This window comes from Thalassophryne amazonica, chromosome 11, assembly GCF_902500255.1.
Source record: "Thalassophryne amazonica chromosome 11, fThaAma1.1, whole genome shotgun sequence".
NCBI classification, from domain to species: domain Eukaryota; kingdom Metazoa; phylum Chordata; class Actinopteri; order Batrachoidiformes; family Batrachoididae; genus Thalassophryne; species Thalassophryne amazonica.
This window is the reverse complement of record NC_047113.1, coordinates 78,508,846-78,643,322: the sequence shown is the minus strand read 5'-3', so window position 1 is coordinate 78,643,322 and position 134,477 is coordinate 78,508,846. Positions and strand designations below refer to the sequence as shown.

General features: G+C 42.3%; 3 protein-coding genes across 3 annotated transcripts; 1 reads left to right on the top strand and 2 right to left on the bottom strand.

Moving 5' to 3' along the window:
• Positions 1 to 64,242: 64,242 nt before the first annotated feature.
• neurog1 (neurogenin 1) lies at positions 64,243 to 64,993 on the bottom strand. Its single transcript, XM_034181606.1, has 2 exons — positions 64,924 to 64,993; positions 64,243 to 64,833 (listed from the first exon to the last, which is right to left on the bottom strand). Exon 2 carries the CDS (start codon positions 64,820 to 64,822, stop codon positions 64,268 to 64,270), a length of 555 nt encoding a protein of 184 aa, XP_034037497.1. The 5' UTR covers positions 64,823 to 64,833; positions 64,924 to 64,993; the 3' UTR covers positions 64,243 to 64,267.
• Positions 64,994 to 88,194: 23,201 nt separating this feature from the next.
• On the top strand, positions 88,195 to 105,851 carry LOC117519702 (uncharacterized protein DDB_G0290685-like). Its single transcript, XM_034180961.1, has 9 exons — positions 88,195 to 88,417; positions 98,100 to 98,246; positions 98,329 to 98,535; positions 98,878 to 99,204; positions 99,582 to 99,920; positions 100,366 to 100,482; positions 105,274 to 105,414; positions 105,457 to 105,564; positions 105,802 to 105,851. The coding sequence occupies exons 1-9, from the start codon at positions 88,195 to 88,197 to the stop codon at positions 105,849 to 105,851; spliced, it is 1,659 nt and encodes a 552-aa protein (XP_034036852.1).
• Positions 105,852 to 109,877: 4,026 nt separating this feature from the next.
• LOC117520908 (polyadenylate-binding protein-interacting protein 2-like) lies at positions 109,878 to 133,713 on the bottom strand. The gene is made up of 4 exons (XM_034182249.1): positions 133,610 to 133,713; positions 128,188 to 128,362; positions 125,155 to 125,343; positions 109,878 to 110,717 (listed from the first exon to the last, which is right to left on the bottom strand). Exons 2-4 carry the CDS (start codon positions 128,326 to 128,328, stop codon positions 110,652 to 110,654), a joined length of 396 nt encoding a protein of 131 aa, XP_034038140.1. The 5' UTR covers positions 128,329 to 128,362; positions 133,610 to 133,713; the 3' UTR covers positions 109,878 to 110,651.
• Positions 133,714 to 134,477: the final 764 nt, after the last annotated feature.

Genomic DNA, 134,477 nt, shown 5'->3' with positions numbered 1-134,477 from the left:
CTCCCGTTAGGGGGCGCCACAGCAGATCATCTCTTTCCATCTCACCCTGTCCTCTGTGTCTTTCTCTGTCTCACCAACCACCTGCATGTCCTCCCTCAGCACATCCATAAACCTCCTCTTTGTCCTTCCTCTTCTCCTCCTGCCTGGTGGCTCCATCCTCAGCATCCTTCTCCCTATATAGACCTTAGTTGTGTGAAGCACCTTGAGGCAACTCTGTTGTGATTTGGCACTATATCAATGAAAATAAATTGAAAATTGAAATTGAAATATATACCCTGGGTCCCTTCTCTGCACATGTCCAAATCATATCAATCTCACCTCTCTGGCTTTGTCTCCAAACCGTCCCACCTGAGCTGTCCCTCTGATATGTTCATTCCTACAAATATTAGGCAAGTGAGTATTCTATCCTCATCATCATTCATTCATTCATTTTCTGTACCCCCTTACACCAATCAAGGGTCATGGGGGGTGGAGCCTATACCAGTAGTCATAGGGCGAGAGGCGGGGTTCACCCTGGACAGGACATCCATCCTTCTCATCATTTCTCTGCATATTTATGTTTTTTGAACTTCAACATTCTCAGGTGTGTTTGTGTAATTGGGGGTGTAGCCTAAAGTGATTAACACGCCATATCAAGATGTGCATAAGTTTTAGGCAGCTTCTTTACATCAAACAAAAGAGACAAAAAGAAATTTAAGACGCTGAAAAGTCAAAAAATTGTAAAATGTCTTTCAGAGGGATGTAACACACGTCTCAGTGGCTGAGACATGATGACCAAACAAACAAAGGCTTTATTGCAAATAGTCAACAGGGTCACAAAAAACATGCAGAAGAACAGATGCAAAAGAACTAAATGTGATGTAACCAGGACCCGTTACCCTCCAGAACTGCAACCCACCTGGAGTGTTCAGACGTCCAAGGTGTTCAGTACTCAGAGACATGACCAATGTTAGAATCCTGAAACATGACCACCACTTGATGGACCAGATGGATGAACCTGTGGTTTTCGATGGACCAGATGGATGGCCCTATGGCTCTTGATGGACCAGATGGATGGGTATGTAGATCTTGATGGACCAAATTTTGTTGTTTTCTTCTTTTCATATTTTTGCTGAGGCCTGTTTCTGCTGGTGCCTAAACCTGGATTCTGCAGTGTGAAATAGATGAGAGTCTACAACTCCCCCTGGACAGGACACCAGTCCACCACAGGCTCCTTCCCCAGCCAAGACCAGAACCCTTTTACAGCTCTATAGTTTCACTCACAGCTCCCGTTTGAACACGGACCCAATAAATTTGCACTACTGATTATTAATATTCACAGAAACAGTCCTCATGTTCTGCTTCTTATCTCTCACACACACTTCATTTTCTGGGTGGAATGTCTCCACTGAACCCTTTGTGTCAGGACCAAAGGTGAGTATCACTTGTATTGTGAGGGACTGTCAGGCAAAAAACTTTTTTCCATATAATGTGTTTCTCTGGACCTCATCTGGCACAGCCCAGGGGCCCAGAAAAGAACAGGGATACACCCACATTTCACCCTGTTGCAGCAGATAGATGGTTACTTTTGAGGTGGGTGTGGGCCAGTTGTCTGCCTCAACAGTTGCCATCCAGGACGCAAAGAGGTTCTGTGGTGTCATGTATGTGGTGAAGCACGGCATCAGTGCGTGCTTCCAGAGCCAACTGTCTCAGTCTCACTGTCTCCTGGTTCCTCTTTTCTTTGTAACTAACAGCTAATTGAGTGAACATGAGTATCAGACCATAGCACCCTGTCATCAGATCAGGAAAAAGTCCAAATTGGAGACATGTCATGAAGTGACAGACGTTTTTTCCATGTGCAGTCCAGAAAACAAGACTCTCTGAAGCTAAAGCTGTTTTTCCACACTGGGTCAAACATTAGAACTGGTCAGTCCATTTGGAGCTACATCTCAAAACCACAGTGCACATTTCGTCCATGGTGGGTGTGATGTTTGTACTGCTGGTCACCTGAACCTTTGGACAGGTGGCACCAGATGTTGGTTTTCTGAATCTTTCAGCTCTTTGCTCAAAATCTCTGCACCCGTTCAATGGCTCTCCTTGGACTGTGGGATGATGTTGGTTCCTATCCCTGTTCTGTTGTGCATTCTGACAGTTTCAGGAAAATTTCACGTTGTAAATTTTGATGTGCACATTTACTGCCCCCTGCTGGTTGGTTAAGGTGCCCAGTGTGTGTTATTCTGGTTCCACTTCTTTCTCTTATTTTGCTCGCTGGTTGATCATGTTTAAAGTGTTTGATTGTGCCCGCTGTGGATGCTGACACTTGTGTTGGTGCGTCCGTGTGTGACGCTCTGCTGCCGGTGTGTTTCCACATGAAAAGCTCGTCCACCGCCAACAGAGCTGAATGCTCTTTGTGGCGTTCACAAAGACCGTTCATTCTGCAGACAAAAGCCCAAAAACACTGAGAAGCTCCACTCAAGTATGAGGACTCATCTGTGATTGTGTTGGCTGCTAAAGACGTCATCAATCACGCCATCCGCTCGGGCTGACCTGATGTAAACATCAGCGCACAGCTATCAATCACAAGAAATCTTTTTTCAAGGAAAATGTTTCCTGACTTCCTCTCACCAAAACTCCTTCTGATGATAACAATTTGAAAGGATTCGCTCCACATTCCTTCTGACATTTCCCTCGACGTTCCTTCTGATGTTTCCCTCGCTTTTCCGTCTGACGTTCCTTCTGACGTTTGGCTCGACGTTCCTTCTGACGTTTCCCTCGACGTTCCTTCTGACGTTTCCCTCGACGTTCCTTCTGACGTTTCCCTCGACGTTCCTTCTGACGTTTCCCTCGACATTCCTTCTGACGTTTCCCTCGATGTCCCGACCATAAGAAATGTATCCAGATATATTTCTGTGTCACTTTGTGGTCAGATTATACATTTCAATGTGATTTTACAATTAAAAATAGCAGTATGGTACAAAATGATAAAACCAGGACAAGATCAAACAAAATAAAAAAACTAAAAATTTTTACAGTAAAGAACATAAAATCAGTCTCACTATAAAACAGCCGACCCACCTTACTGATATTTATATAATTTTATTATCCAAAGGTTCTAATGTATGTCTCCGTGAGAACAGATATGTCTTCAGTCTTCTGGCAGGGTGATCCATAAAAGTCGTGAATGACACAAAGAAGCTCTTTGGCCTGTTGACTGTTTCTTTACCTTTCGAACACAGAGGAGTCCTGCACTCAGAGAAAGCAGAGCACAGGACGGCACATAAGGCCTGACAAGGTCGCCCAGGTGGGATGGCATAAGTCCATTTAAGGTGTTATCGGTGAAAAATAAAATCTGGCCTTACATGAACTGGCAGTCAATAAAGTGATGATAAGATTTGTGTAATATGGTGAGATTTTCTCCTCCTGGTCACAAGCACCACAGGAGGATTCAGAACCAACTGGAACCAAAGACCAGCACTTCACCAACCTGCTCCATCAAACCCACAAATGTGACCAGATCTGGATCCAGACCAAACAGTATCTGCTGACATGAGGATTAATGTTTCTTCTTTAAGAAAGTTTACCGTCCTGTCGGTCCACACAGTTCCAGCTGTGGTGTTTTTTTTTCCCAGTTCATTGTTAATTTCCTATTTATTTGTTTGTTTATTTTTAATTGTTGATTCATTTTCGTGGTCTGAGTTGCTCTGTTGTGCACCACCGTGTGCAGTGAGCCGCTTATGTCCGGTGCATCTGAGTGATGTGCTCTTTAAAGGCAGTGCTGGACACTTGACCAGGTTTTTGTTGGTCTCAAGTGCAATGCACCATCATGGCACTGGGTCAGAACCAGCCACGCCCCTTGGGATGTGATCTGCTCCACTTTTCACCTGGTGGGAGAAGTTGTCGGCTTAGCAATTGTTGATTCCTGGATCCAGATCCGCTGTGTCACCGAAATGTACTGGGTTCCAGTGACAGAAACTTCTTGTTGGAGGTCACGTAGCTCCAGAGGACTGAGCCGGGTCGTCCCTCTCGTCTGTCTCTCTGTCCATTCAGGTTGGTCCTCTCCTTCACACTTGACAATCGGCTGAATCCGAACGGTTTCTGTGAAAGGCCTTTGTGTCAGGCCGCCGCTCACGTTACCCGCCATGGCCTCTGGTGTCTGAGGGTCCTGGAGGGGCCCACGTTGGTCGCTCGGGCCCCTCTGTCCCTTCACGCTCTCGCCTCTTTCACTGACAGTTTGTTCTCAATTAGACTGCTTTTGTCACGATGCTAAAGACTTTTGCCGATAAATTCTGCGCTGCCATCTGTGGAGGGTTTTTCTCTGCGGGTAAAGAGGTGGCATCCACGCCATAATGGCGATGTTTCGCCTCTCCGCGGACCCCCGCCGGCTCTCATTTTGCCTCTTTCAATGCATGTCCTTTCAGAGCAGCTGAATAGATCTTAACTAGCTTTTTAAAACTTCCTCAATATCTAAATGTCATTAAGAGCAGTTGAGACAGTTGTTGTGGTGCTGCTGAGCCGCTAAAGAACAAATTTATTACACTCGCATTTAAATCACTCCCACAGTTTTAAATATTAACCCTCTTCTGCTCTGTCACTTTTTTCTCTTTTGTATTTTGTCTTCTCATGATATTCTGACGTTATTGCGATCAGTTGGTTCTGGTTCTCTGGTGGCGGGTCTTCGGTCTTGGATTGTTGATTAACTTTCTCCTCTCGCCTGATTGGTGCGTCGTGACGGACGCTGGATGTCCTGTCAGACACGGGATTTATTGGAGCAGCAGATGGTGGTTTGTTTGCTGTTCTTCTGAATCTGTTGACCTGAATGTGCACGTTGGTGATCACTGACACTTTCTTTTGTTTTAACTCCTAAAAATGGTTTTGATTTTAACCTTGAAAAATGTCCCTGAGGTTTCCGCTCTGCAGCGTCCTGCAAAACTATGAGGCTTCAAAGTGACTTGCTGCTTCTTTTTGCAAATGAAATTCCGTCCAAAGCACCAATTCCGAGGTCAGAGCCCAGTGACCTCACGACCACAAGCGTGACGTTTCCAATGGCAATAAAACAATCTGCATTTCCACAGTCCAGTGTGGGGAGCCAAAAACAAAACATGATGCTGTGATTTATTGTCTTTTTTGGTGTCTTTGTGGAATCCTGTGTTGGGTTGTGAACCCACAAACTGATCTTGATTAACCTGAAAAGGCCCCCCCCACCCCAAAAAGGTGGGTAAGATCCCAAACAAACACCAACATATAAATAATATGAATAATTATTGCATCATTTTTGTTGTACATTTGAAGCTTTACTGAAACACAAATCATGAAGCGGCTTCAAACACCACATTTGCAGAGAAACGGGTGCCTAAGACTTTTACACAACTCGTGCTGGTGTAGGATGGAATGAGGTATGTTGCTCAGGGGTACAAGCGAGTATTTCAACTTTCAGGCAAAATCCAACCTGCAGCCAAATGAAACGTCGAAACAGAGGAGGGATTCAAACTTTACAAATACACACAAAGAATTTCAGCATCGTTCATTAAAAATCAGCTTGTCAGAATCAGTAAAATCCACTTTAGAAATGAAGTTTGTTTTTCATTGGCAGACGTTTGACCTTGTTTCAATCTAAAACCTTTAAAACAAATTTAAAAGATGATTTTACTCATGTACTGATTTAAAGAATTTAGTATTTTCTTATTCTGTGTTTACATCTCTTCCTCACATCTCTAAAAGTAGAGATGTAAGGATGGACTGGTTGTCTGCCTGGGTGGTTGCCTTCCAGGAGCCAAGGGCTCCCTGACTGGGTTATTATTATTATGTGTATTATATATATATATATTTTTTTTATTGAATTTAATGAGGAGGATTTAAATTTTTTCCCGTATTTAGCAGCACGATGGTTAACAACACGGTGCTGAAAGGTTCAGTTCACCATAAAAACATGAAACCACTTCAGGCTGGAACACGGTGTGGCAGCGCTTCCAGACATGTGAAACAGAAAGCTGCTGTAAAGTGTGAGGTAACATAAAAAGCTCAGAGCAGTCTGTGGAGTCGGGATCAAGCAGTAACTCGAACGATAATCTGACAACATGATGAAGATAAAGCAGAAAAACATTCAGAGTCACGCCTCTGATCTGGACTCCGAGTCATTTCAGGCTTAAAACGATGAAAGTGAAGGGGGGGGGCAGCGGGTCGAGTTGGGACACGTTTCCCGAGCGGCCCCCCAGAGTGGCGGCTTGGCTCTGGAGCTCCGCCTTTTCCTGGCCATTTGTTTACCTTGCTAGCTTGAGCCGAGCGCAGACAGACAAAGAGTTCGGAGATCAACAACCTGAATGGGGTGGCGCTTTTTTATCCGCTGGCCCTGAATGCAGCGCACCTCAGAGGTCCGTGATTAAGAGCACAACAGGCCACCTCAAGCTCAAAGGCACAATGGAAGCCGCTGCACTTATCCAATCAAAAAGTGTCCTACACAGTCGGGCCTCACACTTCAGTGACCAGCGAAAGGGTCCAGAAGAAACTGTCAGAGTACTGAGCTGATGCTGGGATTGAACCGTGGACGTGTTTCAAAACCATCCCTGTACATTTCCCCTCAGCATGAAGAAGTGAGCGAGCAGAGCACTCCTTAGAGTGCAGACTTCCACTCACCGCTTTCTGAGAGGCCGTTGACAGGTTCTGGCTCCGCCCCATTTTTTAAATTACTGATTTATGCCGTGTCCTCAGACTTGTTAGATTCCAAAGGGCTCACACAGGCGGCTTCATGCATGTCTGCTCTGCTGGATGCACATGAGGCGGTCCACCTGCACCTGATTTTCTGCACCTTGTAAATATCACTTGTGCCGAGTTGGACATGAAACATGTCGTTTGTGCGTCAGTGTTTCCTAATCCTGGTCCTCGGGGCCCATTTGTCCCTGATCAGCTCAGTCAGGTGTGTCCAGCTGGCTTAACAGCACATCAAACCTGATTGGCTCTTTCTGTGCTGTTAGTGTGGACAGAACCTGACCATGCGCAGTACTGTGTCCCAACAAAAACTTAATACCACAGTTAGAAAGAAGAACTAAAATCACTTCTTTGTTCACCTCCTGGTTCTGGACTCTGGTACCAAGACTCAAAGTTCAATTTAGTCTGTCTTGTGTCCAAACCGTCTCATGTCTAAGTCCAATTCACATTATAGAACGTTCCACAAGGTGGTCCAGAGGCAGCACCAGGTTAAAGGTCACCAGATTAAAGGTGTTTACCTCCAGTCACTGTAACGTCAGTTTATGTGGCATTCCTGCTGTGCGTCAGTTTGGATTTTGTGAATGAAATGTTTGACACAAACTTTGAGCTTCAGATGTTCAGAGCCCACGTGTTGGGACACGTCCCGAGCTGTTCAGGACGTTGTGACCTCATACGCTGAACTTCACAGTCTGAATCAGGACAGACAAAATGTTCAAAGAGCAGAGGATCTTAGGACTGAAGGAGGACCTGCCGTGACGAGGGCTCAGGGGTGGGTAATCCGGGGGACGGGGGAGGGGGGGGCACCAAGCTGCATGGCAAAATAAAAGCCCCTCCCCTTCTCCTTCCATGGCACAATGGATGAAAGGTCCAAGTCCTGCTGGGTGGCACCAGCACCAGGTGACCATTGCAACCTGACCAGCTCAGTAAAGTGATCCCTGGTCCGGGGGGAGCCGGGTCAGGGTCTTTATCTTGTTTTTAAGCCAACCATATAATCCCAGTCTTGGCGCGTTCAAACAATGAAGTGGGTTTGAAGGTGGCACCACGGAGGCCAGGCCCTAACTAACGGTTTGAGCTCTGACGGGTCACATTACATATCTGTGAAGAATGGACTCGTCTCACAGAAAACCTCCTTGGGGGGCTTTTTGGTTTGTTTTTAAATTGGACAGAATTCCACTTGTTGACAGCAGCTAGAGGGCGCTGCTCCTACTGTGTCAGACTGCTTCTATGTCCATGTTACAGTTAAATATTTTGATAGAATTCTGTCTGTGAACATGGAAATACTGTAAACACACTTTGACTTGAAACGACTCATTGGACACGTTTGTGACATCCATGGACTGGACGTCTACGTCTGGGCTCAGGCTTGTTCTGTGAGACACACCCATCGGCCACACGGTTTTTGGGAGAGATGTGGCACACACACATGCAGCTCCTTTTTCCCTTTTAAATGATGACCTGCTTCAAACTCTAGGTTTGTTGGAGTGAGAGCTCCCTCATCCACCACCTCACGGAACCTCTCTGGGTCCCAGTTAGTCACACCGGCCGCCCATCCCAGCCTTCTGGAAGTCCGCCTCTATCAGTCAAGCAAGCAATTCAATCAAGCAATTTTTTTATATAGCGCCAAATCACAACAAACAGTTGCCCCAAGGCGCTTTATATTGTAAGGCAAGGCCATACAATAATTATGTAAAACCCCAACGGTCAAAACGACCCCCTGTGAGCAAGCACTTGGCTACAGTGGGAAGGAAAAACTCCCTTTTAACAGGAAGAAACCTCCAGCAGAACCAGGCTCAGGGAGGGGCAGTCTTCTGCTGGGACTGGTTGGGGCTGACGGAGAGAACCAGGAAAAAGACATGCTGTGGAGGGGAGCAGAGATCGATCACTAATGATTAAATGCAGAGTGGTGCATACAGAGCAAAAAGAGAAAGAAACAGTGCATCATGGGAACCCCCCAGCAGTTTACGTCTATAGCAGCATAACTAAGGGATGGTTCAGGGTCACCTGATCCAGCCCTAACTATAAGCTTTAGCAAAAAGGAAAGTTTTAAGCCTAATCTTAAAAGTAGAGAGGGTGTCTGTCTCCCTGATCTGAATTGGGAGCTGGTTCCACAGGAGAGGAGCCTGAAAGCTGAAGGCTCTGCCTCCCATTCTACTCTTACAAACCCTAGGAACTACAAGTAAGCCTGCAGTCTGAGAGCGAAGCACTCTATTGGGGTGATATGGTACTACGAGGTCCCTAAGATAAGATGGGACCTGATTATTCAAAACCTTATAAGTAAGAAGAAGAATTTTAAATTCTATTCTAGAATTAACAGGAAGCCAATGAAGAGAGGCCAATATGGGTGAGATATGCTCTCTCCTTCTAGTCCCCGTCAGTACTCTAGCTGCAGCATTTTGAATTAACTGAAGGCTTTTTAGGGAACTTTTAGGACAACCTGATAATAATGAATTACAATAGTCCAGCCTAGAGGAAATAAATGCATGAATTAGTTTTTCAGCATCACTCTGAGACAAGACCTTTCTGATTTTAGAGATATTGCGTAAATGCAAAAAAGCAGTCCTACATATTTGTTTAATATGTGCTTTGAATGACATATCCTGATCAAAAATGACTCCAAGATTTCTCACAGTATTACTAGAGGTCAGGGTAATGCCATCCAGAGTAAGGATCTGGTTAGACACCATGTTTCTAAGATTTGTGGGGCCAAGTACAATAACTTCAGTTTTATCTGAGTTTAAAAGCAGGAAATTAGAGGTCATCCATGTCTTTATGTCTGGAAGACAATCCTGCAGTTTAGCTAATTGGTGTGTGTCCTCTGGCTTCATGGATAGATAAAGCTGGGTATCATCTGCGTAACAATGAAAATTTAAGCAATACCGTCTAATAATACTGCCTAAGGGAAGCATGTATAAAGTGAATAAAATTGGTCCTAGCACAGAACCTTGTGGAACTCCATAATTAACTTTAGTCTGTGAAGAAGATTCCCCATTTACATGAACAAATTGTAATCTATTAGACAAATATGATTCAAACCACCGCAGCGCAGTGCCTTTAATACCTATGGCATGCTCTAATCTCTGTAATAAAATTTTATGGTCAACAGTATCAAAAGCAGCACTGAGGTCCAACAGAACAAGCACAGAGATGAGTCCACTGTCCGAGGCCATAAGAAGATCATTTGTAACCTTCACTAATGCTGTTTCTGTACTATGATGAATTCTAAAACCTGACTGAAAGTCTTCAAATAGACCATTCCTCTGTAGATGATCAGTTAGCTGTTTTACAACTACCCTTTCAAGAATTTTTGAGAGAAAAGGAAGGTTGGAGATTGGCCTATAATTAGCTAAGATAGCTGGGTCAAGTGATGGCTTTTTAAGTAATGGTTTAATTACTGCCACCTTAAAAGCCTGTGGTACATAGCCAACTAACAAAGATAGATTGATCATATTTAAGATCGAAGCATTAAATAATGGTAGGGCTTCCTTGAGCAGCCTGGTAGGAATGGGGTCTAATAAACATGTTGATGGTTTGGATGAAGTAACTAATGAAAATAACTCAGACAGAACAATCGGAGAGAAAGAGTCTAACCAAATACCGGCATCACTGAAAGCAGCCAAAGATAACGATACGTCTTTGGGATGGTTATGAGTAATTTTTTCTCTAATAGTTAAAATTTTGTTAGCAAAGAAAGTCATGAAGTCATTACTAGTTAAAGTTAATGGAATACTCAGCTCAATAGAGCTCTGACTCTTTGTCAGCCTGGCTACAGTGCTGAAAAGAAACCTGGGGTTGTTCTTATTTTCTTCAATTAGTGATGAGTAGAAAGATGTCCTAGCTTTCCGGAGGGCTTTTTTATAGAGCAACAGACTCTTTTTCCAGGCTAAGTGAAGATCTTCTAAATTAGTGAGACGCCATTTCCTCTCCAACTTACAGGTTATCTGCTTTAAGCTGCGAGTTTGTGAGTTATACCACGGAGTGAGGCACTTCTGATTTAAAGCTCTCTTTTTCAGAGGAGCTACAGCATCCAAAGTTGTCTTCAATGAGGATGTAAAACTATTGACGAGATACTCTATCTCCCTTACAGAGTTTAGGTAGCTACTCTGCACAGTGTTGGTATATGGCATTAGAGAACATAAAGAAGGAATCATATCCTTAAACCTAGTTACAGCGCTTTCTGAAAGACTTCTAGTGTAATGAAACTTATTCCCCACTGCTGGGTAGTCCATCAGAGTAAATGTAAATGTTATTAAGAAATGATCAGACAGAAGGGAGTTTTCAGGGAATACTGTTAAGTCTTCTATTTCCATACCATAAGTCAGAACAAGATCTAAGATATGATTAAAGTGGTGGGTGGACTCATTTACTTTTTGAGCAAAGCCAATAGAGTCTAATAATAGATTAAATGCAGTGTTGAGGCTGTCATTCTCAGCATCTGTGTGGATGTTAAAATCGCCCACTATAATTATCTTATCTGAGCTAAGCACTAAGTCAGACAAAAGGTCTGAAAATTCACAGAGAAACTCACAGTAACGACCAGGTGGACGATAGATAATAATAAATAAAACTGGTTTTTGGGACTTCCAATTTGGATGGACAAGACTAAGAGACAAGCTTTCAAATGAATTAAAGCTCTGTCTGGGTTTTTGATTAATTAATAAGCTGGAATGGAAGATTGCTGCTAATCCTCCTCCTTGGCCCGTGCTACGAGCATTCTGACAGTTAGTGTGACTCGGGGGTGTTGACTCATTTAAACTAACATATTCATCCTGCTGTAACCAGGTTTCTGTTAGGCAGAATAAATCAATATGTTGATCAATTATTATATCATTTACCAACAGGGACTTAGAAGAGAGAGACCTAATGTTTAATAGACCACATTTAACTGTTTTAGTCTGTGGTGCAGTTGAAGGTGCTATATTTGTTGTGTGTTGGTGGGGGCGTGGCTGGATGTTTTGGTGTTCTTTTCTTTTCTTTGCTCTCCAGGTGGCATGAGGGCTGATTTGTCTGTGAAGAAGGTGCTGGCTGAAGAGTCTTCACCCTCATCAACATCATGGAAAGCACCTGTGCTTGGTGCTCATGTGCAACCTGGACGACTTGCAGCTGAAGCAGATAATTGGATGGCGTTCTGCATTTAAGTCATGTGTGATTCAAGCAGAACTGCCGGGAACTCGACCTTGTGACGTTCGTTTGTGAGACGCTGAGGACCGCGCCTGGGTTTGACACATCGAGCCCGTGAAGCAGGGAGGGGTGAGGACACATGCTGTCAGCACACACGAAAGGTAATTAAGTGTTTAGGTACTTGTTGATAGTAATTTGGTGTTTTGTTACACAGTATACTGGAATTGTAAAGAGAATTGCGCAGTTTGCTTCTCACTGCTGTGGCGTGAAGGATAAGTGATCCTCCACTTGTTGTGAGAAGCTGCTCATTTGCATAAAGTAAAAAAAAAGGGACACTGACCTGAGTGTGTTGTTGGCAGCGTGTGTTTATTAGAAGATATAGTTGTATCTGTTGACTTACCTCACCGTCTCTTTGCTTCACAGAGAATCAGTTTGTCGTGTCCACCTGGGGGGTGTTTGGCGGTGGTAGGAAGTCCAGGAGCGCCGGCTTTAATCCTTGCGGGCGCTGGAGAGCGAGCCACGAATCACTCCACCAGAGGGACGTTGTTTTTTATGTTTTTACACTTTTAAACACAGGTGTATAATAAATAGTTTTTGTTTGGAACCGCTTTCTGGTTATTTTTAGCGCTGGGTCCTGTCTGACGCAGGTTCGCTCCTCAATCCGCGTCGACACATAACAATATTATTTTTTCTTTTTGAATTTTTATGCTTAAATAGATTTTTGCTGGTTGTTGGTGGTCTGGGAGCAGGCACCACTCAGACAGCCAGCAATTCAAGGAGAACAGGCGGCTAAACATGTCACTCCCGGTCTGATTGGGGAGGGGCCCAGAGAAAACTACAGAGTCCGACATTGTTTTTGCAAAGTTACACACCGATTTAATGTTAATTTTAGTGACCTCCGATTGGCGTAACCGGGTGTCATTACTGCCGACGTGAATTACAATCTTACCAAATTTACGCTTAGCCTTAGCCAGCAGTTTCAAATTTCCTTCAATGTCGCCTGCTCTGGCCCCCGGAAGACAATTGACTATGGTTGCTGGTGTCGCTAACTTCACATTTCTCAAAATAGAGTCGCCAATAACCAGAGTTTGATCCTCGGCGGGTGTGTCGTCGAGTGGGGAAAAACGGTTAGAAATGTGAACGGGTTGGCGGTGTACACGGGGCTTCTTTTTAGAACTACGCTTCCTCCTCACAGTCACCCAGTCAGCCTGCTTGGGATCTGCCAGGGGGGAACTAACGGCGGCTAAGCTACCTTGGTCCGCACCGACTACAGGGGCCTGGCTAGCTGTAGAATTTTCCACGGTGCGGAGCCGAGTCTCCAATTCGCCCAGCCTGGCCTCCAAAGCTACGAATAAGCTACACTTATTACAAGTACCATTACTGCTAAAGGAGGCCGAGGAATAACTAAACATTTCACACCCACAGCAGAAAAGTGTGGGAGAGACAGGAGAAGCCGCCATGCTAAATCGGCTAAGAGCTAGTAGCTACGCTAACCTAGCGGATTCCTAAAAACACGCAAAGTGAATAATTTAGAGGTGATTCAGCAGAAGGAGTGCTTTAGTTAAGGCACGTAAAGATTACACTGGGAAACAAATCGTAATCTAGATAACTAGATCAATCTAACTGCGCAGATTAAACAGCTAACAGATACAGAAAAACACCGCTGTGCTCCGGAACAGGAAGTGATACAATACCGCAGTGAGAGCCAACCACCAGTAGAGGCCCTACTGGTGGCCCTACAGTCTATGGAGAATATGTGGGTGTGTCCTTGGCTTGGGTCTTGAGCTCAGGATAATGGACCACAGGACTGTAGACCTCCAGCAGTTGTCTTTGTCACTTGGCTTCCTGGTTATTGTTCAGGTTTTTCCAACAACACAGGAAAGCTACAAACTCCAGAACTCTGGAAGATTGGATCTTCATCCTCCTGCAGATGTATTTGCACTGCAACACACCTCTGTCCAGTGGCCTTGCAACTAGTTTAGATCTTTCCAGACATCTGTCATCTTCATGAGTTTGCCGACTCCTAAATATTATTGCAGAGACTAAAACCGTCAACACGTGGCGGCGCCCTGCTGATGACTGAGTCCACGGAGCTTCTAACAGCCTGTGTCTTAGAGAATATTTACAGAGAAATCCTTCAAATGGTGATGCAAGCACCTTAATACACCTTAGTCATTTCTCTTTTGAATAAGCAGAGTGTCCACTTGAATTTACTATGGGGGTCAGGTAGGGGTCAATGAAGAATTACACAGAGGTCAAAATTTAAAAATGCTCCAATCATATTGAAAGGTATTCCATATTATTTGTCTGATCATAAAGATTTCAAAAAAAGTATAGTTTGGACTATCTATAACTTACTTCTATGGAGTTATGGGGTAGAAAATAGAAATTGTGACAAAGGTCACTTTCAGTTTGTACAGGGGTCAGAAGTTAAAGTTGCTCCAATTTTGGTAAAACATGGTGCAAATTATTGGTTGAGTTAATAGGATAACTAAATTAAATAGTTTTGACTGTGTTGAGTGCTTGGTCTCCAAAGTAAAGGTCAAACAAGGTTGATGTCCATTAGATTCTATGACATGTGACATGTTTCTCCGTAACATGATAACTAAGCGTGATACATGATGTAAACTATTCCTTTTTAAAACCCCATTAACTCAGCCAATAATTTGCATTAGGTTTGTCCAAAACTGGAGCAGCTTTTGAACCCTGTACAAACTGAAACTGACCTTTGTCACCATTCCTGCTGTTTTTACCTCATAATTCCTGAACATTCAGTCACAGATAGTCCAAACTATACCTTTTTGGAATCATTATGTTCAGACAAATAAAGTGATGTAGTTTTCAATATGATTGGAGCATCTTTTAATTTTGACCCCTGTGTAACTCTTCAGTTGACCCCTACCTGGCTGCCAATTGAAGATTCAAGTGGACACCCTGCTTTTTCAAAAGAGTTAATGTCTGAGTATTTGTGCCAAATACGTATGGTTTTTGCATCACCATTTGAAAGATTTTTTTCAGTTTCCCGCTGCACTATGACTCTTGATTCAGGATCGCCAGAAGTCCTGAAACTCCTACTCCTCACTCAGCTTCTCCAGAAGTTCAACCGTGACATCCAATGCAAGATGTCTCAGTCCAGGTACACTGGGACTGACATTTGTGCTAGAGTGTCCAAAGATAAGCTGCAGTCTGCTGGACTCCAAGGCCTGTATAGGACTTACTTCTTCTCCTTCATCTCATTCCTGAGTCTTTCAGGAAAATGCTGGGTTTGCAGTCTTCCAGAGGTTACAGAACACCACAGACCAAAGATGACCACAAAGTCCTTGTGGATTCTGCCCAGTCCAGTTGGCCACTGAGATCATGTTTGTGGTTGGACAAAAAAATCCCCGCTACTTCACGATGCTCCAGCTGTCTGCTGTCGTGGCACGCCACGCCCCCTTTACAAAGATGTCCTCCAACACACCATGAAGGACTTCAACATTGTGCTGTAGGAGTGGTAGCATATGCAGCAGAGAGGCGTTTAGCATCCTGTTAGGGATGTTGCGGAGCAGGAAGTCAGATGTGTGAGGACTGATGCTGGTCTGGGTCGATAGATTATAGATATTATCTTATATTATATAGATTATAGATATTATCTTATATTGTCAATCATTTAAAGTTTCTTCTGTGCCTGTCCAGACCTGTTCCAGGGTCTGACAACAAGAACACAAAGACCGTATGCCAAATGTTCGACAAGACATCAAGGACCAATACCCAGTGAGCTGGATCATGATCTGTGGTCTTTTTTGTCATTCGGAGATTCTCCTGTAGTTTTCCCCCTGATGTTTAATTTTTGACTCCTGCAGCTCGTCTCTGTGTGACCCCCAACTCAAGACCACAGGACTCACACAGTGCAACTAATGTGATCAGATCTTAGAAAAAGACACTGTGGACAAACACACAGGGATGTAGCCAGGGGCTGAGGACCTCAGCCAAGGCAACATAGGCCATTTTTCACTTTTTTTGGGCGGGGGGGAGGGGGTCCTACTTGGACTTTCCAAGGGGCTTTGCCAGATCTCCTGTCTACCCATTCAGGAACGGGCCTTTAGCTGTCAGGCAGCACACGTCAGCCCCCTGTGGACTCACATCCATACCCCACCACCCAACCTCCACCCCATCCAAAAAAAAGTCCTTCTGGTTCTGTTGAAGTGACCGAATATTCTGAGTGTCAGAGAAAAATATACACACAAGTTAACAAGGAAAACATTGAGCTAAAGTACAAAAGGACTGAATACTAATCCACCAGGGCCCGTATCTGCTAAGCAACTCAAAGAGCTCCTAACTCAGCCTAAAATTTCCTGGCAAGGAATCTTATCCTAAGAGTGAGCCAGCAGGCATCTGAGAGCAAGTCTGAGCAAGGAGGAGACAGAAATTCCTGTCTTTGTGATGAGGCGGGGTTGACCCCGTTGCTAGGTATAAAGCAGTCCTGTAAGAGCTGTCATTGGTTGTCACAGAAAGGGAAGGAGGAATTTTAAAAAGCAAATGCACTCTGTGCTCCAGTTTAAGAATGGAGAGTAAAATCAACTGAACTGCATTAAGGCACATAATTCTGAAAATAATTTGTCATGATGATGAAACTATTGTAACACAGCTTGAAAATGTTTGAACGCACATCATTCACATGCTGAATATCTACATATTGAAAGCGTGTGTGCGTTCATGAGTTTATTTAGTAAGTTCATTGTAAGTACATAATATTATTGTAAATATGTTACAAATACATGGATGACACAAGAAAGTGAAAACACTTATTTCTATTAAACTCAAATGACAAAATAGAAGTACAATTAAAATAACAATAATAATAAAATAATGCTAATATTAATGTGTGTATATGAGAACAAGAACCTGAACAATTTCTAAATACATTAAGACAGTAAATTAACAATTTATATAGATAAAGCAGGTAGCGTGTTACTGACTCACTGTCATCCTACATACGGAGAATATCTCTCCTTCCTCTCTGTCTTTTCTGCCATCTCCTCTGTTTAAGACACTCTTAGGCTTCTTAAAAGTCCTTCTCCCTCCTCTTACCAGTTTGGCACCTTAGGAGCTCTCTTAAGACTTAAGGTGCTTTGATGACAACTTTCATCTTACCAAGGGAAAATTCTAAGAATTTGAGGATTTCTAAGATTTTTCTTAGAATAACATCACTAGGAGCTACTTTTAGCCTGAGGCTGCTTCATGGATACGGGCCCAGGTTTCCATTTGTCCCTGTGTGTTCTTTATTCCAGTTCCACGGTCGGGTCCAAACCAGAATTGAGGCTGTGGAGCTGCTTCATCCACTTTATTGGAGCGTTGCTGTGGTTTCCCTCTTGGTCCAAATTGCAGAGATACAAAATGAATCACAAATGCCTGCTTTTGTTATGTGTCGGACGCAGCTCGGAGAACCGACCAGCGTTTGAAGGACCCAGTATGAAATAAGCAGAGCACGGTACAAAGGCTAACTGAATTTAATACATAACAGTGATACAAAAAATAACAGAAAGTGCGGTCTGGCGTGGTGCGCTCTCAGCAGCGCTAACGGTCCGGAGCCAGAAGCTGTTCGGACCCAAGGACCCCGCCGACACCCCCCAGGTGGCCGCAACAAACCGAGTCTGTGAAAGAAGGAACCATTATGTGAGTCCACACTCTACACACTGAGAGAACACTTAAAGGTGTACAAACAGCAAATACTTCCTGGCTTGATTACTAATCAGCTTCCCAACCTGCAGGCATGGAACATCCAGTTCACAAAACTCCACTGCAGTGGAAGCCGATACATGACTAACATAACAGCTCAATATAAAAAGATGTGAGGGACACCACATTTACTGACTGTATAAATGTTAGTCACAAAATCTAACGTACCTCAGGAAGTGTGCTGACGAGCGTGAGACCTCACCCCCTCCTCTTTTACAGACCGTGCATCAAACCCTGGACGTTCTCTGCATCCACTGATGATGAGATGGCTCCCGAGACGACGATCTCACCCGTCTGGTCACAAGGTCGAGTCTCTGGCAAATACACACTGTATACTCCAGTCTTAAATGCCACCATGTTCCAATCCATATAGATGCACCTCAGCTGTGAGTCCTGACGAGCCGCAGGTGATCAGGGTGAGGTCCTGATAACCTCAGCAACACAGCCACTCAGTCCCAAATGCAAGCCACCTGGAAGGAAAAACAAAAGACAGAAACAAAAAGGCAGCCAGGCCCCCCAGCCATACAACAGCTTTTACAGGATTATCACAATGTAGTCCTAAAAACATGACCGATGATAAAATCCCGTACACAGACATAACCAGACAAATGCCTCCTTCCTGATGTTTGGAGCGTGAAAATATCTGACGGGCAGAATCACCTGGTGTCAGTTACAATCAACCAGGTAACTACAAGAAGAAAGATGTCAAACTTTTTGCCCCTCCCACAGCCACATGTTCTGTCTATTCTTTAAATGCAGTGTTAGTCTCATTCTGTTTTGCACCTTATTTCATCTTGAACTTTCCCACATTCTGAGCATCAGGTTTCTTCCTGTAGCTTCTTGTGTAAATCTGCTTGTTATCTTTTGCTAATGTGAGGGGCGGAGCCAACACATTTATGGAACATTACTTTAACTACGCAAAGTTTCTTTGGGATTACTCATTCACTTGCTCACTCACTCACTCACTCACTCACTCACTCACTCACTCACTCACTCACTCACTCACTCACTCACTCACTCACTCACTCACTCAGTCACTCACTCACTCATAATGAACAGTCAAATGCTGTCTTGTCTGTCAGCTCTCTTAAAGCCTTACGTTCCTTCCTGTACTCTGTGTTGTCTAAATGCAGGCCAACTTTGTGTTCCAAAGGTGAAAAAGAAGTCAGCAGGTCACAGGGATTTCTCTTATTCTGCTACTTTTCTCTGAAATAACCTTGGTGCTGAGATGAGACGGTCTGATTCTCTTTAAATACAAACGTTAAACATTTCTGTTGTCTTGTAAATGATTATCTGTTTGTCTGACTAACATTTATTGTAACGGGTTTGGATTCTTTCGTAAAACAGGCTCATCTGCTGCCGCTGACAATGTTAAAATGAGAAAGGTTCATGATTCCTCTGGTCTTCTACAGGGTGGTGGCCAAGCGGTCAGTACAGTTGTTTCCAGAACAGAAGGTTCCCAGTTCAAACCCCACCCCTGCCACATTTCTCCGCATAATGCAGAGTTGCGTCAGGAAGGGCATCAGGCATAAAACATGTGCCAAATCAACATGCAGATCCACCTTCAATCTGCTGTGGAAAAAGGGAGAAGCTGAAGGTGTACTTATTCTTCTGGCCTTCTTCACTCCATCTTCCTCTCAGGGTTGAGGGTCAGATCCCCTGGGAAGTTCACTCAGACTTTCTAATCATCTGGAGATGGACATGTCTGTCTTCTCCCTGCTGCCGTAAATCTCCCATGAGCCCTCTGGAGAGTTTAGCTTCTCTCCTAAGTCCCAAATTTGGCACATTTTTTGGAAGTCCAAAGAATCGTAGAAGTGGCTCCTGAACCGTGACTCTGGACAGGATAAACCGCTTTGCTGCTGACAAGGACAACACTCTAATAAATGAGACACATGTCCTTAATGTAATTCACGTCACAGAACTGAACCAGAACCAGTGCTTGGCTTTGGATCATTTAAATTTTTGTCCAGGTGCAGCGGATTTGAAAACAGTGAACTGATCCGAGTCTGGTTCCTGACACCAGACAGTAAGATGAGTTTCACCAGCAGCAGGTTGGTGTTTTCTCCGAGGACGAGTCGTGAAGTCACCTTGGCGTCACTCACCACTGTGAGGTCACTTCCGGTACAGCGGCGTTCAGACTGTAAAACACTCTGCACTCTGAGCCATGTGACTCCACGAAGGCTGGTGTCAGGCGATACTCCACACCGGTAGCTGAAGTGTGACTGCTCACAGTCGTTGAGTTGAACTCTGACCCCTGCAGGGCAGAGATGGATTGTTGGGGGGGGGGGTTGTTGTGCCCCCGCCTGTAGTTTACGGCCTGTAGGAATTCATTGGAATGATGTTCGATCTTTTTAAAGCACAAAGGTTGATATTTGTATGTTTCAGACTGGGAGGTCAGACTGCACTCAAGTACATGTGGAACTGAAGGAGGCACCTTCACATAGTCCAGGGAGAACTAAGTCCCTGTTGGTACCAGGTTTCTGTAGTGGATAAGAGTCCATCACAAGTTACTTACCCAGGCAAGGCCGGTACCCACGGGTGGCATGATAGCTAGTGGTTAGCACTGGTGCCTCTCAGCAAGAAGGTTGTGGGATCAATTCCTGGCCTTTCTGTGTGGAGTTTGTATGTTCTCCCTGTATCTGTGTGGGTTTCCTCCCACAATCAAAAACATGCTTATTTAGGGTCTGCTCCTTTCTCTGTTCCTGACCAAGGCAGCGTCTCTACATCTGGAGTTGGTCCCTGGGTGCTGGACTGTGGCTGCACACTGCCCCTAGTGGTTAGATTGTGTCTAACTGTAATAAGAGGATACATTTCACTGTATGTATGTACAATGACAATAAAGGCTCTGTTCTATTTACAGCTGGGTGGACTGAGATGATGCAGATGAAAAGACACAGAGAACAATCAAACTCAGGTCTACATATTAGAGCCCACCTCCTCACGCCCCCAGGAATCTACTAGACCCGGGATCAAAAACATCCAGTCATCTGCTTAGGACACAGTCCAAGTCTGAAAACCGTACAGTATTATATACAGTATACAGTTTTTGGGGGGCTCCACAACCTGACCTAACGTTCAGTCCATGCAAGCACTGAACAGTGTAGCAGCCAGAACACATCCCTGAGGCATGCCAGAATTCACAGAGAAAAAGTCAAAGACTCCACAGTGTCTTTTTCTCCACAATGCACAGTACTCACACTACCTGGGTACAGGCTGTGATGCCCAGCAATGTACTGGAGATCCCACAACTTCTCAGGATGTGACAGAGAGCAGTGTGGTCCCAATCAGTGGAGTCAAACGCCGAGTAAAGATCAATGAACCGGCGTTCTCAGTAACACTGTTTGTCGAGTGCCCACATTGCTAGGACGTGGTCAGTGGTTCTCTTCCTAGGTGTCAAACCACATTGGAGCTGGAACTGGATCCTGCTGAGGATCAGCCTTGGTATTCGGTGTCCCGGCTCAGAAATCATTGTAGTACCGCGGTACTTCCTGCAGTTCAGGGCTTCACCTATTTCTTTCTAAAGAGGAACCAGTAGTTCTTCCTTCCAGTCTGTAGGACTGATACCTGTCTCCAGATCAGGTCTGGGAACCACCTTGGGTCCTGGATGGCAACCACCAAGAAAGAAGGAAATATTTCTTGCAATATGAGGGGAACATCTCTGAACAGCGGATTCTGCAAATCTGCAGCTTTTCTGACCCTGACCTTTGAAATCTCTCTGAAGTGCAGAACCCTGGACCTGGACATGTCCTGCACCCTGGGAAGAGGGTCGGCCAACACAAGCTCTCAAAGGAGCCCATTCAAAAAAATTGTTGGTGATGTTTGGGGCTCTTCCCCTTTATCCAGGATGCATTATGCACGATGACCACATGACCCACTATAGGTCATGACCAGCTCTGCTCACTCCTCCCGTGGAGGGTTACAGTTAAAACCTAAAGCGGTAAATGATCAGACTGAGTTCAGGCTGTGCTGCCTAAAGGTACCTCAAGTCATCCTCTGACCTCTGACCTCGCTCAGGAGGAAACAGCTTGATGAGGGTTCAAACATACATGACCGACGGCTCTCTGAGGACCAGCAGGGTGGTCAGGGGGCGGGTTCAGTGTCCACAGGTGACCTCCAAACACACCGTTCCTTTTCTTTAAGCCCTCCCTCCTCCTCACCCACGCCTCCCTCCTCCTCACCCACCCGCTCTACAGCGGCTGTTTTCTGCTGGCGATTACTGATAAAGGTGAGGCGTACTTGGCCGCGCTGCCTCACACCGTCATTAATGTGAGTGATGTGTTCAGGGACCAGCAGGTGCTGCGGACGCTCTGAGTGTGAAGAAGATAAAGTGAAGCTGCTCCACCTGCTGAACCTCCAGCTGTCTGTGTGTCAACACTCACATCAGCCGCCTTCAACCCGTCACACAGACACTCTGAAATCCGTCCTGATGAACTTTGATGTTCTTGCCTCTTTTCAGTTTCTTCAGGGCTGAAGGTCTGAAAGGACTCGTCCCATCAAGGTTTGTCTCCAGTGTCGCCCACCGAACAGTCCCCCCCCCTAAAAATTGGTCCGCTCTTCCTTCACTGCGCGTGCGTCATTTCTGAGCATCAGTAGTGATTCTCCGATTATCACCTCTTTCTGCTTCAAACTGACTTTAGAATGATTTAAGAGGTTTTACTTTGTCATCTGATGGTTAATAATCACATTATTCCATTTGATCGCTTTGGGTGTAAATGGTAAATGGACTGCATTTATATAGCACTTTTCCATCTGCATCAGATGTTCAAAGTGCTTTACAATAATGCCTCACATTCACCCCGATGTCAGGCTGTTCCCATACAAGGCGCTCACTACACACCGGGAGCAACTAGGGGATTAAGCACCTTGCCTAAGGGCCCTTAGTGATTTCTCTGGTCAGGCTGGGATTTGAACTGAGGATCTTCTGGTCTCAAGCCCAACGCTTAACCACGAGACCATCAGCTCCCCGAGAGTGAGGTCCCCTAGGGTGTAGAGAGTCAGACTCAGAGAGTCAGACTCAGATGAGCTGCTGTGGTCCAAAATGACACATGCGCAGTGAAGGCAGGGCGGACCAATGTTTAGGGGGGACCGTTCGGTCTGCGACACTGGTTTTCTCATTTCCCATAATTCCTTCATGGCTCGTCTGGTCATTGAAGTTTGGACTTATGGACTGAATGTTCCTGACCTCCCAAAATGACCAAAAAAGACAGTTCTACTTAGAAATTAATTAACTTAAAAATTCAGTAAGTTTGCATAAAGGTTCTTTGGGAGGATGCAGAGAGACAGACAGAATTTCTTTGCCTCTCAGGGCCCCACATGACCCCCCCGGTGGCAAAAAGAAAAAAATTCACTGTGTTCAATTTATTCCAGAAAATCTTTTTGTAGAATATTTCTGAAATTTGGCAGGAGTCGTCACTGGGGGACTGACTGGTTATTGGGAGTCGGGCTGTTTGATTGAGTCCCTGCTTCTCATTGGATCAGAGTTTTGGTATTTGAGTTCCAGTGATGTCATCATTCTGCACCAGCCACCCATGATGTGTTCAGCAACACGCGTGAACATGACCCCACAGCCACGATCACATGACCTCCACCCTCCTCTGCCCTTTGGCGACATATTTACACTGTAAAATCCCTCACTGGGCAGCAGCGTGATGTCATAAAGAGAACTGTCCTGACTTTGTCTTTAGCTAAATGCTAACACTTGGACCTGTGTTGCTGTTTGAAGTTCAGACGAGCCTTGACAAGGACGAAAGCTGACCAGCGTAGGTGAGAGTCCAACGAGCTGCTTAAAGAGAGAATATTAATCTGTCTCCTCACCTTCGACCTCTCAACTGCCTGTCACCCTGACTCCACCCACTTTTTGTCTTTTTAATAGACCCAACCCCCACGTTATTATGGGGTGGGGGGTGGGGGTGTATGTGTGGCTGAATAACGGGATCAGGATTTAGGATTTGGGATGAGGGTCCCCATGTTGAGGATTAAGCCCCGCCCTTTTCCCCTTTGAGGCCACTGATCTGTTGTAGTGTCACGTGCGCTGTGTTGTGACAGCGTGCACGAGACCAGCAGCCTTTAAAATTTCTGTTTGTCTTTCTGTCCAATCAGGGCACAGACGCTCACACAGACCTCTTATTACCATAGAAGTAGAGAGACTCTACTTCTATGTTATTACTGAGGTAAACCGAGAAATCCTGACCTGTAGGTGGCGTTGTGCTCCTCTGTTGGTTGTACAAGGTGGAAGGTGGATTTTTCTGCAGATTTAGGGTTTTTATTTTATTAAAGTCATGGATTGAACATCGTTAGCTGTTTTATTTTACTATTCATGTTTTATATGACTAAACTTTGTTTTACTTTATTAAAGTTGTTTTTTATTTTACTAGTTTGTTTATTTACTAAACTCTATGTTATATTTGACTAAACTTTGTGTATTATTTTACTAAAGTTTTATGTTTTATTAAAGTTTTATATCTTATTTTACTAAAGTTTTATGTTTTATCTTATTAAAGTCTTGTGTTTTATTTTACTAAAGTTCGTTTTATTTTACTAACGTTTTATTTTACCAAAGATTTATGTATTATTTTGCTAAACTTTGTTTTATTTTGCTAAACTTTGTTTTATTTTGTTAAGCTTTATGCCTTATTTTACTCACATTTTAATGCTTCAGTTAAACTTTGTTATATTCTACTAAAGTTTATGTTTTATTTAATTTTATTTTATTTCATTTTTGCACTCGTGTGTCGAGCTTCTTCTTTTTAATCACTTTATGGATATTTAATTTTAATCGTCCTCTTGCTTTGACTGTTTTATTTGATTAAAAAAAATACAATCAGTCCTTCAAAATAAAAGCAGAGATCTCACACAAAGCAACAGCTGAAACAAACAAATTAAAGCCACGATTTGTGGATTTGCAGATTTGCAGATTGTGAAGTTTTGATTGATTCCGATGCGGCGCTGTTAACACGGACGAGCTGAATGAGGCGGGTCCCGGACAGAAAAGGTGGAGGCCTGATCCCCTCTTTTCTTTCTTTCCCTTTCTTTCTCTCTTTCTTTAGTTTCTCCTCCTCCTCCTCCTCGGCCCTCCCATTCAGATAAAGGGGTGAAAAAAACTCCAAGTGGGCCCATTGGAGCTGTACTTAGATTAATTAGGGTCTCCTTTAGAGCCCATTCAGGCCGTCTCTCGAGCGGGGGTCCCTAAACTTTTGGGGCATTTGCATTTGTTTGTGTGGTTGTGGAGCCGCGGCGAGGCGGAGGAGAGGCGGCCACAAAGGCCGAGCAGGGAAAATATTCTTTTAATGGCTTTTTCACTGCTTCACGCTGTTTTCTTTGCCTCCTTTCAGCTCGCCAAAACACGGCAGATTAGAGAGCGAGAAACGAGAGAAAAAGTTGTCAAAAGGAGACGAGCGCAAGCGATGAGAGGTTTGAAATGTGATCCGAGTGCAGGAGGCCGTGCACGTGCACTCAGGCGTGAACCGAGCGCGTGCACGCACTCACATTTACAGCCGTGCGAATCATTTTCACATTTTAAAAAGTAAATCCGCCACTGAACAAAGCCCCGTGACCTTTGAACTCTGGCACACAATGCTGCCTTCAAATCAATCCTTTATTTAAAATAATAATAATAATAATCATAATAATAATAATACAAATCTGTTTTTTGGAACAGTTAAGTTCACGTGTTTGGATGCTGCTTTATTATGTTTTATTTCTATTTTTTTGATTGGTGACAAAGGTCGTCCATCAGAGCCAGCGGTCCAGATGTCACCAGAATCACAAATCTCATAATTAATGTTTTCATTCATGCTACATATATTTTACAAAAATCATTCCAGTTTTTCATTTCTTGACTTTCTTTATTAAATGATTTTATAGCTGCTTCCAGATCAGCTCATGTATAGATGAGAGCTTTGTTTTATCCAATCAGATTTCTTCCTGCTGTATCCGGTCGAAATTGTCCTCTGAGGCCTTCAGTGATTCTCTGCTGTTAAAACAAATGAATTTCATGTTCTTTAACTGGTCAAATTTAGCTTTTACTATTTCGGGCATGTATTTTGGCACTGCGTGGCATGCTAGCTAATGTAGCGGGATGAAAGTCCCGGGTCCCAATTGAAAAGACGTTCCCGCTAGCTTGGCTAACGGGGAGTTCCCCTTTGGCTGACCTGGTAGAGGAATGGTCTTTTGGTGCGAGCCGCGTGGGTTCGATCCCCACCGTCGTCCCGGCCACGAAGGTCCTACTGCTTCAATCTTTGGGACAAAGTCAAAAATGGTGGGGACATGTGTAGCGGGATGAAAGTCCCTTTTGTCCCAATTGAAAAGACGTTCCCACTAGCTTGGCTAACGGGGAGTTCCCCTTTGGCTGACCTGGTAGAGGAACGGTCTTTTGGTGCGAGCCGCGTGGGTTCGATCCCCACCGTCGTCCCGGCCACGAAGGTCCTGCTGCTTCAATCTGGCGTCATGAACAGGATGTGGGTCACAGAGTATGCTAACATGCACCTGTGACTTTGGGACGAAGTCAAAAATAGTGGGGACATGTGTAGCGGGATGAAAGTCCCGGGTCCCAATTGAAAAGACGTTCCCGCTAGCTTGGCTAACGGGGAGTTCCCCTTTGGCTGACCTGGTAGAGGAACGGTCTTTTTGTGCGAGCCGCGTGGGTTCGATCCCCACCTTCGTCCCGGCCACGAAGGTCCTGCTGCTTCACTAGCAAGCAGCAATGTCAGCAGCACGGGCAGATCGGTGCCACTTAAGGTGCCCTGACACTTGCACGACTTTGATTAGTGCACTTGCACTCTGCCGTGCACGAGAGTAAACTTGTCTCAAACTCATTGTAAACCATTTTAAACTGTGCGCAGCTTTGTGCAAGTGCGCAAAGAAAATTTAGAAATGGTCAAAATCTCCATCACACATTAATTATGTGAACTTCAAGTGAACATTGCGCAAACAATTCAAAAACACTGCGTGTGAGTGTGAATGATTGCGTTGGTGCACCGCATCAGAGCACAGCTCACCTGAACGATTATAACGAGATGTTAAATCTATCATGAATGTACTTTTACAGCTGCTCATAAAATGAATGACCATGCAACGGTTTTACCAAGTTATTACAATATAACATGACAAATAATTACCTTTTTAGATGACTCCAAATGCTTTCTCCACCTCATTCAGCACACACGAGAGAGAAAAATGTCAGGACCTGGTTCAGGTTGACTGTGTTTCTTTATTGAGATTTATTCCAGATGAGACACTAAAAATGTGTTAACATAAAATTAAGTTCATTTCAGTAAATATGACAGATCTGTGTATCAGCTGATTAATCACTTGAATCAATATTTTGTTTTGCTGTATTCTGTGTTCATAAAAAAAGAACAACTCTTTTTCCCCCATTCTCAGCTCAAAAAGAAATCAAACGAACAAGGAACATATATATTATTTACTTTTCCCAGATCAACTGATACACGGTACATAAGTTGGCTTCATTTTCAGATGTATGCAGGTGCACTTGTGTGCAAATTGTTGCTTTTTACAACAAATCAAATTTTCTTTGTTTTAAAACTCCTCAAACTACAATATTTTAAAAAGACAAGTTTCTTTCTTTCTTTCTTTCTTCTTTAATTACATTATGTTATGAAAGTGGTGAAACTGTTATTTTGTGCTTCTGATTTTTGTTGTGCAACATGATTTTTATTCAGTGACTCAAAGAAAAATTGGGTTGGTGTGTCTCAGACTTCACACTGTAGTTACACAATTGTGTGAAGATGAGCACGAAGGAAAATAATTCTAGTCGAACGTCAAGTGCAAATAATTAGACTAAAAAATGTTCATTAAATGTACAGAGGTTGACAAGTTTGTTAATTCTAGTATTTCATAAAAATAATAATAATAATTCAGCTTGATCACACATCTCTAGGTTAAAAAAAACTATGCATTTTTAATGTCATGAAACAAATTTTAAAAAGCCTATAAAAGTTCAAAGGAGAACCAGGTTTTACAGAAAAAAGTATTTTTATTTTAATTTAAATGAATTTCTATTTAATTTGTAATTTACAGAAGGTATTCAGTATTTTTAACAGTTTTCAAACATTGTCAGAAAGCTGAGACTGTTTCTTGATGAATATTTGCAGGTTTTGTGTTTTGCGGCTGGTTGGAGGCTGTAGAAGTTTGTCAGGCTGCAGCGGTCACGTGCACGGTGGCTGCAGCTCCACAATGGCAGCAGAAGGCTGCAGATGAATGCTGGGTAAATCAGTAATGGAGCCAAAGGCCATCCGCCTGCGGGGAATTTGCCGGCTTATAAAGGAGCTTTAAGAGGGGCCTTCATTCACACGGGCCCAAAGAGATTTGAATTGGCCCCTTCACAATCACTTGAAAGGATGAGCTCAGGGTGTTCCGAAACAAAGTGGAAATCACTCTGCCTTTCAGCACGTCTAATAAGCTTTTAACTATTTTACATTGCGGCGCTCCCCTCATCCTTGCTGCCTTTGTGGCTGATGGCCGACTTAAATGTATGATTTATACTTTTCTTCATGGTGAATTTGAAGGGTTTTTTTTAATATGAGCTGGAGCACAGACATGCAGAGCCCCGCCCTCCACCTGCAGAGCCCCACCCTCCACCTGCAGAGCCACACCTTCCACCTGCACAGTCCTGCACTCCACCTGGAGAGCCCCACCCTACACCTGCAGAGCCCTGCCCTTGACCTGCACAGCCCCGCCCCCACAGAATCTGCCCTCATGGAACAACAGCGCTTGTAGTTCTCAGACCGGTTCACTGTGGTCCAGTGTTTCTAGTTCTGAAAACTGATATTTGGCTGAAATATTCAGAACATTTAAAAATTAGATTTTTGAAGTAGAACAGAAAACATTCCACATCAGGTGTTTAAATAAATATCAAACATGGAGCTAAATATCAGTTTAGTGTGTTCGCCTTTATTTCTGTTTATATTAAACTGAACTAAAATCATTCAAGCGCAAAGTTTCACCCACATTTAAAGTTCCCCCAGAGTTTGAATCTGTCTGGATAAATTTCATGACGGGATTTCCACATTGTGAAAACACTGGCCACTATTTCCATGGAGACACATTTATTACCCTGGAAATTGCTGTGGTCTTTGCCAAGTAGTGGAGGTCAGAGGTTCAACCAGGATACAACAGACTATGCAGAGCCCTGAAAGTCTTGGTGGGGTGGGGGGTCACAGCCAGGAGCCCGTCGCCCTCTGGATGACTCCGACCTGCAGCGAGCCGCACGGACATTCAGAATTTCACGGTAATTGTGAAAGACAAGGGGGGGCTGACCCCCCCCCCCCCCCCCCAGAATCCTGATTAAGACATCATAACTGTGACCCGCAGCAAATCCAGACACTGAAGAAGAAGAAAATGGCATCAAGGGGAAGCCAACGAGGTCAGAGCTGATTGATCAATACCCCAGATCAATAATCAGTCGCACTGTCAACAAGCTCTAATAATAATCAACGCAATCAATCGTTCTCAAAATAATAATCAACCATTTAAAATTTTAAAACCATTTCAAATCAATTAGATTAGATTACATTAGACAGCACTTTATTGATTGCTTGGAAAGACTCCTTCAGGGAAACAGGTTCCAGCAGCACAGAGGGTAAGAAGCACACAGAGTATCAAAATTGAAAGTAAAAAACAATTTGCAAATATAAATATAAATACCAGACATACTGCTCGCTACTGGTCTTCAGGCTACTACTGTTCCTCTCCTTCCTGTCCTCTGTTTCCCTGTTACTCCCCCCCAGTCTAGTTTCCAGTCTGTTGGTCCTGTACTTGGGAAGGAGCAGTCAGTGGCTGAAGACGCTGATCAATTCACTCAATAATTACTATTCATTATGTCAATCAGTCCTGAAAATGATCAGTTCCTCAACTGGTCAACCATGATTAAAGTGATGGTACATTAAAATGAAGATTTGAATGATTAAAATTATTCAAATCTTCATCATTTTTTTTTTCAAATCAATCAGTGCTCCTACATGGACCAGTTGTCTGTCTGGGTGGTTGCCATCCATTTCATTGCACTTGTTGTAATGACAATAAATCTATCTATCTATCTAGAACCCAAGATGGTTCCACAGGGTCATTGATGTGGTAAAGCATGATATCACCGATTGATACTGTATGTGAGTTTTTTAGACTGTATATGTGAGATTGTTAGCTTGTATATAAGATTGTGAGATGGTTTGTTAAACTGTATGTGATATTGTGAGGTTGTTAGACTGTATGTGAGATTGTTTGTTAGCCTGAATGTGAGACTGTGAGATGGTTTGACTGTATGTGAGATTGCGAGATTGATTGTTAGACTGTATGTGAGATTGTGAGATTGTGTGTTATATGGCATATAAAATTGTGAGATTTTTTGTTAGACTGTGGGATTGTTAGATTGTATGTGAGACTGTGAAATTGTTCGTTAGTCTATATGTGAGATTGTTTGTTAGACTGTATTTGAGACTGTGAGATTGTTAGATTGTATGTAAGACTGTGAGGTTGTTTGTTCGACTGTATATGAGATTATAAGATTGTTTGTTTGATTGCATGTGCGACAGTGAGATTGTTTGTTAGACTATATGTGAGACTGTGAGATTGCTAGACTGTATGTGGGATTATGAGATTGTTTGTTAGATTGTATGTGAGACTGAGATTGTTTGTTGGACTGTATGAGACTGTTTGTTAGACTGATTGCGAGATTGTTTGTTAGACTGTATGTGAGACTGTGAGACTGTATGTGAGATTGTGACATTATTTGATAGATTGTAAGTGAGACTGTGAGATGGTTTGACTGTATGAGATTGCGAGATTGATTGTTAGACTGTATGTGAGATTGTGAGATTGTGTGTTATATGGCATATAAAATTGTGAAATTTTTTGTTAGACTGTGAAATTGTTCGTTAGATTATTTGTTAGACTGTATTTGAGACTGTGAGACTGTTTGTTAGACTATATGTGAGACTGTGTTAAATTGTATGTAAGACTGTGAGGTTGTTTGTTCGACTGTATGTGAGATTATAGGATTGTTCAATTGTATGTGCGACTGTGAGATTGTTTTAGACTATATGTGAGACTGTGAGATTCCTAGACTGTATGTGGGATTATGAGATTGTTTGTTAGATTGTATGTGAGACTGTGAGATTGTTTGTTGGACTGTATGAGATTGCTTGTTAGACTGTATGTGAGATTGTGAGATTATTTGATAGATTGTGAGACTGTGAGATTGTTAGACTGTATGTGAGATTGTGAGATTATTTGATAGATTGTGAGACTGTGAGATTGTTAGACTGTATGTGAGATTGTGAGATTATTTGATAGATTGTGAGACTGTGAGGTTGTTAGACTGTATGTGAGACAGTGAGATTGTTTGTTAGACTGTATGTGAGACTGTTAGACTGTATGTGAGATTGTGAGATTCCTAGACTGTATGTGGGATTATGAGATTGTTTGCTAGATTGTATGTGAGACTGTGAGATTGTTAGACTGTATGTGAGATTGTGAGATTATTTGATAGATTGTGAGACTGTGAGGTTGTTAGACTGTATGTGAGACAGTGAGATTGTTTGTTAGACTGTATGTGAGACTGTTAGACTGTATGTGAGATTGTGAGATTCCTAGACTGTATGTGGGATTATGAGATTGTTTGCTAGATTGTATGTGAGACTGTGAGATTGTTTGTTGGACTGTATGTGAGACAGTGAGATTGTTTGTTAGACTGTGAGATTTTTTGTTAGATTGTATGCAAGACTTTGTTAGACTGTATGTGAGATTGTTTGTTTGATTGTTTGTTGGACTGTATGTGAGACTGATAATTTTTTAGACTGTATGTGAGACTGTGAGAATTTTTTGACTTTATGCGAGACTTTGTTAGACTGTATGTGAGATTGTTTGATAGACTGTATGTGAGACAGTGAGATTGTTTGTTAGACTGTGAGATTTTTTGTTAAATTGTATGCAAGACTTTGTTAGACTGTATGTGAGATTGTTTGTTGGTGATCATCTTAGTATTTCTTCTGTTTTTCTTGTTGCTTAATAATTACACTATATATTATGTCTTTCTGATGCTTGATTCTGTTTTTTTCTCTCTGTTTGAGGTGCAGCTCCATCCAGAGATGGGTGTGGTGTCTGTTTCTGAAACCCTCCTGTCCTGTGCACCATTTCCTGTATATTCATTTTGTGAATTTTTTGTAATTTCTGTCTGTAGCATGGCCCAAGCAGAGGGTCACCCCTTTAAGTCTGGTCTGCTTGAGGTTTCTTCCTCAGAGGGAGTTTTTCCTTACCACTGTCACCTGTGTTCTTGCTCTGGGAGTTGGTAAGGTTAAACCTTACTTGTGTGAAGCGCCTTGAAGCAACTTTGTTGTGATTTGGCACTATATAAATGAAAATAAATTGAAAATTGAAATTGAAAATTGCCTGTATGTGAGACTGTGAAATTGTTTGTTAGACTGTATGTGAGATTGTTTGTGAGATTGTGAGATTGTGTGTTGACTGTATGTGAGATTGTTTGACTGCATGTGAGACTGAGATTGTTTGTTAGACTGTATGTGAGATTGCTTAGACTGTATGTGAGATTGTTTGTGAGACTGAGATTGTTTGTTGGACTGTATGTGGGACTGAGATTGTTTGTTAGAGTGTATGTGAGATTGTTTGTTAGCGAGACTGTGAGATTGTTTGACTGTATGTAAGATTGTTTGTTAGACTGTATGTGAGATTGTGTGTGAAACTGTGCATAAGGAATCCATATGATTAGCATGTCACACGGTCACACCTGATTTCTTCACACGTAAAGCGGCTGTGTGCACTCTGACCTTTAACGTACAGCAGTTATTTTGCTAACATGCTAACGCTGAGCTGCTGGAATCGGTGCAATTAGCCGTCCACGGGATGAACCTCAGCCTCGGGGGCTGGGGGCAGGGTCAAGTGTGTGTGTGTGTGTGTGTGTGTTCGTGCGCGCATGCCTGCGGGGGGGGGTTACAGGTGCAATCAGTGGCACGAGGAGGGTGGGAGAGGAGGGGTGAGAGGTTGGGGGTGGAGTTCAAAGGTTATCTTATAGAAACTCCCATCTGTTTACCTGAACAACAGCAGCACTCGGCTCGGTTACCCTGATCTCTATCTGAGGGTGGAGCCTCACGTTCCTGTGTGTGTGTGTGTGTGTGTGTGTGTGTGTGTGTGTGTGTGTGTGTGTGTGTGTGTGTGTGTGTGTGTGTGTGTGTTTTCACACTGACTCACTGGGTTCATTCATTTATTTACACTTTGTAATATATTTAGTTTTATTGTTATATTCATGCTGGTCCTGTGTATATTTAGTATTTGATTTTATTTGCTTAAAAGATCTATTTTGTTTCAAGTTCTGTTATTTAATGTATTTTTTCAGGGGCAGATCCACAGACTTTTGTTGTGGTGGGGGGGTTTCCTGTTGGTTAATCTGCTGATTCTACTTATTCAGTGACAGCATAATATTGTTACTGTTATTAAAAAGAATAATAATTTTACACTTTTAGTCAGGAGCTGGTCCAGCATGGTGGCTTAGTGGTTAGCACTGTTGCCTCACAGCAAGAAGGTCATGGGATTGATTCCCATCCTGTATCCTTTCTGTGTGGAGTTTGCATGTTCTTCCTGTCTTTGTGTGGGTTCCCTCCAGGTGCTCCCGCTTCCTCCCACATCCAAAGACACACAGGTTAGATGGACTGGAAACTTTAAACTCTCTGAAGGTGTGATTGTGTTTGTTTGTCTGTATGTGAACCCGTGACAGACTGGCGTCCTGTCCAGGGTGAACCCGCCTCACAATCTGACTGCTGGGATAGGCTCCGCCCCCTGTGACACTTAATTGGAGTAAGTAGTTGAAGATGAGAGAGTGAGCAGTTCTTTTCATCATAATAATGACATAAAAAAGTCAAATTTATGAAAATATGTTTTTTTTTTTTTTTGTTTGTTTTTTGTAAATCATATCTTTCATGCTCGCCAGTGAATGTTTGACAGATTGTCCAGGAAACACACTTTAATCTGTGATATTGTCCTGCAGATGGTAGAACTTTATCCTTTATCCTGGACACATGATACGGTGTAAAAATTGTCATATTGTTGAACACAGTGAGAAATGTTAGCTTTTTTTAGTTGAAAATAATGATGAAGATAATGATGAAGAAATTGTGGCAAACATTAAGTTATCAAATTTAAAAATATTCTCTTGTTTTATTTTCTTTATGTTTTATGTTTTTTCCTTTTCTTTTTTCTTCATATATATATTTTTTCTTCACATCTTTTATATTTGGCCGTTGGAAGGGATGTGCACCCCCCCCCCCCCGCCATCCATAGCTGCTGCTGCTATTACGGCACAGAGCAGGAAGCCCAGTGGATTCAGGACTTTGGTTCACTTCCCAGTTATCCCAGTTGGAAATTTGTACTGTCCTTGAATGGAAAAGTAAGCTGTGATGGACTGGTGTCCAGTGTCCTAGAAGAAGAACCAGTACCAGCTGGCTTTCAGTGTTGGTGTGACGGAGGCCAGCTGGAGTCGCTGTGCATGTGAGGCCTCACTGGATTCTCTGGACACTTTGGTTAGAGCATCTGCCTCCCATGCTGGAGGTCATGAGTTTGCGTCCTGAGTGGAGCAAGTGGGAGGAGTCAATCACAACATCACAAAGCAGAAAAGAGAGTACTAGCTGCTACACCAGTACAAAACTGAAACCATCTCACAGCTATAAATTAGTATTTGATTAGTTTCCCATTTTTGGTGTGTTGGACCAGGACTTGGTTCAGGACTAATGCTGGAGGTCATCACACACTGTGGGCCCCAACAACTTGCTGTAAAAATATCCAGCCTGTACACAGATACTGTGAGTGCTGCATGAGTCCCGGACTCTGAGTTTCTCTCAGTGGATTCTGGTGTTCCTCAGAGATGTGTTCTGGCTCCTGTGCCATTCAATGCTTGCATGGACTGGGTGTTGGGTCAAGTTGTGGAAACCAGTGACTTAGGTGCTTTTGTTGTGGAGGAAATCTACTGACCTTTATTTCATGGATGATGCAGTGATCTTCATGGAGTTGATGGACACTCTGATCAGAGCACCTGAGAAGCTGGGTGAGAACTCAGACTGTCTGGGTTTGTAATTGCCCTGGATCCAGACTAAGATCCAGGCTTTCAGTGACTTTCTGGATGCATTAGAAGTGTCTCTGTAGGTGGTGAAAGTGTTGAACTTATAGAGACATCCACTGATCTCAGCAAGGACATTCATGTTTCTGGGTTCTCTGCCTGTGAGATCCAGAGACACCTGGGAGTAGCTTATGGACTCATGAGATCAAAGGTCAGAGATGTTTGATGCTGACATGTTTGCACGAGAATGAAGGTCCAAGTCTTTAGGATCCTGGGGCCTCATACACAAAAACTTGTGTGGATTTCCTACTGAAACATGGCGTACACCAAAACCCAGAAACTGGGGTAAACACAAAAAAATTTAGATGTATGTGCGTACGCATGGATCAAAGCACATTCTGTTTGTAAATTCCACTAAATCAAGAACTGAGCACACATGCAGATATGCCAAACTCCTCCCCCTCCACGCCCCTATTTAAATATGCAAATCCATGTAAATAGGCCCTGGAGCTGGGATTCCCCACGACGTCAGATCAGACAACTTGAACCCAGAAAAGAATTTATACCAAGTGTGAGCTTCATGTAGCACAGGGTAAAATCTGCTTAGTAAGGACAGTTTAGTATGTTCTCATACTCTTCTAGCCTTTGAATGCATCACCATCATATGATTCAAGTCACAGGGTAGTGTTCAACCAACCAGATTGCGTGGGGTGATTATATAAGCCTGCTCTGGCTTCCTCTCATTAGATGTGTGGAGGGGAAACCAGGAAACAGAACTGCTGCAGGTTTGTACCTACAAACAATTGTTACTTTCCCTCTCTGCTGTCTTATGCATGTCTAAGTTGCTGTGTGATTTATATTGTTCAGATAACTATCTGGGAAGGTGGAAGCTGTGTAGTCTGCTGTGTGCTGAACTGTGATGGAATTGGTGAGTGTTCAAAGAAATGTTTGTTGTTAGCATGCTAATGTGATACTAATGGATTAGCATTAGTGGCTAATGCTAATATGTTATGGGTTCATATACCCTCATAAGTGCTAATGTCTGTATTTTGCTGGGGGCAGCCCTGTGAATGGAAGCATTTCAAGCACGTCTGTGAATTTAAATACCATGTATGTATTTATTCATCTGATTTAGTGTGTACACTGGAACGGAAAGTGAATTGTAAGATTAAGTTAGCTAGTTAGTCTTACTTTGAACTCTTACTGGTCCTGTTTATTTAATGCAGGCCAGGTGACCCTGTTAGGGCTGGAAGGATGGCGAGCGACTAAACAAACGGCTTGGAAGCGGAGGAACTTACAACATCTGCAGCCTCCTGGTCTGGTAGGAGGCTGTGGCAGCCTGTGCTCTGTCCTCTCCACATCTCATTAGACTGAACACAGATTTATCTACATCCCTTCTCCATAATGGATATTTGCGCATAGACATTTCCTCACCTACAGTAAGGACAATTACACGTACAACCATGTGTGTGTTCAGCTTTGTGATTGTACCAACCAACAAGTTCTGCTGGGGGAGAGTGAACTGCTGTATACTTGGTTTGGCTGTTCTAACCAAGGAATTTGTTAAACAATCTTGTGCACTTTATTAATATCCGGATCTTAACTGCAGGATTGTAAATACTAGGTATTCATTTATTTTTGTGGGTTTTTTTCACTTTGTTCAATACATGGTCTCTGCACCAAACTTAATTCAATCTGTCTGTTATTAATTGCTGACCATCAGATCCAGAAATTGTTCTGAGACTTCTGATTTAGCCCATAATATCTAAAGTTTTAATACTTACAAATTGTTATCTATATTAGTGCTGCATACAGATGACTGGAAATGACGTGGAGACAGGCAGGGATAGATTAGTTGGTACCCTGTCAAATGGAATAAACATGAAACTGGAAAAATGTTCCAGTTCAGTGTGTGAGGGTGTAAACGCTGTGGGCTCAGAGCAGCGCACACATAGAAGTTAAAAAATGAGGTACAGTGTGACATCACAACTTTACACACACGTTTGCTGGAAAATACTGAACACAGGGAGACAATCGGGGGCCTGTTAAGAATCTGCAGCTCTAGTTTAACAGTCAAGAAAAAAAGACATTGATAATAATAACAAATAACATATTTGAATGTGCGCATGTCCAAATGTGCCAGAACTGGTTTAATTCAGAACAATTATACAAATGAACAATTATTCATTATGCACATGCCAGATCGGGGCCACAAAATGTGGGGGTGGGGGGGGGGTTTGGAGGGGTTATGCTAAGATATAATAAAATAAAAAAAAAACTTGCACCATGGAAATGTCACTCATCTCGTGATGGGAGCATGGAAAAAAGGCGTGACACTGGGCTGCTCCGACCATGCTGTTAGTCAGTATGTGTTGAACCAGGCCACAGAGCCACCATGTTAATTAGATGCATTTGTGCATCACATATGATTTGAACATTGATGGAATGAAAATGTCTCCTATTAACAAAAACAAACGAATCATGTGATGGCGCCTTTACAGCAAGATGTGTGCAGTCAATAGCGCCGGTTACATTCTGGAAATTGCCTCTCTCTGCAAATTGCCCTTTAATGGTGGAATGTGATGTACCTGGATGACATTCGGATGATTGCATTCCACACAGTTGGCACGGCTCAGCTCCAGGTTGACTGGCACACTCCTGACTGGTCAGCCAGCTCCCGCTGGAATGCCCCTGTTGTCAGGAAGCCCAGCATGGTCAGCACCTGTGTGGGCACAAACAACCCCTGGTTCCTCACTGTATTGCACGCTGGGCCGACTGCAGTTCTGTGCACAACTCCAGTAACAGTGGCCTTGGTAAATGAAACTGGCTTATGACTCAGTTATCATCATTTGCAAGTAATTACTCGCTCACGTCGGATTGCACCATTTGCAAGGTCCTCTAACAACGCTAACACAGCCATTTTCCTCATCACTTTGCGCGTGCTTTTATATCCACCAATATAACTGCAAACACGTTGGTGTATTAATTGCTCATCAGTGTGTCTCTGATGTGCACATCACTCTGACTTCTTGTTTTCACACTATTAATGGTTCCCAGCATCACCTCTAGGTGTTGGCAGAGGAACAATAGCTGTAGAAATGTGCGTACGCCAGCCAGGATTTTTGCGTGACGCACCGCACATTTCCAGTCATTTCACTTTTGATACATCTGAATGTTGACGTGGAGATGGATGTACGCCAAGTTTCTGTGCATAAGTACGCTTTGTACATGAGGCCCCTGGTGCTTCCTCTCTTATTGTCTGGTTGTCAGACTTGGACTCTAACCAGTGTCCTAAGATGAGGACTGGATGGTTTTGGCCCCAGGTCTCTGTGGAGAATATTTGGGTCCTGCTGGAATGACTTGTGTCCAATGAATGGTTACTTAGTGAGACTCAGATGAGGAGGATTATTGACACTGTGGGAACATCAGATACCGCATTTAGTCCACGTGGGGAGTTTCTCTGGACGTGATCCAGGACACAGGTGTCTCAGTGTGGAGGACCCCAGAGACTGGAGAAGGTTGAGAGCACACTCAGCCCTGGGGGTTCAGGCCTCAGACTGGCCCATTTTAGATCACAACCTCGTAGTATTATTAAAATCAGGTCATTCTAAACTCACTTGTTGAGTCTACAGTAGCACACTGTTCTGTAAAGTCTTGCAATTCTATGTATTTTTCTAAAATGTTTCCAATTCAGTGCCAGTAAAGTTTGCTTCACAATGTAGATTTATTTCAGCATGAGTTCTCCAACATTCACAACTTATATTTCACAAATATGAGAACATGAGTTAAAGAGCAAATCTACAACACTCTTCTTTACACCATCTGAACATCCTTTTCAGCAGCATCAAATATAAAGCAAATTAGTGTTCACAGATATAAAAAAAAAATCCCAGACTGGCTATTTGTTGTGTGTTTTTTTTCTTTCTCAAATTTAACCAGGTTGGTCCCATTGAGATCAAGATCTGCACAGTTATAACATTTCCAGTCCATCTAACCTGCAGGTCTTTGGATGTGGGAGGAAGCCGGAGCACCCAGACGGAACCCACACAAACCCGGGGAGAACATGCAAACTCCACACAGAAAGACCACAGGTGGGAATCGAACCCATGACCTTCATGCTGTGAGGCAACAGTGCTGTTTACATCACAGTGGTACATATTGTCCGATACTGATGTACAATTTGCAACACTGCAAAATTTGAATTTCAGGCAATCAGAAGGCTGTCAGTTTGTTGTATAAAAACAGTGTGAAATGTAGTACTGTAGTAAGACCCTTCGGCTGCTCCCTTATTTACACCCTAACCCTTCCAAATGCAACTCCACATTACGTGGAGAAATGTAGTATTATAATGGCTAAAAATAAATACCGTATGTTAGAATTACTTAATATTTTGTTATTGTTTACATGCTAACTTTTTAAAAAATTAACTTTGCCTTTTCAAAATATCAACACCTTCGATTTTTAAGTGCTTCAGGTTTTCTTCTGGAAATTGCAAGTAATTATTTATTTTATTAATGTAAGATCTCCATATATATATATTATTTTTTTATGTCCACCAATCAGGTACTTAAAGTAAAATGGTCTCACAATGTTCTTTTCCCATTCTCTTCTCTGTACACATCAATGACCTGTTAATTAAGTTAGAAGAAAGTGGTATCGGATATTATCTTGGGGAAAAAAATGTTTTAACCCTGCTAGTTCCTACCAAAAAGGCTCTTCAAAATCTCATTTAAATATCTAAAAAATTATGCCTCAAAATTTCATATTACAAGTAATGGCAAAAGAAAGTGTACAGTTGTATGCAAAAGTTTGGGCACCCCTGATAATTTTCATGATTTTTCTTTCTAAATCATTGGTTGTCTGGATCAGAAATTTCCGTTAAATATCATATAGTAGATGAACACGATATTTGAGAAGTGAAATGAAGTTTCTAGTATTTACAGAAAGTGTGCAATAATTATTTAATCATTGCGCAAGTGCATAAATATGGGCATTCTTGTCATTTTATTGATTTGAATACATGTAGCACTAATTATTGGAACACAAATTTGGTAAGCTCATTGACTCTTGATCTCCTTACACAGGTGAATCCAATCATGAGAGAGTATTTAAGGTGGCCATTTGCAAATGTTTCCCCTCTTTGCATCTTTTCTAATGAGTGGCAACATGGGAGCCTCTAAACAATTCTCAAATGACCTGAAAACAAAAATTGTTCAATATCATGGTTTAGGGGAAGGATACAAAAAGCTATCTCAGATATTTCAGCTGTCAGTTTCCTCTGTGAGCAACATAGTGAGGAAATGGAAGACCACCGGCACAGTACTAGTTAAGGGCTGAAGTGGTAGGCCAAGAAAAATCTCATAAGCTGAAGCAATGGATGGTAAGAACAATCATCGTCAACCCACAGACCTGCTCCAAAGACCTACAACATGATCTTGCTGCAGATAGTGTCTCTGTGCATCGTTCAACTATACAGCACACTTTGCACAAAGAGATGCTGTAATGCAGAGGAAGACTTTTCTGTGTACACGCCACAGAGTCGCTTGAGGTATGCTAAAGCACATTTGGAGAAGTCAGCTTCATTTTGGAATAAGGTGCTGTGGAATGATGAAACTAAAATTGAGTTATTTGGACATAACAAGGGGCAGTATGCATGGCTGAAAAAGAACACAGCATTCCAAGAAAAACACTTACTACCTACAGTAAAATTTGGAGGTGGTTCCATCATGCTGTGGGACTGTGTGGTCAGTGCAGGTACTGGGAATCTTGTTAAAGTTGAAGGTCACATGGATTCCAGTCAATATCAGCAGATTCTTGAGAACAATGTTCATGAATCAGTGACAAAGTTGAAGTTGCGCCCTGGCTGGATCTTTCAGCAAGACAACGACCCTGAACACTGCTCAAAATCTACTAAGGCATTCATGCAGAGGAACAAGTACAACAAGCTGGAATGGCCATCTCAGTCCCCAGACCTGAATATTATTGAAAATCTGTGGTGTGATTTTAAGCGGGCTGTCCATGCTTGGAAACCAACAAACCTGAGATGTTTTGTAAAGAATGGTCCAAAATACCTTCAACCAAGAATCCAGACTCTCATTGGAAGTTACTGGAAGTGTTTAGAGGCTATTTCTGCAAAAGGAGGATCTACTAAATATTGATGTATTTCTTCTGTTGGGGTGCCCAAATGTATGCACCTGCCTAATTTTGTTTAAAGAATTATTGCACACTTTCTGCAAATCCTACAAACTTAATTTCACTTCTCAAATATAAATGTGTTCGTCTGCTATATGATATATTTAACTGAAATTTCTGATCCAGACAACCAATGATTTATAAAGGAAAATCGTTAAAATGATCAGGGGTGCCCAAACCTTTACATACAACTCTATTTATGCTGTTTAAAGGCTAGTTTGAATCTTTGATTTCTGAAATAATGTTCCTCTTAAATAACAAATGGAGTTCCTCATTTTAAATACGTCCTGGACATGTTATGGTAGAAGTTTATTTAGACGTAATTTGTATTGTGATATAGTAGATCAAATCCCAAAATTTTGGAATATGCAAATGGATAACCAATGGATTTGTTGGCTCACAATATGGTTTCTTACTTGTAATTTTTATAGCTTTCTTTTGAAGTAAAAATATAGGATTTGTATTAGTTTTGTAGTCAAGAATACCATGGTTTTGTGAGTGTTAATGATTTAAATATTTATAAAACGGATAAAGCAATGGCTAGAATGGCAACTGGTCAATTTTGGAAACAATTTAATATATTGCTCAGTTTTTGTTTTGTTTTTTTGCATATTGACTACAATGAGATCCCAATATAGTGCTCAATTCTGATAGTGGCATTGTTAGATCTGTTGGTGACAATCTCTTGAGAAATCATATTTCTACCTTCTGCAGTAATTTTCAAAAAATCAGAAGAATTATATGGTTCTATCCAAGATTGTATTAAATACTCCAAGGAGATATGGTATACTAGTCAGACATCGAGTGGTTTCATGAGAAAGATAACATTTTATAAAATAAATAATTTCAGGGATGGTCAGTTGTCAAGCAATATATTTCATAATTTGTTATAATTCCTCTTATCAACATGTACATGTTATGTGGAGAAACATATTATTCTGCCCATCGACAGTCTTATTCATTAATGTCTTTAACATGGGTTTCAGCCATGTATTTATTCATAATATTTGATTTATCTATTGTCATCATTAGTTGTATATGAAACACTATAAAACTTTCTAGTCCCACGGTCCATCAACAGACACATGGGCAACCATATATATGCTGGTCATATAATTAGAATATCATGAAAAAGTTGATTTTATTTCAGTAATTCCATTCAAAAAGTGTATATCATATTCATTCATTTCACACAGATTGATATATTTCAAATGTTTATTTCTCTTAATTTTGATGATTATAACTGACAACTAATGAAAATCCCAAATTCAGTATCTCAAAAAATTACAATATTAAGGCCAATAGAAAAAATGAATTTTTAGAAATGTTGGCCAACTGAAAAGTATGAGCATGTACAGCACCAGTGGTGGGCACAGTTCCGATAATCCGATAATTATCGAAGATAATGTTTTCATTATCGGATTATCTTTTTAGATGACTTTAAAAATCCATTATTGGACTAATTATCTTGCAATAAATTTTTGTCTGGTAACTTTTAGACCGTTAACATGGTAAACAAAGCTGAACAGCTACCATGATTTATAAAATTTAAAATCAGGTGAGCACTTACCTGTTAAATGTTTCGTAGCAGATGTGTAGTTCTACCCTCTGTGAACAGAGGAGAGCTGCTTCTAGAAGAAACCGCTCTGTTCTCTGCAGTCAAAGGAGAACTGGTCGCAAAAAAAATAATTTCTTTTAACCCCATACTGATACACAGGCAATATCACCCAAGTCATCCAGAGGCATACATTTTTAACTTGTTTCAAATTTTAACCAAACTAATTTCTGACAAGTTATTTAAATTAACGTCGCGTCTGAAGTTTTAGAAAGTGAAAATATCAAATATATGTTTTAATTTTAAAGTAATGCACTAATTTTTAAGGTTTTAGTGTGGACATGCTGTGCCCAGTGCATTATGGGTATGATAGGGTAATCTCAGTACGTTCACGACAGGAGAAATGCATTTGAGACACTCTGACCTTGCTCCACGGACAACAGCATTAAACTCTAGTGCCTAAAACTCTCATGAATATATTCTCTGTGTTTATAGATGTTGTGTTTGCATTTATTAAATTCTATGCATCTTAAATGTAGCAGACACGGATTATCTGGAATTTTGTTTTGGCAAGTTTTTACGCTCTCTACTAGCCAGTAGTGTTCATGGCAGTATTCGTCCTGAAGCTGGGCTGATATTTTCAATCACTGTACTCGGTTCCAGCAGAACCGCACGGTGTAAAAGTTCAGAGCATCCAATTTATGTTCTCACACACATTGTATGTTCAAAAACCACACGTCAGACTCATGTTTCCAGAAGCAAAATGTAAACAGTTTTTTTTTTTTTTTTTTTTTTTTTTTTTTTAAATTTACTTCTTATTTTTTACAAAAACTCTCGATGGGAGACATCAAAGTTTAAAAATAACAAACAAACAAAAAAAAAAACCATTACAAGACAGGTCTCGAATGAAAAAAGGGCCAAAACTCGCACAGTGTAAACCCAGCTTAAGTACTGAATGTCTGGCACCAGTAGGTCGTAGCAGTGTTCTATTTATTTTTGACACCGGTTATTAGAGCCCGACCAATATAAGCCCTTTTCAAAGTACTCACTATCGGCTGAAATTTTGCCGATAGAACGCAGATAATTTCTCATAAACAGAACAGTTACTGAAATAATGTTTGTCAGCAATGTAAAATGTCCTTGCACCGGTTGTCCAGTAGATGGAGCTCTGACTCCATTCAACTCAGAGCTGCTTACACCCCTGCTTAAATGTGTTTATCACCGGCCCCGTAGTTCGCCATCACACTGCACTGATCGGCTGACAAAAGCATACAAGTTTATAAGGATGTCATTTGTAATAACTTTGTGATTACATTCACCCCACATTTCTCCCGTTTCAGTTCAACTCAGTTTGATTAACTCAGTTTATGTAGTAATGTGTCACATGTGCTTCATTGCGTCGGTCACGCTTTTTATTAAGCCCCCATTGTGTAGACCTTATTTCTAGCATGAAAAACTTTCGTTTACTGCTAAGAGGTTGAAACATTCAGATTCACTGGTCATCCAGAAGGGTTCTGGGAATTACTGCCATTCGCCAGTAACCCTCTGGGGTCGACGCCGTCATATACGATGGCTGGGACCAAGCTTTACTAAATTGTAAATAACTTTTTAATGATATGAGATAGAAACTTACTTTTTTTTTTTTTGCTGAAAAGTTAACTCCGTGGACTTTCGATCCACCATTGGCCATCTTGGTACTCCTCATAGAAGATGTATGATGACGTGCGCAATGTGAGTGTCCAATCGGAATTGGTTCTCTGCCACATGGATTTCCAAAATCCAATCGTAGGGCAGATTTACCTCACGTGATATGGCAAACATCGTTTTAAGGAGTGATATCTTACTAGTTGGCCCGTTTGAATAGCTGGTTCATTGTTTGGGTCTGTTGCTTTTGATCCTACCAGAAGCGATCGTGGTGTGAAAACTCAAATTCAGCTTGTAGTAGTTGCAAGTGCACCAGAGACAATACTGGAATTTATCAGTTATCGTTTTATCTTAATCAAAGATAACTTTTCAGTTATCTGATTATCTCTTATCAAAGTTAATTTTTTTGGTTATCTGTGCCCACCACTGTACAGCACTTAATACGTAGTGTGGGCTCCTTTTGCCTGAATTACTGCAGCAATGTGGCATGGCATGGAGTCGATCAGTCTGTGGCACTGCTCAGGTGGTATGAAAGCCCAGGTTGCTCTGATAGTGGCTTCAGCTCTTCTGCATTGTTGGGTCTGGCGTGTCGCATCTTCCTCTTCACAATACCCCATAGATTTTTAAAGGTCAGGTGAGTTTGCTGGCCAATTAAGAAGAGGGATACCATGGTCCTTAAACCAGGTACTGGTAGCTTTGGCACTGTGTTCAGCTGCCAAGTCCTGTTGGAAAATGAAATCTGCATTTCCATAAAGTTGATCAGCAGCAGGAAGCATGAAGTGCTCTACAACTTCCTGGTAGACGGCCATGTTGACCTTGGACTCAGAAAACACAGTGGACCAACACCAGCAGATGGCATGGCACCCCAAACCATCACTGACTGTAGAAACTTCACACTGGACCTCAAGCAACGTGGATTCTGTGCCTCTCCTCTCTTTCTCCAGACTCTGGGACCTTGATTTCCAAAGGAAATGCAAAATTTACTTTCATCAGAGAACATAACTTTGGACCACTCAGCAGCAGTCCAGTCCTTTTTGTCTTTAGCCCAGGCAAGACGTCAAGTCAGCAGTCTTCCCCATGATTGTGTAGCCTACAGAACTAGACTGAGAGACCAGTTAAAGGCCTTTGCAGGTGTTTTGAGTTAATTAGCTGATTAGAGTGTGACACCAGGTGTCTTCAATATTCATCCTTTTCACAATATTCTAATTTTCTGAGATACTGAATTTGGGGTTTTCATTAGTTGTCCGTTATACAACCCCTGGCAAAAATTATGGAATCACCGGCCTCGGAGGATGTTCATTCTGTTGTTTAATTTTGTAGAAAAAAAGCAGATCACAGACATGACACAAAACTAAAGTCATTTCAAATGGCAACTTTCTGGCTTTAAGAAACACTATAAGAAATCAAGAAAAAAAGATTGTGGCAGTCAGTAACGGTTACTTTTTTAGACCAAGCAGAGGAAAAAAATATGGACTCACTCAATTCTGAGGAATAAATTATGGAATGACCCTGTAAATTTCCATCCCCAAAACTAACACCTGCATCAAATCACATCTGCTCGTTGACATTGACCCTATGTCATGAAATTGACCCTATGTGTCTTTTTGCAAGGAATGTTTTCACAGTTTTTGCTCTATGGCAAGATGCATTATCTTCTTGAAAAATGATTTCATCATCCTCAAACATCAGAAAAGTGTCCAAAATATCAACGTAAATGTGTGCATTTATTGATGATGTAATGACAGCCATCTCCCCAGTGCCTTTACCTGACATGCAGCCCCATATTATCAATGACTGTGGAAATTTACATGTTCTCTTCAGGCAGTCATCTTTATAAATCTCATTGGAACGGCACCAAACAAAAGTTCCAGCATCATCACCTTGCCCAATGCAGATTCGAGATTCATCACTGAATATGACTTTCATCCAGTCATCCACAGTCCACGATTGCTTTTCTTTAGCCCATTGTAACCTTGTTTTTTTCTGTTTAGGTGTTAATGATGGCTTTCGTTTAGCTTTTCTGTATGTAAATCCCATTTCCTTTAGGCGGTTTCTTACAGTTCGGTCACAGAAGTTGACTCCAGTTTCCTCCCATTCGTTCCTCATTTGTTTTGTTGTGCATTTTCGATTTTTGAGACATATTGCTTTAAGTTTTCTGTCTTGACGCTTTGATGTCTTCCTTGGTCTACCAGTATGTTTGCCTTTAACAACCTTCCCATGTTGTTTGTATTTGGTCCAGAGTTTAGACACAGCTGACTGTGAACATCCAACATCTTTTGCAACATTGCGTGATGATTTACCCTCTTTTAAGAGTTTGATAATCCTCTCCTTTGTTTCAATTGACATCTCTCATGTTGGAGCCATGATTCATGTCAACCCACTTGGTGCAACAGCTCTCCAAGGTGTGATCACTCCTTTTTAGATGCAGACTAACAAGCAGATGTGATTTGATGCAGGTGTTAGTTTTGGGGATGAAAATTTACAGGGTGATTCCATAATTTATTCCTCAGAATTGAGTGAGTCCATATTTTTTTCCTCTGCTTGGTCTAAAAAAGTAACCATTACTGACTGCCACAATCTTTTTTTCTTGATTTCTTATAGTGTTTCTTAAAGCCAGAAAGTTGCCATTTGAAATGACTTTAGTTTTGTGTCATGTCTGTAATCTGCTTTTTTCTACAAAATTAAACAACTGAATGAGCATCCTCCGAGGCCGGTGATTCCATAATTTTGTGATGGTTTAAGCACCTTGGATAGCTCTGCTGCTGCAGGGAACGGAACATGCGCCTGAGCAAGCTGGGGACGCCACAGGAGGTCCAGGGGCAGTGTGCGCTGAAGAGTGTGATCCGGACGACTCTGTGGATGGTGTTGGACAGTCTTCACCTGTTCTGCTGGCGACTTGGTTGGCATAGAAGGTGCGTGCGTGGCTGAATGCTCCAGCGGTGTGATCCTTTCAGCAGGCTCCTCTGCCTGTGGTTCTGGGTCCCCTGGAGGCTCTCGGGCCACTGAATGTGCTGGAAGCGTTGCAAATGGACCCGCCTGTTCGGGCGATTCAGCCGGTGGAGCCGTGATCATCTGGATCGCTGATTTCGTGGGAGGAGCACTCACAGATGGATTTTGAGTTTAAGTGCATGCCACGGGTTCTGCCGGTGAACCTACAGTGAGGAGTTGAGCTGACAAAGCTTTTCCTGATGGCTTTGAAAACAGTGCTGGTGGTGACAGTGGGTCACATGACCGTGGAGGTGCTACTGCATCAAAGGTGTCAGGCAACAGATGAGCTTCAGCTCCTATGGGCTGGGTGTCGGTTGAGGCCGGGTGCCGTGGCTGTGGTGCTTGTTTATTTTGTGGTGTTGGCAATGGAAGCGGTCACTTCATGGCTGGAGAAGGTGCTGAGAAACGCCTCGGTGCTAGCACTGGTGTGAGCACTGAAAGCTGACTGGGCACCGGTGTGGAAAACTGGAGAAACGAGACGTCTGCGTCAGACAGTGTGATGGAACGGGGCGTGTCAAGACAGAAATCATTCAGCTCTGATTCGAACAGGAAGTCCATGGGATCTTCGACGTAAGGGGGAACTCGACCCTGCTTGAACCACGTCTTAATATGAGCCAGATCCGGATAAGCAGCCATTATATCAGGCTCAGCCCGCAGGAGCTGGTCAAGCGCTGAAAAAAAATCAGTTTCTTGTTCTGACGGTCTGGGTTGTCCTGATATTCAAAAAATAAGTCTCGGATCCAAAAAAAATACATTGACCATGTCTTGGAGATCCTGTCTCTGCTGATGTGTCATCCAGGATGATCCACTCTGATTCGGTGTCATCAAGCGGGGGGCTGGCCTGCAGGTGCAGCTGTGACTGTGTGATCCAGGCTGGGAGCCTGTTTGCTAAGAATAAATTGTCCAGGTTTTCTAATCCAGGGAAGATATCATACAACCAGATGTTTGCTTCCCTCAACAAGTGGCCGAAGTGTAACAGATAAACCTGAGGGACTAATGTGATCAAAACAGAGTGACTGAAAAACCAGAAAATAAAGGACGAAGACTAAACTAGAACACAACTCAATAAGTGGCTGAAGAGTAACAGATAATCCTCAAAACCTAACGTGATCACACAAATGACTAAAATAAAAAGCAGAGACTAAACTAGAACAGAACTTAACGTGGCTGAAATATAACAGATAATATAACCAAGACTAATAGAAGAAACAGAAGATAAACACTCTGTGTCGGACAGAAGGATAAAGAGAGGGAAACAGATGAAGACTTGGGGGAGAAAACCTGATTCTGGGCAGGTCCAGGGCCAAAGCGTGACATTCTTTCAATTAAATTTCTTTAATTTTTAGCACCTAATCACTTATTTGTTTTATTAATTAAATTTGTTAATTTTAAGCACCCAGTTATTTCTAGGAATATGAACGTATTGTTTTTTTGTTTTTTTTCCAAACCAAATAAGATGTGATTTTTCTTACCTCGCTGACAAATGGCTGCAACACAAAGTGCAAATGATACTATATCACCAACAGATGGTAGCAACTCATGCAATTGTTCAACTAATTAAAATGGCGAGGAAGATGTCCTACAACACTTCCTGCTTTTGTTCTCACTGACGGCGAGCGTCCGAGGAAAAAGATTAAAATGGAAAAACTGGTTTTAACTATTTTTCGGACCATATGGACTAATGTTGCTTAATCACTAGCAGTCTCACGCACACTTCCAGGGGACACTTCACCAAAAACCAATGGGTAATCAGCTACGAGCAAATGGTAGACTAAAGCAGCGTTAGCTAATCGTTGCTGTACCACATCTAACTGCTTAATGTATTCTAGGTTTGAAATATCATCAAGCAGACACCTTGTTTCCATCTGAGAGGCTATCCGCTTGATCAATGTGAATTACACCGTCGGATGCAAAACCACGTTAGTTTAAGACCAGTTAGCTGATTAGCTGCTATCAGTTAGGCTAATGGCAACCGCATGCAAACCACGTTTTTAGCTGTTGGTTAGCGGCTAATGGCAGTGCAAATACTCGCAAATCGACCCAACTTCAACATTCACGATGAATAAACCCGCACTTCTCGTCTAATACTGCCGTACCAATTCCTCAAAACAAATCAGAAAAATCGAGGATTTCAGCAGTTTATAACTGGTAATCGCAGCTCCTTAGCTACTTCTCCTCCCTTGCTGTTCAGAAACTTCCCCCATGCACATGGACAAAACAAAAAAAATACATGGTCACACCCACTCAGTGAACAAGGAAACACACTCACCCCCCCATGCATGTAGACAAAGGAATACAACATGGCCACACTCACTCTCGACAGACAAACACACTCCCCGGCTTCACTCATTCAACAGACAAACATTTAGCATGTTATCAGGACACTGGTGAGTGTTTTGCAGCACGCCGTTTGACTGGGACACCTGGCCCCACTTTTGGAACACAGCACACGGGCCATATTCCGGGACTTGAACCCAATATGTACAACAAAAATCAGGACACCGGTGAGCGTTTTTGCAAAGCGCCGTTCGACTACACCTGGCCCCACATTTAGAGCAGAGCACACTGGCCTAGTATTTTAGCGAAAGTGAGAATTCCCCTTTTGTGAAGAGGAAATCCAGCTTTCACTAGGTCTCTAACCTTAATTTCTGGAGCATGTGCACTGACACCAACCAAGGACTAGAAACCTGCAGCACGCTGGCTGGTTTGAGAAGGAGTCATCTCCTTCTCATTGCAAAAACTCCGGTCAACAATATTAATTCAACATCTATCAATTTATTATACCAGAATCACGACTGCAGATCTGTTCAACGCTGAACAATGTACGAGCCTTAGCTCGGCAGAACTTTAGAAAAAGGCTTCTGCTTACCTTCAAATGTGGCCACGATGTTCAGTATTGAAGAATCAGCTGTCCTGAATCAGTAAAAAGGCCTCAAATTCACCAAAATCTCACTGTTAAACCGGGCAGGAACACCATTTCTGTTAGGTTCTTTTTATCACGGTGAGTGATCTTCTTCAAAGAATTGGACAGGAAATGGACTTCAAAGTTTAGATGTTGTATTGTAAAGAGATGTTACACTGATACAGGAATCATCTCGGCACTGGGATCTTGAACAGGTCACATAAAAACACCTGGAACAAAGAACACAGATTTCCACTCTACGCTACAGTTTGTTACTTCAGCCTAAGTCACCCCCATGTGGGCAACCTGGCTTGAATCAGTGTCTATATGTGAGGTGGCTGCAAAGTGAGGTGAAAATAGGCAGCTGTCTGTCCATGGTGTGTTCATGGTTATGTAAAAATCTTATAGGTTGTTATGTAAAAATCTTAGTGTGTGTTTATGTATGTGGTGTCACGCAATAAAATAGTGTTCCATAATGCTGATTGGTTTTATCAGTTAAACATCTATAAAGAGATCAGATGGTTTTTATCAATTACAGGTGTAAAAAGATCAGAGTTTTACCAAATACAAGGACATTTTGTGCGTCAGCCTTTTTGGAAAGCAGTTAGGTTAAGATCAGATAGTTACAAGGACATTTTAGATGTGCGTCAGCCATTTGAATGAATGAATGAATGAATGAATGAATGAAAACTGTTTATTTCGAACATTTGATACAACAACAATTACAAGATAGATCAGTAAAGACAACAACAAAAAAGTTCCTACTGTGTACCCAACATGTCCGAAAAGGGGTAGGGTGAAGCATCAGCTTATTTATCTCTACCCCTTCTTCCCCACAACCAGTAATACCCTTTGCCGCATATACACATAGATTCCTACACACCTAAACCGATATCAATATATATATATATATATATATATACATATACATATATACATACACACATCAACATACATACACATATATACACATACACATATATATACATAAATATACACCTACACATACCTACTTACATACAAAATACTATATATTTACAAGCCGAAGCAAAAAACAAAAACACCCTAACCCTCATTACCCTTCCTCCTCCCTATACCCAGAAAAAAACATATTTTTGTACCGCTGTTTGAACTGGTTCATGCTTGGACATTGCTTGAGCCCCACTCCCAATCTGTTCCACATCCTCACCCCACAGACAGAAATACAGAAACCTTTTAATGTTGTTCGTGCCCACTGATGCTTTAAATTAAATTTCCCCCTCAGACTGTAATCCCCTGATCTGTTAAAAAACATATTTTTAATATTTGCTGGAAGTAAATTGTTTATTGCTTTATACACAATTTGTACTGTTTGAAAATGAACCAAGTCTGTGAATTTTAAGAATTTGGATTGTAAAAATAGTGGATTTGTATGATCTCTATAGCCAGTATTATGAATAATTCTTATAGCTCTTTTCTGCATTATTGATAGTGATTGTGTTGTACCTTTATAAGTATTACCCCATACCTCTGCACAGTACTGTAAATATGGTAAAACCAGTGAGCAGTAAAGAATGCGGAGTGAGTTGTGGTCCAGAATATGTTTCGCTTTGTTTAGAACTGAAATGCTTCTTGACAGTTTACTTTGTATATGTTTTATATGAGTCTTCCAGTTTATCTTATCATCTATTATCACCCCCAGAAACTTATTTTCATGTACCCTTTCAATATCTACCCCCTCGACTTGTAACTGAACCTGTATGTCTGTATTACAATAGCCAAATAACATGTATTTTGTTTTACTTAAGTTTAATGATAATTTGTTTCTGTCAAACCATATTTTCAATTTTCCCATTTCTATACTGATCCTCCTCAGTAACTCCTGCAAATCCCCCCCCTGAACAAAAAATGCTTGTGTCATCTGCAAATAATACTAATTTTAATATTTTGGAAACATTGACAATATCATTTATATAAATTAGAAACAGTTTTGGACCCAATACTGACCCCTGTGTCAGTATTGGGTATTATGCATTATGGAACACTCTTACAACTCTTTGTTTTAAACACTTTTAAAATAAGGACGTATTTTCAGCTGTGGGGATGTTGGGTTATGTCCTAGTTTGAGTTCAGATCTCGTTTTGAAGGCAAGATTCTGACACTCTCTGTCTCTCATCTTGTCATCTGTTTGAGTCCTTCAGATTCCACTTCTACCTGTGCACATGCTGACCTTTGACCTCTACATAAAGAGCTGACATGACAGGCGGCCTGGAGGCCTGAACTCCTGGAACCCCTTCAGACCGGGTGTTTGGACTCTTGACGTATCCTGACCTCCCTGAGGACAGAACAAAGACGCTGCTGCTCAGTGTCTCATGATGCCTTCAAGCCCACTCGTGTTTCCCACCTTTGACAGAGGATCCACTTGAATGACCCACTTTAAGGGAATGTTCTGAGCCCTCAGAGCCCAGAAGTTTTTGGTGGTGTTGTTTTGTCTTTTTTTTTTTTTTTTTAAATGATCAACCGCCGGGTGTGACGCAGAATCAGACTCTGTCTGCTTGCGCGTCACATTGCTGTGAACGATGACTTGAATAAACTTTATCTGATTTTTGTCACATTTGAACTGAACGTCCCAAAGGACAGACTCTTCAGACCAGTTTCACTGACTGTGGTCGGGTTTCCTCAGAACCCGCTAAGGACCGCCCACTGTGTTATTGATTATTGTCTTGTATTATCCACAGCAGCTGTGCTGTTTTTGTCGGTTTGTAATCCAAATCTGTGGCTCGACGTATTTAATCCAAAATAATAAATCAGAATAACCTGAAAAAGTTGTGAAACACTGAGTAAAATGAATTCCACAGGACAAATCACCAATTGAAAAAGTCTGTTTGTTTGTGATTTTGGGGGGTTTGTTTCAGCGTGTACATAATACTGTCAGTCATTACTAGTGAGTGATGTCACACTAATGAGGCTGATGGAGCATCAAAGACTTTTTATGACCGTTAAAAGAAAAAAAAATCACACTTTGTTGTTGTTTGTTCTTGCTTTATTTTTTGTTGTTCTCATGTTGTTGCTGTTGTCAGGGAACATCAGCTACCACATTGTGTCCATGTGGTGAATTTCTCTGGACCTGATCCAGCACACAGGTGTCTCAGTGTTGACAACTCCAGAGACTGGAGAAGACCAAGCATACGCCCACATTTCACTGGTCAAGGACACGCCCACGTGTTACCTGGCTGTAAGTAGATGGTGACTTTGGATGGGTAGGGATGGACCGGGTGTCCTTTTGGGCGTGGCTTGTTGCTGGTCATCGAGGTGGTTTCATGGTTTATTATATTATAAAGACACTGAAATTGATTCACGTTTGTTCACAACCAAAATCTTTAACCAGGCAACTAGATAAGTAAAACTAACAATGATCATTTAACAGTTGTGGTTCAAGTTTTCATCAGCTGGCAGAATGATGGTGAGGAGGAGGAGCCAGCTTCCTTCTTGGAAAGGTTTTGGCTGGAGGAGAGGAGGAGGCAGACTCCAGTAAAACGCGTCGGCAGCACGCAGGAAGTGGAGGAGGAGACGTGGCGCTGTGGACGGCTTCAGTCACACAAAGACCTGAAAGAACAATGTTGAAGAATTTACAACGCACTGTGGTGCTCGTTAACCTGCCTGAGGTCCTCTGAGTCCAGTTCACCACCACAGGGCCTCAATCAGCTCAACCTGCTCCAAGGAACCATTTGTGGAACCATCAGAACTACGTGTCTGACTGTTTCCTAAACCTCTTTATTCCAGTTCAGGGTCAAGGGGTGGAGCCTATCTCTGCAGTCATTGGGTGAGGGGCGCGGGTCACCCTGGACAGGAAGCCAGTCTGTCTCAATTTCAATTGATTTTATTTGTGTAGCAACAAATCACAACAAAGCTGCCTCAAGCTGCTTCACACGATAAACTCTAACCTCACCGACCCCCCCGAGCAAGAACACGGGGGACAGTATTCAGGAAAAACTCCAATGAGGAAGAAACCTCGAGCAGACCAGAGTCAGAGGGGTGACCCTCTGGGTTTTTACAAAACTGAAGAAACAGAATAAACAGAAGAGCAGCAAAAACAGAGTCCTTAATTGAGTCCATACCTGAAATTCAAATGCAGTCCATATTGGGTCTTGAATATCTGTGCCTCCAGATCTTGAACAGGCAGGGTTTCCCGAGGTCAGTCCGGCATCCTCGGGTGCAGGTCCACCATCTGTCCAAGGTCTCATCAGCGCCTCGGACAGAGAGAAAGAGCAGAATCAGTCGGCTAGAAATAACTGCACCTGAGCCATGAATTCACCAGCAGCCAGACTGTAGATGTAGTGAGGCTGAGACCTGTTCCACTGATAATAAAAAGAGCTCAAAGGAGAGGAAGCAGACTTCAGTGCTACACTGGTATGCTAGCCACACGAGAGAGAGAACACATACGGTTTTAGTTTGGACTGGAATCTGACTATTTTCTGTCTGCAGTGAGATCACTCACCCTGTCACACATCACCAACTCGCATACAGTCAATGTAGAGTCACCTGCACCTGTCTGGGGGGGGGTGTGTGTGTGTGTGTGTGTGTGTGTGTGTGTGTGTGTGTGTGTGTGTGTGTGTGTGTGTGTGTGTGTGTGTGTGTGTGTGTGTGTGTGTGTGTGTGTGTGTGTGTGTGTGTGTGTGTGTGTGTGTGGTGTGTGTGTGTGTGTGTGTGTGTGTGTGTGTGTGTGTGTGTGTGTGTGTGTGTGTGTGTGTGTGTGAAGGGAACCCACATGGAAACAGGGACAACATGCTACTACACGCTACTAATGCTGCGATTACTAGTACTACTGTTATAATTGGTACTACTGCTACTATTATTACAGCTGCTGTTCCTATTACTTCTATTACAAGTACTTTTATTACGGGTACTACTACTGTTACTATTATTACAACTACTGCTACTGTCACTAGTGCTACTATTTCTGCCACTATTTCTACTACTATTACCAGTATTGCTGCTGCTACTACTACCACTACTATTGCTTCTACCAGTACTGCCAATACTACTACATTACTGCTACTACTACCACCGCTATTGCTATAATTACTAATACCACCACTGCTGCTACTACTGCTGTCACCACCACTACTACTCCTACAATTACTGGTACTGCTGCTACAGCTATTACTGCTAGTACTACAACTACTGGGTGATTCTTAGACTACGGGCACTTATTATGACCTTTGATCATATTGTATGAAAAACAGAAAAAAGGGTAAATTTCACACTTTTATAGTTATCTTTACAATGAAAGTGTGTTAAGAAATTTGTTCTAGTAGTCTATGATGACTTTTTCACCTTTTTTCAGCATCATTATATGCAAATATTGCCATTTTGTGCTTGTCCCACACCCAGACTTTTGATCTTCAATGATAAAAATGAATGGTAAAGAAACGTTTTTTCTAATGTTTTAAAATATCTCTGAATAAAATATCAGTAAAATAATCAAAACATAATTGGGGTATTCAATGTCACACAACTGTTGTGATTTTTTTTAAACAAAATGTAGTTGTCCCACACTATTGCTGTAATTTCCACCACAACACTGTAATGTCCCTTTAAACAGTTTGTATGAAAGATTGTTTGGGTAGTTTCTATGGAGATAAACAGTGACATCAGAGCACATGTATATAGCGCCAAATCACAACAAACAGTTGCCCCAAGGCGCTTTATATTGTAAGGCAATGGTGTGGTGGAAATTACATTTACAAGGCCAATAGTGCCCGTAGTTAAAGAATCACCCTACTACTGGTACTCCAGCCCCTGTTCCATTGAAGTCTTCTTCAGGGACGTCCCTGCTTATTTCAGCAAGACAATGCCAAGCCACATTCTGCAAGTGTTACAACAGTGTGGTTTCATAGTAAAAGAGTGCGGGTACTAGACTGGCCTGCCTCCAGTCCAGACCTGTTGTCCATTGAAAATGTGTGGCACATTATGAAGCGCAAAATATGACAACAGAGACCGCGGACTGTTGAACAACTGAAGTCGTACATCAAGCAAGAATGGGAAAGAATTCCACCTACAAAGCTTCAACAATTAGTGTCTTCAGTTCCCAAACTCTTATTGAGTGTTGTTAGGAAAGGTGATGTAACACAGTGGTAAACATACACTGTCTCAGCTTTTTTGAAATGTGTTGCAGGCATCCATTTCAAAATGAGCAAATATTTGCACAAAGACAATAAAGTTTATCAGTTTGAACATTAAATATCGTGTCTCTGTGGTGTATTCAATTGAATATAGGTTATAGAGGATTTGCAAATCATTGTATTCTGTTTTTATTTACATTTTACACAACGTCCCAACTTCACTGGAATTGGGGTTGTACTAGTGTTACTTCTACTACTGTCACTGGTGCTACTACTTTTGCTGCTACTACTATTACCACTACTACCACCATCGACCTGAGTGCAGCAGGTCGATGGTGACTATCAGGAAGCAGGGATGGCCTGACATCTGCCTTGCTGGTTGTGAATCAGTGCCACGTGTGAGTCCAGACCTAATCCTGACGTAAGTACACATCACATAAGATGAAAAACTTTCCTTTGGTTGCTCCTGTTTTTGTTTTTTGGTTTGGTCACCAGAGTGGATCCAGTACAGATCCACATGTTGATTTGGCACAGGTTTTCTACAGGTAGTACTGGTACAACACGTACCACTGGTACATTCGGTAATACTAATACAGCAGGTAGCACTGATTTGTTTCATCACTCCGTCGTGCTTCGCTTTATGTTTCAGAAGATTTTGACTTCAATCATGTTGTTGCAGGCTAAAATTTCCTGATGGTGCAAATCAGTTGACCTATGGCAGACTCCTGCGAGCTAAAGGTCAAAGGTCAGCATGTGTAGGTGATTTGGTGGCTGACCTATGGCAGACTGCCGCAAGCTAAAGGTCAAAGGTCAGCATGTGTAGGTGATTTGGTGACTGACCTATGGCAGACTGCCGCGAGCTAAAGGTCAAAGGTCAGAATGTGCAGGTGATTTGGTGGCTGACCTATGGCAGACTGCCGCAAGCTAAAGGTCAAAGGTCAGAATGTGCAGGCAATTTGGTGGCTGACCTATGGCAGACTCCTGTGAGGTAAAGGTCAAAGGTCAGCACGTGTAGGCAATTTGGTGACTGACCTACGGCAGACTGCCGTGAGATAAAATGTCAAAGGTCAGCATTTGTAGGTGGCAGACCTGGGATTGTGTTTTTTTTTTTTTTTTTTTTTGTCTCTTTTCTTTCTTTTTTTGTCTCTTTTCTTTGTTTTTTTTTTTTTTTTTTAGTGACTAAACATTTTGTTTTTTATATTTTGCCTCTGACTTTTGTGAGTTAGTGAAAGAATTCAGGTCTTTATGGGAGGGAGTGGAGCTCCAACCATCTGTCAGCTATTTGCATGTCGTTATACTTTAGACTATTCCACCTCTGTTGTTTCTATGGCAACCTGCTGAGCATCCACACAAACGTACAGCTGAGCCCCGACGCGCCACTCTCCTTCTAATCAATATATCTGCCAAAGAGATGCATGCTGGGATGACGGTCTGCCAGCAGTTAGTGTTTCAAGTGAAGGTTCTGAATGAACCTCAGAAGTTCATCATGGTATAAAGAGACTGAGAGAAACCACAAAAATGTTGCATTTAACGTCCGCGCAGCATTTTCTAAACACCAATCATCACTTTCCAGTAACTCAGACGCAGTGATGGGGTCACAACAAGGTTGCCTCAAGGCGCGTTACACAAGTAAGTTCTAACCTTACCAGCCCCCAGAGCAGCAGTGGTAAGGAAAAACTCCCTCTGAGGAAGAAACCTCAAGCAGACCAGACTCAAAGGGGTGACCCTCTGCTTTGGCCATGCTACAGACACAAATAACAGAACAATAGGCAACAGGGGCACGATAAGAGAAAGCTCTGTAACCCGCAGACTTTTTATTCATCCTAGGGACACAAAGTAGTCCTGCACACTGAGAACACAGAACCCAGGCCAGTACGTAGGGTTTAATTATCTCAGCTAAGTAGGGAGGCGCCAGTCCGTGAACAATTTTATGGGCTAGTAGCAGAACCTTAAAATCTGATCTCACTGGGTGACTGGCCAAAATGGGTGTAATATGGTTAAACTTTCTGCTTTGTGTCAAAAGTCTGGCTGCAGCATTTTGAACTAATTGGAACCAATGCTGGACTGCAGTAAACCAGAAAATAGAATATTGCAGTAGTCCAAGCTAGAGACAAAGACATGAATCATGGTCTCAGCATCAGCCACAGACAGGATGGCTGATGCTGAGACAGGAAAGCATCTTGATGTGAACCTGAGCTGGAAACCTGTTCGGCGAAATACATCAAACATTAAGGGCATTTGGGGGACAGCTCACAGAAAACTGTTGCTCCTGTCACAGTGATTTATTATTTTTTTAATCCCTAATTATTCCCCACAGAGTGGGAGGGGAAAGAGGAATGTTGGAATGTGGTGCATCCTACCAGGTCGTAATCCTTCATTTTTGTCAAACATATTGATTTCAAATCATCATGTGTGTTTGAATATTTATGGAACCAATTGTTAATACAGAGACAGAAGCTAATCGATAGGAGCAGATTGGACCGACTCTAAATGTTGCTGTGTTGAACTTTTAACACTGTGCGTGTTGTAATCTTGTTGTTTGCACTGTTGTGCATTGTTTTCATTGAAACAAAACTCATGCACAGAGCTTTTTTTTAATGAAAGCCCCGTGATATTCACATTTTTCAGTCATGTTAGTTTATATGTCCAACCAAATCAACAACTCAGGGTCCATTTTGATCCCTAAAGCCAAACAGACATCCCTCCCATTTCTCAAAAGCTGATTCCTGTTTAATGTGATGGGCCGAACCAGAAGAGTTTGTTTGCGTGTGTGTTTTGCTGGGAGTTGGTCATCTGTTAATGTTTTCTGAATAAATGTTGATTAGCTACAGAAAGGACTGAATGAAAAGCACAGTCCTCCCTGGTGACCTGTAGAGGACAGCACACTTTATCATGTGCAAATGCCACAGCAGACATCAACAAATCCAGCGCAATTCCTTTGCAGTGAGAACAGACTGTTAGAAGCGAGGAAGCTGCTGAATTGTTTTATTTATTTGTTTGTTTGTTTATTAGGTATGTTGACAAACCGTTCAAAGTCAAAGTGAACTTTATTGTCAATCAAGCCATGCAACAGCACATTACACAGAAGACTGAAATTGTACACAGAAGACTGAAATTGTGTTTCCCCAAACTCTAAAACAGAGTTTGGGGAGTTCTGTGCAGTAACAGAGGCTAAATTAGACATACAACTAAATATAAACTGGACATGAGATACCACTAGGACATAAAGTGCAAATAAATATCAGTAACAGAACAACAATCAACACAACATATAGACAAGAGTGAGCATACATTTCCAAGACTGTCACAGTGTTTCAGAATGTAGTCAGTTGAGGTATGTTACTGGAGTGCAATAGTACTGAGTACAGCAATATAGGTGCAATGTGGCAAAAGTGTTCACACACAAGCATTAAAAAAGGATATGGAAAAAAAACACCTTCATAATGTACCTTTGAAGTAAGTCCTTCATAGAACCTGAAGTCCGCTGGTGCTCATCTCCAGATTCCGTAGCATCAAGTGGATGAGCGTCTATGACTCCCACTGGATGGGACTCCAGTCCAACACAGGCTACAGTCCACAGCCGATGCCAGAACCATTTACACCTTGATGGACTGAGACACATTAAGTGTCTTGTCCAAGGACACAAACAGGTAGCATGAGTGGGATTCAAACCCGTGTCTACATACTGGCAGGCCGGTGTCCCGTCAAGATGAGGTGAACGTCGAGATGAGGTGCGTCGCGCTACTGCGCATGTGCACATCGCTCTACCCCGGACTTGAAGATGTCACCCGTCGAGATGAGGTGCCTCGTGCAACTGCACATGGGGAGATGATGTAACTCACTCAACGTGCAACTGCACATGCGCATTTTGTTTTTTGTTTTTTTTCCGTCAAAGTTTTTTTTTATTAATTGTATTCAGTGTATTTATAGCCTAGTAAGTAAAATATTTTCTATATTTTACATTAGGAGCATAAATTTATGTATATGTATATTTTGCCTGTCGAAATAAGCTAACTCCAGGTTAAGAATACTTACGTTTTATAGTGAGTAGATTTTATACATTACTACGTTCAGATGAGCAATTTATACATTTACTTGCCCATCAAAATAAGCAAACTTCATCAAGTAATTTTTTCAGTGCACACATATGCAGTTACGCGAGGAACCTCATCTCGACGACGCACCTCATCTCGACAGAACACAGGCTCTACCACCTTTCGACAATATTAACATTTTAACTTTTACAAGAAGGAGTGTAATTTTAGTATTAGACTACTTCAACACTATTTGAGTCTTTACAGGAACACCACAGCGGAAGATCTCCAATTGGATTTGAACCCATAACCTTCTGGTTATGAGGTAACATCACTGTCACAGCTCCATGCGTGTGCACATGGGTTCTTTTTTGTGATTTGGTGCTGTATAAATAATTTAACTGACTTGTTAGAAAATTATTTTTTTCTCCACATTTCTCAGTCAACTCATGCACAGAGTTAAAATGACACCTTCACAGAGCATCTGCGTGTAAATCCTTGCACCTGCAAAGGTCGCGCCAGTGCCACTCGACTGTTGCGTGTGTGCCGCACAGCTATCAGTGGCTCTCGCACAGTATGTGTGCGGACTGCTTAACATTTGTGAACATATTTTCACTGCCACTCTGGATGGCTATCAGCGGCCACCATGTGCATGTGTGCCTGGAGGACCAACTCAGTGAGATGCCACATGAAAAAGTTGTCACTTTTTCACCTGTTTTCACGCAATTTTGTGTCTCCGCCTCCTCTCCACCAGTCATGTGTCAGTGAGATACTAGCCTAAGCGGTGTGGAGCCTGGTTAGGACTCGAATGGGAGACCTCTTCAGAAAACCAGGGGCTGTGTGTGTTTTCCCACATAAAACTGGAGTTGCGTCAGGAAGGGCATCCGGCATAAAACCTGAGCCAAAATACTGATGTGGATCTGACTGTGTCCACTGTGGCGATCCCGGACAAAACGAGTGCAGCTGAAAGGACAACAGAGATAAATTACACGTCTAGTGACTTTAACGAAGATTGTCTGAGAACAGTGTTAAAATGACACCTTCAGGGTTAAATGACACGTCTAGTTCTAGTGACTTTAACGAAGGTTGTCTGAGAACAGTGTTAAAATGACACCTTCAGAGTTAAATGACATGTCTAGTGACTTTAATGAAGGTTAAGTCTGAGAACAGTGTTAAAGTGACACCTTCAGGGTTAAATGACACATCTAGTTCTAGTGACTTTAACGAAGGCTGTCTGAGAACAGTGTTAAAATGACACCTTCAGAGTTAAATGACATGTCTAGTGACTTTAACGAAGGTTAAGTTTGAGAACAGTGTTAAAATGACACCTTCAGGGTTAAATGACACATCTAGTTCTAGTGACTTTAACGAAGGCTGTCAGAACAGTGTTAAAATGACACCTTTAGGGTTAAATGACACATCTAGTTCTAGTGACTTTAACGAAGGTTGTCTGAGAACAGTGTTAAAATGACACCTTCAGAGTTAAATGACATGTCTAGTGACTTTAACGAAGGTTAAGTCTGAGAACAGTGTTAAAATAACACCTTCAGAGTTAAATGACACGTCTAGCTCTAGTGACTTTAACGAAGGTTGTCTGAGAACGGTGTTAAAATGACACCTTCAGAGTTAAATGACACGTCTAGTGACTTTAACAAAGGTTAAGTCTGAGAACAGTGTTAAAATGACACCTTCAGGGTTAAATGACACATCTAGTTCTAGTGACTTTAACGAAGGCTGTCTGAGAACAGTGTTAAAATGACACCTTTAGGGTTAAATGACACGTCTAGTTCTAGTGACTTTAACGAAGGTTGTCTGAGAACAGTGTTAAAATGACACCTTCAGAGTTAAATGACATGTCTAGTGACTTTAACGAAGGTTAAGTCTGAGAAGTGTTAAAATAACACCTTCAGAGTTAAATGAAACGTCTAGTTCTCGTGACTTTAACGAAGGTTGTCTGAGAACAGTGTTAAAATGACACCTTCAGAGTTAAATGACACGTCTAGTTCTTGTGACTTTCACGAAGGTTGTCTGAGAACAGTGTTAAAATGACACCTTCAGAGTTAAATGACATGTCTAGTGACTTTAACGAAGGTTAAGTCTGAGAACAGTGTTAAAATAACACCTTCACTGGGTTAAATTGCACATGTGCAATTTCAAGATTAACTCTGAGAATTAGCAGAGTTAAAAAAAATCCACCTCAACAGAGTTAAATTATAATTGTAGTGACTTTAACACAGAGTTAAAATAGGAGTTTTCACGGTGCAGGTTTTGTGGCTCAGGTCTGAGATCAGGCTCCAGTCTGGAGGTCATGTGTTTCAGTCTTCACGTCTTCATGGTTTGAGTTGAACAGAAATAAAAGTCTGACCTTCAGACTGAATGAAGCGATGAGAGAATAACAAACATCTGGAAGCAGCAAACTTTTCCTCAGATACAAAAACTGCATTTATTCTCACGATGACGTCATTATCCTCATATTAAAGACGCAGTCACCTTTGTCCTTGTCGAAATATTTCTGGACCTCCGTCCCTGGTTGATGATTTTCAGGTGAATTTACAGTTTGACTGCGCGCGCGTGGCTGTGAATTCCGTTGGCACTTTTTGTCTTCGGTCTCTGCGGACACAAAAGTTTTTGCGTCTCATTGTTTTGTGCGCAGGTGCACGCGACGGTTAATCCCGCTCAATTAGCGCACGGCCCCGCGCACTCCGACAATAACCCGCACAGGCCGCGTGCACGCAGCGAAAAGGCTTTATGAACGTGACAAGATGACGTTGAAAAAAATCTAACTTCTGTTTAATTGTCAAACTTCTAGATGAGTGATTTTAAATGAATAAATGTCCACTTTATGACGTCATGTATTTTGTGTTTATGAGCAGAACGTCACCGTTTGATTGTTTTCATGTCTCATTTATTTGCAGGAAAAACTACCAAACATTAAAGCTGTCTTGATAAGATATTTTAAATAATTATTTAAAATAAGTTTTAATGAGCCTCAGTCGAGCTTTAGTTATTTATTTTAATCTTACGTTGAATTAAACAGTCGGATTCTTGTGGTCGCTAAGTGTCTGAATTGTACTAAATAAATTCAATTAGTGCACTTTCGGTTCTCAGACTTTTACTGATCTGCTAAAATGAATTTGACCAAAATGGATTTATTATTATTATACAATATTTTATTTAATTTTACTGTCACGTTTTAGTAGATTTAGGAAAATGTAAAACTTTACAGACCAAAATAATAATATAATGCACGCATTACTATGATGATGACTTTTATAATGGCCTGGGAAACATTTTTACAAATCAGCCATCCTAAATAAAAAGTTAATGTAAAATAAAATAAAAAAATATACACTACTATTTCTACGAATAATAATATTAATAACAACATTTATTATTATTATTCGCTGCAGTTTGTAGATTTTCAAACTAAAATCCATAGTTTTCGTAATTGGCCATTTTTTTGTTGTTGTTCCTTGAACAGAAAACTCGGTCTGTTTGACCTCTGACTGAGTCCTCTGTGTGTCGAAATGTCCTTGAGCAAGATGCTGAACCTCATATTCTTCCTGCTTCCAAACCAGATTAATGTTAAAATCAAGAAATGGTGGGAAAAAACTCTCAAAAATATAGACCCCAAGAAACGATAATGTGTATTACAGAAAACTTGTTTTTCCACCTGTATCAAACTGTATATCAAACTGTTTTTTTAATCTTTAAAATATTAAACCTAATTTTGACACGTGTTTCACTTCACATGCAGGTTAAATATTATTGTATGATTTGTATTATAGTACTTACACATTATTTGCTTTGATGATCAAACAAAGTGTCAGAACATTTGTTTTATACAAACGTTATAATTTTATTCTGTAGAAAATGGCTTTAGCACCAAAGTCCAAGTAAATAGAATAAAAATCTCTTTATGTACAAAATACAAATTTCTTCTAACGAACGATTGAATAAATAAAACAAGGACAGCAAAAAAAAAAAAAAAAAAAAAAAAAAAAGTCCAGACGGTGACAAAGTGAGAAAACCGATTTCTCACGCGTTACTAATTACAAAACAATAAAATGACGGATTTAAAACAAACAAACAAAAAAGCCAGCTGAATAAAAACACAAGTCAAGTTATTCTCAGTCCGCAGGAACATTTCTGAACGAGGCTCAATGATGATGATAATAATAATAATTAATAATAATAATAACAATAATTAATAAGGCAAACAGTGGCTTCAGTCTGATCCGGATCACTTCTCCGTCAGTAGACACGCGGCACTAAGCCGCGGAAGCGGCAGAGCGCATCCGCGTGCACGTATCCGAAGCGTTCTGGCACGGCGGGGCTGCCCGGGCTGGAGGCGCAGTACGCTGGGGAGGACGAGGGCGAGCCACCGGAGGTCCAGGAGTCGCTGCCGGGACTCGGGGCCGGGCTCAGCAGCGGCGGCCCGTCCGCGGACTTGCCGCCCTGCAGGTCCGCGATGCGGATGGTCTCCGACAGCGCCCAGATGTAGTTGTGCGCGAAGCGCAGAGTCTCGATCTTGGTGAGTTTGGTCTCGTCCGGAAAGGCGGGCAGAACCCCGCGCAGCGCGTCCAGCGCGTCGTTCAGGTTGTGCATGCGGTTCCGCTCCCGGTCGTTGGCCTTCAGCCGCCGGTTCTTCTTCACCACCTGCACGGTGGCGTCGGTGCGCGCGCGCCCGCGGCGCCGCTTCCGCGGCTGCGGGTCGGGCGCGGGAAAGGCGGCGCGCGAGCCGCAGCAGGAGTCCTCGTCGTCGGTGAGCGAGAAGAAGTCACAGCTGCTGCTGCTGTCCACGTCCATGTCACGGGTATCTGTGGACACAAAGCAGAACCGGCTCAGAACCGGGACCGGGCAGCCGCGCGCGGTGGAGGCTGCAGAAGGTGAGCTGCACGCGGACTTACCTGAGCTGCTGGGAGAAGGAGGACGGATCGGCACGCGCCTGTTCGCTCTGGGTCCAGCTCGTGGCACACGACCGGCCTCAACCCGCTTATAAACCGGGAGCGCACAAAGAGCGTCAGGTCTGCCCCGTGCCGCGCGCGCACCTCATTAACATAGAGACGCCTGCGGTGTTTGTTCGTCTCGCGCGCAGAAGCGTGCCGTTAATCACGATCAGCCAATCAGAGCCGCGGGCCGGCCACGCGAACCACACGCACACACACGCAGTACGCAATAGCATCACCCCCCCCCCCCCCCCCCCCACACACACACACACACACACACACACACACGACAGAAAAAAAAAGTCACTGAAAAAGATGAAAAGCCGAACAGCACGCAAATGACGTCATCCGTGCGTCATTTAGAAAAACGTTTTCAGCATCAAAGGAAAATTAGATCAGAAGGAATGTTTTTATTTTGCCTTTTTTAAAATGACGGGCTTCATTTTCTCCCAGACACACGCACGCGCAGCCAGCTCTCTGAAACATTTGAAAGTGGTGATTTGTTTGGATAATTCAGGTTTTTCTTTTTGGAATGACGTTTTATAAAGAAGCAAAGCAGCCAATCTGTGTGTCAGGAAGGGCATCCGGTGTAATACTTGTGCCAAAACCCAATGCAGATCTTATTTATCCAGGTAGTCTCACTGAGACATGCGGTCCCTGTGTTCTGTTCTGGACCCGCTGTGGACCCCGAACAAACAGGATCAACAAGATTTAATAATAACAGGATGAGCTGAAAACTGCCTGAATATGTGTATTTCTTTGTACATTTTAATTGCATTTATATATCAAATCATAAATCACCCCAAGGTGCTAATATTGGAACCTGAGCCAGCACACCGGAGACAGTGAAAAGAAACCTGAAGCAGACCCAGACTCAGCAGATGGCACCAACAAATAACGTTCAGACGTGAGTTCGTCACGTTTTGAAGTAATGTGATTTCACTGTGTATCAATTATCACATTCCCTCTTCCTGTCTGTGGTGTTGCTCTCCTCCGTGAGCCACAGTGGATTATTTTCCGTCACTTTGTGAGATTTGAAGCTGATTAGTTTCCTTCCATCAAGAGGAAGTTTTCAAAACAAAGACATTGTAACTTTGTAAAGAATCCAGTTTCAGACTGTGGTGGAATTTTCAGCCTGATGTTTCCCTGAATTTGGAAAAAGGAAATGATTCAACTTTTCACTGTTGAAGTGAAATTTCCTTTTTCACTGACTTGTGTGCACATGAATGAAGAGCGAGTGACGTTTCCTTATTTCTTCTATTAAACACTTCAGGTGAATGTCTCTGAGCAGAAACATGCAGAGTTGAATTTTTATGTTCTGATATCTGCGTCATGTTTGAGCACAACTTAGAATTTTTCTGTTATTTTCAAAGGTCATGACCTTTGTCACATTGGGTCATTGTTATCTGCTGTTTAAGTTTTCAGCTTTTTGTCTCTCTTTTCATTTCGTCTGAAAGGACTCACAGCAGTAAAAGTGTCCAGCATGAGTGCACACAAGCATGGACCAATTTTCTTTAAGTGTTTTTTAAAGACGTCTTTATGAGACAGGCATACAATTTTCCATTAATTATTCCATTCATTTCGTTTGCAGCTCACTGAAACACGGAGGCTTTTATTTGGAAGGAAAGCTGCAGAGACCTGCAGTGCTTTTATTGTGAAGGAACGGGGGGGACAGTCATTTATAAATAATTACACAATGTTTAGAGTCTTCAGGCATGTATAATATATCAAAGCGATTAGAAGGTGAATTGTTCCATTGTGGATGTCCGCCCTGCACTCCTTTTCACTCGTCTCCTGGTTTGTCCCGGGTCCAAATCCAGCTCCTCTGTCCTTTTGTTTGGCTTTCTTTCTGCCTCAGCCACTCTATTGGGATCATTCTTATTCAAATGGACCTCAGCAGGAACAAAACCAGAGCCAGGCTGCACACAAATCATCAGGACCCCTGGTCCAGGGCCGCAACCGGCCCCCAAACAGCACCACAAATCCCCCGGCTCACTGCATTCAGCCCCAAACAGACAAAAGCAGAGGAGCACTCTGAGCACACGCCCCTGTGCCAAAACCACAGCGTCCAATTTAACGTGAGTGTCCAAACGCATCGGAACGTTTCAGTGCCAAACGCTTCATTGCCCCTCAGTGGCTCTTCCGTGAAGGTTCAAGAGAGAGCAAAGATTCCGCTTATGAAGCTTAAGGAAAAAAAAAGACCCAAAGACCAAAAATAAATTCACTGTCTGAAGTCAACTCTGACATATTTGCTTACAGTTGAAGAGTTAACAGTTAAAAAGTTAACACTAATTACAGAGTGAACAATTTAGTTTACAGTTAAAAAGTTCAGTTTGTTACAGAATTAATAGTTAAAAAGTTAATAGTTCATTACAGATTTAACAGTTACAAACAGTTAATTACAGAGTGAACAATTTAGTAGTTTACAGTTAAAAAGTTAGTTAATTACAGCACATGGAATACTTTGCCAACTACAATAAGGTCCAGCCCCACATTTGCTTTACAGCTTAAAACATGGCTGAAAGATAACCAAACCTGTAATCATTACTAGTCAAAGACATGCAGATACAATATACTTTCACATACATGTACACAACAACACATAGGTAAGCTTATGCACACCAGCACTTTAAAGAGACACTGCAGCTGTATCTAGCACTTTACCATCGCGACAAAGCGCTTTAATTTAGCACCTTATAATAAAACTGACTGTACCTGTACACATCTACAACTGAATTCTACCTCAGCACTTTCCTGCACATAGGCCTGCACTTTATATTGAGACAACAGCATTTTAACCCCCATCTTGACCGGAACAGATAACTCCTCTTTTACATGGCTCTGGGTTACATTAAAATATGACACTGTATTATACTGTAAATTATCAATGTGTTTTATGTTTATTAAATGTTTTATATTTTATGTTTGGGGACTACGGATGGAAACTAGCATTGTGCTAAATCTGGCGTATTTACGTTAAATTGTGTGCCCTATATATATGTATATATATATAGGGCACGTTAATCCACAGCTCAGACCAATGATCAAAGTTGGCCAGGCCTCTACTGGTGGTTGGCTCTCACTGCGGTATTGTATCACTTCCTGTTCCGGAGCACAGCGGTGTTTTGCTGTTTTGCTGTATCTGTTAGCTGTTTAATCTGCGCAGTTAGATTGATCTATTTACCTAGATAACGATTTGTTTCACAGTGTAATCTTCACGTGCCTTAACTAAAGCACTCCCTCTGCTGAATCACCTCTAAATTATTTACACGTTATTCACTTTGCGTGTTTTTAGGAATCCGCTAGCTTAGCGCAGCTACTAGCTCTTAGTCGGTTTAGCATGGCGACTTCTCCTGTCTCTCCCGCACTTTTCTGCTCTGGGTGTGAAATGTTTAGTTATTCCTCGGCCTCCTTTAGCAGTAATGGTACTTGTAATAAGTGTAGCTTATTCGTAGCTTTGGAGGCCAGGCTGGGTGAATTGGAGAGGTAGCTTAGCCGCCGTTAGTTTCCCTCTGGCAGATCCCGAGCAGCCGGGAAAGCAGGCCGGCTGGGTGACTGTGAGGAGGAAGCGTAGCCCTAAACAGAAGCCCCGTGTACACCGCCAACCCGTTCACATTTCTAACCGTTTTTCCCCACTCGGCGACACACCCGCCGAGGATCAAACTCTGGTTATTGGCGACTCTGTTTTGAGAAATGTGAAGTTAGCGACACCAGCAACCATAGTCAATTGTCTTCCGGGGGCCAGAGCAGGCGACATTGAAGGAAATTTGAAACTGCTGGCTAAGGCTAAGCGTAAATTTGGTAAGATTGTAATTCACGTCGGCAGTAATGACACCCAGTTACGCCAATCGGAGGTCACTAAAATTAACATTGAATCGGTGTGTAACTTTGCAAAAACAATGTCGGACTCTGTAGTTTTCTCTGGGCCCCTCCCCAATCGGACCGGGAGTGACATGTTTAGCCGCATGTTCTCCTTGAATTGCTGGCTGTCTGAGTGGTGTCCAAAAAATGAGGTGGGCTTCATAGATAATTGGCAAAGCTTCTAGGGAAAACCTGGTCTTGTTAGGAGAGACGGCATCCATCCCACTTTGGATGGAGCAGCTCTCATTTCTAGAAATATGGCCAATTTTCTTAAATCCTCCAAACCGTGACTATCCAGGGTTGGGACCAGGAAGCAGAGTTGTAGTCTTACACACCTCTCTGCAGCTTCTCTCCCCCTGCCATCCCCTCATTACCCCATCCCCGTAGAGACGGTGCCTGCTCCCAGACCACCAATAACCAGCAAAAATCTATTTAAGCATAAAAATTCAAAAAGAAAAAATAATATAGCACCTTCAACTGCACCACAGACTAAAACAGCTAAATGTGGTCTATTAAACATTAGGTCTCTCTCTTCTAAGTCCCTGTTAGTAAATGATATAATAATTGATCAACATATTGATTTATTCTGCCTTACAGAAACCTGGTTACAGCAGGATGAATATGTTAGTTTAAATGAGTCAACACCCCCGAGTCACACTAACTGCCAGAACGCTCGTAGCACGGGCCGAGGTGGAGGATTAGCAGCAATCTTCCATTCCAGCTTATTAATTAATCAAAAACCCAGACAGAGCTTTAATTCATTTGAAAGCTTGACTCTTAGTCTTGTCCATCCAAATTGGAAGTCCCAAAAACCAGTTTTATTTGTTGTTATCTATCGTCCTCCTGGTCGTTACTGTGAGTTTCTCTGTGAATTTTCAGAACTTTTGTCTGACTTAGTGCTTAGCTCAGATAAGATAATTATAGTGGGTGATTTTAACATCCACACAGATGCTGAGATTGACAGCCTCAACACTGCATTTAATCTATTATTAGACTCAATTGGCTTTGCTCAAAATGTAAATGAGTCCACCCACCACTTTAAGCATATCTTAGATCTTGTTCTGACTTATGGTATGGAAATTGAAGACTTAACAGTATTCCCTGAAAACTCCCTTCTGTCTGATCATTTCTTAATAACATTTACATTTACTCTGATGGACTACCCAGCAGTGGGGAATAAGTTTCATTACACTAGAAGTCTTTCAGAAAGCACTGTAACTAGGTTTAAGGATATGTTTCCTTCTTTATGTTCCCTAATGCCATATACCAACACAGTGCAGAGTAGTTACCTAAACTCTGTAATTGAGATAGAGTATCTCGTCAATAGTTTTACATCCTCATTGAAGACAACTTTGGATGCTGTAGCTCCTCTGAAAAAGAGAGCTTTAAATCAGAAGTGCCTGACTCCGTGGTATAACTCACAAACTCGCAGCTTAAAGCAGATAACCCGTAAGTTGGAGAGGAAATGGCGTCTCACTAATTTAGAAGATCTTCACTTAGCCTGGAAAAGAGTCTGTTGCTCTATAAAAAAGCCCTCCGTAAAGCTAGGACATCTTACTACTCATCACTAATTGAAGAAAATAAGAACAACCCCAGGTTTCTTTTCAGCACTGTAGCCAGGCTGACAAAGAGTCAGAGCTCTATTGAGCCGAGTATTCCTTTAACTTTAACTAGTAATGACTTCATGACTTTCTTTGCTAATAAAATTTTAACTATTAGAGAAAAAATTACTCATAACCATCCCAAAGACGTATCGTTATCTTTGGCTGCTTTCAGTGATGCCGGTATTTGGTTAGACTCTTTCTCTCCGATTGTCTCATCTCTGTGCTTGTTCTGTTAGACCTCAGTGCTGCTTTTGATACTGTTGACCATAAAATTTTATTACAGAGATTAGAGTATGCCATAGGTATTAAAGGCACTGCGCTGCGGTGGTTTGAATCATATTTGTCTAATAGATTACAATTTGTTCATGTAAATGGGGAATCTTCTTCACAGACTAAAGTTAATTATGGAGTTCCACAAGGTTCTGTGCTAGGACCAATTTTATTCACTTTATACATGCTTCCCTTAGGCAGTATTATTAGACGGTATTGCTTAAATTTTCATTGTTATGCAGATGATACCCAGCTTTATCTATCCATGAAGCCAGAGGACACACACCAATTAGCTAAACTGCAGGATTGTCTTCCAGACATAAAGACATGGATGACCTCTAATTTCCTGCTTTTAAACTCAGATAAAACTGAAGTTATTGTACTTGGCCCCACAAATCTTAGAAACATGGTGTCTAACCAGATCCTTACTCTGGATGGCATTACCCTGACCTCTAGTAATACTGTGAGAAATCTTGGAGTCATTTTTGATCAGGATATGTCATTCAAAGCGCATATTAAACAAATATGTAGGACTGCTTTTTTGCATTTACGCAATATCTCTAAAATTAGAAAGGTCTTGTCTCAGAGTGATGCTGAAAAACTAATTCATGCATTTATTTCCTCTAGGCTGGACTATTGTAATTCATTATTATCAGGTTGTCCTAAAAGTTCCCTAAAAAGCCTTCAGTTAATTCAAAATGCTGCAGCTAGAGTACTAACGGGGACTAGAAGGAGAGAGCATATCTCACCCATATTGACCTCTCTTCATTGGCTTCCTGTTAATTCTAGAATAGAATTTAAAATTCTTCTTCTTACTTATAAGGTTTTGAATAATCAGGTCCCATCTTATCTTAGGGACCTCGTAGTACCATATCACCCCAATAGAGCGCTTCGCTCTCAGACTGCAGGCTTACTTGTAGTTCCTAGGGTTTGTAAGAGTAGAATGGGAGGCAGAGCCTTCAGCTTTCAGGCTCCTCTCCTGTGGAACCAGCTCCCAATTCAGATCAGGGAGACAGACACCCTCTCTACTTTTAAGATTAGGCTTAAAACTTTCCTTTTTGCTAAAGCTTATAGTTAGGGCTGGATCAGGTGACCCTGAACCATCCCTTAGTTATGCTGCTATAGACGTAGACTGCTGGGGGGTTCCCATAATGCACTGTTTCTTTCTCTTTTTGCTCTGTATGCACCACTCTGCATTTAATCATTAGTGATCGATCTCTGCTCCCCTCCACAGCATGTCTTTTTCCTGGTTCTCTCCCTCAGCCCCAACCAGTCCCAGCAGAAGACTGCCCCTCCCTGAGCCTGGTTCTGCTGGAGGTTTCTTCCTGTTAAAAGGGAGTTTTTCCTTCCCACTGTAGCCAAGTGCTTGCTCACAGGGGGTCGTTTTGACCGTTGGGGTTTTACATAATTATTGTATGGCCTTGCCTTACAATATAAAGCGCCTTGGGGCAACTGTTTGTTGTGATTTGGCGCTATATAAAAATAAAATTGATTGATTGATTGATTGATTGTTCTGTCTGAGTTATTTTCATTAGTTACTTCATCCAAACCATCAACATGTCTATTGGACCCCATTCCTACCAGGCTGCTCAAGGAAGCCCTACCATTATTTAATGCTTCGATCTTAAATATGATCAATCTATCTTTATTAGTTGGCTATGTACCACAGGCTTTTAAGGTGGCAGTAATTAAACCATTACTTAAAAAGCCATCACTTGACCCAGCTATCTTAGCTAATTATAGGCCAATCTCCAACCTTCCTTTTCTCTCAAAAATTCTTGAAAGGGTAGTTGTAAAACAGCTAACTGATCATCTGCAGAGGAATGGTCTATTTGAAGAGTTTCAGTCAGGTTTTAGAATTCATCATAGTACAAAAACAGCATTAGTGAAGGTTACAAATGATCTTCTTATGGCCTCAGACAGTGGACTCATCTCTGTGCTTGTTCTGTTAGACCTCAGTGCTGCTTTTGATACTGTTGACCATAAAATTTTATTACAGAGATTAGAGCATGCCATAGGTATTAAAGGCACTGCGCTGCGGTGGTTTGAATCATATTTATCTAATAGATTACAATTTGTTCATGTAAATGAGGAATCTTCTTCACAGACTAAGGTTAATTATGGAGTTCCACAAGGTTCTGTGCTAGGACCAATTTTATTCACTTTATACATGCTTCCCTTAGGCAGTATTATTAGAGGGCATTGCTTAAATTTTCATTGTTACGCAGATGATACCCAGCTTTATCTATCCATGAAGCCAGAGGACACACACCAATTAGCTAAACTGCAGGATTGTCTTACAGACATAAGGACATGGATGACCTCTAATTTCCTGCTTTTAAACTCAGATAAAACTGAAGTTATTGTACTTGGCCCCACAAATCTTAGAAACATGGTGTCTAACCAGATCCTTACTCTGGATGGCATTACCCTGACCTCTAGTAATACTGTGAGAAATCTTGGAGTCATTTTTTATCAGGATATGTCATTCAAAGCACATATTAAACAAATATGTAAGACTGCTTTTTTGCATTTACGCAATATCTCTAAAATTAGAAAGGTCTTGTCTCAGAGTGATGCTGAAAAACTAATTCATGCATTTATTTCCTCTAGGCTGGACTATTGTAATTCATTATTATCAGGTTGTCCTAAAAGTTCCATGAAAAGCCGTCACTTAATTCAAAATGCTGCAGCTAGAGTACTGACGGGGACTAGAAGGAGAGAGCATATCTCACCCATATTGGCCTTTCTTCATTGGCTTCCTGTTAATTCTAGAATAGAATTTAAAATTCTTCTTCTTATAAGGTTTTGAATAATCAGGTCCCTTCTTATCTTAGGGACCTCATAGTACCATATCACCCCAATAGAGCGCTTCGCTCTCAGACTGCAGGCTTACTTGTAGTTCCTAGGGTTTGTAAGAGTAGAATGGGAGGCAGAGCCTTCAGCTTTCAGGCTCCTCTCCTGTGGAACCTGCTCCCAATTCGGATCAGGGAGACAGACACCCTCTCTACGTTTAAGATTAGGCTTAAAACTTTCCTTTTTGCTAAAACTTATAGTTAGGGCTGGATCAGGTGACCCTGAACCATCCCTTAGTAATGCTGCTATAGACTTAGACTGCTGGGGGGTTCCCATAATGCACTGAGTGTTTCTTTTTCTTTTTGCTCTGTATGCACCACTCTGCATTTAATCATTAGTGATTGATCTCTGCTCCCCTCCACAGCATGTCTTTTTCCTGGTTCTCTCCCTCAGCCCCAACCAGTCCCAGCAGAAGACTGCCCCTCCCTGAGCCTGGTTCTGCTGGAGGTTTCTTCCTGTTAAAAGGGAGTTTTTCCTTCCCACTGTCGCCAAGTGCTTGCTCACAGGGGGTCGTTTTGACCTTTGGGGTTTTTACGTAATTATTGTATGGCCTTGCCTTACAATATAAAGCGCCTTGGGGCAACTGTTTGTTGTGATTTGGCGCTATATAAATAAAATTGAAATTGAATTGAATATACTGTCTATACAATTGTACGTTCATTAATATGCACTGTCCCTGTCAAATAAACCAATAATGAATTAATTACAGAGTTAACAGTTAAAAACAGTTAATTACAGAGTGAACAATTTAGAAGTTTATAGTTAAAAAGTTCAGTTCATTACAGAGTTAACAGTTAAAAAGTTAACAGTTCATTACAGAGTGAGCAAATTAGAAGTTTACAGTTAAAAAGTTAAGTTTATTACAGAGTTAACAGTTAATTATAGAGTTAACAGTCTAAAAGTTTGCAGTTTAAAAGTCAACAGTTAATTATAGGGTTAACAGATTAAAAGTTTGCAGTTTAAAAAGTTAACAATTAATTTCAGAGTGAACAATTAAAACATTTAGTTAAAAAAGTTCATTACAGAGTTAACAGTAAAAAAGTTAACAGTTAATTACAGCGTGAACAGTCTAAAAGTTTACAGTTAAAAAGTTAACAATGAACAATTTAAAAGTTTACAGTTAAAAAGTTTGTAACTTAATTAAGCCAACCAAGGGCATACGTAATATAATCATCGGCGTTTATTTATTTGTCTGTCTGGCTGTTAGCAAGATTACGTCAAAACTACTGCACAGATTTTGACAAAAATTTTAACACAGATCCATATTAGGCAATGGAAGATCCATTAAATTTTGGAGGGGATCTGGATCCAGATTCAGGATCAGGAATTCACTTTGTAGACTTAAGGATTATTTTTGTTTCAGCTTGTGAATTAAATATCAGATTGCAACATCTAGATTGGTTGGACCATTCTGAAACAGTATACAGTTATTGCATTGTGTTGTGGAATCCGGATCCAGGTAAAATCTGGGTCATGATGTGAATCACATATCTTTTATTTTGAGTCCTCATCAACCCTTGGTGGATGTCAGAAATCTCAGATGGCTCTTGTTCTTTATATAAGAATGTTTTATTTAACTGTTTACTTTTAAACTGTTCACTCTGTCTTCTTCTTCTTCTTTCAGCTCTTCCCATTAGGGGGAACCACAGCAGATCAGTCATTTCCATCTCACCCTGTCCTCTGTATCTTCTTCTGTCTCACCAGCCACCTACTTGTCCTCCCTCAGCACATCCATAAACCTCCTCTTTGGCCTCTCTCTTCTCCTCCTGCCTGGTCGGTCCATCCTCAGCATCCTTCTCCCTATATACCCTTTGTCCCTCCGCTGCACATGTTCAAACCACCATGTTCATTCCTAATCCTGTCAGTCCTCGTCACTCGCAAAGAGAATCTCAACATCTTCAACTCCGCCTCCTGTCTTTTTGTTCGTGTCACCGTCTCTAAGCCGTCCAACATAACTGGTCTCACTACTGTCTTGTAAACTTTCTCCTTCACTCTTGCTGATATTCTTCAGTTACAAATCACTCCTGCCACCTTTCTCCACCCACTCCACCCTGTCCGCACTCTTCTTTACCTCTGTACCACACTCTCCATTACTTTGGACAGTTGACCCCAATTATTTAAACTACTGTACTTTCATCACTTTTACTCCTTGTAAAGGCACTATTCCACTGGGGTCCCTCTCATTCACACACATGGACTTGCTCCTACTGACTTTCATTCCCTTTCTCTCCTGAGCATATCTCCACCTCTCCAGGCCAGACCCAACCTGTTCTCCACTCTCACTACAAATGTGTCATAATCACAGTCCATGGAGACTCCTGCCTGATCTTATCCATCAACCTGTCCATCACCACTGAAAACAAGAAAGGACTCAGAGCTGATCCTTGCTGTAATCCCACCTCCACCTTGAATGACTCTCTCATTCCTACTGCGCATCTCATCACTGTCATACTGTCCTTGTACATGTCCTGCACTACCCTCACATACATGTCTGCCACTTAGTCCAGTCAACTTATTCAATTTAAGTCTCCAACCCACCACTAATTACAAAAAAAGAAATGTTTCATGTGGGATTCCCCTCTGTTATACCCCAGGAATAACATTAAAAATAAAGAATAGAAGGGATGGAAGGGACCCAAATATGCAAATTTATGTTAAATAGGTATGAACATCAAATGAACCAGTCAAACAACTGGAAATCTTGTATCTGTCATCAAAAGGACTGAAATGTAATCCAAATTCACCTGCACTGTGTTTAGAAACTGAAATTGGGTGCCTTTTTGGATAATTAGCTAATTACATAATCATAATTAAGCTAATTAAGCATCACCATTATTGAAAAGAACATCTATTTTACTATAACGCTTAGAACATCTAACAAACACATATGAGATAACTGTCAGATTCAGGAGGTGTTCAAATAACACGTGAGAATCCCAAAGACAAAACCCGGAGCAAGATGATTCCATAGTCACCCAAACATGTTTTGAAGTTCTGTGATTGTTCATTCATCAACTCCAGTCACAATTTCTGGATCCATTGCATTACAGCATCTAGAACCTTTGCAGTCTCCACAAGCAAATGTAGACTCAAGGCCACGCTTGTGACAAGTGCATTTCAAAGTATTGCATCCAGTTTTACAGTTAAGTGAATAATTTCCAATAGGTGGTCAGGAGCTGGAGGCAGGTCTGTTCATACTGGAACGATTTGTCATTCTTTTCCTTCCACCTATATTCAGTGGCATTTAGGTTTTCTCCTTCCATTCATGTATTTGATGGAAAACACGTAGTGAGTGGTACTTTGCTGCACCTGAAGTTGGAGGCAAAACCTGTGCCTGAATCTCTTTTGAACACCTGACAATCTTTTCTTTAAATCACTGGCATCTAATTTTGTCGAGGCTGTCATTTATTCCTCCATAGTACAAGGACACAGCTGTCTTCTCCCCGGTTTAAATAATTTGATCATGTTCAGTATCTGGGCCAGTCAGAAAGATTTCTGCATGTTTCCTGAATTCAAAAGCACTGAGTAGCATAATTACCTAATTTGCCAAAATGGCACCTAATTTCAGTTTGTAGTATTTCTAACAGAAACACCAAGGCCTAACACCAATGTGTGGTGAAAATTTGGTGAAAATCCATTGAGTAGTTTTAACGTAATCCTCAAAATCTGACAAAGTGAAGTTTACAAATTAAAATCTTGATCCAGAAGCCAGATCTGGACCAAAATTCAGTGTAGTCTTCCATGGCCTAATATCTATTTGTGGTGCAAATTTGGTGAGACTCCAAGAACAAGTTTTAGCGTAATCCTTAAAAGTGTACAAAGTGAAATCCTGATCCAGAATCCAAATCCGGATCCAGATCACCTCCAAAATGTAATAGAGTCTTCCAAGGCCTAACACCAATGTGTGGTGAAAATCCGTTAAGTAATTTTGATGTAATCTTCAAAATCCTGCAAAGTGAAGCATACAAATTGAAATCCTGATTCCAGATCAATATCACCTCCATTTTTGGAGTCTTCCATGGCCTAATATCTATCTGTGCTGAAAATTTCATCTAAATCTGTGCAGTAGTTTTGGCATAATATAGTCAGACAAATAAATAAATGCCGATGATTTTATTATGTCCTTGTCGGACGTAATTAAGTTAAAAACTTACATTTATGAGTTGACAGTTTAAAATAATGTAGTTGTAATACATTATTATTAATTATTATTACTACTATGATGAGGATCAGAACCTCTAAATCTGAGGCCATGGTTCTCAGCAGGAAACCGATGGATTGCCTACTCCAGGTAGGGAGTACAGCCTTACCTCAAGTGAATGAGTTCAAGTACCTCAGGGTCTTGTTCACAAGTGAGGGGACAATGGAGCATGAGGTTGGCCAGAAAATCAGTGCAGCAGGGGCGGTGTTGCATTCGCTGTACTGTACTGTAATTAAACCATTAGTTAAAAAGCCATCACTTGACCCAGCTATTTTAGCTAATTATAGGCCAATCTCCAACCTTCCTTTTCTCTCAGAAATTCTTGAAGGGGTAGTTGTAAAACAGCTAACTGATCATCTGCATTTGAAGAGTTTCAGTCAGGTTTTAGAATTCATCATAGTACAGAAACAGCATTAGTGAAGGTTACAAATGATCTTATGGCCTCAGACAGTGGACTCATCTCTGTGCTTGTCCTGTTAGACCTCAGTGCTGCTTTTGATACTGTTGACCATAAAATTTTATTACAGAGATTAGAGCATGCCATAGGTATTAAAGGCACTGTGCTGCAGTGGTTTGAATCATATTTATCTAATAGATTACAATTTGTTCATGTAAATGGGGAGTTTTCTTCACAGACTAAGGTTAATTATGGAGTTCCACAAGGTTCTGTGCTAGGACCAATTTTATTCACTTTATACATGCTTCCCTTAGGCAGTATTATTAGAAAGCATTGCTTAAATTTTCATTGTTACGCAGATGATACCCAGCTTTATCTATCCATGAAGCCAGAGGACACACACCAATTAGTTAAACTGCAGGAATGTCTTACAGACATAAAGACATGGATGACCTCTAATTTCCTGCTTTTAAATTCAGATAAAACTGAAGTTATTGTACTTGGCCCCACAAATCTTAGAAACATGGTGTGTAACCAGATCCTTACTCTGGATGGCATTACCCTGACTCTAGTAATACTGTCAGAAATCTTGGAGTCATTTTTGATCAGGATATGTCCTTCAATGCGCATATTAAGCAAATATGTAGGACTGCTTTTTTGCATTTGCGCAATATCTCTAAAATTAGAAAGGTCTTGTCTCAGAGTGATGCTGAAAAACCAATTCATGCATTTATTTCCTCTAGGCTGGACTATTGTAATTCATTATTATCAGGTTGTCCTAAAAGTTCCCTGAAAAGCCTTCTGTTGTGTGTTGGGGGGTTTGGCTGGACATTTTGGTGTTGTTTTCTTTTCTTTGCTCTCCAGGTGGTTTGCAAACTGGTTTTTGTCTGTGGAGAAGGTGCTGGCAGAAGAGTCCTTCTCCCTCATCAGCATGATTTGCAGCACCTGTGGATGATGCTCACGTGCAGACTTGAGGACTTTCAGCTGAAGCAGATAATGAGATGGCGTTCTGCATTTAAGCCATGAGTAATTCGAGCAGAATTGCCGGGAACTCGACCTTGTGACGTTCGTTTGTGAGACGCTGAGGACCGCGCTGGGTTTGACACATTGTGCCTGTGAATTAGGACGGGTGAGGGACACATGCTGTCAGCACACATCAGAGGTGACTGATTGTCTGAATAAGTGTTAATAGTAATTTGGTATTTTGTTACGCAGTATATTTGAACATTGATGAGAATTGTGCAGCTCGCTTCTCACGGCCGTGGCGTGCGGACTGATGATCCTCCACCTGTTGTGAGAAGCTGCTCATTTACATAAAGCTTAAATTCAGACGTGAATGTGTTGCTGATAGTGTGTGCCTTTGAAGGATATTAGTTGTAGCTGTTGACTTACCTCACCTCTTCTATCCTTCACAGAGTCAGTTTGTCGTGTCCACCTGGGGGGTGTTTGGCGGTGAATGTGAGTCCAGAAGCGCCGGGCTTCGATCCCTTTGGGCGCTGGAGAGCGCGCCGTCCTTCACTCCGCCAGACAAACGCACTTTTATGTTGTACACCGAGTATTGCACAAGAAGGGAAAATAAAATTTTGTTTTTGGAACCGCTTTCTGGTTATTTAGCGCTGGGTTCAGTCAGACGCAGGTCCGCTCCTCAACCCGCGTCGGCACATAACACCTTCAGTTAGAGTACTGACTAGAAGGAGAGAGCATATTTCACCCATATTGGCCTCTCTCCATTGGCTTCCTGTTAATTCTAGAATAGAATTTAAAATTCGTCTTCTTACTTATAAGGTTTTGAATAATCAGGTCCCATCTTATCTTAGGGACCTCATAGTACCATATCACCCCAATAGAGCGCTTCGCTCTCAGACTGCAGGCTTACTTGTAGTTCCTAGGGTTTTTAAGAGTAGAATGGGAGGCAGAGCCTTCAGCTTTCAGGCTCCTCTCCTGTGGAACCAGCTCTCAATTCGGATCAGGGAGACAGACACCCTCTCTACTTTTAAGATTAGGCTTAAAACTTTCCTTTTTGCTAAAGCTTATAGTTAGGGCTGGATCAGGTGACCCTGAACCATCCCTTAGTTATGCTGCTATAGACTTAGACTGCTGGGGGGTTCCCATGATGCACTGAGTGTTTCTTTCTCTTTTTGCTCTGTATGCACCACTCTGCATTTAATCATTAGTGATTGATCTCTGCTCTCTTCCACAGCATGTCTTTTTCCTGATTCTCTCCCCTCAGCCCCAACCAGTCCCAGCAGAAGACTGCCCCTCCCTGAGCCTGGTTCTGCTGGAGGTTTCTTCCTGTTAAAAGGGAGTTTTTCCTTCCCACTGTCGCCAAGTGCTTGCTCACAGGGGGTCGTTTTGACCGTTGGGGTTTTTCTGTAATTATTGTATGGCTTTTGCCTTACAATATAAAGCGCCTTGGGGCAACTGTTTGTTGTGATTTGGCGCTATATAAATAAAATTGATTGAATGATTCATTGTTGTGACGAAAAGGGAGCTGAGCTAGAAGGCGAAGCTTTCAATCTACTGGTCAGTCTTCATTCCTACTCTCACCTATGGTCATGAGGGTTGGATCATAACTGAAAGTACTAGATTATGGGTACAAGTGGCCGAAATGGGCTTCCTCAGGAGGGTGGCTGGTGTTTCCCTTAAAGATAGGCTCAGTCATCCATGGGGAGCTCGGAGTAGAGTCACTGCTCCTTCGCGTTGAAAGGAGCCAGGTGAGGTGGTTCGGGCATCTGATAAGGATGCCCCCTGGGTGCCTCTCTAAGGAGGTGTTCCAGGCACGTCCATCTGAGAGGAGACCCCGGGGAAGACCCAGGACTAGGTGAAGAGATTACATCTCCACACTGGCCTGGGAACACCTCGGGATCCTCCAGTCAGAGGTGGTCAATGTGGCCCAGAAAAGGGAAGTCTGGGTCCCCTGCTGGAGCTGTTGCCCCTGCGACCCGAATCCAGATAAAGCCCTTTCACACTGGGCCAACGTAGAGTTGGGTATTGCAGTGTACAGACTACACTGATTTTAAGCAGCTCTATGCTGAGTTTTTGATCCCCTACGCAGCAGTATGCTGTTTGCTACATGAGATGGATACAAAAAATTAAACGTTTAATTTTTTTGGCATAGAGCACTGGACGCAGAAAGTATGCAGTTTTTAAGCAAGTCTACACAACACTCTGCAACTGTATGTAAATCTATACAACACTGCGCTACTGTACACCAAGCCTCCATAATTCTACATGCCAGGGTGAAAAATCCTGTTAGTTTTTTTATCAGTACAAACCTGGATTGGTAGATTGTATTCATCCCGCTGGACTTTGCTGGCAGTGAAGCTTCAAAATCACGGAAGAAGAAACGGCGCTCCAAGCTTCCACATTCAGAGGACATGTCCACGTCCACTCCTCATGGACAGCTCGACAGCGAGAGGAAATGTCCACATCTACTCCTCATGGATAGATTGCTAGCAAGAGGACATGTGTTGTGGGCTGGGGTGTTTGGCTGGCTTGGTTTTTGTTTTCTGTTTCTCCCACCAGGTGGTATGCATTCAGGACTGAGTGGCTGAGCATTAGGACCTCACCCTGAACACCTGAGGCTTGTTTTCACATGCAGGTCATCAGGACTCACAGCTGTGGTGTATTCTGTCTTGATCAGAGATTGCTGCATTTAAACCTTGAATGCACAGTGTGTGATTGCCAGAGACTCGACCTTGTGAGCAGACGTGTGAGATCGACGTCAGGAGAACAATCTCACCATCACGGACGCAGAGACCGCTCCAGGTTTGATGCCACAGTCTGTGAAGGAGGATTGGGTGAGGTCTCATGCTCTTCAGCACACTTCCTGAGGTAATTTGGTTTTGGTGACTTTATGAATTAATGACAGTGGATTTGGTGTCCCTCACACCTTGTTGTATCGAGCTGTCACATTATGCTAATTGTCTAATCAGCTTCTGCTGCAGTGGAGATTTGAACTGAGTTGTTCCGTGCCTGCAGGGTGAGAAGCTGATGTATAGATTTAAGCTAGGAAGTGTTTGCTGATTGCGTGCACCTTTGAGTTGTGTCTCTCTGTGTGGAGTTGGACTCACCTCCATGTTTTCTTTCTTCACAGACTTGGTTTGTCGCGGCCACCTGGGGGGTGTCGGCGGGGTCCCTGGGTCTGAACTGCTGTGGCTCCGGACCGTTTGCGCTGTTGAGAGCGCGCCGTGTTTCCACCTCACCAGACCGCGGACTTCTTAGTTGTTTAACACTTCACTCACTGTTATGTTTATTAAATTCTGTTACCTTTTGAACCGTGCTCTGCTTATTTTATGCTGGGTCCTTTCAAACGCTGGGTCGGTGCTCCGACCGCGTCCGAAACATAACAACATGCCCACATCCACTGTTCACTTCTCAAGGACAGATCGCGTGCACCATTGCCACTGCAGCTTCTTTCACCTCAAAGTTCTCAAAAGATTGTGGAAAGTTAAATAAAGTCAATTAACGCCTACTCACCTGCTCACGGACCGACGGCAGCGAGAGGACATGTCCACCGTCCACTATAACTCCTCACGGGTGGATGGCCAGCGAGAGGACATCTTCACGTCCACTATAACTCCTCACGCATGTATGGCCAGTGAGTATCAGGCTGGATGGTCAGGAATTGCAGGACACAAATGCACAGCTCAAACAAATAGCTCTGGTTTTTAAAAGGCTTTACTGAGTTGGATAGCAGAGGTCGGTACACGAGTAAGCAGTCCAGAAAAAGCAGCAGCACAAAAAACATCAGGCAAACGGCATGGTCAAGGCAACAGGCTGGAAGCTAGGAACACACTATGGGGCAGGCAGGAACAGGAACGCAGGAACAGGAACACAGGAACAGAGCTGGTATGAAGGCACAAGGCACAACAAACTGGTGATGGACAAACACACCCAATGAGCTTATATAACCCCAGGTGACAATCAGCAAATCAGAAACAGGTGTACATAGAAAGAACCAGAACAAGGGCGTGGCCAGAGAGAGAGAGAGAGAAACACCCATCACCAAGAACCAAGAGAAAGACAAGAGACAGACCCAAGCAGAAAAACCCAGCAAGAGAATGAACAAACCAAAACCAAAGAAATGCAAAAATAACTTACAGAGCAAAAGAACAAACTAAAACAGAAAACCAAACAAAAACTCAAACCCTGACAGTGAGAGGACATATCCACCGTCCACTCCTCATGCACGGAACCCGCTTTTGATTTCCGGCTGCCACGCAACAGCACTTTCACCTTAAGTTCTCTCATGATTGTGGCACGTTAATAAAGTCCATGAACTCCTGGAAATAATGTCTTCTGACTTTTTCCAATGTATCAAATCCATCTGCGTGTCCAGGCAGTCTGTAAACATCATCATAGAGCCAAACTCCCTCTGCGTGCAATGTTTCTCTCTCTCTCTCTCTCTCTCTCTCCCTGTGTGCAACTACGCAGCCATGACGAGGCATCAGTATGTGTCCCGCTGTATGTATGGAAACGTGAGTGCCATTTTGAGAATGGAGCGCATTTCCACAATGTTAAAAAAAAAAAAAGACGGCAGGAGTGGACTGTGAGAGGGAGAAAAATAGCAGCGAGGGCTACATAAGTGGCAGTAAGAAACCATGTGCAACTGTAAGTAAGGCTAGGAACGCAACCATACGCCATCATACACCAGCCTACACAGGGACTATGCCAAATCTGTGCAATTTTCCAACGCACTCCATACGCATCACAATTCAACTGTATGCAAGCCCGGTGTGAAAGGGCCTTAAGCAGTTGAAGATGAGTGATGAGTGACTGAGTTTTAGTATGTTGTAGTTTTGTGTTCCTTACTTTTAATCTCACATCAAAGGCTACAGAAACCATAATTTTTGTTGTTTGTTTGTTATTATATATGGCATGGTGGAGTGAAGCACCCCTTTAGCGCCCCCTGTCTAAGGATGTAGCTTGACTTGTACTTGAATACACAAGATTTTCACCATCTGTGTAGATTTTGTGCGGTGGTTGCTGAGGGACTATATAATGGGACTTTTTTTTTTGTCCTGGTTGTGTGTGCTTGATCTGTGTACTGATGGTCACCCCTCTGAGTCTGGTCTGCTTCAGCTTTCCTCTCATTCTCGCTCAGGTGTGTTGCTGAGGTTTGATTTTACACCTGTGACACACCTTTGTTGCTAAACAAATAAACTGAACTGAATGTGGTGCAGATCTGCGGTGGAAGAAGCGCAGAGAGATGTTTCCACATCAGCAGCTCCGTCTTTGGTTCCAGATGTTGTGGAATATTTAAAGTTTGTGAATGAAATGTGAGCGGATTCATGGAAACACAAAGGGAGAAGCGGCAGCTCAAAGGCTCATGGATTCCTTCTGTGTCTGATGTTTTCACCAAACAAACAGCAACATGACACCAAATAAGAAGACATCACTTTAAATTGGTGGCTGTGATTAAAGAATGAGGAGTGAGAGGGTGAAGCTGTGACAGGATTAAACTTCAGCCACACGAGGAACCAAAGATGCGGTGAGAAAATGACACTGAATGAAATGAAAGAAAGAAAGGTGGAGAGCCCTCCAGGAACAAAAAGAACAAAAACACAGATTCAGCTGAAGGAGGCTGAGACGACAAAGTCTAATCTGCTCAGTCACATGACCGCTGAGCAGATTAAGCGCCGCACTAATCCCATAATGCACCCAGAGCACGACCTGCAGACGCACTTCACATCACAATGTCTGTCACCTCTGAGTCAAACTGTCAGTGCAAACTGTGGCGTGGGCAACTGGTGGCCTGAGGGCCAGAGGTGGACGTTAACCTTTGATATAGTGATTTGGTGCTATATAAATGAAATTGAAAATTGATACATTTCCAGCTGAGTGGCAGAAAGCTCCGTCCCGTTTCTGTAAGCACCACCGATGCGGCTTATCCATTTATTGAATGACGTAGACGAATTACTGACAAGGTTCAAGAGCAGCAGGAAACTCTATCATGCAACAAATACTCAGGTGTCCTTTAGGGGGTGAAACAGGAAGGTTGACAACTGATTCTGAAGCCTCGAGGTGTCCACCACAGGAACTCGGTCGACTTTCTACATTTCACAAACGTTTGGAGCAGTGGTGTCCAAAGTATTCCACAAATCGCCAGTAGGAGGCAGGTTTTCTGACTCCAGCAGGTGATTTCACTGATGAACATCACTTTGAGCAGATAGGAGGAGTTCATCAGTGAAATCACCTGCTGGAGTCAGAAAACCTGCCTCCTACTAGCCATTTCTGGAATACTTTGGACACCACTGGTTTAGAGGAAAGACCCCTGTTAGCTGGCCTCTTCAGCTGCTGCGGTGAAGACATACCGGGCTCACGATGACGGCATGACAGCAAGCGTAATGCTCACAATAGCTACCATGCAAACTTTAACCTTAGCATTAAATGCAAGGCAGCGTTAAAAAAGGTTTGCTTGCTAGCTGTCACGATCATCCAACTCTGGCACACCAGGCAGAAGGCAAAAGCAGGACTAATTTACCAAGTCAAGTGTGGAAGCAGGTGCTGGTGCCACACTTCACCGCATCTATGACACCACAGAACTACTTTGGGTCCTGGATGCAGCCACCCAGACAATCAGTCCGTGTCCACCTCTGCTACGTCACCATCTATCTGCCACAGCCAAGTGATTTGTGTGTGATGAGATGTGGGCGTGTCCTTATACAGGTGGAATGTGTGTGTTCTTGGCCAGGTGATTTGTGAGCGTGTCCTTGGCCAGGTGAGATATGTGTGTGTGTTCTTGGCCAGGTTATTTGTAGGCGTGGCCTTTGCCAGGTGAGATGTGGGCGTGTCTGGATCACATCCAGAGAAACACACTCCACATAGTCATTCCATTTCATTTTCTTCTGCTGACTTTTAGAAATGTTGTCTTGACAAATCAGTGATGAGCTCCGCCCATCAGTTTTTCAGGGCCACTCAGAAGTTCCTCCACTGGAGCAGCGACTTATTTGGCCTCCGAAAACAGCTTGGAAAAGTCACCTTTCAGTGTGGCTCCTGAAAGTTCCTACACCTGGAGCTCCATTCTTCTTCTGTTCTCCGCCTTCACCCTCCAAATTATTACATCCGCCAATGATGTAATAAAATCATTTATCTGTCTTTTAGCAGGATTACGTCAAAACTACTGCACACATTTTTGATGAAATTAGTACCACAGATAGATATTAGGCCATGGAAGGCTCCATTAAATTTTGGAGGTGATCTGGATCCAGATTCTGGATCAGGATTTCTTTTTGCACGTTTCGCATTGTCGGATTTTGAGGATTACATCAAAACTACTTCATGGATTTTCACTACACACTGGTGTCAGGCCTTGGAAGACTCCATTAAAATTTGGAGGTAATCTGGATCTGGATCCGGATTCTGGATCAGAATCTCACTACTTCAACTACTTCACAGACAGGACATCTCGATGTAAAACCAAGATCAGGAAGGCACTATTTTGTTTCAGCTTGTGAATTAAATATCAGATTGCAGCATCTTGATCAGTCGGACCGTTCTGGATCAGTGTGCAGTTACTGCATTGTGTTGTAGAATCTGGATGCAGGTAAAGTCCAGGTCACGATATGAATCACATATCTTTTATTTTGAGTCCTCATCAACCCTGGGTGGAAGTCAGAAATCTCAGATTGCTCTTGTTAGTATTATTTATTCTTATTATTTTTTAGGGACCTCTTAAAGATTTAAGGTGCTTTTAAAGTGATCCCTGATAGAATCGGAGGTCCACGTAGAGTCACGTTTCTCAGACGTTTTCAGACCCTGGACCACTTCACCAACAAATCACTGAACTCCCCAAAGATCCAAAACCAGTCGGTCTGTTTAGCACTCAAACATTATCTTACTAAATATGAGAATTGAGTCATTTTTAAACTCTTTGAAAAACACTTTTAAGTTAAAATATGTGAATTTAATTAATGTTCACTGAACAAAAATATAAATGCAACACTTTTGTTTTTGCTCCCATTTTTCATGAGCTGAACTCAAAGATCTAAAACATTTTTATATACACAAAAGACCTATTTCTCTCAAATATTGCAAATATTTCTCTCAAATAACTCTGTTAGTGAGCACTTCTCCTTTGCCGAGATAATCCATCCCACCTCAGAGCTGTGGCACATCAAGATGCTAATTAGACAGCAGGATTATTGCACAGGTGTGCTTTAGGCTGCGTTTATATTTTTGTTCAGTGTAGTTTAAGTGTGACTGTCGTTTGCACGGTGTCCATCCCAAATGTTGAACTTCAAGTCTTCGTCATGTTTGATTGTACTGAAATTCAAATCTGATCAAAGTGTTTTAACGTTTTGGCTTTTTTTTTTTTTTTTTTTTTGGTCCCCCTTTTTAAAGTGAACTCAGTGATTCTTTTCTCCTTTTAATGTAAACACAGACTATAAATTTCCCTCAAACTACACCTTAAAGACTCCACGATGAGCTGCTGCTGGAACTGCGCCGGCGCCCTGGCGGGACTCCGCCCGGCCTCCAGCCTTTTCAGGTGCTGGGTTTTGTGGCCGTGGCGTTGTCATGGTTGCAGCCGCTGCAAATCAGCTCGTGGTCCAAACTGTTCCCATTGTGGGTCAGACTGCAGGGTAAACTGGAGGTAAATTACAGCGCTGAGTAAACACACACAGACAAGTCAATAGGACGTCCTGCTCCCAGAATGCACCAGCAGATTGATGGAGGCAGAGGCCTGCAGGTTGAGACCGCGCGGCGGTGGCACGGCAAGCTTTCAGGCGGCTGATTCACACCGTCATTCCATTACATTAAAACCTTCCTGAACAACAAGGCGGCTGTGAGGGACGGAGGAAGACATTCATAACAGTAGACAGACAGGACAAAGACAGATCACACTCAGTGTGCAGTGATGAAGATGGCGAGGAGGAGGAGGAGGAGCTCCTTCAGGAGCTGCATCCAAACCCACATTTGCAAAGTCTTCAATTCATGTTGCGTTTGCTTGACCCCAAAATCCGTCTCTCAGAATGGACTGACACTGACAAAGACCACACTGTCACAGCCCTCAACCAATCAGAGTTAGGGTCCAGCCTGACATGGAGACACAAGAGAACCAAAATGAAAGAAACGTTACTGAGACACAGTCCAAGGGTGTAACACATGACCAGTTAGGTGAGGACCACATCCCGTTAGGTCATGACCACGTCCCGTTAGACAAGGACCACGTCCCGTTAGGCGAAGACCACATCCCGTTAGGTCATGACCACGCCACATTAGGTGAGGGCCACATCCCGTTAGGTGATGACTATGTCCTGTTAGGTGACCACTTGGTGGCATTTCAATAGCATCTGATCTGATTCAAGTTCCAGCTGCAACTTGAAGTACTATCAAAGAGAACAGAGTATTATTACAAAGTCCGGGCGATAATATATTAGAGTCACAGTGACCAGGTGACCAGTATGCGCCCCCTGCTGGCATGGAGTGCCATTAGCACTTCTGTCATGACTGGACCTTCCATGATGTTTAAGATGAGTTCACCAAGCTGTTATTTGGTCTCACAGTACAGTTTTGCTAAGTTTCCCCCCACCCCCAGATTCTATCCGGGGATTAAACCTAAAACACTCCAGTCACAAAGCTCATCAATACTTTGAGGAGATCAACATTTAAAAGTCCAGACAAAGAGAATCGTTACCGTGACAACCTAAGGAAGAGAGTGACTGACCAACTAAAGTTACCAAAGCCCAAAAGTTCTTGACCAAAAGAGACGGACAGTTTCCAGTCTGAGTTCTGTGACTGGGGGGGTTTGAAGTGCACTGAGGTAACAAAGGAGTGCGTGAGGACAGAGGAGAAGAAGAAGATAAGGAAGATGGGGAGGGGGAGGAGCTGTGAGTCTTCAGCTTGATGAAGCTGTTCTAAGTGGGCGGGACAAGGGGCGGGGCAGCAGCCCTGGACGTGATTTGTCATACAATCAGAATCTTAAGGAGTGAGACCTCCTCTCCATATGTCAGCTTCATTTGCATCTGAAAGAGGGAGGGTCATATTGTGTTGCTGCTTGGTCAGGTGACTGGACCAACCAATCACACAACAGAAAAACTAACTATAACTTTGTTTATTTCTATGACTACATCCTGTAAAACTGCTGTGACTTTTATTATTCCTGATGTTTCTTCACCTCTGTTTCTCCTCAAACACATCTTTATTCAACTGACTTTGGTTGACTGACAGAACACCAGTGTTGTATAAAGTACCGGAAAATCACACTTAAGTAAAAGTACAGATACCCATTAAAAAAAATGACTTTGGTAGAAGTTCAAGTCACTGATTGAAATGCTACTCAAGTAAAAGTCTTAAAGTATCTAGTATTTATTGTATTTAAGTATGACAAGTAATGTACAATGTACTCAAGTATTGAAAGTAAAAGTACAAGTAAATGTTAATCAAAAACGGACTGATTTTTTTAATATAAAAGTTTATCTAGGCTTGTAAATGACTGGTAGTATTAGTCAAAATACTGAAAATTGTGCACATCACACAAAAACACTTCAGAAACAAGGATTCAAAACCTAAACGAGAGGCTACTCACTAGGTGTTCACAGGAAACAGTTATTTCTATATTTATTTATTTTCATTTTTACATGGTTTTATCTTTTCTGTTGCGTTTTGTTTCATTAGGTTCTTTTTGTCTCTTTCTCTAAAATTGTATTGTAACATTATTAGTCTATTATTATTGACTACTATTGTCTATTATGTAGACTATTATTGTTGTTGCTATAATATATGAATAAAAATAAATAAATAAAATACAATTTGACTCTTTTATGACAACGAACGCTAAGCCATTAATTATAGAGAAAACAACACAAACGTGCTGATGCGAAAAGCTTAATGCTAACTTAACATTGAAAACGCCATAGACATGCTAACGCGTTAGCATCTGTCCCGTTTTTGTTATAAAATACATCTATCAACTGTTTCAGAAGACCATAACAAGTCGGCTTAACATAAAAATATTAAATATTACTCAAAGACATATGCTCTTCGGGGTTTTAGCGGGGAAAAAAATTAGGATAAAGTGAAATATAGCAATCAATTGACGAATCATAGATCGAAGCACTGCTTTGACCTGCGAATCACTGCTTCGATTGGTTCAAGGTTCAAATCAAAGCTGCGCGGCAGAAAAGTTGATTACAGACCCGCTGCAGGGAATGTAATCAATGTAGAGAAATTATCATTCTCCTGATAACTGCAAAACTGCAAAAAAGCCTACCGGACATGCCTCATGACAAATCGGCCTGACTTCGATGCAGTCACTAGTAATCAGTGGTGTCCCTGGGTGAAAACGAGAGTTACGAATGTAACTACGGTTCTATGAATTCCGGATGACCGCCAGACGGCGGTGCTTTAGCACCTGGATAACTACATGTGCGCAGCACAGAGGTCGAGAATATATACCAACAAAGTCACACCATTGAATGTGACCTGGGTGACGTCACTGGTTGTCTTTATATACCAGACGCACCCAGCGCTCGCTTCTTTTCGGAATGAACTCGCAAGACTCTGAGTGACAAGCAACTCTGGCGGTCATCCGGAATTCATAGAACCGTAGTTACATTTGTAACTCTCGTTCTATTTCATTCCTCCTGACCACCAGAGGGCGGTGCTTTAGCACCTGGATGACTTAATACCAACAAGGTCACGAAGAGTCACACTCACCTCGCATCAGCAGTGGGGAGTGGAGGCAGACAACACCGCCGAAGTCACCGCAGGAGGAGCGGCCACATTCAGTCTGTAATAGCGGGCGAAGGTACAGGATGAAGCCCACGTAGCAGCAGCACAAATATCACTCAAAGGGACACCTCTCAGTGCAGCCCAGGAGGTGGACACCCCTCTGGTGGAATGGCACGTAACCTTAGGAGGCTGAAGACCTCTGGACCTGTATACTTGTAAAATGGCATCCACGACCCAATGCGAGAGTCGCTGCTTTGAGACAGCAACAGCCTCTTTTGTGATCACTGTAACACACAAACAGGGCATCCGTTTTTCGGATCCCGGCAGTCGCACTAATGTACTGCTTCAACATTCGCACAGGACACAGGGAACCTGAAACAGATAATCCTGGATCAGAATGCGGGACATACACAGCCAAGGAAACTGGCTGGTTAACATGAAAAGCTGAAATTCTCTTGGGTAAAAAGGACGGATTAGGCCACAGCGTAACCCCAGATCTGTCAGAATTCCATCGCAAACAGTCCCCAGCGACTGAGAGGGCATGGAGCTCTCCCACCCGCTTAGCCGAAGACAGTGCAAGTAGAAAGGCAGTCTTCACTGACACCCATTTAAGATCAGCACTTTCAACTGGTTCGAAAGGGGATACGCTTAAACCTTCCAGGACTAGAGTAAGGTCCCATGAAGGTACGCGTGCAAGCCTTGGAGGCCGCAAATGTAGAGCACCTTTCAAAAAACGACACACTAAGAGGTGTGAACCCACTGACCGGCCATCAACGTAGACGTGCCGGGCAGAGATTGCAGCAACATAAACCTTCAAGGTAGCGACAGAAAGTCCTTTCTCCAGCAGTTCTTGTAAATATGTGAGGAGAATAGGCACAGGGCAATGCTCCGGGTCTAACTTTTGTTTCTCACACCACTGCGCAAACAGCTTCCATCTGTTGTCATACAAAGCCCTGGTAGAAGCAGCACGTGAATTAAGGATAGTCTGAACAACAGCCTGGTCACAAGAACTTAACAAGGAGTCTGGCCCCTCAACGGCCACACATACAGTTGAAGGCGTTCTGGGTGAGGGTGCCAAATCCTCCCCTGTAGCTGTGACAACAAATCCTTCCTCTCCGGGAGAGCCCAAGGTTCTCCCTCGAGGAGTTTGTAAATCATGGGAAACCAAATCCTCCCAGGCCAGAATGGAGCAACCAGCAGCACCCTGTGGCTGCTCTGATCTATCCTGTGCAGTGTCAACATCAGCAGCGGGAGATGAGGGAAGGCATAAAGGAGGCAATCCGGCCACGGGTGAGCCAATGCATCCTGCCCCAGCGGGCTGTCTGGTTCCAAGAGGGAGTACCGTCGTGGGCAATATGTCGAGGTGCTTGAAGCGAAAAGGTCCACTTCCGCTGCACCATATTTCTGCCAGATCATTTGGACCACAATCGGGTTCAGTCTCCACTCTCCCTGTGGTGGTTTCTGTCTGGAGAGTAAATCCGCTGCGCTGTTCTGTACACCGGGCAGATGAACTGCTCTGACACTCTGAAGGCGAGGCAACGCCCATAAGAGAAGCTTCCGAGTTTCTGCCAATGAGTGATTGGACCTGGTGCCCCCCTGATGGTTTATGTGATAGACTGTTGACGTGTTGTCCGACCGGACAAGAACATGTCTTCCTCTCAGGGCTGGGAGGAAATGCTTGAGAGCCAGTCGCACAGCGTGAAGCTCCAGTACGTTTATATGTTGGAGTCTCTCCTGGGGACTCCAGACACCCCTCACCATCCTGTGATTCCACACGGCCCCCCAACCTTTGAGTGATGCATCTGTAACAACCACCTCTCGGCAAGAAGGAACAGAGCCTAGAGGGACACCCTTGCAGATGTCGTCCACGTTCCCCCAGGGTTTGAGGTGCAGAAGGCACTGGTTGGAGAGTTGTACAAGCCTGTGCTGATGCAACTTCGAGTTGAGGCCTAGGTTGTTGATCCAAATCTGTAGGAGACATAAGAACAGAAGTCCCAAAGGTACCACTAGCGACATTGCAGTCAATTTGCCCATCAACCGGAGCAACAAACCAAAAGGCAGCATCACAGCCCGTTGAATGTGTGAGACGAGACAAATTACATCGTCCACTCTCTGCGGGGATGGCGATGCAGTCATAGTCAGGGAGTTGATGGCAATGCCGATGAAGGTCGTTTGTTGACTGGGAACAAGAGAACTCTTTGCAAAGTTCACTGTGAGTCCTAAATGAGAGACATGGTTCAGTAGAAGAGCTGTGTCGTTGTGCGCCTGCTCCTGAGTCGGAGTGCAGACAAGCCAATTGTCTAAGTAGGGTAGGATTCTTAATCCAAGAGCTTGCAGTGGGGCTAGTGCTGCAGCCATACATCTGGTAAATGTACGAGGGGCAAGAGAGAGGCCAAAAGGAAGCACCCTGAACTGGTATGCCTGACCTTCGAAAGCAAAGCGGAGAAACTGCCTGTGATGAGGCGCCACTGGCACATGGAAATAGGCGTCTTTTAAGTCGACACTTGTGAACCAGTCTCCTGGTGTGATAGTTTGAAGGACGTCTACTGTGCGGAGCATGTGAAACTGCAGCACTTTGATATAACGATTCAGACGTCGGAGATCGAGGATAGGACGAAAGCCGCCATCCTTCTTTGGAACAAGGAAGTAAATTGAATAGAACCCCCTGAGCTGGTCTGATCTGTGAACTGGCTCTATGGCCCCCTTCTCCAGGAGTAGGGGCAGCAGACTGCACCGAGTTGGAAACAACATTCATCCTCACCCCATTGAACTTTGGAGGACAACATCCGAACTGAATTCTGTAACCTTCGAACAAGGTTGAAATGACCCATGGGTCTTGAACTTGAGCCTCCCAGTGGCTGAGTTGATTTTGTGAAAAACGGCTGGGGGCCAAACATTGGCAGTCAGACCCGACCACCTCTGCCTCGCATCCCTGAGGACCTCTGGGTGCGATTACTGGAAGCTCTGCGAAACCGTTCAGTTCTCAGGGGTCTGCCCGTAGGCTCACGAAAGGCAGGCTGCTGGGAGAGCTGGCCCTCAACTGCAAAAGCACGTGTAGCTCTGGGAGTCGGCGGAAGCCTGGATGTAGAGTGAAAAGCTGTAGCACGTCTGACTGGCTGAGGTCTGGAAGACTGGTGTAGGTCAACAAACTGTTGCCAAGATTTACTAGCCTCGACAGCACGCTCTAAAGTTTGTTGGGCCGCAGGTCCAAATACTTGGCCTGGAAGAACCGGCAGCGAACGGAGTGTGCCTCTGCAGGATTCGGAAAGGGGGGACTGCGCAAGCCACACCTGACGTCTAGTGATGGTAAGGGTTAACATCAGTCTGCCAAGCTCTCTGGACATATAAGCAAAGGTTTGGAGTGAGGCATCACTAAGACTTTGCGTAGCATCATCAACCTCTGCCTCCCTCAAAGACTTTGAGAGGGCAAGAGCTAAATGGGACAGTGAGTTGCCTAGGCGACCGATGCAAGCAGCTATGTCATAGCTTTTGGTGAGGAGGTCATCAGTGACCCTACACTGAGGGTGTGGGCAGCGGGCATCTGGCCGAGCAGCATCAGCTGGAGCCACAACCAGGTTCGCAATAATGCTGTCAACGGTGGGCATACGGTTCAGACCATACTGCGCTGAATCACACATAGAGCTAAGGGCTCTGCAGTCCTGTGATAGATGGGTCAATGATTTGGGGTCCGCCCAACATCGGTGGAGCTCCTCTATATATGGTTGTGAAACTGGAACGTTGAACTCAGGCTTCTGAGTGACTTTGAAAAAGGCACTTGAAGCGGTGGTTTCCGCAGGGGGATTGTCGACCCCAAGCCTGGATAAAGCCAACTGAACAGCTTGCGTGACAAAGGATAGTCCAGGTTCGGTTTGCGGCATGGACTCTGCCTCAGAGGTATGAGAGCCCACTAATGAATGGCTTGGAGAAAGACTCCTCTCATCCTCATCCTCCACACAGTTTATATCACTTGTCATGTACAAGGAATCAGTTGCAGCAATAGACACGACATCGTCCTCCTGCTGAGTAACTACATTGGTCTGATCAGCCTCATTAGGGACAGCAGGAACTGTCACTGCATCCTTAGGCTGTAGATTCAGAAGCAAGGACTTAATCTGAGCAAACTCAGAAGTCAACGTTTCGACCTTTTCAGCCAAAGCATGGTCATGAGTAACCTTCTTAGCAGAAGGGGCTCCTGCATGTGGGCGTTTACGGCGCTTTGGGTCCTTCCTGGGGCTGGAGGCCAAAGTCGCACTAGATATTCCACTTTCCAATGTCGCAAGTCTAGCAGATCTCTCTGCCAGTGGCATGCTGGCACAATTAAGGCAGGCATCGCCAGTCAGGGCTTCCCTCAGGTGTCCGATCCCAAGACAGGAGGGGCAAAACATATGTCCATCATCTGGGCTCAAGGGAGCCAAACAGGTACTACAGCCATGCAACAAAGGCCCTGTCAACATTGTGGACTGCGTGCAGATGGCTAACGCAAGCCCTGATGGTTACAAATGGAAAGACAAAGCGTGAATCACACGCAGTGTAAATAGTAACACGAGGCACAGAGCGTGAAGCACTCACAGCCGTCGGCTTGACACGAGGCACGGAGCGTGAAGCACTCACAGCCACAGACTTGACACGAGGCACGGAGCGTGAAGCACTCCAGCCGCAGACTCGGCACAAGGCACGGAGCTTAAAACACTCAGTGTAAAAGCTAATACAAGGCCCGGAGCGTGAAACACTCACAGCCACAGTAATAACACGATGCACACAGCCGAAAAAACTCACAGCCCAAGTGCTAAGTCACTTAGAGCAATGACGACAACACTAGCTGCTAGCGGAGCTGTTAAACTTAGCAAATGGCGGCAGTGCAGACAAAGTACTTCAAGGAGTGGAAAACACTCACGGCAAGCCCAACACAGTACACTATACTGGTTCTGATACACACACTACCACGTAGTTAACGGGGTTAGCGACACAACTAAACAAATAGCCAGCTTTCATCGAAACAACACAGCTAATGTGCACAGAGGAAAATATCCAGCAGGGCAGCGGCAAGGCGCGCACCCGGCATTTAGGAAGGTGTACTCACGACAGGCATCAAAGAATACAAAAAACGGTGAAGCCGTTTCTCGCAGCCTCTGGAGGACGTGTGCAGTGCACGTAGCTCCAACCGAAGGTGGGTTGCGAGGCTACAAGCGAGAGCGGCAATCGCAGCTAAATGCGTTCTCAACCTCTAAGAATGCAAGAATGTAGAAAAGAAGCGAGCGCTGGGTGCGTCTGGTATATAAAGACAACCAGTGACGTCACCCAGGTCACATTCAATGGTGTGACTTTGCTGGTATATATTCTCGACCTCTGTGCTGCGCACATGTAGTTATCCAGGTGCTAAAGCACCGCCCTCTGGTGGTCAGGAGGAATGAAATAGAACATGACTTTTTTCGTGTTTGTAACGAGTAACGGTATGGCGCACAGAAAATGTATCGGAGTAGAAGTATGCAATTAAGGTCGGAAATGTAGTGAAGTAAAAGTGAAAGTAAGCTGAATTTAAAAAAACTCAAGTAAAGTAATAAGTCTCCCAAAACGTAAGTATTTTTACTTCGTTACTATACAACACTGCAGAACACTCCACGTTCTGTCTACATGTTTTTACTTTTTCCAGAGGATTTTGGTGCATTTTATTTTTTTTAAAGTATAATTATTTTTTATGCATTTAAAATAAAACCTTTATTATATTTCATGCATCAAGAACTTGTTAACTAAATGCAGACGTTTGTTTACACTGATAATTGGGCAGCGTCATCTCGTTTGAGGTGGACTATAAAGGAGTTAAATGAAAGACCATATGACACAAAAACTGTACTTCCGTGGACAACCCCATGATCATTATTCACATCAAATCTCGCTAAAACTTACCAACACGACTGTCTCCCATTTGCCTTGTCTTCCCTTCTCCACTGGGAACCAAAAGAAAAAACCCTGCACTTTTCATGACTGCTTCAGTGATTGGAGGCGAAAACAAAGCAGTGCACCATCTTTCCATTAGAAGTGATGCTGTGTTTCTGCAGGCTGTGGTCAAATCCTGCAATATCACGCAGGGGTTCAAACAAGACTTCGCTGCCCCATTATTTCGACAGATTTACTGACTGTAAATTTACTGACTGATGCTCATCCAGTCTACATATGTTTTGTGGACTTGGAGAAGGCATATGATCGGGTACCCCAGGTGATACTGTGGGAGGTGCTGTGGGAGTATGGAGTGAGGGGGTCCCTTCTCAGGGCCATCCAATCTCTGTACTCACAAAGCGAGAGTTGTGTTCGGGTGCTCGGTAGTAAGTTGGACTCGTTTCCGGTGGGGGTTAGCCTCTGTCAGGGCTGCACTTTGTCACCAATCCTGTTATTCATGGACAGGATATCGAGGCGTCGTTGGGGGAGGAGAGTTTCCACTTTGGTGGGCTCAGGGTCTCATCACTGTTTTTTTCAGATGTTGTGGTCCTGTTGGCTTCATCAACCTGTGACCTCCAGCACTCACTGGATCAGTTCACAGCTGAGTGTGACGCAACTGGGATGAGGATCCGCACCTCTAAATCTGAGGCCATGGTTCTCAGCAGGAAACCGATGGATTGCCTACTCCAGGTAGGGAATGAGGTCTTGCCCCAGGGTGAAGGAGTGAAGCTGAACTAAAAGGTGAAGCTCTCAATCTGCTGGTCAATCTTCGTTCCTACTCTCACCTATGGTCATGAGGGTTGGGTCATGATGGAAAAAGAACTAGATCACGGGTACAAGCAGCCAAAACTGGCTTCCTTAGGAGGGTGGCTGGTGTCTTCCTTAGAGATAGGGTGAGAAGTTCGGTCATCTGTGGGGAGCTCAGAGTAGAGTCTGCTCCTTCGCGTTGAAAGGAGCCAGCTGAGGTGGTTCGGGCATCTGGTAAGGATGCCTCCTGGGTGCCTCCCTAGGGAGGTGTTCCAGGCACGTCCATCTGGGAGAAGACCCCGGGGAAGACCCAGGACTAGGTGGAGAGATTATATCTCCACACTGGCCTGGGAACGCCTCAGGATCCCCCAGTCAGAGGTGGTCAATGTGGCCCAGGAAAGGCAAGCCTGGGGTCCTCTGCTGGAGCTGTTGCCCCCATGACCAATCCCGGATAAGTGATTGAAGATGAGTGAGTGAGTGACTTTACTGATTGTATATTTTGCACAAATTTCAGGATGAGTTTCTTCAAGACAACACGAATTATTAAACTGAAATAGCAACTGTGATTACGGTGAACATGATGATGATGCAGATGGTGATGATGGTGAAGATGATAATGCGTGTGGTGATGATGGTGACGATGATAATGGTGAAGGTGGAGTTGAAGATCATGAAAATGATGATGATGGTGATACATGTGATGATGATGCAGGTGGTAATGATGGTGATGATGATGGGGGTGATACAGGTGGCGGTGATGATGATGGTGGTGATGCAGGTGGCGGTGATGATGATGAACATGGTGATGATGGTGATAACAGCTGATGGTGGTGGTGAAGATGGTGATGCAGGTGGTGGTGATGATGGTGATGCAGGTGGTGGTGGTGATGATGCAGGTGGTGGTAGTGATAATAATGATGCATGTAGTGATGATGGTGATATAGCTGATGATGGTGCTGATGATCAAAATGATGATGATGCAGGTGGTGGTGATGATACAGCTGCTGCTGATGACAATCTAGATGGTGGTGATGATGATATAGATGGTGGTGGTGATGCAGGTGGCAGTGATGATGATGGTGGTGGTGATGATGATACAGATGGTGGTGTTCATGGTGATGATGATGCAGGTGGTGGTGATGATGATACAGCGGATAGCGATGATGGTTATGCAGGTGGTGGTGATGATAATGATGCAGATGGTGGTGATGATGGTGATACAGGTGGTGGTGGTGGTGATGATGATGATGCAGGGGGTGGTGATAATGATGATGGTGATGCAATTGGTGTTGATGATGATGGTGATGCAGGTGATGGTGACAATGATGATGGTGATGGAGGTGGTGGTGGTGATGATGATGGTGATGCAGGTGACAGTGATGATGATGCAGGTAGTGATGATTATGGTGATGTAGGTGGTGATGATGATGATGATGATGACGATAATGATGCTGACGATGATGGTGATGCAGGTGGTGGTGATGATGATGGTGATGCAGGTGGTGGTGATGGTGATATATCTGATGATGGTGCTGATGATCAAGATGATGGTGATGCAGGTGGTGATGATGATACAGCTGATGATGATGATGAGGTAGATGGTGGTAATGATGATATAGATGGTGGTGGTGGTGATGGTTATGCAGGTGGTGGTGCTGATAATGGTGATGCGGGTGATGGTGATGATGGCGATACAGGTGGTGATGTGATGATGATGCAGGTGGTGGTGATAATGATGATGGTGATACAGGTGGTGGTGGTGGTTGTGGTGATGATGATGCAGGTGGTGATGATGATGGTGGTGCAGGTGGTGGTGGTGATGATACAGGGGATAGTGATGATGGTTATGCAGGTGGTGGTGATGATGATGATGCAGATGGTGGTGATGATGATGATACAGGTGGTGGTGGTGGTGGTGATGATGATGCAGGTGGTGATGATGATGCAGGGGGTGGTGATAATGATGATGGTGATGCAACTGGTGGTGATGATGATGCAGGTGGTGATGATGATGCAGGGGGTGGTGATAATGATGATGGTGATGCAACTGGTGGTGATGATGATGGTGATGCAGGTGATGGTGACGATGATGGTGATGGAGGTGGTGGTGGTGATGATGATGATGATGATGGTGATGCAGGTGGCATTGATGATGATGCAGGTAGTGATGATTATGGTGATGCAGGTGGTGATGATGATGATGATGATGACGATGATGATGATGTTGACGATGATGGTGATGCAGGTGGTGGTGATGGTGATATACCTGATGATGGTGCTGATGGTCAAGATGATGGTGATGCATGTGGTGATGATGATACAGCTGATGATGATGTAGATGGTGGTAATGATGATATAGATGGTGGTGGTGGTGATGGTTATGCAGGTGGTGGTGCTGATAATGGTGATGCGGGTGATGGTGATGATGGCGATACAGGTGGTGATGGTGATGATGGTGCAGGTGGTGGTGATAATGATGATGGTGATACAGGTGGTGGTTGTGGTGATGATGATGCAGGTGGTGATGATGATGGTGGTGCAGGTGGTGGTGGTGATGATGCAAGTGGTAATAATGATGATGGTGATGAAGGTGGTGATGATGATGATGCAGGGGGTGATGAAGGTGAGTGTGATGATGATGATGATGATGATGCAGGTGGTGGTGATGACGGTGATGATGATGATACAGTTGGCAGTGGTGATATTGGTGATGATAATATAATCATGCCTCTGGTGCTGATGATGGTGTAGGAGATGATGATAGTGTTATGATGATGAAGATGTTAGTAATGACAAAGATAAAGGCGATTATCATAGTGATAATGCTGAAGATGATGATGATGATGGTGGTGATACAGGTGGTGGTGATAATGGTGATGTAGGTGGTGATGATGATGGTGATGATGATGGTGGAGATACAGGTGGTGGTGTTTATGGTAATGATGATGCAGGTGGTGATAATGCTGGTGATACAGGTGAAGATGGTGGTGGTGATGATGATGATGATGATTCAGGTGGTGGTGATGATGATGATGCAGGTGGTGATGATGGTGGTGGTGATACAGGCGGCTGCCTTTCTCTGGCGTTCAGCTGAGAGGCGCCTGTTTAGGCCTCTACTGGTGGTTGGCTCTCACTGCGGTATAGTATCACTTCCTGTTCCGGAGCACAGCGGTGTTTTTCTGTATCTGTTAGCTGTTTACTCTGCGCAGTTAGATTGATCTAGTTATCTAGATTACGATTTGTTTCCCAGTGTAATCTTTACGTGCCTTAACTAAAGCACTCCTTCTGCTGAATCACCTCTAAATTATTTACACATTATTCACTTTGCGTGTTTTTAGGAATCCGCTAGCTTAGCGTAGCTACTAGCTCTTAGCCGATTTAGCATGGCGGCTTCTCCTGTCTCTCCCGCACTTTTCTGCTCTGGGTGTGAAATGTTTAGTTATTCCTCGGCCTCCTTTAGCAGTAACGGTACTTGTAATAAGTGTAGCTTATTCGTAGCTTTGGAGGCCAGGCTGGGCGAATTGGAGACTCGGCTCCGCACCGTGGAAAATTCTACAGTTAGCCAGCCCCCTGTAGTCGGTGCGGACCAAGGTAGCTTAGCCGCCGTTAGTTCCCCCCTGGCAGATCCCGAGCAGCCGGGAAAGCAGGCTGACTGGGTGACTGTGAGGAGGAAGCGTAGCCCTAAACAGAAGCCCCGTGTACACCGCCAACCCGTTCACATCTCTAACCGTTTTTCCCCACTCGACGACACACCCACCGAGGATCAAACTCTGGTTATTGGCGACTCTGTTTGAGAAATGTGAAGTTAGCGACACCAGCAACCATAGTCAATTGTCTTCCGGGGGCCAGAGCAGGCGACATTGAAGGAAATTTGAAACTGCTGGCTAAGGCTAAGCGTAAATTTGGTAAGATTGTAATTCACGTCGGCAGTAATGACACCCGGTTACGCCAATCGGAGGTCACTAAAATTAACATTAAATCGGTGTGTAACTTTGCAAAAACAATGTCGGACTCTGTAGTTTTCTCTGGGCCCCTCCCCAATCAGACCGGGAGTGACATGTTTAGCCGCATGTTCTCCTTGAATTGCTGGCTGTCTGAGTGGTGTCCAAAAAATGAGGTGGGCTTCATAGATAATTGGCAAAGCTTCTGGGGAAAACCTGGTCTTGTTAGGAGAGACGGCATCCATCCCACTTTGGATGGAGCAGCTCTCATTTCTAGAAATCTGGCCAATTTTCTTAAATCCTCCAAACCGTGACTATCCAGGGTTGGGACCAGGAAGCAGAGTTGTAGTCTTACACACCTCTCTGCAGCTTCTCTCCCCCTGCCATCCCCTCATTACCCCATCCCCGTAGAGACGGTGCCTGCTCCCAGACTACCAATAACCAGCAAAAATCTATTTAAGCATAAAAATTCAAAAAGGAAAAATAATATAGCACCTTCAACTGCACCACAGACTAAAACAGTTAAATGTGGTCTATTAAACATTAGGTCTCTCTCTTCTAAGTCCCTGTTGGTAAATGATATAATAATTGATCAACATATTGATTTATTCTGCCTAACAGAAACCTGGTTACAGCAGGATGAATATGTTAGTTTAAATGAGTCAACACCCCCGAGTCACACTAACTGTCAGAATGCTCGTAGCACGGGCCGGGGCGGAGGATTAGCAGCAATCTTCCATTCCAGCTTATTAATTAATCAAAAACCCAGACAGAGCTTTAATTCATTTGAAAGCTTGTCTCTTAGTCTTGTCCATCCAAATTGGAACTCCCAAAAACCAGTTTTATTTGTTATTATCTATCGTCCACCTGGTCGTTACTGTGAGTTTCTCTGTGAATTTTCAGACCTTTTGTCTGACTTAGTGCTTAGCTCAGATAAGATAATTATAGTGGGCGATTTTAACATCCACACAGATGCTGAGAATAACAGCCTCAACACTGCATTTAATCTATTATTAGACTCTATTGGCTTTGCTCAAAAAGTAAATGAGTCCACCCACCACTTTAATCATATCTTAGATCTTGTTCTGACTTATGGTATGGAAATAGAAGACTTAACAGTATTCCCTGAAAACTCCCTTCTGTCTGATCATTTCTTAATAACATTTACATTTACTCTGATGGACTACCCAGCAGTGGGGAATAAGTTTCATTACACTAGAAGTCTTTCAGAAAGCGCTGTAACTAGGTTTAAGGATATGATTCCTTCTTTATGTTCTCTAATGCCATATAACAACACAGTGCAGAGTAGCTACCTAAACTCTGTAAGGGAGATAGAGTATCTCGTCAATAGTTTTACATCCTCATTGAAGACAACTTTGGATGCTGTAGCTCCTCTGAAAAAGAGAGCTTTAAATCAGAAGTGTCTGACTCCGTGGTATAACTCACAAACTCGTAGCTTAAAGCAGATAACCCGTAAGTTGGAGAGGAAATGGCGTCTCACTAATTTAGAAGATCTTCACTTAGCCTGGAAAAAGAGTCTGTTGCTCTATAAAAAAGCCCTCCGTAAAGCTAGGACATCTTTCTACTCATCACTAATTGAAGAAAATAAGAACAACCCCAGGTTTCTTTTCAGCACTGTAGCCAGGCTGACAAAGAGTCAGAGCTCTATTGAGCTGAGTATTCCATTAACTTTAACTAGTAATGACTTCATGACTTTCTTTGCTAACAAAATTTTAACTATTAGAGAAAAAATTACTCATAACCATCCCAAAGACGTATCGTTATCTTTGGCTGCTTTCAGTGATGCCGGTATTTGGTTAGACTCTTTCTCTCCGATTGTTCTGTCTGAGTTATTTTCATTAGTTACTTCATCCAAACCATCAACATGTTTATTAGACCCCATTCCTACCAGGCTGCTCAAGGAAGCCCTACCATTATTTAATGCTTCGATCTTAAATATGATCAATCTATCTTTGTTAGTTGGCTATGTACCACAGGCTTTTAAGGTGGCAGTAATTAAACCATTACTTAAAAAGCCATCACTTGACCCAGCTATCTTAGCTAATTATAGGCCAATCTCCAACCTTCCTTTTCTCTCAAAAATTCTTGAAAGGGTAGTTGTAAAACAGCTAACTGATCATCTGCAGAGGAATGGTCTATTTGAAGAGTTTCAGTCAGGTTTTAGAATTCATCATAGTACAGAAACAGCATTAGTGAAGGTTACAAATGATCTTCTTATGGCCTCGGACAGTGGACTCATCTCTGTGCTTGTTCTGTTAGACCTCAGTGCTGCTTTTGATACTGTTGACCATAAAATTTTATTACAGAGATTAGAGCATGCCATAGGTATTAAAGGCACTGCGCTGCGGTGGTTTGAATCATATTTGTCTAATAGATTACAATTTGTTCATGTAAATGGGGAATCTTCTTCACAGACTAAAGTTAGTTATGGAGTTCCACAAGGTTCTGTGCTAGGACCAATTTTATTCACTTTATATATGCTTCCCTTAGGCAGTATTATTAGACGGTATTGCTTAAATTTTCATTGTTACGCAGATGATACCCAGCTTTATCTATCCATGAAGCCAGAGGACACACACCAATTAGCTAAACTGCAGGATTGTCTTACAGACATAAAGACATGGATGACCTCTAATTTCCTGCTTTTAAACTCAGATAAAACTGAAGTTATTGTACTTGGCCCCACAAATCTTAGAAACATGGTGTCTAACCAGATCCTTACTCTGGATGGCATTACCCTGACCTCTAGTAATACTGTGAGAAATCTTGGAGTCATTTTTGATCAGGATATGTCATTCAAAGCGCATATTAAACAAATATGTAGGACTGCTTTTTTGCATTTACGCAATATCTCTAAAATCAGAAAGGTCTTGTCTCAGAGTGATGCTGAAAAACTAATTCATGCATTTATTTCCTCTAGGCTGGACTATTGTAATTCATTATTATCAGGTTGTCCTAAAAGTTCCCTAAAAAGCCTTCAGTTAATTCAAAATGCTGCAGCTAGAGTACTGACGGGGACTAGAAGGAGAGAGCATATCTCACCTATATTGGCCTCTCTTCATTGGCTTCCTGTTAATTCTAGAATAGAATTTAAAATTCTTCTTCTTACTTATAAGGTTTTGAATAATCAGGTCCCATCTTATCTTAGGGACCTCGTAGTACCATATCACCCCAATAGAGCGCTTCGCTCTCAGACTGCAGGCTTACTTGTAGTTCCTAGGGTTTGTAAGAGTAGAATGGGAGGCAGAGCCTTCAGCTTTCAGGCTCCTCTCCTGTGGAACCAGCTCCCAATTCAGATCAGGGAGACAGATACCCTCTCTACTTTTAAGATTAGGCTTAAAACTTTCCTTTTTGCTAAAGCTTATAGTTAGGGCTGGATCAGGTGACCCTGAACCATCCCTTAGTTATGCTGCTATAGACGTAGACTGCTGGGGGGTTCCCATGATGCACTGTTTCTTTCTCTTTTTGCTCTGTATGCACCACTCTGCATTTAATCATTAGTGATCGATCTCTGCTCCCCTCCACAGCATGTCTTTTTCCTGGTTCTCTCCCTCAGCCCCAACCAGTCCCAGCAGAAGACTGCCCCTCCCTGAGCCTGGTTCTGCTGGAGGTTTCTTCCTGTTAAAAGGGAGTTTTTCCTTCCCACTGTAGCCAAGTGCTTGCTCACAGGGGGTCGTTTTGACCGTTGGGGTTTTACATAATTATTGTATGGCCTTGCCTTACAATATAAAGCGCCTTGGGGCAACTGTTTGTTGTGATTTGGCGCTATATAAAAAAAATTGATTGATTGATTGATTGATACAGGTGAAGATGGAGGTGGTGATGATGGTGATACCGATGGTGGTGTTCATGGTGATGATGATGATGATACAGGCGATAGTGATGATGGTGATGCAGGTGGTGGTGCTGATGATGGTGATGCAAGTGGTGATGATGTTGCAGATGGTGATGATGGTGATACAAGTGGTGGTGATGATGGTGATGCAGGTGCTGATGATGATGATGCAGGTGGAGGTGATAATGGTGTTGATGATGATGGTGGTGATGAAGATGATGAGGCAGGTGGAGGTGATAATGGTGTTGATGATGATGGTGGTGATGAAGATGATGAGGCAGGTGGTGGTGATGAAGATGATGATGCAGGTGGTGGTGATGATGATGGTGATACAGTTTGTGGTGATGATGATGAGGCAGGTGGTGATGATTGTGGTGATGATGATAGTGATGCAGGTGGTGGTGATGAAGGTGGTGTTGATGGTGATAATGATGGTGGTGATGAAGATGATGCAGGTGGTGGTGATAATGATGATGGTGATGTTGATGACAATGCAGGTGGTGATGATGATGAAGATGAAGATGATGATGCAGGTTGTGGTGATTGATGGTGATGCAGGTGGTGGTGGTGATGACGAGAATGATGGTGATGATGATGGTGATGCAGGTGGTGGTGGTAATAATGATGATGTTGATGATGGTGTTGATGCAGGTGGTGGTGGTGATAATGATGGTGTTGATGATGATGATGGTGGTGATGAAGATGATGGTGCAGGTGGTCGTGAGGAGAATGATGATGATGATGAAAGTGATGAAGGTGGTGTTGATGTTGATGGTACGTGGATGACAGACAAGGGTCCTGACACTGGCACGGGGGTCTTGACCTTGTGGCTCTTTGCAGACGTCTGTAGCTGCACACTGACTCACTGCATCTGGCTGCGTCCAATCAGTTGTGTGGAAGAATGTGCAACAACACTGCCCCCCCCCCCCCGGACCCATCCCCCCAGCAGACAGAACAAGGGTGTCCCTGAGGAGTCGTCATGTTAAGGGTGGGGTGATGGTGTTTGATTTGTTGTAGATCTGCAGACATCTGTCCACACTCATCAGCATGCACAGCCTCCGTCATGGAACCGAGGTGACCCGTCAGGCCCACAATGGAGGACAGTGGCTGATCTATGGCTGCCAGTGCCTTTGTGCTGCAAAAACCCAGAGACTGCAGAAAGAAGAAGGTGAGTGTGAGCAGGAGGGGAAGAAAATGAACACCCAGAATGCACCTCTGTTTGACTCAAACCCAGAGTGCAATCCAAGCATGTCTCTGCTGCCTCCTGCTGGTGTACCCACTGAAAGACAACAAAATTCAATGTATTCTGAAGTCATAAACAGTGTTTTTCTTTCTCATTTTTAAAGTTGCATTTTTACATTTTTAATTGTTTAGGATAAAATGAAACACACAAAAAAATTCCACATGGTAAATGGGCTGCATTCATATAGCGCTTTTCCATCTGCATCAGAACCTCAAACCGCTTTACAATAATGCCTCACATTCACCCCGATGTCAGGCTGCTGCCATACAAGGTGCTCACTACACACCAGGAGCAACTAGGGGATTAAGGATCTTGCCCAAGGGCCCTTAGTGATTTTCTAGTCTGGCCGGGTTTTGAACTGAGGATCCTCTGGTCTGAAACCCAATGCTTAACCACAAGACCATCACCTCCCCATGATGGCTGATATGTGTGTGAGCACTTTGACAAAATGTCCCTAGATCACAGGAAGAAACAAGCATTCAGAGAATTCACATTCCCAGCCATCAGCCATCAAGCCATTGGGCCAGGTCCTCATACACATGTTGGCAAATATCACAAAAACAGAAGCAGCGATGGAAAATTGATCACAACAAATCCCAATCAAAAGAAGTGAATAAAGTTACATTTGTAAACAGACTGGTAGATATCACAATCACACAGATGAGGTTAATGGCTCACTTCCTGTTTGCATGAGAGACTGTCCTCCTGGCTCGCTTACTTTAAGTTATTGTGGAAAATGTGATGTATTCATTTTTTCAAAATTTTCTATATTTCATTTGTGGGCAATAATGTGTGCCATTCATTAACATGTCTGCTTTCAGCTGTAGCCAAATGCACGCTCAAAATAAAATAAACTACAGCACCACGCTCATAGAGCGCAAACCTTCACTGACACTGGTTTACAATTCCACAAATTTAGGTCAAAGTCCTGTTAGAAGTGGCTTTTCATAGGATCAAATATAACACAAAATATAGATCAAAAGGGCTTTTCAATGTTAAAATCAGATATCCACTAAATCTGCAATATTTAGATGCAGCTCAAACTTAGTCTGTTCACTGAGTGCCAGTTTGCACCTCAGTGTCACAAATGAGAGTGACTGAGACACTTTTGATTGAGATATAATGTAAAATGTGAAAATATGAATCCTCTGTAAAAATTGTGGGTTACAGGCGGTTCACAAACAAACAGAAGTGAAAACATAACTTCCTCCAACTTGGTTGGCAGAGGTAATACATTAATTAAACTAGCGTGTTGCCCATGGGGATCCACGGGCTCTAGATTGGGTAACTAATAAAATAGGTAACTGACATTTTGGTGGTAATAAATTATGCAAAGTTTCTATAATGATTTGGAATAGCGTGTGAGTCTTGAATGTAATTATCAGTGTTTGCTGTTGTGATGTAATACCTGTAATTTCTCCAAAAATATTTGTCCTATCAACTTTCTGTTTTCACAAAGTTCATCCTTGACCCAAAATACATAAACATACCAAATATCAGCGCTCCCCAGTTTGTCCATGATCACATCCACATACATGTAGATGTGTCCAAATTCCAAACTCTATCCATTTGTTGGGTCACTGTTCCGTTTCTCCGCTGGAAGTTAGTATGGCTCATGAGTTTCCTTCCCTGACCACTCCTCAGCTCAGTGAAGTGACCAACACCATCACATATGTTTAAACATCGGACATAATTTCATCTGTGACAAGAACTGTTGATGATGTTACGATTCAAACGCTAACATGCTACGTGCTTACTGAGCAGCTCAGTCTCACGCTTTTTTGTGGTCGCTCCGGTCACAAAATGAGCCATATTTCGTGACAAGATGTTTTTAAAAAAAATTAATTTTACTATTTCTATCCCTGACCATTACCCCCACAGAACCCCCACCCCCCCCCCCAACACACACACACACACACATCTTATGACACGAATTGCAATTTCTCCCGGTCTCCCTTACAAAGAAAAAAATCGTTATATTCCTCAGTTTGAATTGATTGAAAGGCACGTTGAAAACAGGCCCGGGTCCCCACAGATGGACTCCATCTTGTGAAAAGACCACGGCTAGAACAACACTTTGATACAATGTGGCATTACAGTGGGTGCAACTCCCAAGTTCATGGTCCATTTTCAGTCTGAACATGTCATTTTCTTGGCAGCAGTGTGACTCCAAAACTGTCAGTCCACAGTGACAGACACACCAAAGCAGATTTTCAGTCCTGGATGATTGTTCATCATCACTGTTATTACTCTCACTAAACGTCTTAGTGGGTTCAAAAAGAAAACCCTGTCTGGTGTTTCTACTCTCTGTCATATCTGAACAAAATAAAATGGAGAGAAAAAAAAAAAAAAAGCCTCACAAAAATGTGCTGTAAACATGAGCCCATACACTGACGTCACACCTGCAGCGCCTCTAGTGGCGGATTATTTTTTAGCACATTTGTTTAGTGCGATAATTATTAATAGAAAGAAATAATTTTGAAAATAACTACAGATATTAGTTTGATTTACCATTTAGAACGAAACTATTACCCACAAAAATTTTAAAGGTCCCTTTTAATCTCACAGTCCTAATGGGGGAGCCCTCCCTGTATCTGGAACTTGCACATGCGTGATAGAAGTGAAACTTATGTTGAACCAGGTTCCAAACACTTCCAAACACATTACAAAAGTTCAGAGAGAGCAGAAATAAACCTGAAAAGAATATCCTGGTCCTGATTCTGATCACATCCAGGCCTTACTGTGAAACTTATTCAGGACTAAATTAATCTGATTGATTTCAGCTTTACTCTGAGTGTGGAAATTTGATGTACATAAATAAAATGAAAAAAAATGAAGCTGATTCAACATCATCAGACATCGATGCTATTTGTAAGCATGAGTTTCATATTTTTGTCACTCATAAAATCTGAAACGGATTCAACATTAAATGAAAACTGTCACCCTGATGGTGATGGGTGAGTCAGACTCCATTTCAAAATGAGCAAATATTTGCACAAAAACAATAAAGTTTATCAGTTTGAACATTAAATATCTTGTCTTTGTGGTGTATTCAATTGAATATAGGGTGAAGAGGATTTGCAAATGATTGTATTCTGTTTTTACATTTTACACAACGTCCCGACTTCATTGGAATTGTGTTTTACTCAAATATGATATTTGACCTACTCTATTTCCATGGGGCCATATGTGTACTTGCAAGAAGAGTCTGTGATGTAAGCTGTGTGCTCCAGAGTGAGCTAAAGGTGAAACATAGATACTGAGTTAACATATCTTGCAAAACATCTTTTGGAAAGATAAAGTATAATATATATAGCAACAACACACACATTTTGTCCACAAACATTTATTTTCAAATAATCTAAGAAAAACTGATTTTTTTTAAACATTTTATACAGTACTGATGTGCGTTTAAAGAAAAATGTACAAAAACATGAACGTGGTGATGCTGCAAATTAAAACACAAAGGATGCTAGGAAACACAGAAGATCAAACAAACTAAAGTGAAAAGTCAGAAATCTGACTCAAACCAAAACCACAGAGAAGGATTTTAAATTACAGCATTAAAAAAACAACAAACAAAGAAAAAGAGGAACAGAACATTTGTGTTTGAGGGGAAAAAACCTGTGATTTTAATCTGGATTACTGAACCAAAACTCCAGATTAATTTAGTTTGTAAAATGTAAACAACACTTTGGACTTTTACATTTTTAGTTTTGTGATGTATGTGTATAATTAGAAAATTTCATTTAAAATGTGAAACAGAGAAGTGATTGGATAAATGTTCACCTCCATTCATGTCTATAAATTATTATTTTAGACATTTTTATTTCAATAAATTGGAATTTTTTTTTCAAATGTCAAAGGCCAAAGGGGTGAATACTTTTATCTGTATTTTGATTTTTTGTTGTTGTTGTTGGGTTTAAGTAATCCAGACTGCAGGTTTATTTAATCTGAACACTGATGTGACCATCAATTTCCACAGATGCAAAAAAAAAAAAAAAAAAACCCTTTGGCAACACGTCAGCTGAAGGTCAAGTGCAACTCCAACAATAATCTTCTTCCAGGGGTGTCACTGCGGTGACATCAACAGCCCACTGAGGGTCACATGACGTGTTTCTGGATGCCGGGGGTGAACTCCTTGGCGTTTGGATTCAGGCTGCTGGTGGTCTGGACAGAAGAAGAAAACAATCAGCAGTCTGAGCCCAGGTCCATGAGGATCCAGACCTTCAGCAGAAAGAACTCTGACTGACACTCAGCTTTACTCAGATGTCATGTGACATCCTGCTTTTGGCTTTTTTACCCCACCTTTCCCCTTGACCTGAAAAATTGAGAAACTGCCCACAATGCCTTTAAGTAAGTAAAGTTTATTTGTATAGCACCTTTCAAGATAAAATCACAGTTTTACAGGAATTTAAGAACACAGAAATAAAAAAGAAACTAAAAGCAGCAATAACATAAAACTAGTTAAAAGCGAGTCTGTACAAATAGGTCCTGAGACGAGTGGATTTTACTCGGCCCACTCTAAATAACTAATATTTAACTGAAAATCCTGGGATTGGGAAGACCATTGATGTGACATCCAGATGAGAAATTAGGCGTAACATTTTTGAAATGGCTTTCTTTTGGGTTGGATTAAAAGACATTACATCATCTATTATGTTAGTGGGAGGTTTATCTGGAAATCCTGAGATGGAGCTCATCACAAAGTGCCTTAATCTGAAAAAACTGAGGAGGTCAAGTGATATTTAGTTGACAGCTGTTCAAAAGAGGCAAATTTATTTTGTATAAAAAGGTCACTGAAGCTTGTCAATCCCAGTCTGAACCACTTACAGAATGTGGTGTCCTACACAGAAGGGGAGAAGAAAGTATTTTCTATTATATAACGGCTGAGTGGATTCTTTCATTTGATTGGTGCTTTATATGTCACATGACATGAATTAATTCATCCCATTTGTGTTGCATTGCATTCAGAGTGCGGCTTGGTTCCATTTAGAGTGCAAATTTGGTTCCATACGTTTGGTACCATTGCACTCTCACGTGCATATGCGCACGCACACTCAAGCGCACACATCCTCGTGCACGCGCGCACATGTGATCAGGCACATGCACATGCGTGAGCACACATGCTTGTGCATAGGTATGTGTGTTTTTGGCTGGACTGAGAAACTACACAGTCTTTTTTTTATGGAAGTCTGAAGTCAGTGCACAGCCTCATTGGACTACACGTCACAGTGGAACATCAAAATGTAAGTCCCTTTTCTGTTTATAAATTAATAAAATATCAAATGACGATCTATTTTAGCCGTTATATAAAACAAATAATGAATGTTTTTACATTCTTTCAATGGTATAAATATTTCATGAGGTGAAAGCTGGAACAAACCATTCAACGAGAAGCCTCGTTGGTTTGTTCCAGCTTTCCACCACTGTTCCAGCTTTCACCACTGAACTCATAAACATTCATTATTTGTATACTATCAGACTAGATTAACTCATATTTTGAAGACCAAAATGTTTTAGGAATTGTAAACAGATTCTAACTGAATTATGAACTGTAGGATTATTAAGTTATATTTTGTGGTGGTGGAACTAATGCACCAGTTATAACTGACAAAGACAAGGGACTACAAGAGAGTTTCTCAAACTCCACCCATGTTGAACCATTTTTTCCAGAATGATAGTGTACCCAATATGATAAACAGCATATATTAGCTGCCCAGTAATAGTACTGAAAATTTGGGAGAGCAAGCCCACCATCCTGTTTAGATTTCTGCAAATGTTCTCTGCATAAGCGATGTTTTTTTAACCATTTCAAACAAACGATGAAATCACTGAATCCAATTTCTTAAAATAAGACTTGGAAATAAACACAGGGAGGCTCTGGAATAAATACAAATATCTGGATAACACAGAGACCATTTTTTTTAAATTTTGCTGTACTTTGACTTATAATTTATCAAAATTATTTTTAAAATCACAAAAATTTCTTGTTCCATTGACTTCTAGGTAGACTAAACTTTGCATAGGTATTGTAATATTTTCTAAGGAGGATTTAGCCAAATTCAGTGCCATGAGTTCACTCTTGTGTAGGTGTAATTTATGCGTATACCCGGAAATCTCTCCAAACATTTCAAGATGCTTCAAAATAGAAGGAATACTTGTGTCTGCCTTAGATATATAGCAAGAGATTGTCAACATATAGAGATAATTTATGTTCAGTACCATACCTTACTATATTGTGAATGGAACGATTATTTCTTATGGCTATGGCTAAAGGTTCAATAGCCAAAACAAAGAGCAGAGGGCTAAGGGAACATCCCTGGTGAGTGCCATGGTGAAGACTAAACAGTTTAGAATAATAATTATTCGTTAGTACCATTGCAGAGGGGCAAGCGTATAACAATCTGACCTAAAATGTAGGCACTCAGAATCTGACTGACATGGCGTGTACATAATGTCTAGTGAACGGCAAATACTAGAAAAGGAGTGTCTGTTTTTTACAAAGCCTGTCTGATCAGAAGATATACGGTTGTATGCAAAAGTCTGGGCACCCCTGATAATTCTCATGATTTTCCTTTATAAATCATTAGTTGTCTGGATCAGAAATTTCAGTTAAAATTATCATATAGCAGACGAACACACTGATATTTGAGAAGTGAAATGAAGTGTCTAGTATTTACAGAAAGTGTGCAATAATTATTTAAACAAAAATGGGCAGGTGCATAAATTTGGGCACCCTTTTCATTTTATTGATTTGAATACATTTAACACTAATTATTGGAACACAAAATTAGTTTGGTAAGCTCACTGACCCTTGACCTTACACAGGTGAATCCAATCATGAGAAAGGGTATTTAAGGTGGCCATCTGCAAATGTTTCCCCTCTTTGTATCTCTTCTAATGAGTGGCAACATGGGAGCCTGGAAACAACTCTCAAATGACCTGAAAACAAAGACTGTTCAACATCATGGTTTAGGGGAAAGATACAAAAAGCTATCTCAGATATTTCAGCTGTCAGTTTCCACTGTGAGGAACATAGTGAGGAAATGGATGGCTGCGGGCACAGTACTAGTTAAGGGCTGAAGTGGCAGGCCAAGAAAAATCTCAGATAAGCTGAAGTGAAGGATGGTGAGAACAGTCAAAGTCAACCTACAGACCTTAGACATAACAAGGGGCGGTATGCATGACTGAAAAAGAACACAGTATTCCAAGAAAAACACTTGCTACCCTACAGTAAAATTTGGAGGTGGTTCCATCATGCTGTGGGGCTGTGTGGCCAGTGCAGGTACTGGGAATCTTGTTAAAGTTGAAGGTCACATGGATTCCAGTCAATATCAGCAGATTCGTGAGAACAATGTTCCTGAATCAGTGACAAAGTTAAAGTTGCGCTGGGGCTGGATCTTTCAACAAGACAATGACCCTAAACACTGCTGAAAATCTACTAAGGCATTCATGCAGAGGAACAAATGCAATTCTGGAATGGCCATCTCAGTCCCAGACCTGAATATTATTGAAAATATGTGGTGTGATTTTAAGTGGGCTGTCCATGCTCGGAAACCAACAAACCGGAGATGTTTTGTAAAGAAGAATGGTCCAAAATACCTTCAACCAGAATACAGACTCTCACTTGAAGGTATATGAAGTGCTTAGAGGCTGTTATTTCTACAAAAGGAGGATCTACTAAATATGATGTATTATTTTCTGTTGGGGTGCCCAAATTTACACACCTGCCTAATTTTGTTTAAAGAATTATTGCACACTTTCTGTAAATCCTATAAACTTCATTTCACTTCTCAAATTCAGTGTGTTTGTCTGCTATATGATATATTTAACAGAAAGTGCTGATCCAAACAATGATTTATAAAGAAAATCATGAAAATCATCAGGGGTGCCCAAACTTTTACATACAAATGTAACATTAGTTAAAACAGTTTCTAAATGGCAAGCCAATGTTGTTGTACATTCGGCTGCTCCCAGTTTTGTTCGGGGTCGCCACAGTGGATACAGCCCAATCCGCATTGGTAATTGGCACAAGTTTTACGCTAAATGGCAAGCCAATACTCTAGCCAAAATTTTATAATTGCAGTTCAGAAGTGAGACTGGCCTGTAAGAAGCACATTCTAAGGGGTTTTTTTTTTAATTTTTTATTTTTTATCTTTTATAGGAAGCAATGTTATACAGGCCTGATTCAAAGTACTAGGAAGTGACCCCTTACTAAAGGACTCGTCACATACTGCTGCCAAAATGGAGGATAGTTGATCAGAAAATGCAGCATAAAACTCAGTCAACAGAGCATCAGGGCCTGGTGATTTCTGAGTTTGTAATGATTTGATTGCAGCCACAACTTCCTGCTGTCGTATTGGCGCATCCAGGGCAGATACTTGATCTGAAGATAAAATCGGAATAGGCAAGTCTCTAATAAAGTAAGAAAGGAGGGCAGGGTCACTGAGACTGTTAGAACTGTACAGCTTTTGACAGTAACACTGAAATGCGTCATTTATTCTGGGTTGGTCAGTGACTGTCTCGCCATTTTCAAGTGTCACTCCATTGATTACTTCCTGTCCTCAAGCCCCCTTCAATTGCCTTGCCAGAGCCTCCCCTGCTTCATCTCCATGTTCATCATAAAAATTACTACAATTTTTTAGCAGTAAGTAGTCTGGGATGTAAGTAAGTCATATTCTGAACTATATTTGAGCTGTTCTTTGTAAAGATTTGAGGAGGGAGCTTGTGCATTCCTATTGTCTATATTAGCTATTTTTCTTTACAGTTCTATTTGTTTTGACTGTGAGTCCTTTCTTTTTTTTTTTCTTTTTTTTTGCTGTATAAGATATTACCTGGCCCCTCAGATATGCCTTCAGAGCTTCCCAAACAGTTGATATAGAAAAATCCGGTGTAGTATTTAATTCTAAAAACAAGTTTTCATCAGATAACAATGGAGAATTAAATCTACACATTTGGTGACCCTCTGGTGTCCTGTCTGCACCAGTTAAAGATGAGTTTACTCTCCAGCACGACACATCACGACACAGGTCGTGATGTGTCGTGAAGCAAAGGCATGTTCGTGTCAATGCCCCTTTACTCTGAAAAATTGAATGAATGAAAAAGCTGCCCCCCACAAGTTTTTAAGATGTGTAAGAACCTTTTTCCTCTTAACAAGGTGATTAAGGCCTTCAGCATTCTAAGTAATCACATTCAAACAGCTAGCCATTGAACCCAATTGGAAAAAAAGGGACAAAAAACAGTATTCATATATTTAATGGAATAGAAACATTAAAGGCCCAAGTATTCTGGCAGATAATCAAGAAACATCTTTACGATCCGTTAGCAGTGAAAGTGGAACAAAAAAACCCTCCCCCAACCCTCCTAGTCTTTCCTTCCATATCGACGAGCTGAGCTTTTAGCTTAGCATTCTCAGCCTCAAGTTTTGTACATGTGTCCTCAACTTTGGACAAACAATGGTCGAGTGATTGCGTATAATCCTCCAGGGAGTCCAGATGTTCTCCGTGACTACTGACAGTCTCTTGGAGTCCATCCAATTTGTCGTTCACCTGACCAAACGATTTTTTCATCTCAGCTAGCACGGACACCTTGAGATCAGCAAACACATCTGCTAGGTTAGTTTTGCTAATAGTGGCAGCAGGTTCCTGGTCAGCTTTATCGCTTGATTTAGCTGCTTTAGGCGGCATGATAAGGTGAAATACTGTCAAGTAATACAGATTCCTCAAAATCAAAGTTCAATCATAAAAAAGTGGTAAAAAAAAAGTAGGTTTATAAGGTAAAAGTTTCGGGGGCCGAAGGTTAATGCGACCTACTCCATCTTAACCCCGGAAGCTTGTTGTGACTCACCCTTATTCTTACTTATTCGTGCTATGTGTGAAGGGGCTCTTACTGAGGCTGGGGAACAGTGAATTACAGTAATCAAGACGTGAGGAAATAAAAGCATGGATGATCTGTTCCAGCTCAGCTTGAGACACAATGTTTCTAAGGCGGGCATGTTCTGTAAATGAAAGAAACATGACTGCACAAATGTGAAACATGATTGTGTCAAATTTGAGAACCTAGTCAAATGTAACACCCAAATTTCTGACTGCTGAGTGAACACAAGAGGATAGAGAGCCAAAGTTCTTAATCACTGATGGAACAAACTCCTCAGGGGCATAAACATGGATTTCAGGTTTTGCTGTATTAAGTGACAAATAATTAGCAGCCATCCAGTTTTTATGACATTGATACAGTTTTGAAGAACAGATACCCTAGAAATATTTTGTGGAGAAAGGGAGATGTACGGCTGTATGTCGTCTGCATTACAATGATATGATACATCATTTAAGGAACTCAAAAGCTGTCTAAGTGGGATCAAGTACAACGCAAATAAAATAGGTCCCAGAACAGAACCTTGGGGCACACCACAGGATAGAATGGCAGAAGAGTACATATATTTAGCTGCAGCAATTGAAAAACATCTATTAGAGAGAGAGGATAAAAAACAATCTTGGGCTGACCCAGAAATGCCCGTCCATGTCCTTCAATTTATTCATTTTTTCAGTTTATTAATTTTATATAGCGCCACTCAACAGTGTCGTCTCAAGGTGCTTCACACAAAACAATAAAAAAAAAGATAAAATGAATTAAAAGATTAAAAGCACAATTAAAAGATTAAAAAGCCCAATAAAAGAGTAAAAAAATTAAAAGCACAGTACCACAACATACACTCAACAAAAATATAAATGCAACACTTTTGGTTTTGCTCCCATTTTGTATGAGATGAACTCAAAGATCTAAAACTTTTTCCACATACACAATATCACCATTTCCCTCAAATATTGTTCACAAACCAGTCTAAATCTGTGATAGTGAGCACTTCTCCTTTGCTGAGATAATCCATCCCACCTCACAGGTGTGCTATATCAAGATGCTGATTAGACACCATGATTAGTGCACAGGTGTGCCTTAGACTGCCCACAATAAAAGGCCACTCTGAAAGGTGCAGTTTTGTTTTATTGGGGGGGGATACCAGTCAGTATCTGGTGTGACCACCATTTGCCTCATGCAGTGCAACATCTCCTTCGCATAGAGTTGATCAGGTTGTCAGTTGTGGCGTGTGGAATGTTGGTCCACTCCTCTTCAATGGCTGTGTGAAGTTGCTGGATATTGGCAGGAACTGGTACACGCTGTTGTATACGCCGGTCCAGAGCATCCCAAACATGTTCAATGGGTGACATGTCCGGTGAGTATGCCGGCCATGCAAGAACTGGGACATTTTCAGCTTCCAAGAATTGTGTACAGATCCTTGCAACATGGGGCCGTGCATTATCCTGCTGCAACATGAGGTGATGTTCTTGGATGTATGGCACAACAATGGGCCTCAGGATCTCGTCACGGTATCTCTGTGCATTCAAAATGCCATCAATAAAATGCACCTGTGTTCTTCGTCCATAACAGACGCCTGCCCATACCATAACCCCACCGCCACCATGGGCCACTCGATCCACAACACTGACACCAGAAAACCGCTCACCCACACGACGCCACACACACTGTCTGCCATCTGCCCTGAACAGTGTGAACCGGGATTCATCCGTGAAGAGAACACCTCTCCAACGTGCCAAACGCCAGCAAATGTGAGCATTTGCCCACTCAAGTCAGTTACGACGACGAACTGGAGTCAGGTCGAGACCCCGATGAGGACGACGAGCATGCAGACGAGCTTCCCTGAGATGGTTTCTGACAGTTTATGCAGAAATTCTTTGGTTATGCAAACCGATTGTTTCAGCAGCTGTCCGAGCGGCTGGTCTCAGACGATCTTGGAGGTGAACATGCTGGATGTGGAGGTCCTGGGCTGGTGTGGTTACACGTGGTCTGCGGTTGTGAGGCTGGTTGGATGTACTGCCAAATTCTCTGAAACGCCTTTGGAGATGGCTTATGGTAGAGAAATGAACATTCAATACACGAGCAACAGCTCTGGTTGACATTCCTGCTGTCAGCATGCCAATTGCACGCTCCCTCAAATCTTGCGACATTTGTGGCATTGTGCTGTGTGAGAAAACTGCACCTTTCAGAGTGGCCTTTTATTGTGGGCAGTCTAAGGCACACCTGTGCACTAATCATGGTGTCTAATCAGCATCTTGATATGGCACACCTGTGAGGTGGGATGGATTATCTCAGCAAAGGAGAAGTGCTCACTATCACAGATTTAGACTGGTTTGTGAACAATATTTGAGGGAAATGGTGATATTGTGTATGTGGAAAAAGTTTTAGATCTTTGAGTTCATCTCATACAAAATGGGAGCAAAACCAAAAGTGTTGCGTTTATATTTTTGTTGAGTGTACTAGCCATAATAAGAGAAAACAAGTGTGTCTTAAGTCTAGACTTGAAAGTCTCTACAGAATCTGACTATTTCATTGATGCAGGGAGCTCATTCCAAAGAACAGGGGCACGCCACACGATAAGAGAAAGCTCTGTAACCCGCAGACTTTTTATTCACCCTAGGGACACAAAGTAGTCCTGCATCCTACGAATGCAAAGCCCGGGCCGGTACATAGGGTTTAATTAGATCAGCTAGCTAGGGAGGTGCAAGTCCGTGAACAATTTTTATAGGCTAGTAACAGAACCTTAAAATCTGATCTCACAGAGACAGGAAGCCAGTGAAGAGATGCCAAAATGGGTGTAATGTGGTCAAACTTTCTACTTCCTATCAAAAGTCTGGCAGCAGCATTTTGAACCAAATGGAGACCCCTAATGCTGGACTGTGATAACCTAGAAAATAGAACACTGCAATAATCCAATCTAGAAGAGACAAACGCATGAATCAGGGATAGACAGGGTGGGACGAATCTTAGCTATATTTTGCTAGTGGAAGAAAGCAGTCCTTGTAATATCTCTAATGTGGAGGTCAAAGGACAATGTAGGATCAAAAATTACCCCAAGATTCTTCACTTTTCATGTAATGTATGATACACGAGCCTAAGCTCGAGCTTAGCGTTAGCTGGTCAAATTGATGCCGATGTCTCACTGGACCAAGAACCAGCATTTCAGTCTTATCAGAGTTTAAAAGTAGGAAGTTACTAGACATCCAGCTTCTCACTGATGTAAGGCAATCTTCTAGGGATTTTATGTGGATGAGATTAGCAGCAGTTATCGGCATGTATAACTGAGTATCATCAGCATACCAATAAAAGGTAATCCCAAAGCGCCACAACATGTGCCCAAGGGGTGCTATATAAAGGGAGAAAAGCAGGGGGCCTAAGATGGATCCCTGTGGAACCCCAAATTTCATGTCACTAAGGTTAGAGGTAGTGTTATTGTACAAAACACAGTGAGAATGACTGGTCAGGTATGATGTCAATCACGCAAGGGCACTCCCAGTAATCCTAAAATGATTTTCCAGCCTGTTGAGTAGAATATGATGATCCATGGTATCAAACACAGCATTGAGATCTAACAGCACCAGAACCATAGTGGTGTCCAAATTCATTGCAAGCAGAAGATCATTCACCACTTTAGTGAGAGCCGTCTTTGTGGAATTATATTTTCTAAAAGCTGACTGCAGTAGCTCAAATAGATTATTCTCAGTAAAATGGTCCACGAGCTGCTGTGAAACCACCTTTTCCAGAATTTTAGAGCAAAATGATAGATTTGATATCTGCTGATAGTTTTTCAGTACACTAGGGTCAAGATTAGGTTTCTTAATTAATGGTTTAATCACTGCAGATTTGAAACATTTAGGAACAGATCCAGAAGTTAAAGAAAGAGTAATAATTTCCAGCATATTCGGCCCAAGAGTGGGCCACAGGTCCTTAAACAGTTTTGTTGGTATAGGATCAAATAAACAGGTTGTGCTTTTTGTAGACATTACGAGTTTCGTCAGCACGCTGAGTGAGATACTGTCAAATTCTGTAAATCGAGGTAATACCTCAGTAATGGCGCCCACCTCAATACCAGGGTGTAGTAGCTGGGTTAAGGCATGCTGGGATATGTTTAATCTAATGTCTTCTATTTTCTTCACAAAGTAATCCAGGAAATCTTGTGTTGTAAAAGGAGACCGAACTACAGGTGGTTGTCCATGAATAAGTGTTGCCACCGTGTCGAACAAGAACTTTGAGTTATGCTTGTTTTTGTTGATCAAATCAGAGTAGTAGGTCCACTTTGTAGCCAGTAGTGCATGCTTATAGTCTAAGATAGCATCACGCCACGCGAGGTGGAATACTTCTAATTTGGAGTGCTGCATTTCCGTTCTGAACCTCTAGCCTTCTGCCTGAGGTCACACAAGTAACCATTAAACCAAGGCGACTGTGCTTTAGGAAGGTGTGGTTTTAATAGAGGTGGCGCAATCTTGTCAAGTGTAGTTTGGAGCGCTGAATTTAAACTTTCCACAAGAATGTCTACTGATTGGGCATTCTCCAAACGTGAAGCTAAAATACCAGGCAGTCTTGCTTTGAGTTCAGTCATAGTTGAGGAGTTAATGCGTCACAGCAGTAATAGACAAGGTTGTTAATCTCTCAATTAAAACACTGTGATCAACAGTGTCAAAAGCTGCAGACAGATCCAAAAGTACAAGTACCGAATATTCACCTGCATCTCTGCACATTAAAATAAAATTTGAAACTCTAAGAAGAGCTGTTTCAGTAGAATGCAAGTGACGGAACCCAGATTGAAATTTGTCAAGAATATTTTGTTCAGCTAAAATCTCTTTAAGCTGTTTGACCACTTTTTCTAAAATTTTGGAGATAAAAGGCAACTTTGAAATTGGTCTAAAATTCTGAGGAAGAGAAGGGTCAAGATTAGGCTTTTTAGTGCAGCAAATAACTGAAACAATACTTCAACTGGTGATACAAGCATCAAATCCAGCACAAATTCTCCTTAGATACTGCTCTTTTGAAAAAAACCGACAGGCCACTTGAATTTTCAATAGGCGGCCATGTAGGGGTCAATTGAAGAATTACACAGGGGTTAAAATCTAAAAATGCTTCAATCATATTGAAAACTCTACCACATTATTTGTCTGATCATAAAGATTCCAAAAAGGTATAGTTTGGACTATCTATGACTGAATGTTCTGGAGTTGTGGGGTAAAAACCTTAAGAATGGTGACAAAGGTCAATTTCAGTTTGTACAGGGGTCAAAAGTAAAGTTGCTCCAATTTTAGAAAAAATGATTCAAACCGTTGATTGAGCTACTTGGATTAATAAATGGAATAGTTTTGACTGTGTCGAATGCTTGGTCTCTAAAGTAAAGGTCAAATAATGTTGACGTCCATTGAATTCTATGACGTGACATGTTACCCTGTAACGTGATAACTAAGCATGATACATGGTGCAAACTATTCCTTTTTGAAACCCTATTAACTCAACCAATAATCTTGCAATAATCCTGCTGTATAATCAGAATCTTGATATGCCACACCTATGAAGTGGGATGGATTATCTCGGCAAGTCTCAGAGAAGTACTCACTAACAGATTTAGACAGATTTGTCAACAAAATTTGAGAGAAACAGGTCTTTTGTGTATATAGAAAATGTTTTAGATCTTTGAGTTCAGCTCATGAAAAATGGAAGCAAAAACGAAAGAGTTGCGTTCATATTTTTGTTCAGTGTATTTGCACATTTTACTCGTCCTACTGTTGCACAATCACTGCAAAGTGAGACTGATCATCTTGTTTGATCTAATTGTAGCTACAGGGATCTAGTGTGGATTCTGGGCTGATCATTTCAGGCAGGTGGAGATGTTCTCCTGGTGTTGCAAGCAATCCTTGCTTTCATGTGGGAAACAGGTATCGTCCCTACAGCCTGGAAGATGGGACTTGTTGTCTGACTCTATAAAGGAAAGAGTGATTATATGGATTGTAGTTCCTGCAGAAGTATTATGCTGCTCCCTGTGCTGGATAAAGTACTATAAGAGTCACTCTCAAGAGGATTCATTTCCAACTCCTTGCTGCTCAGTGACCAGAGGAGCAAGCCTTAACACCCAAGAAATCAACCATCCATCGCATCGTAGATCTGCAAGGACTCCATTGATTCTCTAATGGCCCAGTCACATGGCACTTAACGAAGGGTGAAGAAGACCTGACGAAACAAGAAATCTGGACCTTCGTTGACTGTCGTTGGCATCGTTTAACCTTCGCGCAGCCTCATTCCTGCAGCGTGCTTCGTCAGGATTTTTAAACTGTTGAAAATTTTGAACGAAGGGCAACGAAAACCTCAATTCGTCTGTGTCTCGTTTTGCTGTCGTTCTTGGCGTTTTTTAAGCGTTTGTGTAGTTTTTGTAACATTATTGTTTAATTTGACTTCGTTGGAGCAGCTGAACGTTTTCACACAGCGCAGAAGCCGGTTTGTGAGCGCTGAGGCTGCTGCTGCGTTCATGGACCGTCGGAAATTACAGGGCAAACTCAGCCTGCTTGCTTGGATTTTTTTGATCTGTGTGGGGGGGCAGCTTCAATGGGCTCAGGCACCTTACATAGGCCAGAATTAATCTTTTGTGTGGATATAATTAATTATTTTGCCACAAGCAACTGTCGAGTTTGAAACAACAAAAAAGTTGTGTAATTTCCGACGGTACTTGAAAGCAGCATCAGCGGCAGCAGGAGCTCCTGCGTGCGCTTATTATTTTTATTAAATATAACAATCTGAGTGTAGGAATGACAATCCAGTCCTGTACATGTGGCAACAGGTAGGTGAATCAAAATGATTATATAAAGAGCTGTTCTGGAAGACAGAATTCACGCTGTGGATCAGTGATCAGCTGGAGGAAATAACCGCACGTGAGTCAATGCGCGCGTTCACACGCAGATTAATTTACTGATATATTCAAACATCTTTACACTTATATTTATATTTATTCTCCCTTTTGACAGTTTTTGTTATAAATAAATATATATGGCTTAGAACATAATACTGTGATACAGCAGTGACCACGGCGCACTTTTTTTTTCTTTTTTTTTTTTAATTGGAGGAAGACAGAGTGCGCAGCGTGTCAACAGACAGTGTAGATTCTGATAATGATGGGCATGATCCCTCTTTTGTTCTGGATGAGGAACCAGAGCAGGTGGTCCACCGACGTGCACACAGATCTCCACAGATTCTGTGTGCAGTTTCTCCAGGACTCAGCTGCTATGAGCTCCGTCCCAGCGCCGAGTCCTGGAACGCAGAGACGCAGACACACACTGCTCCAGCTGTGGCTCCAGGTGCGTTTCGTCGAGATCGTGAGCTTCGGTTTTGTTAATTTCCTCTTTCGTCCCTTTTGCACTCTTGCTTCGCAGACTGTTCGGTGATAAAAGCTCTTTCGTCCACCTTTTCTCAACGAATTGTGACGTTTTTTTTACTTTTTCCCTTCGTTCAGGAATCGTCGTGTGACGTGTGACTGGGCCATAAGAGTTTGACTGTGTAGATCTGAATGGTCTCTTGAACATCGTGAGAAGTTGCTGGACTTCAGACTTGGCGCGTACACAGGTAATCTGAGTACTGTGTGACAAAGGGGCAGTCGTCGACTGCTTCACAGTGAATTCTGATGTCTGCCAGTGATTTGTTCTGGATCAGGCACTGCTGAGTATTTGTGTGGACTGGATGTTGGCTAAGGCCTTGGAGTCCAGAAACACGGTTACTTTTCTCAGTGACAAAAGCTTTACTGGCCTAGACTTTTTGCACAATGCTGTGAACTTTATGGAATCAATGGGCACTCTGATCACAGCACTTGAGAAGCTGCGTGAGGAATCAGAGTACCTGGGTTTGTGACGATCTTGGATCCAGACCAAGATCCAGGCTTTCTGTGATTTCTTGGGACTCGCCCATCAGAAATGTCTCTGTATGTGGTGAAAGTGTTGAACTTGTAGAGACCTTCACTGATCTCAGCAGAGATGTTCATGTCTCTGGGTCCTCTGACTTTGAGATCCAGAGACACCTCAGAAAACCTTATTGGGTCATGAGGTCAAAGGTCAGAGGTGTTTGGTGATACTAGTCTCTTTGCAGGAGAATGAAGGTCCAAGTCTTTAGGGTCCTGCTGCTTCCTGAGACTTGGACTCTAACCAGTGTCCTAAGGTGAGGACTGGATGTCTTTGGTCCCAGGTCTCTGTGGAGGATCTTTGTGTCCTGCTGAAATGACTTTGTGTCCAATGAATGGTTCCTTAGTGAGACTCAGATGAGGAAGATCACTGACACTGTGAGGGAACATCAGACACCACCACATTTAGTCCATGTGGTGAGTTTCCAGGACACAGGTGTCTCAGTGTGGAGGACCTCAGAGACTGGAGAAGGACAAGGTAGATTGATGGTTACTTTTGATGCGGGAATGTGCTGGATCTCTGCCTGGGTGGTTGCCATCTGGGACACAATGCGGTGTGGTGGATTCAGTGAAGTGCAGCACCTGCACCAGCGCCCTGACCTGATCTTGATGAAATCTGACAGTCACACATATTCCATGACAGACAACACATTTGGTGCTGATGTGGATCAGGATTTGGAATCCTGACATATTCCCATGAAGGACTGATGCTTTTCAAGGCAGTATGATGTAAAAAAAAATAAAAATAAAACCAACCAGACTTAATAATGTGGTACTGCTCAGGTAGTGTTTGATGTTTTCCAGGTTCGGAGCTGCAGACTGATGACTCACCACGAGGTCAGCGGTGTCGCTGTGGTTTTCTGAGTCCAGGACCAGCAGGCTGACCTGCTCCTGCAGCTGGAGGAGGATCTGAGCAGGGTGATCTCTGGATGGGATGAACCATTCTCTCAGCTCCTCCTCTTCCAGCATCTCCAGGAAACAGCACTCGATGAACTCCTCCTCCCACAGCTCCTCCTCCACCTGCACACACAGGTCACAAGCAGACCACTCAGAGCTCCAGGCTCCTGATGGTTCTCGGACCATTCAAGACTATTTATAAGATTGGTATCATTTGGATTTTATCTACTCAGGTATCTAATCCAGTTCTTAGTTCCCTGCTTCAATTTTAAAATGGCAAAAAAAAGAGGTGAAATATTTTAAATAATGAAACTATATCAATTCTTTTCAGCATCAGAAAAACATTCACAGAGCATTTAAGGAAGACATCTCATGAAAATCGTGAGGAACTGTGAGGAGCTCGGAGTAGAGCCACTGCTCCTTCACGTTGGAAGGAGCCAGCTGAGGAGGTTTGAGCATCTGGTAAAGGCACCTTGACAGTTGCACACATTTAACCCCAGCACTGCTGCACAATTCGTTGTGCCAGTATGACCCGCTTTGTGCCGCTGGATGCTGCGTTATATAAAATAATTATTTTGTAGCGGATGAATCATTTACTCTGAGTTTGGCTGAAGAAACCACCTCTAATCGCTCCGGAATCACAGAGGAATTTTCTACAGCTGCAGCTGTTCTTGTGCACTTCATGATGTGCAGAACGCATTTGGAATCATCTCAAAGGTAATTATTTATAATATTTATGTAGTAATAGTTTGGTAAAACAGTCGCATTTTCATTCCTTCTTATGAGTACCTGTAAAATTATGTTCATTACAGATTTAACATCTCATCATAATCGTTCAGATGAGCTGCACTGTGATGCGCTGCACTGACGCAATGACTCACATTGATACACAGTGTTTTGAATAGTTTGCACTATGATCAGGTGAAGTTCTCAACATTAATATGTGTCAGAGATTTTGAACATTTCAAAATTTTCTTTGCGCACTTGCACGTAGCCACACACAATTTACATCGTAGTGTGCTTGGGGGGGTCAGCACATCCAAGAAGGACACATCCAGGCTGGACAAACTGATCAGGCGGGCTGGCTCTGTAGCTGACATGAAGCTGGACTCTCTGGTGATGATGGCAGAGAAGAGTACACTGGACAAACTGCTGGACATTATGGATAATGTCCAGCAATCTTCTTCACAGACTAAGGTTAATTATGGAGTTCCACAAGGTTCTGTGCTAGGACCAATTTTATTCACTTTATACATGCTTCCCTTAGGCAGTATTATTAGACGGCATTGCTTAAATTTTCATTGTTATGCAGATGATACCCAACTTTATCTATCCATGAAGCCAGAGGACACACACCAATTAGCTAAACTGCAGGATTGTCTTACAGACATAAAGACATGGATGACTTCTAATTTCCTGCTTTTAAACTCAGATAAAACTGAAGTTATTGTACTTGGCCCCACAAATCTTAGAAACATGGTGTCTAACCAGATCCTTACTCTGGATGGCATTACCCTGACCTCTAGTAATACTGTGAGAAATCTTGGAGTCATTTTTGATCAGGATATGTCATTCAATGCGCATATTAAACAAATATGTAGGACTGCTTTTTTGCATTTACGCAATATCTCTAAAATTAGAATGGTCTTGTCTCAGAGTGATGCTGGACTATTGTAATTCATTATTATCAGGTTGTCCTAAAAGTTCCTTGAAAAGCCTTCAGTTAATTCAAAATGCTGCAGCTAGAGTACTAATGGGGACTAGAAGGAGAGAGCATATCTCACCCATATTGGCCTCTCTTCATTGGCTTCCTGTTAATTCTAGAATAGAATTTAATATTCTTCTTCTTACTTATAAGGTTTTGCATAATCAGGTCCCATCTTATCTTAGGGACCTCATAGTACAATATCACCCCAATAGAGCGCTTCGCTCTCAGACTGCAGGCTTACTTGTAGTTCCTAGGGTTTGTAAGAGTAGAATGGGAGGCAGAGCCTTCAGCTTTCAGGCTCCTCTCCTGTGGAACCAGCTCCCAATTCAGATCAGGGAGACAGACACCCTCTCTACTTTTAAGATTAGGCTTAAAACTTTCCTTTTTGCTAAAGCTTATATTTAGGGCTGGATCAGGTGACCCTGAACCATCCCTTAGTTATTCTGCTATAGACTTAGACTGCTGGGGGGTTCCCATGATGCACTGAGTGTTTCTTTCTCTTTTTGCTCTGTATGCACCACTCTGCATTTAATCATTAGTGATTGATCTCTGCTCCCCTCCACAGCATGTCTTTTTCCTGGTTCTCTCCCTCAGCCCCAACCAGTCCCAGCAGAAGACTGCCCCTCCCTGAGCTTGGTTCTGCTGGAGGTTTCTTCCTGTTAAAAGGGAGTTTTTCCTTCCCACTGTCGCCAAGTGCTTGCTCACAGGGGGTCGTTTTGACCGTTGGGGTTTTTACGTAATTATTGTATGGCCTTGCCTTACAATATAAAGCGCCTTGGGGCAACTGTTTGTTGTGATTTGGTGCTATATAAATAAAATTGACTGATTGATTGATAATGCCAGTCAGCCTCTACACACCATCATCAGCAACCAGAGGAGCCTCTTCAGTCACAGACTGCTCCTTCCCAAGTGCAGGACCAACAGACTGAAAAACTCCTTTGTCCCTCAGGCCATCAGACTGTCCAACTCCTCGCTCAGGGGGAGGAGGAGTAACAGGAAGACAGATGACGGGAAGAGGATGGGTCTATTTATAGTTTCTCAGGATCCAGTTGGGCCTCAGAGGTCCAGCAGAGCAGGTTCTGATTAGTATTTGGCTCCAAAAGAAGACCAGCAGCTCTGAACATGTTTGTGTCAAACTAGAGCTGCACGAGGCATCTGGTATAAAACAAAATCTGTGCTCAATCCCAGGCTGGATCTCTACTGGATCTGCTGTGGCAACCCCCCCAAGATTTATCCTAAATTCATGGGATGTGTTTCACCTGTCTGTTGAACTCCTCCTCGTTTTCCATCCACATGTACTCGGCGAATGGGTTCTCCTCAGAACCCAACTGGCTACTAAGGATCACATCACTGCTGACCACAGTTTTTGGTACTCCGGAGCTGAGACTTGGATCCTTCATTTTGTCTCACTTGATAAAACCGCCACCTGCAATCCTACAGACAGACACACACACTCTTACTTTGTTTAAACACAACATATAGAATATTAAAAAGCAAACAAACAAACAAAACAACTTCAAACAGGTGGTGTGGGTGGGAAGGGAACACAGATCAGCAGCCCAGCTCCGGAACCAATCAGGCACCTGCTCCACGGACTCTGAGCCCCAGTGTTCATGTTGGATTTTTTTCTGGGCACCAGCGTCTTTTCAGTTGCTTTAAATGAGAGTGCAGCGTAGGCGGCTGCATGCTGCCACCTCCAGAAAAAAGCACCACACTCGGCATCTTTCTTCCTAGCGCTCTGCAGCCAACGTTTCAGTGGAACATCCCTGAACTTTTCAAAAAGGCAGTCTGACATCACTGCAGTGCCTTCTCAGGCAACCAATCAAAGGGAGCTAAACATGGTGGCCTATGAAAGGAGAAGATTGTTTTTGCTAATTTGTCAGACAAAATCTGTCACAAGAGAGACAAAAACTCATATGTGACAGCAGATTGGACAGACATGATGACCCCGCTGAGGGTGAGTACTTTTTATCCTTCTATACTATAAGCTAGTCTGTAGCAGTCTAGTGTTTTCATATAAATCCCACAAGGTGAACTTTTTCTTTTAAGAAAATATTGAGACGAGGCATTGGAACGAAATCTTTCTGGATGCTGTCTCAGGAAAAAAACACTATATGGACACGGGGCCTTGACAGTCCACGAGCCAAACAGGCTTTCTGTACCAATTAGGAACTAAACAACATTTACTTGTCAGCCTCAGTGTACCTACAGAAAAATGTTTGGTGGCCATCCCAGAGTGGCATCTATAACCATTTAGGGGTCAAACATTAAAAATGCTCCAATCATATTGAAAACTATTCCACATTATTTGTCTGAACATAAAGATTCCAAAAAGATATACCTTGGACTATCTAAGACTGAATGTTTTGAAGTTACAGGGTAAAAATAAGCAAACCCGTGGACTATAAAAATAATTCATTTTGTGCTTCAGTGTGTCAGCAAACCGCTGTGAGGAAGCAGAGGCTGTACAAAACTTTTCAAACTGTCAATCAGGCGAAAGCCTTTTGGGACCCGAAGTTAAAACCAAGGGGACATTTTTGTGGACAATTAAACATTAGGAGTACTGTTGCAAAGAGTGATCAGTTAATCCATTTATTGTCATACTCTAACCTGGACTTTCTTTGTATTTCTGAAAGGTGGCTAGTCTTCCACTCCCTCTCATGTATTTATGGTGGCAGATTATCAGTGTTTTAGACAGGACAGACCTGTGGGTCGGGGAGGAGGGGAGTTAATATAGTATGTAAGAAATGACATTAAATGTGAATGGTTTGTTTTTAAAGTTGCTAACACGCTGGAATATGTAGGATTGAAAATTATTCTAACCCAGCAAATGTCTTTTACTATTATTGGAGTGTACAGACCCCCCCGGCAAACAACACATTTTTATGATCAGCTTACAGAAATCCTCAGAGAATGTAATCACAACAAAGAGTTAATTCTTATGGGTGATTTCAATTTAGATTGGGGAGATAATGTAAGGAGAAAAAAGTTGAAAGGCATGGCAGATAAACATAATTTAGATCAGCTCATAAAAGGAGCGACAAGAATTGCCAAAAAATCTAGCACACAACTTAACCTAATCTTTACCAATAAACCAGAAAGAATAACTAAAAGTTATAACCTGATTACTGGGTTATGTGATCATAATCTGACCTTGGTGGCTAGGAAGCTTACTAAAAACAGGTTTAAATTTCTTTCAAAAACTCAAATTTCTTCTGCATGATACCCAAAAGTAGGCAAGCTGTGTTCGACGGTGAAATCACTGAACTAAGCTGGGATGATGTAATAGCCTCTGATGATCTGGAGGGCAGTTGTAATATATTTGTCAATAATATTAACTCTGGGCAGCACGGTGGCTTAGTGGTTAGCACTGTTGCCTCACAACGAGAAGGTCATGGGTTCAATTCCCATGGCCTTTCTGTGTTGAGTTTGCATGTTCTCCCCGTGTTTGCGTGGGTTTCCTCCAGGTGCTCCGGTTTCCTCCCACATCCAAAGACATGCGGGTTAGGTGGATTGGGATCTTTAAATTGTCCATAGGTGTGTGTGTCTGTGTTTGTTTGTCTGTTTGTGGCCCTGCGACAGACTGGCATCCTGTCCTGGGTGTACCCTGCCTCGCGCTCTATGGCTGCTGGGATAGGCTCCAGCCCCCCGCGACCCTTAAATGGACTAAGCGGTAGAAGATGAATGAATGAATATTAACTCTGTAAGAGAACATTTTACTGTTAAAATACAGAAAAAAATGTAAAAGAAAAAATCTACCATAGTTAAATGAAAATGTGTGGAAACTCATGAAGGAAAGGGATGCTGTGCTAAAAAAGCCATTAAATCTAAAGTGAGCACAGACACAGATTTTTAAAGGTCTAAGGAATATGGTTATTTATGAACTGAGGCAGGCTAAATCTCAATTTTATCTTAATATTCTACATATTGCCAAAGGTAATAGCAAACTAATATGGCAGGGCATCAATAATTTGATGAGGAATGAGCCACTTGTCTCAGAAGATATTCAATTGAACATTGATAGAATTTTGACAGATGACAAGTCTACTATTCCTAATATTTTTAATCATTATTTTATTGATTCAGTTAATGAGCTTGGGAGAAACTTCACTGAAAGGGAATTGGATTTTGCATCCATTACTTCTCCTGATGAAGCCTTTGTTTTGGCTCAAACAGATGTCATAAGTGAATAAAATCATCAGCTCTTTAAAGAACTCCAAATGTAAGATGTCTTTCAGCTCGATATCACATTTATTAAGAAACACCAAACCACGTTAAAGCCACCAATTACTCAATCAATTTATTAATAAAACATAATATTTTTCCAAGTGCTTGGAAGCAAGCCATTGTCACGCCTATCTTTAAGATTGGTGACCGTCATGAAGCTAGTAATTTCAGACCAATAAGTATACTTCTGGTGCTTTCGAAAGTTGCTGAGAAGGTTGTAATTAAACAACTGACTACAAATCTTGCAGATAGTAAATTTTGTTTACATCCATTGCAGTTTGGCTTTAGGCCCAATCACTCCACTGGAACACCTGTCTTACATCTGATCGAACAGATAAAATTTAAACTAGACAAAGGGGGCATTGTTGGTGTTGTGTTTTTAGATTTAAGAAAAGCATTTGATGTGGTAAATCAAAATGTTCTTATCTCAAAACTTTCAAATTTTAATATTTCATCAAAAACGCTGCAATGGACGGCTTCTTATTTATCTGATAGGATACAATGTGTTAAAGTTAATTATGTTTTTTCTTATAACATTAAGTGTACAGTGGGTGTGCCACAAGAAGAGAACACGAAAAAAGTTAACTTAAATAAATATTTGTGTGTTAGCTCACTGTGTGGGACCATGGTATAAGAGGATTAAACAACGAGAAGCCGTGCATTATACAGTTTGAATGCACTTTGCAGAGTAGATTCCGCGTCGTGCATTCAAACCATATAATGTACGGCTTCTTGTTGTTTAATCCTTACATTATAATCACCAGTTGCATTTGGTAAGAGGACATGTGCATGCAGTAGTCAAAAAGTCCTTGAACCTAGCTTTGAAATCTTCCATACTTGGGAGACAGTCCAATTTAAGATGACTCTGTAATTTATACCAGGATGAGGGTGCAAATGCTTTGAAGGCACTTTCCCCAAAGACAGTCCGCGTACGAGGAATAGCATACATTATCAGTCTATCGAGCCTGAGACTACAGCTTTTGATTTTGACTTTAGAAGCCAAGAGAGAACATAAAATAAGGAGGCAAGTCGCACAGGATGGCCTTATAAAGAAAACAATACCAGTGTTCCCATCTATGATTGTGCAGAGAAGGCCAGCCAACATTCTCATAAAGACTACAGTGATGAGTACGAAAACCTAAATCTGTTACAAATGTTAATGCTGCATGATACACTGAATCCAGAATTTTCAGAGAGGACAGATTTGCATGCATGTATAAGATGTTGCTGTAGTCAGTCCTGGAGGCAGGAAGGCCACCTCAGAATTGAGCCACACTTGACACATATATTTTGATATACAGGGAGTGACACAGCCTACTGAGGACTTCAGTCGTAGTATCAGCAGCAGCTGTCTCTTCTTGAGGCAGCTTTATTTGCACCCTAACAGTTCTCTGGAATCTAGGATAAGTGGGATGTGATAGCTTTGTTGGTGAAGATGAAGTTTTCATTTCAGTTTCTGAATCAAACGGGGTGGGTCATCAGCTAGTCTGTTATAACTAGTTATCACATTACACTGTAATGTGAAAACTGTTAACGTATCATATGTTACACTGTAATATAGTTATACCTTGCTTGACCTTGGACAGTAAACATTCTACATGGTCAAAACTATTTCATCACTCTTCAACAAAACTGGAGCAACTTTAACTTTTGGTACCTGTACAAACTGAAGCTTGTCACCATTTCAGTTGTTTTAATTAACCCCTTAACCCCTAACATTCAGCCATAAATAGTCCAAACTATACCTTTTGGGAATCTTTATGTTCAAACTAATAATATGGTATAATTTTCAATGTGACCGAAGCATTTTTAACTTTTGACCCAGGGCTGTGTAATTCTTCACATGATGCCTACCTGACTACAGCAGTCACTCTCAGACCCTGGATGGCCACCGTATATTTTTGCATAGGTCATGGTAAGGTGGGTTATAAATCTTGTTTAATCTCATTTAATCTCCTTAAGTGGTCTAGATGGGGTCAAAACAGAGTCCTGGCTCGTGGACTAATATGGAGACGTGAAGATTCTTCTTTGCTCCGCCTTTGAACTGTTGGCCCCTCTTGACCTGACCTTTCTTTCAGCCACCAGTGAAGCCTCCAGAAGCTCCACTAACTTTGAACATTAATCCATAAAATCCAAAACACAAACAGGTGATCGCGTGACACATAAGCCCCGCCCCCTCTCCCGCTCACGGCGCTAATGAAGAGCTCAATATGATTCACCAACACCTTTTTCTAACGCGGCTCTGACGGTCTCCGAGGACTTAAAACTTTAAATCGAGTGTTTTTAATCACATTTAAACTCTTTATTTCACGGTTTCTCTGAAGGCCGCGGACAGACGTTACCGTCAAACACACACAAATAAATCACTCAGCTCAACGAGGAAAACCACACGAATCTACAAACACAATATGAGCGTCAAAGAAAACGAAAAAACGTGTTTTAAAACGCACAAACCTGAAAAAAAAAAAAATTGTCGATGACAAGTGTTTAGCTGTAATGGCCGCGGTTCCTCTGTTTGTACACAACACCTACGTCACTCGGTGCACGTTGACGATTGGCTCAATGTCACTGCTGCGTTCAACGACAATCCGACTTCAATAAAACAAAATGACCAAATCGAGGATTTTATTGATTTGTGATCTTTTTGCGCAGACAGCACGAAATATCTGCAGACCGTTTTTAAAAATAAATCATCAACTCTCACCAGTGAATGAGGATGGTTTCGGTTTTTTCGTTTCTATTGTTTCCTTAAATTTTCGGTTCCACCTTAAACGCATCGTTCCTGCACGTTTAATTAAGTGATAACAGATGTTTTATTCTGAATTTAATCCGGTTTCTAATTACAGTTGAATTGGTCACAAGCGCATGTTTGTCTGATTACTGCAGAATGAAACATCCAGTTATTGCACGCATCTAATAATGACCAACGCTCAAACACAGATTATTATTATTATTATTATTATTATTAGAATCAGTTCAGTGTTCTAAGCGTCATATTGTTGTCTGAATCCAATGTGGTCCACAGTAACCAGTAATGCTTCAGCAGAGAGGACATCTGAGACAATATTGACTTGGACATGAATCAGTTGAGGAGATCACAAATGCCATAGATCATAAATTACATTCAGTTGGAATATTCATAGACCTTAAAAAAGCTTTCGACACAATCAATCATGATATATTAATCAATAAACTTGAACGGCATGGGATCAGGGGATTAGTGTTGCACTGGGTGAGAAGTTATTTGAGTAACAGAAAACAATTTGTGAAGTTGGGGGAATATCATCATGCTTTGTCATTGCTTGTGGTGTCCCACAGGGGT

What these genes read in the sequence shown, in the direction of transcription:
- neurog1 (XM_034181606.1), bottom strand. Translation starts at nt 64,822, where the DNA reads ATGGACGTGGACAGCAGCAGCAGCTGTGACTTCTTCTCGCTCACCGAC.
- LOC117519702 (XM_034180961.1), top strand. Translation starts at nt 88,195, where the DNA reads ATGGAGACACAAGAGAACCAAAATGAAAGAAACGTTACTGAGACACAG. An exon ending in TGCTGATAATGGTGATGCGG is followed by an intron (nt 99,921 to 100,365) that starts GTGATGGTGATG and finishes GTGGTGATACAG; the next exon opens with GTGGTGGTGATAATGGTGAT. An exon ending in TGGTGATGATGTTGCAGATG is followed by an intron (nt 105,415 to 105,456) that starts GTGATGATGGTG and finishes ATGGTGATGCAG; the next exon opens with GTGCTGATGATGATGATGCA.
- LOC117520908 (XM_034182249.1), bottom strand. Translation starts at nt 128,328, where the DNA reads ATGAAGGATCCAAGTCTCAGCTCCGGAGTACCAAAAACTGTGGTCAGC. An exon ending in AGGAGGAGTTCAACAGACAG is followed by an intron (nt 125,344 to 128,187) that starts GTGAAACACATC and finishes CTGTGTGTGCAG; the next exon opens with GTGGAGGAGGAGCTGTGGGA. An exon ending in GCGACACCGCTGACCTCGTG is followed by an intron (nt 110,718 to 125,154) that starts GTGAGTCATCAG and finishes TCTTCTGTCCAG; the next exon opens with ACCACCAGCAGCCTGAATCC.